General features: G+C 44.7%; 2 protein-coding genes and 1 long non-coding RNA gene across 3 annotated transcripts; 2 read left to right on the plus strand and 1 right to left on the minus strand.

Annotated features, from left to right (window-relative positions):
* Window positions 1-26,106: 26,106 nt before the first annotated feature.
* LOC149450854 (keratin, type II cytoskeletal cochleal-like) lies at window positions 26,107-85,242 on the plus strand. Its single transcript, XM_089691358.1, has 7 exons — window positions 26,107-26,243; window positions 26,849-26,903; window positions 52,531-52,626; window positions 52,716-52,874; window positions 52,973-53,098; window positions 76,522-76,732; window positions 85,071-85,242. Exons 1-7 carry the CDS (start codon window positions 26,203-26,205, stop codon window positions 85,082-85,084), a joined length of 702 nt encoding a protein of 233 aa, XP_089547484.1. The 5' UTR covers window positions 26,107-26,202; the 3' UTR covers window positions 85,085-85,242.
* A 23,845-nt stretch (window positions 85,243-109,087) lies between these two features.
* On the minus strand, window positions 109,088-135,916 carry LOC149450855 (uncharacterized). Its single transcript, XR_016315218.1, has 3 exons — window positions 135,540-135,916; window positions 112,036-112,098; window positions 109,088-111,778 (listed from the first exon to the last, which is right to left on the minus strand). It is a non-coding gene; the product is annotated as an uncharacterized LOC149450855 (long non-coding RNA).
* On the plus strand, window positions 111,198-119,987 carry LOC149450856 (keratin, type II cytoskeletal cochleal-like). The gene is made up of 9 exons (XM_089691496.1): window positions 111,198-111,844; window positions 111,931-112,139; window positions 112,571-112,631; window positions 113,830-113,925; window positions 114,927-115,091; window positions 115,234-115,359; window positions 116,521-116,741; window positions 117,266-117,297; window positions 118,694-119,987. Exons 1-9 carry the CDS (start codon window positions 111,287-111,289, stop codon window positions 119,002-119,004), a joined length of 1,779 nt encoding a protein of 592 aa, XP_089547622.1. The 5' UTR covers window positions 111,198-111,286; the 3' UTR covers window positions 119,005-119,987.
* Window positions 135,917-144,179: the final 8,263 nt, after the last annotated feature.

A 144,179-nucleotide genomic window follows, 5' to 3' on the forward strand; every position in this document is an offset into this window, starting at 1 on the left:
GAGACCTCAAAGTGGCACATGGCAGAGTGGGAGCAATGGGAGGCGGTACAGGGACCCAGGTCACACTGTGGGACCAGCAGCAGCGTGACCAGGCGGTACGGGGGCCCATGGCCGATTTGGGGCCTGGCGGCACCTATGGGAGGCCTGTAATCTGCCAGCAACCTATGACAAAATGGAAAACCGCATGACTAGAGCACCAGAGATAGGTCATCCAAATCCCCCCCCCCCCCTTACTATACTTAAATAAAAACCATGACACCAATTTTGGAGTAAATGGCCAACATGGCCTTTTATTAACAAACATTTTTAACACCAACCATTCCTTATAACAGAAACATACAGAGTTGTTGTTGTTGGTCTTCGAAGGCACCCCACAAAAATGATCTGAAATGCACCTGCGGACAACCATATTACACAAAGGCCTCCAGCCGCAACCAACCAGCTCGGAGACAACCATACCGTCCGCAGTGCAGCACCACCACCTTCCAGTTAAACCTTGGTTAACTGGAATGTCCCCGGGCATCCCATACCAACGATGGGTCCCACACCATTATCTGTACCTCCAAGATAAGAACCGCCTCCAAGACCAACAACCGCCCAAGACCGAAACAACCCCCTGTCCCCCGAGAGGAACACAATACTCCCTATAACATGGGAGGGCGGGAGGGAATCTCACTCACCAACATCCAGCTCCGAAATGATGCCTCCCCCCCCCGGGACACCCCACCCTAAGGTGCGGCAGAGCCCACCCACGCTCTCTCTCCACCAACCAGCACACCCACCTATACTTTTCCACACCCCCCTGGCACATCATTAACCCTTTCTTATTCTCCTTCCCACTCTAGGCCTAGTCATGCCTGCCCTGCGCTAATTTTCCTTTCCTTTTTTCGCTACGGGCATTACTTGACTAGAGCACCAGAGATAGGTCATCCAAATCCCCCCCCCCCCCTTACTATACTTAAATAAAAACCATGACACCAATTTTGGAGTAAATGGCCAACATGGCCTTTTATTAACAAACATTTTTAACACCAACCATTCCTTATAACAGAAACATACAGAGTTGTTGTTGTTGGTCTTCGAAGGCACCCCACAAAAATGATCTGAAATGCACCTGCGGACAACCAAATAACACAAAAAGGCCTCCAGCCGCAACCAACCAGCTCGGAGACAACCATACCGTCCGCAGTGCAGCACCACCACCTTCCAGTTAAACCTTGGTTAACTGGAATGTCCCCGGGCACACCATACCACCGATGGGTCCCACACCATTATCAGTACCTCCAAGATAAGAACCGCCTCCAAGATCAACAACCGCCACAGCACGCTGGGTAAGCCCTTACCCATGCGTGCCCCACCACAAACGAACAGCTCTCTGAAATCCGTCCTGCAAACCCAGAGCCCATAAATCCGTGCCAACGGCATTGAGATGAACCCCATCACTCCGCAGATACCGCCAAGTATCAACCTCCAACTCAAAGTGCCGGACCACCAACCCCCCATTCCGAACAAAGAAGCGCCCCACCTCCTTGTTGACCTTGATCCGAGCCTTATTGAGCCGCTCCACCGACCGCACCAAACGCCAAGAGGTGCGGGCTACCATGTCCGACCACACCAACACCATCTCGGGATAATCCCGACGCAATTGAAGAAAATCCAGCTTAACATCCCGCACCAGCTCCCGCATGGACCGAACCCCTAGATGGCTGCCACCCGCATGAAGCACCAAAACATCCGGCGGTCTATCCAGGCATGCAAAACGCCGCACCTCAGGTACCACACGACCCCACAACATCCCCGGCACACCTATCCATAGGACACAAGCCGCCTGCCTAGCCAATCCCAGCTGCCGGCCATTAGGTCACACATCCGCCCGCCGAGCCCCCCAAAAAACGTAGGAGTGCCCCAGGATCCAGACCAGGCAAACCGCTCCATCTGAAATAAAAGAACAAAAACTACCACAAGAACCAACAACATCACAGAGACAGGACAAACTCCCCCAGCCCCAGCAACCAAAAGAACCCGGAAACCACCCTTAGTCCCCCAGCAGATGCGGGCGAATGTACAGGCGAAATCTCTGCGAATCCCACCTACCAATCCGTTTTACCGCCTCATCCGACAAACCCCACCGGGCGGCCTCAGTAGCAGCCCCAATACGAAACGAGTGTGAAGCATACAAAGACGCATCCAAACCAACATCCCGTAAACATTTCCGAAAAACCGACACAAATTGAAAACGAGTTAACGGGGACCCATCAGCATGCATCAAAAAGGACTTCTGCCCCACCGGACGCCGGGACAAAAATTCTCGAACCGCATGCACCGGGCACACTAGTGATCCTGGAAGGGCAAGAAACCGAACCCGCGCACCACGACCCCAGCGGTCCGTCTTAGACCGATGGATGAACACCTCCACCCAGTCGCCCGAGCACACAACATCATCCACCAACAACCCCCCAAGCACCGATTTGGATGGACTAACAAGCTCCCCAATACGCAACGCCCCAAAGAAGGCCACCGCAAAAGCCGCCCTAAACAAGCCCACTTCAAAGTCCGAAGAACAAACAAACCGCAAATGTGTAAATAAAGATCCTAACAACTCGAAGGACACCGGGCGACGAGAATCCCTACAGCGATGAGCCCTACAGTAACCCCGAATAGCCTGACGCACCCAGAAATCTTTGGTAAAATCCCGACACCCTTGTAACTTAAAAAAGAAGGCCAAACCAGCCAACCGCCGATCCACCGCCGCAGCAGACACCCCCCGCTCCAAATTCCTCGCCAAATAGTACAGCAATGCCACACGCACCTCCGGCCCCCAGGGATCAATATCGACCTGTTGTAACAGGTCCAAACCGTCGAGTACGCAGACCATGTCGCCGCACTCACCGACCGCCGGATCCAGCCGGATACGACCCCAAGGCAATCTCCCACAGCCAGTCGGGACAAGGAACCCCACGGTGCTCCGCAGCCGGCGCCAACTCCCGGAATTTGTCCCACTGAAAACGAGACAAAGCGTCAGCCAAAGTGTTGTCCACCCCAGGGAGATGCACCGCATGGATAAAAACATTCAGCTGCAGGCAACGCAACACTAAATGGCGAAGCAGGCCAACCACCGGCCGCGAGGCAGCCGACACCCGGTTGATGACCTGAACCACCCCCAAATTGTCGCAATGAAAACGAACCTTCTGATTCCGAAAATCTGCACCCCAAACCTCAACCGCCAAGACCACCGGAAAAAGTTCCAACAGAACCAGGTTACAAAGGAAACCCGCCGCCACCCAGGAAGGAGACCACGGAGCCGCACTCCACCGTCCCTGAAAAAAGGCCCCATAACCCCCGGAAGCCGCCGCATCCGTGAACAAGTCCAAGTCAAAATTGCTGACCGGGCCAGACATCCACAAAGCCCGTCCGTTAAACGAAGTCAAAAAATTGTGTCAAATCCGCAAATCCTCCCGATGCTCCCTAGTCAAACGAATAAAATGTAAAGGGGAAGTAAAACACCCGGCCCATTGGCAGGATGCGACAAGCGAAGTTCAGTTTACCCAACAACGACTGTAAGGCCCGCAGTTGAATTTTTCGCTTGCCGAGCACCCCACCAATTTCCCCTTGCAGGGCCAAAAGCTTGTCCCCAGGCAGCCGGCACTCCATTGCATCAGAGTCCAAAACGATACCCAGGAAAGTAATGACCGAAGCCGGGCCCTCCGTCTTGTCCAAAGCCAGCGGAATCCCAAAACGTTCAGCAACGTGTTGCAAAGTGGCCAGCAAAACTGCGCACACTCTGGAAGCTGGCGGACCCACGCAAAGAAAATCATCCAAATAGTGGATGACAGAATTGACCCCGGAAACATCCCGCACCACCCACTCCACGAACGAACTAAACTGCTCAAACAAAGCGCAAGATATGGAACACCCCATGGGAAGGCACTTATCAACGTAAAACGAGCCCTCCCAATGACAACCCAAGAAACGAAAACTGTCCGGATGTACCCGCAACAATCGAAACGCGGACTCAACATCCGATTTTGCCATAAGCGAACCACGCCCATAACGACGAACCCAGAAAACCGCCGCGTCAAACGACGTGTAAGACACTGAACAGGACTGCGGATCGATAGCGTCATTCACCGACCCCCATTTTGGAAAAGACAGGTGATGAATTAACCGAAACGAATTCGGCTCCTTCTTGGGCACCACCCCCAAGGGGGAAACCACCAGATCCGAAAACGGGGCGCAAGAAAATGGGCCGCCCATAGGACCTAACCCCACTTCTTTTTGCAACTTAACCGAAACAACCTCTGCATGCCGCAAGGCCGACCGCAAGTTCCGAGCCAAGGGGGGAACGGAAGTCAAAGTGCACGGGATGTGGAAACCCTCCGAAAACCCTGCCGCCAGCAGCACAGCGGCTGCCCGATCAGGATATCTATCTAGGAAAGGCTGCATCCTTTCCACCCTCACCGGTGTCGTCCCTCTTACCCGCATGCTCGCCGGAAGGGCCTCTGCCCCGCTTGAAACAGCGCGACAACGGATGGGAGCCGCCGCAACCGGAACACTCATGCTTAAAACGGCAGGACCCTCCGAAACGACAAGCGCTCTCCTGGAACTGCCAACAGAAGCCCCTACGCTTTGAGGCCGATTGTCCGGGGGAGAATGAACCACCGGCCCCCCCCTGAAAAAACGGACCAGGAGGCCTCGCTGGAGTCATGAGGCGCATCCAAAGGCCAATGTCCTTATGGTCCCAACGCAATGAAGGGCGAACAGCCCGCCGCTGCCGAAACTGCTCATCATACCGAAGCCACGCAGTCCCACCGTAAACCCTGTGAGCCTCGCTAATGGCGTCAAGGTAACAAAAGAGCGCCGAGCAATGCTCAGGAGCCTTCTCCCCAATAACACTGGCCATGATCGCAAACGCCTGCATCCAATTTGCAAAAGTACGCGGGATAAAGCGAAAACGCCGCTTCTCCGCTTCCTCCCGCCTGCCCTCGTCAACCCGCAACCCCTCTAAAGGAAAACGCTCCAACGGCAAGAGCGTGAAGATCTCCACATACTCCCCGCTCCAAATCCGCTCCCGAACCTCCAACGGCAAGTGCGCACCTAAAGGGCCCTCGAAGCACACGTATACCTCGCACTTGGCCGAGTCCGCCAAGCCGACCGCTCCGGACACCCCCGCACCCCCATCCAAAGCCGTGGAACCCAAAGCATCAGATTCCGCCGCAACCACCCCAGGCCCAGAACCAGAGGGAGGAGAAACCCCCGATCTCCGCACGGCCCCCCCGTCCTGCACTCGGACCTGTAAACCATCCCCACCAGCCGGCGGGAGCCACGCCGCAGCAGGCCCAGGGACCCCACTACCGCCCCGCTCAAGTCGCCGCAACAAGTTACGCAAACCGGAAATCAAATCGCAGAGCCCCCCCCCCCGAGACCCGAATCGGGAACGCCGACCTCCCGCACCGCCGAGGCCCCGCCCCCCAACAGGTCCCGTAGCGCCAAAGAAAAAGAAAAAGGTAACTCACCAGGCTGCCCAGGAGATGTCCCATCAGCCGCGCGACCCACGTCCAGCGATGCCGAGCGGCCAGCTGTCGCCCCCGCATCGGGTTCCGACAGCTCGCCCTCCGATCTCACGTCCTCCCCTCGACGGCCGGATGGCCTCCCAGTCCCAGGAGCCACGGATCCTCGAGCGCTGTGCCTCTGCTGGCTCCGCCTCCCGGCACCAGCCACGCCCATCGACGTCCCTGGGGTCCGACCAGACACGCCCCCGGCAACACTCTCATCCAGCCTGTGGCTCTTCGGAGCCCCCGCTCCACGCTGCCCATGGGGCCTGCCGGCTGCAGCAGGGGACAGCCCGGCAGCCGCAGCGCTGCGTCTCCCTCGTTGGGCTCCCTCCCTGACAGACACCTGGTCAGTGGAGGAGCCGGTGACATCCTGCTTCCTCAGCCGAGCTCCGCCGTTGCGGGGATTCCTCCCGGCCTCCCCGCGAGCAGAGGCAATGGAGCGCCCTGCCAGCGGGGCCGGAGGGTCCCGAACGGGGCTCCCAGTGTGGCGCTGAACTCTGGGGGAAGGGGAGCCCAGACTAAAGCGCTCCGGAGGCCGAGACCTCCGAGCACGTGGGCGCACCCGCCCCTCTCCCGCTGGTGATGAGCCCGGGTCCTGTGAAAGACCCGGGTCCTGGGACAAGCCCGGGTCCTGCAGGAAGGCAGACATCCGGCGCTGAGCTCTGGGGGAGGGGGAGCCCGGACTACAGCGCTCCGGAGGCCGAGACCCCCGAGCACGTGGGCGCACCTGCCCCTCTCCCTCTGGTGATGAGCCCGGGCCCTGCAATAAGCCCGGGTCCAGGGACACGCCCGGGTCCTGCAGGAAGGCAGAGACCCGGCTCTGCAGCCAGTCCATCCCATGAGAGGCTGCCGCCTCACGCAGCTGGGCCACCAAACCATCCATGACAGCCCCCCAAAGACCGCAACGAGACCCCCAGGGAAAAAAGGCCCTAACAATATGCTGGCGTTGGGAGGGAATGAATCTCACTCACCAACGTCCAGCTCCGAAATGATGCCTCCCCCCCCCGGGACACCCCACCCTAAGGTGCGGCAGAGCCCACCCACGCTCTCTCTCCACCAACCAGCACACCCAGCTATACTTTTCCACACCCCCCTGGCACATCATTAACCCTTTCTTATTCTCCTTCCCACTCTAGGCCTAGTCATGCCTGCCCTGCGCTAATTTTCCTTTCCTTTTTTCGCTACGGGCATTACTGGAGTGTGAGGAGACCTCAAAGTGGCACATGGCAGAGTGGGAGCAATGGGAGGCGGTACAGGGACAAAGGTCACACTGTGGGACCAGCAGCAGCGTGACCAGGCGGTACGGGGGCCCATGGCCGATTTGGGGCCTGGCGGCACCTATGGGAGGCCTGTAATCTGCCAGCAACCTATGACAAAATGGAAAACCGCAGGAGTGTGAGGAGACCTCAAAGTGGCACATGGTAGAGTGGGAGCAATGGGAGGCCGTACAGGGACCCAGGTCACACTGTGGGACCAGCAGCAGCGTGACCAGGCGGTACGGGGGCCCATGGCCGATTTGGGGCCTGGCGGCACCTATGGGAGGCCTGTAATCTGCCAGCAACCTATGACAAAATGGAAAACCGCAGGAGTGTGAGGAGACCTCAAAGTGGCACATGGTAGAGTGGGAGCAATGGGAGGCCGTACAGGGACCCAGGTCACACTGTGGGACCAGCAGCAGCGTGACCAGGCGGTACGGGGGCCCATGGCCGATTTGGGGCCTGGCGGCACCTATGGGAGGCCTGTAATCTGCCAGCAACCTATGACAAAATGGAAAACCGCAGGAGTGTGAGGAGACCTCAAAGTGGCACATGGCAGAGTGGGAGCAATGGGAGGCGGTACAGGGACCCAGGTCACACTGTGGGCTCAGCAGCAGCGTGACCAGGCGGTACGGGGGCCCATGGCAGATTTGACCTCGTTCATCCCATAGTCCTGCCGACTCACAAATAGCGTGGCCTCCTCAAAGGGCCTGAGCAAGCGCAGGTGTCACGCATGAGCTGCCAATGGCTGACATCTAAGTTACACAGGGAGTACCTTTATCCGCTTTTAACATCAGGAAATCTGTGATGGCCTTTCGCTGTTCGTAAAGGCGGTCTAACATATGTAGGGTTGAATTCCACCGTGTTGCAACGTCACAGCATGAGGAGTCGGTACGGGGGCCCATGGCAGATTACGTGCCTGGCAGCAGCAATGGGAGGCCCGTAATCTGCCAGCACCCTATGTCAAAAAATTGAACACACCAGCAGTGTGAGGAGACCTCAAAGTGGCACATGGCAGAGTGGGAGCAATGGGAGGCGGTACAGGGACCCAGGTCACACTGTGGGACCAGCAGCAGCGTGACCAGGCGGTACGGGGGCCCATGGCCGATTTGGGGCCTGGCGGCACCTATGGGAGGCCTGTAATCTGCCAGCAACCTATGACAAAATGGAAAACCGCAGGAGTGTGAGGAGACCTCAAAGTGGCACATGGCAGAGTGGGAGCAATGGGAGGCGGTACAGGGACCCAGGTCACACTGTGGGACCAGCAGCAGCGTGACCAGGCGGTACGGGGGCCCATGGCCGATTTGGGGCCTGGCGGCACCTATGGGAGGCCTGTAATCTGCCAGCAACCTATGACAAAATGGAAAACCGCAGGAGTGTGAGGAGACCTCAAAGTGGCACATGGTAGAGTGGGAGCAATGGGAGGCCGTACAGGGACCCAGGTCACACTGTGGGCTCAGCAGCAGCGTGACCAGGCGGTACGGGGCCCATGGCAGATTTGGGGCCTGGCGGCACCTATGGGAGGCCTGTAATCTGCCAGCAACCTATGACAAAATGGAAAACCGCAGGAGTGTGAGGAGACCTCAAAGTGGCACATGGCAGAGTGGGAGCAATGGGAGGCGGTACAGGGACCCAGGTCACACTGTGGGCTCAGCAGCAGCGTGACCAGGCGATACGGGGGCCCATGGCAGATTTGGGGCCTGGCGGCACCTATGGAAGGCTTGTAATCTGCCAGCAACCTATGACAAAATGGAAAACCGCAGGAGTGTGAGGAGACCTCAAAGTGGCACATGGCAGAGTGGGAGCAATGGGAGGCGGTACAGGGACCCAGGTCACACTGTGGGACCAGCAGCAGCGTCACCAGGCGGTACGGGGGCCCATGGCAGATTTGACCTCGTTCATCCCATAGTCCTGCCGACTCACGAATAGCGTGGCCTCCTCAAAGGGCCTGAGCAAGCGCAGGTGTCACGCATGAGCTGCCAATGGCTGACATCTAAGTTACACAGGGAGTACCTTTATCCGCTTTTAACATCAGGAAATCTGTGATGGCCTTTCGCTGTTCGTAAAGGCGGTCTAACATATGTAGGGTTGAATTCCACCTTGTTGCAACGTCACAGCATGAGGAGTCGGTATGGGGGCCCATGGCAGATTACGTGCCTGGCAGCAGCAATGGGAGGCCCGTAATCTGCCAGCACCCTATGTCAAAAAATTGAACACACCAGCAGTGTGAGGAGACCTCAAAGTGGCACATGGCAGAGTGTGGCGATGGAGACAGCAGCAATGGGAGGCCGTACAGGGACCCATGACACACTCTGGACTTGGCAGCAGCATGAGAAGGTGGTATAGGGGCCCATGGCAGATTAGGGGCCTGGCAGCAGCTATGGGAGGCCCGTAATCTGCCAACACCCTATGTCAAAAAATTGAACACACCAGCAGTGTGAGGAGACCTGAAAGTGGCACATGGCATGAGAGACTGTGGACCTGGCAGCAGCATGAGGAGGCGGTATAGGGGCCCATGGCAGATTAGGGGCCTGGCAGCAGCTATGGGAGGCCCGTAATCTGCCAGCACCCTATGACAAAAAATGTAACACACCAGCAGTGTGAGGAGACCTGAAAGTGGCACATGGCAGAGTGTGGCGATGGAGACAGCAGCAATGGGAGGCCGTACAGGGACCCATGAGAGACTGTGGACCTGGCAGCAGCATGAGGAGGCGGTATAGGGGCCCATGGCAGATTAGGGGCCTGGCAGCAGCTATGGGAGGCCCCTAATCTGCCAGCACCCTATGTCAAAAAATTGAACACACCAGCAGTGTGAGGAGACCTGAAAGTGGCACATGGCATGAGAGACTCTGGACCTGGCAGCAGCATGAGGAGGCGGTATAGGGGCCCATGGCAGATTAGGGGCCTGGCAGCAGCTATGGGAGGCCCGTAATCTGCCAGCACCCTATGACAAAAAATTGAACACACCAGCAGTGTGTGAGGAGACCTGAAAGTGGCACATGGCAGAGTGAGGCAATGGGAGACAGCAGCAATGGGAGGCCGTACAGGGACCCATGAGAGACTCTGGACCTGGCAGCAGCATGAGGAGGCGGTACAGGGGCCCATGGCAGATTAGGGGCCTGGCAGCAGCTATGGGAGGCCCGTAATCTGCCAGCACCCTATGACAAAAAATGTAACACACCAGCAGTGTGTGAGGAGACCTGAAAGTGGCACATGGCAGAGTGTGGCGATGGAGACAGCAGCAATTGGAGGCCGTAGAGGGACCCATGAGAGACTGTGGACCTGGCAGCAGCATGAGGAGGCGGTATAGGGGCCCATGGCAGATTAGGGGCCTGGCAGCAGCTATGGGAGGCCCGTAATCTGCCAGCACCTTATGACAAAAAATTGAACACACCAGCAGTGTGTGAGGAGACCTGAAAGTGGCACATGGCAGAGTGTGGCGATGGAGACAGCAGCAATGGGAGGCCGTACAGGGACCCATGAGAGACTCTGGACCTGGCAGCAGCATGAGGAGGCGGTACATGGGCCCATGGCAGATTAGGGGCCTGGCAGCAGCTATGGGAGGCCCGTAATCTGCCAGCACCCTATGTCAAAAAATTGAACACACCAGCAGTGTGTGAGGAGACCTGAAAGTGGCACATGGCAGAGTGTGGCGATGGAGACAGCAGCAATGGGAGGCCGTACAGGGACCCATGAGAGACTCTGGACCTGGCAGCAGCATGAGGAGGCGGTACAGGGGCCCATGGCAGATTAGGGGCCTGGCAGCAGCTATGGGAGGCCCGTAATCTGCCAGCACCCTATGACAAAAAATGGAACACACCAGCAGTGTGTGAGGAGACCTGAAAGTGGCACATGTTTGGGGCATGATTTATGGCGGATTTAGTCAGTTGTGTCAGGAACTGGTGGTTTGAAATCCAGACTAATCCACGCCTGATTCATTTTCACAAACGTGAGTCTCTCCACACTTTGGGTGGACAGTCGTGTCCTCCGCGGAGTTACAATACCTCCTGCCGCACTAAACACGCGCTCCGATGCCACGCTACTGGCCGGGCATGACAGCCTTTCAAGGGCAAATTCAGCTAGTTGGGGCCAAAGGTCAAGTTTCGTTGCCCAGTAGTCAAGGGGATTGTCTACCTCGGTTGGCAGGGTGCTGTCCAAGTAGGCCCAAGCCTGTTGTTTGAGCTCCTGCTCCAGGTCCACCTGATGCTGCTGCTGCTGCTGCGGCTGGTTAGTAGTTTCCTCACTGCGCTGGTGAAGAAAGCTACTCATCATCAACTGCAGACTGATGCAGCCGCTGCTGGTGGAGCTGCCACTCTCCTACCACCCAACCCCTCCCCTGCTGCCATGGCAGCGGAACGCGAGCGCACAGGGCCCACAGTGTCTGAGGATGGACGTTGGCGCAGAAAGGCAGAGACCAACTGACTACATAGGTGGTTTTTATAGTACGTAATTTTGGCCTCCCTCTCAGCAGGTGTGAAAAAGGCCACCATTTTGGAACGGTAGCGAGGGTCCAACAAGGTGGACAGCCAAAAGTCATCCCTCTGTCTGATGGTTATTATTCGGCTGTCGCTACGCAAGCAACCGAGTATGCTATGGGCCATTTGTGCCAAGGAATGCGAGGGACTCCCTGCCTCCATCTCCACAGCATACTGCCACGGTGCGTCTGGGTCCTCTGTCTCCTCCTCCTCCTCCTCTACCAGATGCTCCTGCTCCTCCACTCCTGTCCGCTGAGTGGAAAAACCACCCATTTCACTCAATAATTCCTGAGCACAAATGTCCTCCTCTACCTCCTCCTCTTCTTCCTGTCCTGCCCCCACAGGGGTCATGTGGCGTTGAGATCTGTGCGCCACGTCTACCGCACCCTGACCAGCCATTGTTAACAGCATTTGTTCCAGGACGTGCAACAGAGGAATGACGTCGTTCATCCCATAGTCCTGACGACTCACGAATAGCGTGGCCTCCTCAAAGGGCCTGAGCAAGCGGCAGGTGTCACGCATGAGCTGCCAATGGCTGACATCGAAGTTACACAGGGGAGTACCTTTATCCGCTTGTAACATCAGGAAATCGGTGATGGCCTTTCGCTGCTCGTAAAGGCGGTCTAACATGTGTAGGGTTGAATTCCACCTTGTTGCAACGTCGCAGATCAGGCGATGCTGTGGAATTCCGTTCTGCCGCTGCAGCTCAAGGAGGGTGTGCTTTGCGGTGTAGGAATGGCTGAAATGCATGCAAAGTTTACGTGACATTTTAAGGATGTCTTGCAGTGGGATGGTGGATTTTAGGAACCGCTTGACAACCAGATTGAACACGTGAGCCATGCATGGCGCATGGCACAACCTTCCTTGACGCAGAGCAGACACCATGTTCTTTCCGTTGTCGGTCAACATGGTTCCGACTTTCAGTTTGCGCGGAGACAGCCATCTGTCGATTTCTCTGTTCATTACACTCAGAAGTTCCTCCCCTGTGTGACTACGTTCGCCAAGGCATACCAGGTGCAGCACAGCGTGACACCGTTGCGCCCTGCACATGTGATATGCCGGTCGGGTAATGGGACTTGGCACGGGGGTGGCGGCTGAGGACACGGCGGAAGAAGAGGTGGTAGAGGCGGACATCTTTGCTGGACCAAGGACGTGCAAACGTGGAGGCAAAAGCGGCGTGACCTGTCCAAGTTGCTGGTGCGGCTGTGCCGGCACCACGTTCACCCAGTAGGCCATAAATGACATGTACTGTCCCTGACCGTAGTTACAGCTCCACACGTCGGCGCTGCCGTGCACTTTGGCAGAGACCGACATGCTCAAAGACTGGCCCACCATCTCTTCTACATGTGAATGCAGGGCTGGCACTGCCTTTTGGGCGAAGAAATGACGGCTTGGCACTCTCCACCGCGGCGCGGCACAAGCCATCATTTCTCGGAAAGGTGCTGAGTCCACCACTTGGAAAGGGAGGGACTGCAGCACCAGCAACTTGGACAGGAGGACGTTCAGCTTTTGCACCGTCGGGTGCGTGCTCGCAAACTGTTGTCTCTTGGAAACGGATTCCAAGAAAGACTGCTGACGGAATCCGAGAAGAGGAGTAGCAGGAGAAAGAGCATCTGAACGAGCGGAAGATGCAAACGAGCGACAACTCCCCTCAGCAGAGGTGTTGGAGCCTTGACTGGCTGATAGAGGGCGATTGACGTCGGGTGACGGAGCAAGTAACGGAGCGGGTGATGGAGCGGGGGCTGGGGCAGGCAGAACCGCCGTATCTTTATCACGGTTTTCCCAGGCCACCGAATGGTGACGCTGCATATGCTGACGCAACGCTGTAGTCCCAACATGGGCCCCCTGGCCACGCTTGCATTTCTGGCCACATAGTCGACATACGGCTACGTTTACTTCCTCGGGCGGCTTGACGAAAAATTGCCACACCGCCGAGTAGGAAACTTTGCCCCCGCTACTCCTCACTGGCTGACTGCTACTTCCTCCGTGCGCACCGGCACCACTACTGGCCGTGGTGGTAGGCTGCAGTGGAGCTGGTGCTGTACTCCGTGGCCGTTTGGCTCCACTGACACTGCTGCGACCCTGCTGCCTCCTGGGCAACCCACCGACTGTTTCGCTCGCTGCCAAGCTGGCACCCTCTTCTCCTGATGATGCGGAAGAAATTACCTGATGACGACGAGGCTGCCAAGTGCGATCAACCTCCTCATCATCAAGTAGGGTCTCCGCCTCACTACTAGCCCCCTCGGCTGCGTCTGGGTCAGGAGACAGACCTGTCTCTAGACCGGCTACCGAGCCACTCTCCTCGCCAGTACTTCTTCGCCTGGCTGCTGAAAAGGCGGATGTCTCCCCCCGTTCCTGACCGCCCTCTGTTAGCTCTTCCTCACTGTACAGTGGGGCTGAGCCCACAGCATGCGATACTTCGCTTGGTGAGGAAACAGCAAAGGACAGGGGCAGGTAGAGGACACGTGATTTCAGTGGGCTTGCTCCCCAGCCATGCCAACTAACGGTTGTGTCTGACGTAACCACCGACCGTTGGCTGTAGGTGTCAGAGGTGACCTGGGAAGAGGAAGACGACCGAGCCAACCAATCGATGACGGCAGGGTTGTCGGTGGAGACACGACCGCTGGATGACACCGGGAGCACTGGCCTCTGGCTGCGAATAGTGCTGCCTCGACCCCTTCCTCTGCTGCCACGTCTGCTCGCTCCTAAAACATTGCCTCCTCTGCCACTCCTCTGCATGTTGTCTGACATACTCTTTAATTCAACGATTCTGTGTCCCTGAGTAACAATTCTGTGTCCCTGAGTAACAATTCTGTGTCTGTCCCTGAGTAACAATTCTGTGGCCCTAAGTAACGGTTCTGTGGCCCTCAGTAACAATTCTGTGTCCCTGAGAAACGTTTCTGTGGCCCTAAGTAACGGTTCTGTGGCCCTCAGTAACAATTCTGTGTCCCTGAGTAACAATTCTGTGTCTGTCCCTGAGTAACAATTCTGTGGCCCTAAGTAACGGTTCTGTGGCCCTCAGTAACAATTCTGTGTCCCTGAGTAACGTTTCTGTGGCCCTAAGTAACGGTTCTGTGGCCCTCAGTAACAATTCTGTGTCCCTGAGTAACAATTCTGTGGCCCTAAGTAACGGTTCTGTGGCCCTCAGTAACAATTCTGTGTCCCTCAGTAACAATTCTGTGTCTGTCCCTGAGTAACAATTCTGTGGCCCTAAGTAACGGTTCTGTGGCCCTCAGTAACAATTCTGTGTCCCTGAGTAACTTTTCTGTGGCCCTAAGTAACGGTTCTGTGGCCCTCAGTAACAATTCTGTGTCCCTGAGTAACAATTCTGTGTCTGTCCCTGAGTGACAATTCTGTGGCCCTAAGTAACGGTTCTGTGGCCCTCAGTAACAATTCTGTGTCCCTGAGTAACGTTTCTGTGGCCCTAAGTAACGGTTCTGTGGCCCTCAGTAACAATTCTGTGTCCCTGAGTAACGTTTCTGTGGCCCTAAGTAACGGTTCTGTGGCCCTCAGTAACAATTCTGTGTCCCTGAGTAACAATTCTGTGTCTGTCCCTGAGTAACAATTCTGTGGCCCTAAGTAACGGTTCTGTGGCCCTCAGTAACAATTCTGTGTCCCTGAGTAACAATTCTGTGGCCCTAAGTAACGGTTCTGTGGCCCTCAGTAACAATTCTGTGTCCCTCAGTAACAATTCTGTGTCTGTCCCTGAGTAACAATTCTGTGGCCCTAAGTAACGGTTCTGTGGCCCTCAGTAACAATTCTGTGTCCCTGAGTAACGTTTCTGTGGCCCTAAGTAACGGTTCTGTGGCCCTCAGTAACAATTCTGTGTCCCTCAGTAACAATTCTGTGTCTGTCCCTGAGTAACAATTCTGTGGCCCTAACTAACATTTCTGTGGCCCTCAGTAACAATTCTGTGTCACTGAGTAACAATTCTGTGGCCCTAAGTAACGGTTCTGTGGCCCTCAGTAACAATTCTGTGTCCCTGAGTAACAATTCTGTGGCCCTAAGTAACGGTTCTGTGGCCCTCAGTAACAATTCTGTGGCCCTAACTAACGTTTCTGTGGCCCTAAGTAACAGTTCTGTGGCCCTCAGTAACAATTCTGTGTCCCTGAGTAACGTTTCTGTGGCCCTAAGTAACAATTCTGTGGCCCTCAGTAACAATTCTGTGTCTGTCCCTGAGTAACAATTCTGTGGCCCTAGGTAACGGTTCTGTGGCCCTCAGTAACAATTCTGTGTCCCTGAGTAACAATTCTGTGGCCCTAAGTAACGGTTCTGTGGCCCTCAGTAACAATTCTGTGTCCCTGAGTAACAATTCTGTGTCTGTCCCTGAGTAACAATTCTGTGGCCCTAAGTAACGGTTCTGTGGCCCTCAGTAACAATTCTGTGTCCCTGAGTAACAATTCTGTGGCCCTAAGTAACGGTTCTGTGGCCTTCAGTAACAATTCTGTGTCCCTGAGTAACAATTCTGTGTCTGTCCCTGAGTAACAATTCTGTGGCCCTAAGTAACGGTTCTGTTGCCCTCAGTAACAATTCTGTGTCCCTGAGTAACAATTCTGTGGCCCTAAGTAACAGTTCTGTGGCCCTCAGTAACAATTCTGTGTCCCTCAGTAACAATTCTGTGTCTGTCCCTGAGTAACAATTCTGTGGCCCTAACTAACGTTTCTGTGGCCCTAAGTAACAGTTCTGTGGCCCTCAGTAACAATTCTGTGTCCCTGAGTAACGTTTCTGTGGCCCTAAGTAACAATTCTGTGGCCCTCAGTAACAATTCTGTGTCTGTTCCTGAGTAACAATTCTGTGGCCCTAACTAACGTTTCTGTGGCCCTAAGTAACAGTTCTGTGGCCCTCAGTAACAATTCTGTGGCCCTGAGTAACGTTTCTGTGGCCCTAAGTAACAATTCTGTGGCCCTCAGTAACAATTCTGTGTCTGTCCCTGAGTAACAATTCTGTGGCCCTAACTAACGTTTCTGTGGCCCTAAGTAACAGTTCTGTTGCCCTCAGTAACAATTCTGTGTCTGTCCCTGAGTAACAATTCTGTGGCCCTAACTAACGTTTCTGTGGCCCTAAGTAACAGTTCTGTTGCCCTCAGTAACAATTCTGTGTCTGTCCCTGAGTAACAATTCTGTGGCCTTAACTAACGTTTCTGTGGCCCTAAGTAACAATTCTGTCTGTCCCTGAGTAACAATTCTGTGGCCCTAACTAGCGTTTCTGTGGCCCTAAGTAACGATTCTGTGGCCCTCACTAACAATTCTATGTCCCTGAGTAATGTTTCTCTGTCCCTAAGTAACGTTTCTCTGTCCCTAAGTAACGTTTCTCTGTCCCCAAGTAACGTTTCTGTGGCCCTAACTCTGTCCCTAATACAGAGCGGTCTGCCTCTCTTGAATGACTGGAGGCAAATGAAGAATTCTAAAATGGCCGCCATTTATAGCTCGACCATTACACAGTGCTGGCTGGCTGGCTGCTGATTGGCTAATGCGATCACATGTCATTAAGGAATGCATTATGGGTCAGCGCGCCTTGTCTGCGCGCCTTCCCAGACATCCCCGCTCCGTCGCCGCACATGTCCGCCGCCATTTTAGGAAAAATTTCGATTCGCGCATCCGAAGTATGCTATTTTTCGGATTCGGCGCGAATCGAAAATTTTCCAATATTCGAAACGAATTCCACTTCGCCTACTTCGATTCGCTCATCTCTAATTATAAATGCGAAATTCCTTTAAATAACATGACTGGGGGATGCCCTGACCCTGCCTGTGTAGCGGTGCAATCTTTGCAATGTATACAACCCATGTTGGCCTGGTGGGTCAGTTGCAGGCAGGGAGCTTTTCAGGATCTTGAAGCCTTTAACAATGTTAATGTGAATGAAAAATCTTATTCGTTCACAAAAAATGTGAAACACCCAGTTTTTGACAAATGAAAAAAAAACAAAACAAAACATTTCCACTATGTACATCCACCATCCATCACATTATCCAGTGATGTGTTAATCATGCTGTCCAACGCCCATCGTCCCAAAAAAAAAAAAAAAAACACCTGGTGGTACTCATTGGGTTCCGTCACTTGAATTCTGCCAAATGACAAGTTCAGCAGATAAAGACCTATATAAAGAAAGGGGCGGGATTTCTTGGGTGACATTATATATGGTCAATGATGTAATCTGGAAGACTTTATGTAGCGCTACCCCTTGAAGGTAACTGAGTATTTTTGGGTTCCCTGTCTATCCTGAGCTTGCCTTGGAAGACCAACCCCTGCTGAAACCACCTTAAATCTTTGACCTGGAGGACCCCTGGCTTGAAACTATAAAAATAGACACACACAGTTTAGAGTGAAATGATATTTTGGTTATTAATCAGAATGGAAAGAGTGCAAGCACAACAAAATTACATTAGCATTAGTGCCTAGACTAAAAGTTAAACACTCTAGAAGATTCCAGACAAGTGTTGCAACACAGTACACTTTAACCATTTCTCAAATGTCCTGCTAATAAGAATTTAAACATCAGTCCCAGCTTTGAGATATTTATCCCCAAGTGAGCTGGAAAGAACTATCAAGCTGTCAGACTAACACACATTTGGGTTCCCAGTCACTGGTGACTGGGTTTAACTCTGTAAGTGGATTCTTTTGGTTAGATGTATACATGTCCCATTTTGTTTGTTTTGTTTCTTTAGCACAGAGGTGTTCAATGTTCTATGCACTCAATGGGGCCCTAGTTGGTGCACATAATGGTTCACATCTTTCCTTCTGTAAAAGCAAGATTTCCACCAGATAGTGTAAATACTGAGAAAAGGGAACTTCTCCTTTAAGTGATGTTGAATTTGGATGATATCTCTTTAACACAAAGAATGAAGTCTAAGATTTAACTTAGATGGTAGAAAGGGGCAGAAGCAGACTTCAGCAGGGTTTGATCCCCATTAAGGATGGTGAGCTAGTGTGATGAGAAAGTTCCTTTGGGAATAAAAACAGACTGGAACTGAGACAGTACTGTAATTTTGTCTGCAGGGTGCATGTATTTAAGCAAAGTCCAGCAATTTAAGATATTGACTATGCAATGACTAGTAGGTTGCAGTGCAAGATAAGCCAGAAAATCTAGGCCTCAATGTGAGTAGCTGTTAAACAAATGTGCTGAACTGAAAACTGAACTTAACAATGTTACGTCAACTTTTGATGATTGGGTATGGAACCCTCTCTCCCAGTTTGTGACCTCGGTAAAGTGGCATATAGTCTCTCAGAAGGGGGGCACCCATGTTCTCTTGGTTCCTCTGTTTGAAGAGCGGTGCAGATGACAGCACTCTGGTCAACCTGCCTACAGGATTGTCCATCCTGCTTGTTAGCAATGACAGTGGTTTGCGATTCCTCCTCACACCTTCACTCTGTGGCCTGACCCAGCCTGGATCTCCAGCGTCCTGCACAGCCTTCTCCATATACACCTGATCTCTGGTTCTCACCATCCACTTCCTGCCTTCCTGTTCCCAGACTTCCCGCTCCCGCCCCTTAGCTAGTTCCTCTTGGAAATTTAGTCTATTCACCTGTTCTCTAAACTTAAAAGTCCTGCTACCAGTCTACAGGTCCAACAAGGCCTTTCTTCAATAGAGTCTGTTTAACTGAACTGCAGAACACTGCCAACTTCTATGCACTTAACATCCTGCAACCAGTGTTACTGCAGGATGTTACATTTATATAAGCTGTTATCTGGCAGACCTGTCATTGAACAGGAGTCAAGTGATGGAACAATATGTGTACCAGTGAGTGGAGACTTTTTTCTTCTTTCAGTGGGTCAGCAGGCATAGGGCATTGTGATTGACATGGACCTACATCACTGAATGACATGTCAACAGTAGATGTACATTTTTATTTTTAATTATGGACTTGTCAAAAAGTGTGTGTGTGTGTGCCATTTTTTTTTACTATTTACATTTTGTTTTGTGAATGAGTAAGGGTACTATGTACCCCTTACTCATCCACATAGGGTGGGCTGGTATCTGGGTGCACCCTTATTGTGAAAAAGGACTTCCTGATTCTGATAAGCACCATGCAAGTAGACCCCCACAACCACTGGTCCAGAGTTATGGGGAAGAAGCTCTTCTCCTCATCATCAGGAGGACAAGGTGCTATGCCAGGGGGACTCCCGCATGCAAAGCATCTTGTTCCCTTGACAGGCAAATGTCAGAGCTGCCATATTGCGGCGAGTGCTCGGTGGATGCGGATGGGCTGGCGGGGAAACGTTTTTTTTTTTATTTTGGCAAGTCGGCGTCATCGTTACAATGCTGGATGCTGTGATTGACAATGGATTACAACGATGGAACCGTTTCTTTGGCTTTTTTTTTTTCTAACTGCTTTCCAACCGCCCGCTCGCAATGCACTGCGGCAGAGTGGAAGCTACAGGTAAAGCAACGTACCCATATGTCGCTCTGGCTGTACTAACACGGGGGGGGGGGGGGTTGCCCCTCGTGACTGCTGTGTGCAGTGGACACAGCAGAATGAAGATCCTGGTGGACGGGACCTGGTGATCATGTGATCACTATGCGATCACATGATCACAATGTGAGCAAAGCTGTTAGGAATCAATCTCATTCATAACAGCTCTGCTTCTGTTCATAGTGAGCTGTGATTGGCCCACAGCTGTCACATGATACATGGGGTCAATCACAGCACCCTGCACCATGTGACCAGCTCCAGCCAATCACAGATCACTATTCTGAGCTGTCAAAACTTAACTCATTCATGAAAGTTCATGAATTAGTTAGGTTCTGATAGTAAGCTTTGCATTGGAGGAGAAACGATCTTTAATTAATCACATAATTACCTTTAACTTTCCCTTTAAGTACACTTGCACATGTTCTTGAGACAGACAAGGTGCCCATGGGACATTCTGAGAGGTACTGTAATTCAAATAACTCAAAAAACAACATGAAAGTGTGATATGGGGAAACAGCTCTCATGGTTTGAACACTGATTGTGTGGAAGTAAATTTATGTTTTGACTGACATTCTGCAGTTTAGCCACAAGATGTCACTGTTTTTCTAACACAGCCTCAGACTCCATAGATATTTGTATATTCACGAAGAGGTGGAGTTTTTACACAGAGTTGGAGTGAACAGGAAGAGGAGACTGCAGCCATATTTTAAACAATGCTGACTGAAGGGGCCATGTGAGCTGAGAATCCGATGACATCCAGGTGTGGGAGCTTCTCTTGGTAACCAGAGCTGAAGCTAAGTGAAGCTGATCGTGTCCAAGACCCTGATCCTGTTCAGAGAAAGGAAGATTGCTGCCAGTAATGCTGATGAGAGCAGAGGAACAACGCAACATACACTGCAATATCGCAAGCTTGTTGGAGAGACATTTGTTCTGTTCAGAGTCACCAGCGGATGAAAAGCAGACCCGGGTCGGTAAGATCGTGCATGCACCTCATTTCAGTGTTGGCGCCTTGAGACTGAGTCCAGGCCTATGGTTAGTTAGTTAGGGTCCCTGTTTGTGTCAGGCCACAAGTGTTGTTACCGATTATTGGAAGGACTCCACAACTTAAAGTGACATTTCACATTGGAGAGCTGATAAAATCCTACAAACTCAAGCCAGACTGGCGTTTTGCTCAGAAGGAATACTCAGGCACGTGCTACAGGACCAGTTATGGGAGGGGGAATACTGTAGATTTGTGTAAGCTTTATTGAGACAAACAGATGACAGTCACCGTATAGTGGAGTTCGCAGGGAGAGTGAATATGCCAGTCCAGGGTGACACGGAAGGACCAACACCCTTAAAGTCCAGCACCGAGAGCCAAGGGAGAGTCTCTGTAGCAAGTAATCCAACAGGGAGTTTGGTGTGAGTCTGGATCTCTGGAGTCTAGCAGTTAGTCTTCCCCAGCTCTGGGAGAAGGGGGGTCCTAAGGCAGACTTGGGTCTCTGCACCGCAGCCCTCGGGCTCCTTCCTTCAGCTACCCAGCGGTGAATACCTCGGGAGCTCTACATCAGCTTCTTAAAACTAGTCGGACATCCCTAGTCACCTAGGCAACCGGGAAGGGGGGGAGGGCAGAGGTAGCCTGGCTCAAGCTTGCCTTAGGAATGCCTTTCATCTTTGCAGGAGGGGGGAGGGGCATGGATGAGAGATGGCAGAAAGAGATCAGGGACAGAGCAAGGGCTGAGAGGGGGGGGCAGTTGTGACAGTACCTAATAAAGTGGCTGGTAAGTGCATATCAGAAAATACATTTGTCAGCAATTCATATACAGTTGTGTTCAAAATAATAGCAGTGTGTTGAAAAAAGTGAATAAAGCTCAAAATCCTTCTAATAGCTTTTATTTCTATACACACAAATGCATTGGGAACACTACACATTCTGGTCCAAATCAAAACATGAAGAAACATATATCAAATTTGTGTTGTTCCTCTAAAAAAAATTGAAGAAAAGTGAATATTAGACTGTTCAAAAAAATAGCAGTGTTTGTATTCTTCTTTACAAACTCAAACATTCACTATGTAAACTGAAAAATGAAGATTTTGATTTCCTTTGAATCACTTAATTAATATTTAGTTGTATAAGCACTGTTTCTGAGAACTGCTGTACATCTGTGTTGCATGGATTCAACCAACGTCTGGCATCTGTGAACAGGTATTCCAGCCCAGGATTATTGGACTACATTCCACCGTTCTGTATTTCTTGGTTTTGCCCCAGAAACTGCATTTTTTATGTCACCCCACATGTTTTCTATTGGATTAAGATCCGGTGATTAGGCTGGCCACTTCATAACGTCAATCTTGTTGGTCTGGAACCAAGATGTTGCACGTTTACTGGTGTGTTTGGGGTGGTTGCCATTTCAAGGGCATTTCCTCTTCAGCATAAGGCAGCAGGACCTCTTCAAGTATTCTGATGTATTCAAACTGATCCATGATCCCTGGTATGCGATAAATAGGCCCAACACCGTAGTATGAGAAACATCCCCATATCATGATGCTTGCGCAACCATGCTTCACTGTCTTCACAGTGTACTGTGGCTTGAATTCAGTGTTTGGGGGTCATCTGACAAACTGTCTCCGGCCACTAGACCCAAAAAGAACAATCTTACTTTCATCAGTCCTCAAAATGTTGCGCCATTTCTCTTTAGGCCAGTCAATGTGCTCTTTGGCAAATTGTAACCTCTTCAGCACATCTTCTTTGATCTTCCTGGAGCTGATCGTTGGCTGAGTCCTTGCCATTTTGGCTATTCTTCTATCCATTTGAATGGTAGTTTTTCTCTTTCTTCCACGTCTTTCAGGTTTTGGTTGCCATTTTAAAGCATTTTCGATCATTTTAGCTGAGCAGCCTATCATTTTCTGCACTTCTTTATGTTTTCCCCTCTCCAATCAACTTTATAATCAAGGTACGCTGTTCTTCTGAACAATGTCTGGAACGACCCATTTTCCTCAGAATTTCAGAGAGAAATGCACTGTAAACAGCATGTACAACATTTGCTGCCTTTGTTCCTTAAATAAGGGTGTCAGGGGTCGGGTGTGCTGACGTGATACGCCAGGCGGCGCATGCGCAGAATACCGACACGCTCTAGCCAGTGGGCAGCGGGACCTGGGCGATCGCGGCAGTGGCGACGGCCACGCATGTCCACTCGCGATCGTGGACACGCACCTGGCACCAATGACAGCGCAGGGCGCACTATTTAAACAGGACAGGAGGTATGTGCAATTGCCGTTTGGTCTTATTGTCCTGTTCCTGTGATCTGATTTGTGAAGTTTCCTGTTGCCGACCTCTGCTTGATCCTGACCCTGCTGATTGTCTCCTGCTTGATCCCTTGCTTGACCTGACCACTCTCCTACCTGATCCTCTGGTACCTCGCTGCCCGTTAGTTGCTGAACCCGGCTCGTGACCCTGACCATTCTCTGCCTGCTCCTCTGGTACCTCGCTGCCCGCACGTTGCTGACCCAGCCTGCCTGACTACGCCTTACGTTACGCTGACTGTCCATCCATCCATCCCGCACTGATCAGTCCCTGCTGCCAGGCCTACCAGCCTCTTCACGTCAGGCTCTGTTCCTGCAACATCTCTGACAGTACTCTCTACCACTGCCGGAAGTACTCAGGGGTCGCGACCTTGTCTCAGTCTGCTCCAAGTCCATCCCCACCATCAGGGGCTCTGGTGAATAAGCAGATTGGGACTTAGACCCCACGCCCTGAGGAACCCCGCACCGTGCGTTGCTAGAGATACCGCCAGGCGGTGTCTGACAGTACGAAACGGCCAGATGTTGGAGCCTGGAAGAGGACCATCCCTGTTGGAGGACATATGCCAGCACTTGGCGGTGCTAACCCAGATAATAGAGACTCTGCAGGAGGGTTATACCCATTTGGAAGGACGGATTCAGACGCTAACTATGTCCGCCTCTGCACCCCAGGACTCGGGTCCTTCATCTTTGGCTGGAGGTCCCCCAGAAGCGCCTGCCGGAGCAGCGCCCTCTATGCCTTTACCGGAACCTTGTGTGCCGATACCGGAACGGTTCAATGGGAACCGCACAAAGTTCAGGGCCTTCAGCAATGCCTGCCAACTTTATTTCAGCTTACAGCTGCGGACCTTTTCCACAGAATCCGTGAAGGTGGGATTCGTTATATCGCTGCTGCAGGACGAACCCCAGGCTTGGGCCCACCGCCTACTGGAGACCCGTCAACCACAGTTCGAGCGTCGGCCAAATCGGCCCTACAAACACTCCGACAGGATCACCAGGCAGTCGAAGAATATGCTGCGGCGTTCAGACGCTGGATGGGGGACACGCAGTGGAACGATGCGTCCCTGCGCCACTAGTTCCACATAGGATTGTCCGAGTCATTAAAGGACGAACTAGCCAGAGTGGGCATACCAGCCACATTGGAGGACCTCATCACTCTGGCTATCCAGATTGACCGACAGTTGCGCGAATGCAGGATGGAAAGATCCGGCCAGGGTGAGAGACCTACGTGGGTGTTACCCCGCATCCCAGTCCAGGCCGCTCTGCTGGCTGGAAATCGATACCCGGAGACAGCAGACACGCCTGAACCCATGCAAGTGGGGTTAACTCGTCCTTCATTGACAGTCGAGGAACGCCAGAGACGTCGGCTCAACAATCTATGCCTGTATTGTGGGGAAGCGGGCCATGTGGTACGTTCCTGCCCAGCGAAACTAAGTAAGTGTGCATCTGTGTTTTCTGCCGCATCTCCCACTTACGTTAATAGTTCTAACTACTTAGCACTGCCTATCTCTTTCCAGCTTCCCAGAAGGACCGTGTCGGCGACGGCAATCGTTGATTCCGGAGCCTGTAGTGCTTTGTAGACCTAGGTTTTGCAGCACAGCAACAGATCCCCCTACAAACCAGAGAATGTGAATTGAACATCTTTTTGGCCGATGGGTCCCGAATCAAGTCAGGGGTGGTAGACCCCACCTCTCTGTGCTACAGTGGCTGGTCACCATCAAGAGTTCCTCCGTTTAGATGCCATCGCATCCCCTCTGTTTCCAATTATTCTGGGGCTTCCTTGGCTACGGGCACACAACCCCCAGATTAATTGGAGAACCGGTACCATTCAGTTCAGTTCCCCCTACTGTCAGGAGCATTGCTGTCCCCAGGCTCCTTTAGCTCCACGCTCTCTGTTATGCTTGGATACTGATGCAGAACTGACGCAAGTGTAATCCCTGAGGGGATAATCAGCCACCAGAGGATACATCTATTACTCCTAAAGGAAGGATCTCCCAATTTTACCAGCAAAAGTATATGTCCAGCAGGTTCCAGGGAAAGTGAACCGAAAGCGTGTATAGCCTAATTGCAGGCATCAAAGGAGGTGAGCGCACATCTTCACTATTTGAAGGATTCACAACAGTCACAAATTGAAGAACAACAAGCACCAAGTCACTATATATAAACAATTGTTTATTCAATGGGACTATTATTTTGATGATATTTGGATTCATACTAATCACTACTAATTATTTATGAGCATTTGGTTATTTTTATTTATGGGGGATCATTTAAATGCGTTTTAGTTGAGGGTTATTAGTTGGTTTACTATTTTTATTATATTAAATGAGGGTATTATGAATAGAAATGAAATTGAGGGTATTAGTAAGTACATCATGTCACTAAAAGATGATTTATGAGCACTTGGTAAAATATTTTTTTAGAGGAGTATTTCATGTGGAATTATTTTGATATTTATTTGGTGGAGATTGATTAGTTGAAATTATCTATTTAAATATTTTTTGGTATTTATACACTTTTATTAGTTATTTGTATCATAATTTGAATTAATTTAATGGTAATAATTTAATTATTATTTATTGATTAGTATTTAGGAGTGCAACATATATTTGTAGATATTTCCAACACAGTTGTAGTTATGTGTTTCATGTTTGAGATCCTCTAGTAATTATCACACCTGTGGCTCGCAAGTCACTCTGATTCATCTATACCTGATTTAGATAGTGTTGGCGGGAGTCCACCTGGTCATTATGGATAGTGTCTGAAGGAACAAGCCACAGCAGTGATGTACTCTGTGAAGCTTACCCTTGGGGAGGGGAAGATATTGCAACACTGTTGGGACAACTCACATCCCCTTTTGCATGGGATGCTGGGCACTGGCAAACCTCTCACCTAAGTTCACTCTATTGTGTGCCATCGCCATTGGGATGTGTGCAGGATATAATTATGAAAATATTGAAAAGCCGAGTAATAAGGATCCAGGATCTTTCAGAATGACACAACAAACCCGTCTTTAAGTCAACAATGGTGTTGGTGTTTCTCCTCTTTTACATAGGGCTGTAACCTATGTAAAAAAAAAAAAACCTTGCTCCAGTGCTGCCTTTGCCTTAGCACTTTTCTTTCCTCTGGCTGCATTCTTCCCTTGATAGTGCTTTCACCCTCACACTGAAGCCACTTTTCTGCTGATTTGACTGATTAAGATAGGAGAACTCATTTGCAGCCATTAAAAATGTTGCATGCAGCACTATTATTTGCTTTATATGTATTTGGGTGAGTTTTACCTTCCAAGTATCTATGATGATTACTAATGCTAGTTAATGTGTTCAATAACTCTGTTTTAAATTTTACAAGTAGCACTATTATTTCTTTTATATGAATTTGGGGGAGTTTTCCCCTCCAAGTATTTATGACAATTACTAATCCCGGTTTAATGTGTTCAAGAACTTTGCTTTAAATGTTACAAACAGCACTATTATTTGTTTTATATGTATTTGGGAAACTTTTCCCCTCCAAGTATCCATGGGGATTACTAATCCTGGTTACTTTGCTTAATAACTGTGTTCTTAACTATATGGGAAAACTGATATTGGGATCAATTATTAATGTGAGTGTGGAGGACATTCTCTCCTGATTTGTCAAAAACGGTGACAATTTTCCAAGCACTGGCTACTTTGGGCTATAGTTTTAGATTTGTCCACATGAGTGATGTGAATGAGCAAGTGGCTTGAAAGAATATATGTTTTTGTTCTAAGGAAGCTATTGCATTTTTCCCTAGTACTATATACACTAACACTATTGTAGTTAATGTGCTGTGATCCATAAATATTTAATATTTGGTAGCACAGATTTTGAAGTATAGTTTGTTTTGCTGTCAGATATGAAATGAACAAGAGCACTGCTGCAGGGAAAAAATTTGTCCAGCTGATGAAGGTAAAAATCTCACCTACTAGTCCTATTATCATTTCATTTATGCAGCACTAACATGTTCTTGATGTTTGTGAAAAAAGGGCACCTGAACGTTTTGTAATTTAGGGAATAATATCTACCCTATTGATAAGAGAACGGTTGTGCTTTTTTTAGTGGTCTCTTCTAGCAGATCTAATCTATTGTAAATATGTACACTTTAACCTTAACCACTTGCCTACAGGGCACTTATACCCCCTTCCTTCCCAGGCCAATTTCCAGCTTTCAGCGCTCTCACACTTTGAATGAAAATTGCGCGGTCATACAACATTGTAACCATATGAAATTTTTATCATTTTTTTGTGACCGATAGGGCTTTCTTTTGGTGGTATTTAATCACCTCTGGGTTTTTTATTTTTTCTTAAACAAACCAAAAACCACTGAAAATTTTGAAAAAAATGTTTTTTCTTAGTTTTTGTTATAAAATTTTGTAAATAAGTGATTTTTCTCCTTCACTGATGTGTGCTAATGAGGCTGCACTGATGGGCACTGATAGGTTGCACTGATGGACACTGATTGGTGGCAGTGATTGGCACTGATGAGGGGGCACTGGTAGGTGGCACTGATGGGCATTGACAGGCATCACTGACGGGCACTGTTAGGCAGCACTGATACATGGCACTGTTAGGCGGCACTGATAGGTGGCACTGTTAGGCGGCACTGACTGGCACTGTTAGGCGGCACTGACTGGCACTGTTAGGCGGCACTGACTGGCACTGTTAGGCGGCACTGACTGGCACTGTTAGGCGGCATTGATGCACACTGATAGGCAGCACTGACTGGCACTGATAGGCAGCACTGACTGGCACTGATAGGTGGCATGATTGGCAGCACTGATAGGTGGCACTGATTGGCATTGATAGGTGGCACTGACTGGCACTGATGGGTGACACTGAAAGGCAGCTCAGATGGGCACTGATATGTGGCATTGATGTGCACTGGTAGGCACTGATATGTGGCACTGATTTGGCACTCATGGGCACTGGCACGAGGCACTGATGAGCACTGACACAAGGCACTGATAGGTGGCACTGCTGGGGCTGCCCTGATGATCAGTGTACATGTCCCCTCCGCGGAAAGTCGATTACCGGATCTCCTCTCCTCTCGAGCAGTCAGTGTGACGATAACCGTCATTTCCCTGTTTACATGTGATCAGCTGTGATTGGACACAGCTGATCACATGACCGAGCCGACATCTTCGGCTCTTTCCATGATCGGTGATCCGCTGTGTCCGAGGGACACAGCGCACTGACGATCGCTGTGCTGCGTGCTCCCTGAGCCGCGCATGCGCAGTGAGAATGGGAGGACGTCGTATGACGTCCTCCCAGAACGAGAGAACCACCTTGCGCCCGTCATATTACTATATGGCGGGCGGTGGTTAAAGCAGTTATAAAAAAAAATTTTTCTTAGAAGGTATATTTACCTGCTCTGTGCAAGGACACTGCACAGAACAGCCCTTACCTCATCTTCTGGTGTTCCCCACTGGCATTCTTCGCTTCTTCTCTTCTCAGAGTGCCCCCATAGCAAGCCAGATATATATATATATATATATATATCAGTTAAGGTTTGGGTTTGTTGCACCTTGTTGTACGTATTTGTGTTAGTTTTGGGTTTGGTTTGTTGCACCTCGTTTATGTCTGTGTTGCCTTAATACATTATATTGTTTTACACGCTATACCTGAAGTCTGTGTTTCCCTGTGTCGGTCCACACACCTCTGGTCATACCCGGAGCCCTGACAACCAGTTTTTACTTTTTTAACCACTTGCCCACTGCAATATATAAATAACTATATACACACACACAGTATACAGATACAGTATATTCATATATACACACATTTTTACGCAGGCCATGTCTTGACACAGGTCAACTATGTTTAACACAAAAAAGGATAACATATGGCTCTCTGCTATCCAATTAAACTTTTCAAAGGAGATTCTTTGCAAGGTTACCTACAAGGGGTTGTAAAATACAGTTTGGTCTGGTTAAGCATTTCAAAGGGTACATTGTTTAAATATTTATGGATGATAAAGAATGTGATTTGACCATATAAGAAGTATTTATTGAGGGTAATTAGACTCGAGGGGATATTCATGGGAAACAGTGCAAGGGTGACTTGTTCAGGGGACGCCATCAGACGAGTTCTGCAGTTGCAACATTTGGCTCATATTCGCAAAATTGATATTCTGCTCTTATCCTTAGACATCAACAAGGCTTTTGACACTTAATTCTGACCTTACCTTATGTCAGTCCTTCACCATTTCGGTTTCGGTCCCTCGTTCTTGCGTTGGATTTCGTCGCTATATATGTGCCCCCAAGCAAAACCTAAATATTATAGATTTGAGTCTTCAATGTTCCCGATTAATAGGGGTACTAGACAGGGTTGCCCGCTTTCCCCTATACTTTTCATTTTGGCTTTGGAACCCCTGGCAGAAGCTATTCATATGCATCCTGATATTAAGGGACTGGATGTTGCCAGCTCTCAGCATAAGTTATCCCTATTTGCTGACGATATATTGTTGTCAGTTACGAATCCAGGGGTTACTCTGCCAAACCTACTCGCGGTTTTGGATTCCTTTGCTGCTCTTTCAGGCCTTCATGTCAATCCTGCCAAATATAGGGCCATGTCGGTAACCCTTTTGCCATCATTGTTGGCGACCCTGAAGCATTCGTTCACTTTTCAATGGCTCTCGGCCTTGCCGTATTTGGGGTTAACCTCACCCTGTCTTATGAGGGAATTTATCGGGCTAACTTCCCCTCTGTTTTTAAGGATCTGACAGAGATGTTGTCCCACTGGACTCATTTTCCGCTTTCATGGTTCGGTAGAATTAATGCGATTCATATGACTTATCTCCTTAAATTATTCTACATGTTTCGAGTTTTATCGGTCCCGGTCCCTTCACATATATTGCACATTCATCAGTGGAAATGCCTGTCTTTTAACTGGGGCTCCACTCAACCTAGAATTAACAAACAGATTTTATTTGCCCGTAAGATTGCAGGAGGGTTGTCCGTCCCGAATCTTCAGTCTTACTATTTAGCGGCTAATATTGCTCCCCTAGCTTATCTTCATGCATCCCGCAATATCCCCTTGTGGGCTACTGTAGATCTGATGGATTCTCACCCGATACCACTCTCTTCTATGTTGGGGCTTCCTCCTATTCATCGCCCTTCACCCTTTAGCTCGATGTTGATGCACACACTTCGACTTTGGGATTCTATTAAATATTCTGCTGGTCTCATTTCTCCCCATCTGCCTTTGCTATGTTTGCTCCATAACCCATTATTTCCCCAGGACCTTGACAATCCCGAACAGTTTACATGGTGGCCAGCTCATGGCTTTCACAACGTACATTCTTTGCTTTCTCCCACCCGGATACTCACCTTTGAGACTCTGCATTCTTCTTAAGATATCCCATTGCGGGAGCACTTTGTCTACCTTCAACTCCATCACTTTATCAATACATTAATACGTGCGTATTCGGGACCCTATAGGCTGACCCCTTTTGAAAGTTTTTGCAGCTATAGACCCCATGCCCCGGGGTTAATCTCTCTTGTTTACTCTGAAATTATTTCTTACAGAACACCTCCGGTTCGCTCTTATCATCAGCAATGGTAATTGGAACTTGGGGGGGAGTCTGGATCAGCAAGACTGGCAGATCATGACCCAGGCATTGTCTAAATGTTTGAGGAATGTTATTATTTTAGAAAATGCCTATAAGGTCCTTTATAGATGGTATTACATGCCTGCCTGTTTGGCCGTTTTATCCCCACATATTCCCCGATTTGCTTCCGGGGTTGTCAGCAAATAGGCACCATGGCCCATATTTGGTGGACATGCCCCAAGGTTTGCAGACTGTGGATTAGGTTTTATGCCCTTCTAAGCACTATGTTTCACACAAACATTAAGCATAACCCATATGAAGCATTACTATTTAAACCATTAGTGGGTCTACTCCTTCCTGAGCAGTAGCTGGCATCGCATTTATTTATGGCTAACAAACTAACATCATGAGGGCTTGGAAGACCCCCGTCCTCAGCTTCGAAGCAGTCAAAAATTGGATGAATTTCATAATGTATAATGAGAAACTGAGGGCTATGTTGTTGGACACTCACCCAAAGTTTCTACAGATCTGGCGTCCCTGGCTTCATATAGCTCAACTGTCTAGATTTGATCAGACAATTTTGTCGATATGAGACTTTTTCCGCCGCATCCCCTGAAACCCTTTCTTTCTTTCTTTCACTTCCTCTCCTCTGTTCTGTTTGTCCTCATAATATTTGTGCTGATTGTAACTTATTTTCTTTTTTATATAAAAGAACTTCATCAGCAATATTGTATCTATCTGTTGGACTTCCTCAGGAGTTCTGGATGTGGAGTGCATCTGGTGAGGCTCTGTGTTCCACCTTTCCTGCGTTTTGTAGGCGGATCATGTGCTGATCTTTGATCATTGTATACTAATTCCTTGGTCTCTAATTGCCCACCATTTTTGCAAATTGTGAAGCTTTATTTTATCTCTTCATATGCTGCACTTGTGTACTAAGTTTATTTCTTTGTCTATACTTCTGTGCATTTTTTTTGTACTATTCATCAGAAAACTTGTAAGTTTTATTTGTTGTTGGTCAGTGCTCTTGTTTCTGACTGTTACTCTGATGTTGTCTATTCTATAATAAAATCCATTATAAAAGAAAGGGTGACTTGTTTACCTGGTAAATACTATAGTGACCTTGTTATTTACAGTTGTTATGACAATTAAGGTCTTTTCATGCTAAGATCAAAAGTGTTTTGTCAGCCAATCTGAATCCCTTCAGCTTTGCTTACTCATAGTAAACTGTATATGAAGGGACGTTTTGAGCTGTTAAGAGAGATTCATTCATTCATTAATATTGATGCACAGGTATAGATCATAACTCGCATAATTGCAAGCATGGAAGCTACTTAGGTGCATATTATAGGTTGGATATAAATGCTGGACCGGATAGTATCTCTGTGCTTAATATGAAGGATCTTAAATGGAGGCTGTTGTTAATTGTAATACTTACAAACATTCTTCTAGATTTTTGTCAGCTGTTGCAAGTATCTTTTGGACTGTTCTGGAACCAAATAAAAATGTCTTTCTCTGGAAGAATCGAGTTGCTGCGGGAAAGTTCATTTCTTGGATAGAGGAATTTAACATTCCATATCGAACACAAAAATAGTGAAGCGCTGGAATGAATCCCTAAATACGCACACAGTGCATATAATATTAAATGAAAACCATACCTCATAAATAAAATATATCCGTGACATAAAAAAAATATATATCAATAGAAAACCAAATATATAAAGAAAATCTTTTTCTTGCCCCTAAATTATTTCTTCAAATCAAACATTAATAGAAAATCCATAATAATGCGAATAAATAGTGATTGAAAAAAATATATATATAAAAAAACTGTGTTAATTAACATATATATATATATGTGATAATTCCAATAATAAATGTGACAACCTAACAGAATAAAAAATATGAATAGTGAATCTCAATCAAATATACGTGATTGATGTGAAAAAACCATATATTAAACTATTACATATAAAAAAATCCACTGAAACTTGTGATGTTTAAATATAAAAAAGTGTCCATAAATGAACAATCACAGTCCATGCAATACGGTGAAAACGACACTCAGTGTTCTTCACTTCTAGTGCTCAAAAAAAGAAAGGGAAGAAATCCTCCAATGGCAGCAATGCCTGCTCACCTCCCCAACTCGACCCGCAAAGGGCCACAAGGCTATAACTCTCCTCCAGGTAATCCTTTGCTTCCAAGTAGCTCAGTAAGGAATCACAGGACCTCCTCTCCACCTCCTCTCAAACGTCATATAGGACACAAACAGAGCTTCCCATAGTGTAATACCATTTATTTAAGACACTCCATATAGCAAACTGTTTCCACTCACATGCGTTTTGTTAGTAAAATGCAGTCCTCCTCATTCCCTGGGTGCATTCACATGTAAATAGGGAAACCAATATGGTCGCTGTGCTTGGACATCCGTCCCCACGTGACCACGTGGTCACGTGGGGACGGATTTGTCCGAGCACATATATTTGATTGAGATTCACTATTCATATTTTTTATTCTGTTAGGTTGTCACATTTATTATTGGAATTATCACATATATATATATATATATATATGTTAATTAACACAGTTTTTTTATATATATTTTTTTTTCATCACTATTTATTCGCATTATTATGGATTTTCTATTAATGTTTGATTTGAAGAAATAATTTAGGGGCAAGAAAAAGATTTTCTTTATATATTTGGTTTTCTATTGATATATATTTTTTTTATGTCACGGATATATTTTATTTATGAGGTATGGTTTTCATTTAATATTATATGCACTGTGTGCGTATTTAGGGATTCATTCCAGCGCTTCACTATTTTTGTCATCCCTTATTTCTATTACAAGGGACGTTTACATTCATTGTAATAGGAATTAAAGTGCTAAAAAAATTAAAAAGGACAGCGTATAAATAAAAAAGAAAGTAAAATTTAAAGCGCCCGCATCCCTCCGTGCTCTTGTGCAGAACTGAACGCATACGTAGACTATGCCCACATATGTAAACGTTCAAACCATACATGTGAGGTATCACTAAATTTAGTGTTAGACTTCCTCTATAACTCTAAACAGGTAACGTAAAAAATGTTAAAGCGCAGCCTATGGAGATTTTTAAGTATTGTAGTTTGTCAACATTCCACGAGCGTGCGCAATTTTAAAGCGTTACATGTTAGGTATCTATTTACTTGGTGAAACACCATCTTTTATATTTTACCAAAAATTGGGTTATTTATTATGCTTTTTTTTATTAAAATTCATCATTTTCCCAGAAAAATTGCACTTGAAAAACCACTGTGCAAATACTATGTGACATACAATATCACATCAACCGCCATTATATTCTCTAGGGTCTCTGCAAAAAAAAAAAGTGTATGTATGTGTATATATGTATGTGTGTGTGTGTGTGTGTATATATGTGTGTATATATATATATATATATATATATATATATATATATATATATATATATATATATATAAATAATGTTTATGGGTTCTAAGTCATTTTCTGGCAACGAAAACTGATTGAAACTTGTAAACAAAAAGTGCCAAAAATGTACTAGGTGCTTGGGCCTTCCTGTTTGTTGGATTCCCCTATTCGAGGGGGGCTGCATCCCCCAAGTATTTGAATGTACTTGTCTCATAGTCCTATCCAACTATGGAGGACCTGCGAGCGCTGGAAGTGACTGTTTCTTTTTTGTGTTGATCAAAAATTATAAAGTGACTCCCACTCCGAATCAGTCCTGCACAAGACATGATCTAAGAAAAATCTATTCCTTCACAGCAGAAACAGACAGTAATCTTGAGCAAAGTTTGATAAAATCCTCACGTAGATAGCCAGGGGGAGCTATATTCTTTTTTAGACAGAAAAGTTGAGTAGCAGCCTGGGAATGAGTCAGCAGGTCAAATTTGGGTTTAGGTCTGAGGGCTCTCCAGGTCAGTTCCCTGATACCGCCCCCTGCTCTAGAAGCTTGGAAAAGATTCTAGAAGCAGTGGGAGGGGTGAGGAGCAGCTGGCCTGCACACCTAGAGGACTCTGGAGGAGGAGACTTGACAAGGAGAAAGGGCAGCCTTTAAGTGTGAAAGAGCCTGCTCAGCAGCAGGAGAGTTCAGATGGAAGATGTGAGGAAGGCTGAGATGCAGGAGCCTGGGAGGGGCCCAGTAGGCAGGGGCCTACCTACAGGCCGGGACATAGAAAGGAGGATCATTCAGTCTCATCAGTTCCTGGAGGGAGGACCACTTGTGGAGCCAGGGAAGGAGACAGCCCAGCAGAAGGCCTGAAGTCAGCCACCAACCCAAACAGCTCACAGGAAAGGACTGAGTAATTCTGCAACCCCTGGGCCAGAAAAGGGGAGAGGACATTCTGGTGGGAAACCTGACTAGCTCTACACCTGGTACTCTTGCATTTAAAGTGGCAGTTTTGGATCCCATTGCTCAGGGATTCCTCCAGACAGCTGGGTAAAGAAGAGGATTTATCTAGGGTCTGGGGTGGTACAGCAGGAGAGGCTGGAAAGCTCACCTAGATGAGAATTTCCTATCTTGGACTTGTACATAGTTGCCAGGACGTTGTCCTCAGTTTACTGTTCCTTGGGTATCCCATAAACCTCTCATCCCCATCCAAGTTCAATACCCCTAATAAAACAAAAATACAAGCTCAAGGACTGTTTACTGTCTCCAGAATGCTAGTCTGTGAAAATGTGTGTTGCCTGGCTGTGCAGGACTATAGGAGGACACAAATCTTCAGAAACTCTTAAGGGGGTAGTGCTACACACAAATTGTACATTGATCGCCCAGAGGGAATTGTTTTTGCTAAAAAAAAAGTGGAGTTACTCATGAACGCTGAACTCCAGGCACAAAAACATTAATTTGAATATATTCCTCAGAAGCCAATAAGGATATAAACCCACTTTATCCCCTCACTCCTTTTGAATCCCTATGCTCTAGAGCTGAACCGCGCAAACATTTGATCTCGGAGATTTACCCTCTCCTTGTTGAGAGTAGGGATTATGATTCTTTACCCGCCTGCCGTGCTTGGAACAGAGACCTGGGAAACAGCTTGGCGGACGCCGATTGGGACCTAATATTCATGCATACTCATAAATGCTCCCTCAATGTTTCGACTCAGGAAAACGGTTATAAACTGGCTTCAAGATGGTACCGAACCCCGTCGAGAATCTCTCGTTTCAACCCTTCCGTCCCCAACAGCTGTTGGAGATGTGGAACTTCAGATGGGTCCTTTCTCCACATTTGGTGGTCTTGTCCCAGTATCCAACCATTTTGGCAGGAGGTCCACAGGCTTGTAGTGTCTGTGACCACCTTGTCCCTAGCTTTCTCTCCAGAGCAGTTTCTTCTCCATCACTCCTCCCTGCCCAGGGGACAATATCTCAAATCTTTAGCCATGCATATGGTCAACGCAGCCAGACTCTGTCTTCCCACTCTTTGGGGCTCCACCCGCCCTCCCTCCATACGCGATTGGCTGATCCGTGTGGGTAAAATTGCGGAAATGGAAGAACTGATTGCGACTGCACTCGATTCCCCCACTAAATTCTCCCATACTTGGGCCTGCTGGACTCACTTTAAAACCACTCCTACGTACCGGTCCTTTATGGACCATCCAACCAACACGCCTGATTGAATACTAACCTCCATTGTATGTTACTCCACACTTTAGATAATTCGGTAGGCGACTTCCTCACCTTCAGGGCTTTATCCCCACCTACCTGCTCCGGTTAATAGACTTATGCTCGAATCCACCCATAGAAGACCCTTGGTGTTGACGACAATACAAACCCAGTTCGTCCCCCCCCCCTTCCCCCCCCCCTTTTTTTTTTTTTTCTCTTCTATCTCTTTCTTTTCTTGTTCTCCTTTTCTTTCGTCTTATCTTCCTGTTACACGCCCAGTCAACCACTGGGTTCCTCTTTAGAGAACATTAGGCATGCCATTGTCATACTTATCCTATTTACATTAGCGACCCTCACGACGATCTAAGCTTACTTACAGGCACCTTCACTCTAGTAAAACAACTAGCTTCGTCCTCAACGGTTGTGCTGCATCTACACTGCCTCCTTCTGCGGCGCTCCAATGAGAATTACATACTAAGGAGGTCCGACGCGATGACATTCCCATGCACACTACTATACTGCCTGAGTATTACAGACTTCCCCGTCATGGACTGGCACAACCATGTTCCATATGTGGTTCTTTGTAAGAATATTCCTACTTTTTCCCGGTATGCATTGCCAAATGTTGTATATGACTATCATTCGCATTTCTTTTGTATTATTATGCACTTTCTCAATAAACGTTTTTTTTTTGGTAAAAAAAAAATTAATAAACCCACTTTATGTGCCCCAAATGTAATTGCATACCCAGTTATTACCTTGTAAAAGTAGTGGTGACATCATTATTGTGTGGCATATAGCCTGTGCAGAATGCTGAGCTGTGGAAAGGACTCAACTGGTCCACCTTCTACAGACTGCCAGCAGAAAACTAGAGCAGGGGACAGATACAAGACCAGTCACCTAGCACAAAGAGAAAGCACAGAAGTGACCGATCTGCATTACAGGAAGCTTCACAAAGGAAAAGTTTCAAGCTGGATTACTGCACATATCTAGAAGAAATACACAAAATGCAAGTGAAAATACACATGCCTCTTGCATTTAGATACATACTGTATGCTTACCTGAGGGTTTAAAGCCTAAATTTAGTCTAAATTATAAACATAAAAATCAGCACAAGGCACATAACTTACATTTAGTATGATGTGTCCTTTGTGCTGATTCTTCTTAGTTTAGGAGAAATTTCTATCTTTATACAGTATAAGAATCCCACCCTTCCTCTGCCTTAAAGTTGGTTTTAAAGGCTAAAGTTTTTTTTTACCTTCATGCATTCTATGCATGAAGGTAAAAAACCTTGTGTATGCAGCCCCCCTGATACCTACCTGAGCCCCATTGTAATCCAGCGATGTGCACAAGAGCCTCAGCTCCCTTGGGACTCTCCCTCCTCATTGGCTGAGACAGCAGAGGAAACCATAGGCTTCCACTGCTGTCAATCACAGCCAGTGAGCATATGAGCCACGGCTCTGTGTGTGAACGGACAAGCAGAGCAGACTTTGGGAGTGAGCCTGCTTGGGTGCTCCCATAGGAAGCTGCTTGCTCTGGGGGCGCTCAACAGATGGGAGGGGCCAGGAGTGCCAGCGGGGGACCCAAGAAGAGGGAGATTGGAGCTGCTCTGTTCAAAGCCACTGCACAGAGCAGGAAAGTATAACTTTTTTTATTAAAAAAAATAAATTGCCTTTAATATCACATTAACCTTTCAGTGCAGCAGGGGTTAATACCACTGAGGGGTGGTCAGGAGCTCTCATCAAGGGAGCTTGACTATGCTCATCCTTTCTGCCCTACTGTGCCATTAATGTAAGCCTTACTACAGCTTCTATGAATGTGACAGGATCTCTGAATGGAGGATTAATAGCTCCACCCCTCCATTCATAGATCCTGAGTCACTAATAGAAGCTGTAGCATAACATGTATGAATGTCACAGCAGGGAGGAAAGAGAGGGATAGCCGAGCTCTTGACAGCTCCTCAGCTGTGCTAACCCCCATCACACCAGAAAATTATGGCGGTAAGGGCAAGTGGCGGTTAGGAAGGACAAAAAATTCTCCTAAATCAAGCAACAATCAGCAGAATGGATTCATCATACTAAATATAAGTTATATCCCTTATGCTAATTTCTTTGCTTGTAATTTAAGCTAAACATAGACTTTAAGCAAACATTTAAAAATGAAGTAAATGTAAAAACAACTCCTAGCCCAGCACCTCCCAGGCTTTATTGGAATTAGGAACAAAGTATAGTTCAAGAGGTTTTCTATCAAGACAGAAATATGGAAACTGCAGTTGCTTCCTGGTTTTTATAGATGCAAGCTTTCAGAAGGTGATTTTCCTAGCTATTCTACCTACTGAGTTATTGACATTAAAGAAGAATACAGCCAGGGACAAATGCTTGGGACCTATTCCCCCCCACCTATTAACTCACTATTTGCCAGTAATGCAGGCCATACATGGGTAGAATCAGGGGCGGACTGACAACTCATGGGGCCCCCGGGCAATAGGGGATCATGGGGCCCCTGTGTCCTTGCCCAAACTCAAAAAAGCCTATGAAAAGGTACCAGGGGCATCTCATGGGGCCCCCTACAGACCCTGGGCCCTCGGGCAGTGCCTGAGTTTTCAAATGGTCAGTCCACCCCTGGGTAGAATTATGATCTAATTCTCTTAAGAAAATCTGAAATTTTGTGCATTTTTTAATCCGATGGTGCCACCATTGATTTTGAAATTCGACCAACCAAGCCTAAAATTGGACTTCATGTTACTACAGAACAGAATTTTTTTTGGCTGGGAATCTTCTTTTCTTTCCAGGTCATAGCTCATGCTCATTTCTTTTTCAATTATGTTTCTTGCACAATTCTCCCATCACTGATTAGAAATTCGTTAGTTCTTTAAAAAATTTCCAACATGTCCTGTCACTCAAATTCGATGGCCGCACAAAAATCAGCCAATGCTGCGGCCCATTATTGGTGCGAATTCGAAAGAAAACTCTTAGTTATAGTTTTCTAAAGAACATTTGTCTGGAATTCAACACATGTATGGCCTGCATAAGACTGCTCATCATAACTAAGGGTCAAATGGGAATTTGGGAGACTTGAACTGGCAGGGAAAGAACCTGGGTGTTTATGTCTGTGGCAAGCTGCCATGAATTTGGGGCACTGAATCACTGAGGGACCTAACAATCATAAGTACAGATACCCACTGATGTCCCAGGAATATTTAAAGTGGAAGTAAACTTGAAGAAAAAACTCCCCCTGCAAGGCATGTTATAATGTGCTAGTAATCACTGCATACTAGCACATTATGAAAGACTTACCTTTAAACAAAGCCCTCCAGTGGTGAGCTGTTACAGCTAAAGAGGTGGTCTTCACCAGTCTTCCTTCCAGGTTTGCAGGCTGCAACCACTTGACTAGCCCAACCGTAATGGCATCACTCGCATGCATGCACATAGGACATCACCGGCTGACACTCACTAGAATATCTCCTAAATGGTGCACATTTAGGAGATATTCATTTTACCTACAGGTGAGCTTTGTTATAAGCTTACCTGTAGGTAGAAATTAAAAAGAGTTTACTACCACTTTAAGGTATTTAGTTTACACTTGAATTTTGCCTAATAGAAAATGTTATTACTAAAATGTTACTAATAGAGATGAGCGAATCGAACTAGGCGAAGTGGAATTCGTTTCGAATATTAGGAAAATTTCGATTTGCGCCGAATCTGAAAATTAGCAGACTTCGGATGCGCGAATCAAAATTTTTCCTAAAATGGCGGCGACATGTGCGGCGACGGAGCGGGGATCTCTGGGAAGGCGCGCAGACAAGGTGCACTGACCCATAATGCATTCATTCATGACATGTGATCGCATTAGCCAATCAGCAGCCAGCCAGCCAGCACTGTGTAATGGTCGAGCTATAAATTGCGGCCATTTTAGAATTCTCCATTAGCCTCCAGTCATTCAAGAGAGGCAGACCTGTCTGTGTAACAGAATCGTTACTTAGGGACACAGAACCGTTACTTAGGGACACAGATCCGTTACTTAGGGACACAGAACCGTTACTTAGGGACACAGATCCGTTACTTAGGGACACAGAACCGTTACTTAGGGCCACAGAATCGTTACTTAGGGACACAGAACCGTTACTTAGGGCCACAGAATCGTTACTTAGGGCCACAGAACCGTTACTTAGGGCCACAGAACCGTTACTTAGGGCCACACAATCGTTACTTAGGGACACAGAACCGTTACTTAGGGACACAGAACCGTTACTTAGGGACACAGATTTGTTACTCAGGGACAGACACAGAATTGTTACTCAGGGACAGACACAGAATTGTTACTCAGGGACAGACACAGAATTGTTACTCAGGGACAGACACAGAATTGTTACTGAGGGACACAGAATTGTTACTCAGGGACAGACACAGAATTGTTACTCAGGGACAGACACAGAATTGTTACTCAGGAACAGACACAGAATTGTTACTCAGGGACAGACACAGAATTGTTACTGAGGGACACAGAATTGTTACTGAGGGACACAGAATTGTTACTCAGGGACAGACACAGAATAGTTACTGAGGGACACAGAATAGTTACTGAGGGACACAGAATAGTTACTGAGGGACACAGAATTGTTACTGAGGGACACAGAATTGTTACTGAGGGACAGACACAGAATTGTTACTGAGGGACACAGAATTGTTACTCAGGGACAGACACAGAATTGTTACTGAGGGACAGACACAGAATTGATACTGAGGGACACAGAATTGTTACTCAGGGACACAGAATTGTTACTGAGGGACAGACACAGAATTGTTACTGAGGGACAGACACAGAATTGTTACTGAGGGACACAGAATTGTTACTGAGGGACACAGAATTGTTACTCAGGGACAGACACAGAATTGTTACTGAGGGACACAGAATTGTTACTCAGGGACACAGAATTGTTACTGAGGGACAGACACATAATTGTTACTGAGGGACACAGAATTGTTACTGAGGGACACAGAATTGTTACTGAGGGACACAGAATTGTTACTCAGGGACACAGAATTGTTACTGAGGGACACAGAATTGTTACTGAGGGACACAGAATTGTTACTCAGGGACAGACACAGAATTGTTACTGAGGGACACAGAATTGTTACTGAGGGACAGACACAGAATTGTTACTCACGAACAGACACAGAATTATTACTGAGGGACACAGAATTGTTACTGAGGGACACAGAATTGTTACTGAGAGACACAGAATTGTTACTGAGGGACACAGAATTGTTACTCAGGGACAGACACATAATTGTTACTGAGGGACACAGAATTGTTACTGAGGGACACAGAATTGTTACTGAGGGACACAGAATTGTTACTGAGGGACACAGAATTGTTACTCAGGGACAGACACAGAATTGTTACTGAGGGACACAGAATTGTTACTGAGGGACACAGAATTGTTACTCAGGGACAGACACAGAATTGTTACTCAGGGTGAGGCACAGAATTGTTACTGAGGGACACAGAATTGTTACTGAGGGACACAGAATTGTTACTGAGGGACACAGAATTGTTACTGAGGGACACAGAATTGTTACTCAGGGACAGACACATAATTGTTACTGAGGGACACAGAATTGTTACTGAGGGACACAGAATTGTTACTGAGGGACACAGAATTGTTACTCAGGGACAGACACAGAATTGTTACTGAGGGACACAGAATTGTTACTCAGGGACACAGAATTGTTACTCAGGGACAGACACAGAATTGTTACTGAGGGACAGACACAGAATTGTTACTGAGGGACACAGAATTGTTACTGAGGGACACAGAATTGTTACTGAGGGACACAGAATTGTTACTGAGGGACACAGAATTGTTACTCAGGGACAAAGAATCGTTGAATTAAAGAGTATGTCAGACAACATGCAGAGGAGGCAATGTTTTAGGAGCGAGCAGACGTGGCAGCAGAGGAAGGGGTCGAGGCAGCACTAGTCGCAGCCAGAGGCCAGTGCTCCCGGTGTCATCCAGTGGTCGTGTCTCCACCGACAACCCTGCCGTCATCGATTGGTTGGCTCGGTCGTCTTCCTCTTCCCAGGTCACCTCTGACACCTACAGCCAACGGTCGGTGTGTACGTCAGACACAAACGTTAGTTGGCATGGCCCGGGAGCAAGCCCACTGAAATCACGTGTCCTCTACCTGCCCCTGTCCTTTGCTGTTCCCTCACCAAGCGAAGTATCGCATGCTGTGGGCTCAGCCCCACTGTACAGTGAGGAAGAGCTAACAGAGGGCGGTCAGGAACGGGGGGAGACATCCGCCTCTTCAGCAGCCAGGCGAAGAAGTACTGGCGAGGAGAGTGGCTCGGTAGCCGGTCTAGAGACAGGTCTGTCTCCTGACCCACACGCAGCCGAGGGGGCTAGTAGTGAGGCGGAGACCCTAATTGATAATGAGCAGGCTGATCGCACTTGGCAGCCTCGTCGTCATCAGGCAATTTCTTCCGCATCATCAGGAGAAGAGGGTGCCAGCTTGGCAGCGAGCAAAACAGTCGGTGGGTTGCCCAGGAGGCAGCAGGGTCGCAGCAGTGTCAGTGGAGGCAAACGGCCACGGAGTAGAGCACCAGCTCCACTGCAGCCTACCACCACGGCCAGTAGTGGTGCCGGTGTGCACGGAGGAAGTAGCAGTCAGCCAGTGAGGAGTAGCGGGGGCAAAGTTTCCTACTCTGCGGTGTGGCAATTTTTCCTCAAGCCGCCCGAGGAAGTAAACGTAGCCGTATGTCGACTATGTGGCCAGAAAGTCAAGCGTGGCCAGGGGGCCCATGTTGGGACTACAGCGTTGCGTCAGCATATGCAGCGTCGCCATTTGGTGGCCAGGGAAAACCGTGATAAAGATACGGCGGATCTGCCTGCCCCAGCCCCCGCTCCATCACCCGCTCCGTTACTTGCTCCGTCACCCGACGTCAATCGCCCTCTATCAGCCAGTCAAGGCTCCAACACCTCTGCTGAGGGGAGTTGTCGCTCGTTGGCATCTTCCGCTCGTTCAGATGCTCCTTCTCCTGCTACTCCTCTTCACGGATTCCGTCAGCAGTCTTTCTTGGAATCCGTTTCCAAGAGACAACAGTTTGCGAGCACGCACCCGACGGTGCAAAAGCTGAACGTCCTCCTGTCCAAGTTGCTGGTGCTGCAGTCCCTCCCTTTCCAAGTGGTGGACTCAGCACCTTTCCGAGAAATGATGGCTTGTGCCGCGCCGCGGTGGAGAGTGCCAAGCCGGAATTTCTTCGCGAAAAAGGCAGTGCCAGCCCTGCATTCACATGTAGAAGAGATGGTGGGCCAGTCTTTGAGCATGTCGGTCTCTGCCAAAGTGCACGGCAGCGCCGACGTGTGGAGCTGTAACTACGGTCAGGGACAGTACATGTCATTTACGGCACACTGGGTGAATGTGGTGCTGGCACAGTCGCACCAGCAACTTGGACAGGTCACGACGCTTTTGCCTCCACGTTTGCACGTCCTTGGTCCAGCAAACATGTCCGCCTCTACCACCTCTTCTTCCGCCGTGTCCTCAGCCGCCACCCCCGTGCCAAGTCCCATTACCGGACCGGCATATCACATGTACAGGGTGCAACGGTGTCACGCTGTGCTGCACCTGGTATGCCTTGGCGAACGTAGTCACACAGGGGAGGAACTTCTGAGTGTAATGAACAGAGAAATCGACAGATGGCTGTCTCCGCGCAAACTGAAAATCGGAACCATGTTGACCGACAACGGAAAGAACATGGTGTCTGCTCTGCGTCAAGGAAGGTTGTGCCATGCGCCATGCATGGCTCACGTGTTCAATCTGGTTGTCAAGCGGTTCCTAAAATCCATCATCCCACTGCAAGACATCCTTAAAATGTCACGTAAACTTTGCATGCATTTCAGCCATTCCTACACCGCAAAGCACACCCTCCTTGAGCTGCAGCGGCAGAACGGAATTCCACAGCATCGCCTGATCTGCGACGTTGCAACAAGGTGGAATTCAACCCTACACATGTTAGACCGCCTTTACGAACAGTGAAAGGCCATCACCGATTTCCTGATGTTACAAGCGGATAAAGGTACTCCCCTGTGTAACTTAGATGTCAGCCATTGGCAGCTCATGCGTGACACCTGCCACTTGCTCAGGCCCTTTGAGGAGGCCACGCTATTCGTGAGTCGGCAGGACTATGGGATGAACGACGTCATTCCTCTGTTGCACGTCCTGGAACAAATGCTGTTAACAATGGCTGGTCAGGGTGCGGTAGACGTGGCGCACAGATCTCAATGCCACATGACCCCTGTGGGGGCAGGACAGGAAGAAGAGGAGGAGGTAGAGGAGGACATTGGTGCTCAGGAATTATTGAGTGAAATGGGTGGTTTTTCCACTCAGCGGACAGGAGTGGAGGAGCAGGAGCATCTGGTAGAGGAGGAGGAGGAGGAGACAGAGGACCCAGACGCACCGTGGCAGTATGCTGTGGAGATGGAGGCAGGGAGTCCCTCGCATTCCTTGGCACAAATGGCCCATAGCATGCTCGGTTGCTTGCGTAGCGACAGCAGAATAATAACCATCAGACAGAGGGATGACTTTTGGCTGTCCACCTTGTTGGACCCTCGCTACCGTTCCAAAATGGTGGCCTTTTTCACACCTGCTAAGAAGGAGGCCAAAATAACGTACTATAAAAACCACCTATGTAGTCAGTTGGTCTCTGCCTTTGTGCGCCAACGTCCATCCTCAGACACTGTGGGCCCTGTGCGCTCGCGTTCCGCTGCCATGGCAGCAAGGGTGGGGTGGTAGGAGCAGTGGCAGCTCCACCAGCATCGGCTGCCTCAGTCTGCAGTCGATGATGAGTAGCTTTCTTCACCAGCGCAGTGAGGAAACTACTGACCAGCCGCAGCAGCAGCATCAGGTGGACCTAGAGCAGGAGCTCAAACAACAGGCTTTGGCCTACTTGGACAGCACCCTGCCAACCGAGGTAGACAATCCCCTTGACTACTGGGCAACGAAACTTGACCTTTGGCCCCAACTAGCTGAATTTGCCCTTGAAAGGCTGTCATGCCCGGCCAGTAGCGTGGCATCGGAGCGCGTGTTTAGTGCGGCAGGAGGTATTGTAACTCCGCGGAGGACACGACTGTCCACCCAAAGTGTGGAGAGACTCACGTTTGTGAAAATGAATCAGGCGTGGATTAGTCTGGATTTCAAACCACCAGTTCCTGACACAACTGACTAAATCCGCCATGAATCATGCCCCTGTTATGTGCCACTTTCAGGTCTCCTCACACTGCTGGTGCTGTCCATTTTGTCATAGGGTGCTGGCAGATTACGGGCCTCCCATTGCTGCTGCCAGGCCTGTAATCTGCCATGGGCCCCCGTACCGCCTCCTCATGCTGCTGCCAGGTCCACAGTGTCTCATGGGTACCTGTACGGCCTCCCATTGCTGCTGTCTCCATCGCCACACTCTGCCATGTGCCACTTTCAGGTCTCCTCACACTGCTGCTGGGTTCCATTTTGTCATAGGTTGCTGGCAGATTACGGGCGTCTCCCATTGCTGCTGCCAGGCCTGTAATCTGCCATGGGCCCATGTACGGCCTCCTCATGCTGCTGCCAGGTCCACAGTGTCTCATGGGTCCCTGTACCGCCTCCCATTGCTGCTGTCTCCATCGCCACACTCTGCCATGTGCCACTTTCAGGTCTCCTCACACTGCTTCTGGGTTCCATTTTGTCATAGGTTGCTGGCAGATTACGGGCGTCTCCCATTGCTGCTGCCAGGCCTGTAATCTGCCATGGGCCCCTGTACCGCCTCCTCATGCTGCTGCCAGGTCCAGAGTGTCTCATGGGTACCTGTACGGCCTCCCATTGCTGCTGTCTCCATCGTCACACTCTGCCATGTGCCACTTTCAGGTCTCCTCACACTGCTGCTGGGTTCCATTTTGTCATAGGTTGCTGGCAGATTACGGGCGTCTCCCATTGCTGCTGCCAGGCCCCTAATCTGCCATGGGCCCCTGTACCGCCTCCTCATGCTGCTGCCAGGTCCAAAGTGTCTCATGGGTCCCTGTACCGCCTCCCATTGCTGCTGTCTCCATCGCCACACTCTGCCATGTGCCACTTTCAGGTCTCCTCACACTGCTGCTGGGTTCCATTTTGTCATAGGTTGCTGGCAGATTACGGGCGTCTCCCATTGCTGCTGCCAGGCCTGTAATCTGCCATGGGCCCCTGTACCGCCTCCTCATGCTGCTGCCAGGTCCACAGTGTCTCATGGGTCCCTGTACCGCCTCCCATTGCTGCTGTCTCCATCGTCACACTCTGCCATGTGCCACTTTCAGGTCTCCTCACACTGCTGGTGTGTTCCATTTTGTCATAGGGTGCTGGCAGATTACGGGCCTCCCATAGCTGCTGCCAGGCCCCTAATCTGCCATGGGCCCCTGTACCGCCTCCTCATGCTGCTGCCAGGTCCACAGTGTGTCATGGGTCCCTGTACCGCCTCCCATTGCTGCTGTCTCCATCGTCACACTCTGCCATGTGCCACTTTCAGGTCTCCTCACACTGCTGCTGGGTTCCATTTTGTCATAGAGTGCTGGCAGATTACGGGTGTCTCCCATTGCTGCTGCCAGGCCCCTAATATGCCATGGGCCCCTGTACCGCCTCCTCATGCTGCTGCCAGGTCCACAGTGTGTCATGCCATGTGCCACTTTCAGGTCTCCTCACACTGCTGGTGTGTTCCATTTTGTCATAGAGTGCTGGCAGATTACGGGCCTCCCATTGCTGCTGCCAGGCCCCTAATCTGCCATGGGCCCCTGTACCGCCTCCTCATGCTGCTGCCAGGTCCACAGTGTCTCATGGGTCCCTGTACCGCCTCCCATTGCTGCTGTCTCCATCGCCACACTCTGCCATGTGCCACTTTCAGGTCTCCTCACACTGCTGCTGGGTTCCATTTTGTCATAGAGTGCTGGCAGATTACGGGCGTCTCCCATTGCTGCTGCCAGGCCCCTAATCTGCCATGGGCCCCTGTACCGCCTCCTCATGCTGCTGCCAGGTCCACAGTGTGTCATGCCATGTGCCACTTTCAGGTCTCCTCACACTGCTGGTGTGTTCCATTTTGTCATAGAGTGCTGGCAGATTACGGGCCTCCCATTGCTGCTGCCAGGCCCCTAATCTGCCATGGGCCCCTGTACCGCCTCCTCATGCTGCTGCCAGGTCCACAGTGTGTCATGGGTCCCTGTACGGCCTCCCATTGCTGCTGTCTCCATCGCCACACTCTGCCATGTGCCACTTTCAGGCCTCCTCACACTGCTGCTGGGTTCCATTTTGTCATAGGGTGCTGGCAGATTACGGGCCTCCCATAGCTGCTGCCAGGCCCCTAATCTGTCATGGGCCCCTGTACCGCCTCCTCATGCTGCTGCCAGGTCCACAGTGTGTCATGGGTCCCTGTACGGCCTCCCATTGCTGCTGTCTCCATCGTCACACTCTGCCATGTGCCACTTTCAGGTCTCCTCACACTGCTGCTGGGTTCCATTTTGTCATAGGTTGCTGGCAGATTACGGGCGTCTCCCATTGCTGCTGCCAGGCCTGTAATCTGCCATGGGCCCCTGTACCGCCTCCTCATGCTGCTGCCAGGTCCACAGTGTCTCATGGGTCCCTGTACCGCCTCCCATTGCTGCTGTCTCCATCGTCACACTCTGCCATGTGCCACTTTCAGGTCTCCTCAAACTGCTGCTGGGTTCCATTTTGTCATAGAGTGCTGGCAGATTACGGGCGTCTCCCATTGCTGCTGCCAGGCCTGTAATCTGCCATGGGCCCCTGTACCGCCTCCTCATGCTGCTGCCAGGTCCACAGTGTCTCATGGGTCCCTGTACCGCCTCCCATTGCTGCTGTCTCCATCGTCACACTCTGCCATGTGCCACTTTCAGGTCTCCTCACACTGCTGCTGGGTTCCATTTTGTCATAGAGTGCTGGCAGATTACGGGCGTCTCCCATTGCTGCTGCCAGGCCTGTAATCTGCCATGGGCCCCTGTACCGCCTCCTCATGCTGCTGCCAGGTCCACAGTGTCTCATGGGTCCCTGTACGGCCTCCCATTGCTGCTGTCTCCATTGCCACACTCTGCCATGTGCCACTTTCAGGTCTCCTCACACTGCTGCTGGGTTCCATTTTGTCATAGGTTGCTGGCAGATTACGGGCCTCCCATTGCTGCTGCCAGGCCTGTAATCTGCCATGGGCCCCTGTACCGCCTCCGCATGCTGCTGCCAGGTCCACAGTGTCTCATGGGTCCCTGTACCGCCTCCCATTGCTGCTGTCTCCATCGCCACACTCTGCCATGTGCCACTTTCAGGTCTCCTCACACTGCTGCTGGGTTCCATTTTGTCATAGAGTGCTGGCAGATTACGGGCGTCTCCCATTGCTGCTGCCAGGCCCCTAATCTGCCATGGGCCCCTGTACCGCCTCCTCATGCTGCTGCCAGGTCCACAGTGTGTCATGCCATGTGCCACTTTCAGGTCTCCTCACACTGCTTGTGTGTTCCATTTTGTCATAGAGTGCTGGCAGATTACGGGCCTCCCATTGCTGCTGCCAGGCCCCTAATCTGCCATGGGCCCCTGTACCGCCTCCTCATGCTGCTGCCAGGTCCACAGTGTCTCATGGGTCCCTGTACGGCCTCCCATTGCTGCTGTCTCCATCGTCACACTCTGCCATGTGCCACTTTCAGGTCTCCTCACACTGCTGCTGGGTTCCATTTTGTCATAGGGTGCTGGCAGATTACGGGCCTCCCATTGCTGCTGCCAGGCCCCTAATCTGCCATGGGCCCCTGTACCACCTCCTCTTGCTGCTGCCAGGTCCACAGTGTCTCATGGGTCCCTGTACCGCCTCCCATTGCTGCTGTCTCCATCGCCACACTCTGCCATGTGCCACTTTCAGGTCTCCTCACACTGCTGCTGGGTTCCATTTTGTCATAGAGTGCTGGCAGATTACGGGCGTCTCCCATTGCTGCTGCCAGGCCCCTAATCTGCCATGGGCCCCTGTACCGCCTCCTCATGCTGCTGCCAGGTCCACAGTGTGTCATGCCATGTGCCACTTTCAGGTCTCCTCACACTGCTGGTGTGTTCCATTTTGTCATAGAGTGCTGGCAGATTACGGGCCTCCCATTGCTGCTGCCAGGCCCCTAATCTGCCATGGGCCCCTGTACCGCCTCCTCATGCTGCTGCCAGGTCCACAGTGTCTCATGGGTCCCTGTACCGCCTCCCATTGCTGCTGTCTCCATCGCCACACTCTGCCATGTGCCACTTTCAGGTCTCCTCACACTGCTGCTGGGTTCCATTTTGTCATAGCGTGCTGGCAGATTACGGGCCTCCCATAGCTGCTGCCAGGCCCCTAATCTGTCATGGGCCCCTGTACCGCCTCCTCATGCTGCTGCCAGGTCCACAGTGTGTCATGGGTCCCTGTACGGCCTCCCATTGCTGCTGTCTCCATCGTAACACTCTGCCATGTGCCACTTTCAGGTCTCCTCACACTGCTGCTGGGTTCCATTTTGTCATAGGTTGCTGGCAGATTACGGGCGTCTCCCATTGCTGCTGCCAGGCCTGTAATCTGCCATGGGCCCCTGTACCGCCTCCTCATGCTGCTGCCAGGTCCACAGTGTCTCATGGGTCCCTGTACCGCCTCCCATTGCTGCTGTCTCCATCGTCACACTCTGCCATGTGCCACTTTCAAGTCTCCTCACACTGCTGCTGGGTTCCATTTTGTCATAGAGTGCTGGCAGATTACGGGCGTCTCCCATTGCTGCTGCCAGGCCTGTAATCTGCCATGGGCCCCTGTACCGCCTCCTCATGCTGCTGCCAGGTCCACAGTGTCTCATGGGTCCCTGTACCGCCTTTCATTGCTGCTGTCTCCATCGTCACACTCTGCCATGTGCCACTTTCAGGTCTCCTCACACTGCTGCTGGGTTCCATTTTGTCATAGGGTGCTGGCAGATTACGGGCCTCCCATTGCTGCTGCCAGGCCCCTAATCTGCCATGGGCCCCCGTACCGACTCCTCATGCTGCTGCCAGGCCCCTAATCTGCCATGGGCCCCTGTACCGCCTCCTCATGCTGCTGCCAGGTCCACAGTGTCTCATGGGTCTTTGTACCGCCTCCCTTTGCTGCTGTCTCCATCGCCACACTCTGCCATGTGCCACTTTCAGGTCTCCTCACACTGCTGGTGGGTTTCCATTTTGTCATAGGGTGCTGTATGGCCTCCCATTGCTGCTGCCAGGCCCGTAATCTGCCATGGGCCCCCGTACCGACTCCTCATGCTGCTGCCAGGCCCGTAATCTGTCATGCGCCTCTGTACCGCCTCCTCATGCTGCTTCCAGGTCCAGAGTGTGTCATGGGCCCCCGTACCGACTCCTCATGCTGCTGCCAGGCCCGTAATCTGTCATGGGCCCCTGTACCGCCTCCTCATGCTGCTGCCAGGTCCAGAGTGTGTCATGGGTCCCTGTACGGCCTCCCATTGCTGCTGCCAGGCCCTTAATCTGCCATGGGCCCCCGTACCGACTCCTCATGCTGCTGCCAGGCCCGTAATCTGCCATGGGCCCCTGTACCGCCTCCTCATGCTGCTGCCAGGTCCACAGTGTGTCATGGGTCCCTGTACGGCCTCCCATTGCTGCTGCCAGGCCCGTAATCTGCCATGGGCCCCCGTACCGACTCCTCATGCTGCTGCCAGGCCCGTAATCTGTCATGGGCCCCTGTACCGCCTCCTCATGCTGCTGCCAGGTCCACAGTGTCTCATGGGTCCCTGTACCGCCTACCATTGCTGCTGTCTCCATCGCCACACTCTGCCATGTGCCACTTTCAGGTCTCCTCACACTGCCGTTGGGTTCCATTTTGTCATAGAGTGCTGGCAGATTACGGGCCTCCCATTGCTGCTGCCAGGCCCCTAATCTGCCATGGGCCCCTGTACCGCCTCCTCATGCTGCTGCCAGGTCCACAGTGTCTCATGGGTCCCTGTACCGCCTCCCATTGCTGCTGTCTCCATCGCCACACTCTGCCATGTGCCACTTTCAGGTCTCCTCACACTGCTGGTGGGTTTCCATTTTGTCATAGGGTGCTGTATGGCCTCCCATTGCTGCTGCCAGGCCCGTAATCTGCCATGGGCCCCCGTACCGACTCCTCATGCTGCTGCCAGGCCCGTAATCTGTCATGGGCCCCTGTTGTCGCTTGTTGGCATATTCCGCTCGTTCAGATGCTCCTTCTCCTGCTACTCCTCTTCACGGATTCCGTCAGCAGTCTTTCTTGGAATCCGTTTCCAAGAGACAACAGTTTGCGAGCACGCACCCGACGGTGCAGAAGCTGAACGTCCTCCTGTCCAAGTTGCTGCTGCCAGGCCCGTAATATGTCATGCGCCCCTGTACTGCCTCCTCATGCTGCTGCCAGGTCCAGAGTGTGTCATGGGCCCCCGTACCGACTCCTCATGCTGCTGCCAGGCTCGTAATCTGTCATGGGCCCCTGTACCACCTCCTCATGCTGCTGCCAGGTCCAGAGTGTGTCATGGGTCCCTGTACGGCCTCCCATTGCTGCTGCCAGGCCCGTAATCTGCCATGGGCCCCGTACCGACTCCTCATGCTGCTGCCAGGCCCGTAATCTGTCATGGGCCCCTGTACCGCCTCCTCATGCTGCTGCCAGGTCCACAGTGTGTCATGGGTCCCTGTACGGCCTCCCATTGCTGCTGTCTCCATCGCCACACTCTGCCATGTGCCACTTTCAGGTCTCCTCACACTGCTGCTGGGTTCCATTTTGTCATAGGGTGACACACTGCTGGTGGGTTCCATTTTGTCATAGGGTGCTGTATGGCCTCCCATTGCTGCTGCCTCCACCGCCACACTGTGGCTCCACACTCTGGTTTTGGCCCCGTGACTGCCCAAATGAGTGAAGTGTGCGGTGATTCTAAGATCGACGGCACTCATCTGCATGTCATACTGACTGACAGTATTATTTCTCTTCCCCAGCAGACTCCAAGGGCATTTAAATTAAAGGTACAGTGTTCTGCACTAATATAAAGGCTCTCTGAAGCCTAGAAACACCCTTTTATAAGTTAAATTCGCAGCGAATATATATTCGACTCGAATCAAATTTTTTTCACGAATTTGCCGAATCAGTCGAATCGAATTTTTGAATAATTCGCTCATCTCTAGTTACTAACATAGTTCCATCTTGGATTGTAAACCACTGTCGCTACCTGCAATACAAACTATTATTTTTCATTAATACATCTTTTGACTAGAGATGGCAAATAGCATTTTTCTATGTTATTACATTACATTGTAATTATTTCAGCTTTGTGCATGTTCTCTTTTGAATATATCAGTTTTTTGTCAAAACCCATCTAACTGATGTTAATTGTAGGATGTTGATGCTGCATCTATGAACAAAGTTGATGATGAAGCAAAGATTTATTCCCTGCTCGATGAAATTAGATTCCTGAAGAGTCTGTATGAAGCGGTAAAACTCTATTAGCTTATTGATAAAGGATTCTTAACTGTTAATGATTTTTCCCTAGTATCAATATTTGGATACTATCTGTTTTGCAGGAGATGAAGGAGCTCCAGGCTCAGATCTCAGAAAGTTCGGTCACTGCGTCCATGGACAACAGAATAGACCTGGACAGCGTAAATGCTGTGGTCACAGCTCAACATGAAGGCTTTGCCAACAAAAGCAAAGCTGAGAAAGAGGTCATGTACCAGTCAAGGGTATGTCTAATATAGTGACTGCTATATGCACAATAAGCTCCTTATGTAGCACAAATGCCAGTGGAAAGAACATAACATGGTGAATTTTTTTTCTGTAGTTTGAGGAGTTGCACATGGCATCTGCCAGAACCAGAAATGATCTTCAGAACATTAAAAATGAGATCATTGAGCTCAATCGAACAATTAAAAAACTTAAGGAAGAGATTGAATGTGCCAAATATAAGGTAAAAATTTATTTTTTTTGATGGAAGAATAGTAAAATGGAATTTCACCTATACAATTCATAGGTCTTTTAAATACACATTTGATATCCAGTACACACAGCATATATGAACTTTTTACACTAATTTGCTTTAATCCTCCTTTTGTTTCACTTACCCATTCCACACTGCATCACCAGAATGGTGGCATCATTATTTACTAATACACCTGTAGCACTACCCCATAGGAGCCTATCAGGGAACGAGAAGATTGCCGCAGAGCATGAATCTGCGCATGCGCAGGATTCTGACAAGGCATACAGGCAGGCGGGCACTAGGAGCCAGACGCACCTGTCACCGATGATGGCGCAGGCACGCCTGTCGAGGCTGGGCGGGCTATTTAAAGAGCACCTCGGTGCTGATTCAGTGCTGACTGGTCTTTCAGCTCCCCCCCATGTCCTGCTAGTTCCTGATGTTCCCTTTGTTGCTGACCCGGCTTGTTCCTGACCCGACTCCAATTGCTCTCCTGCTCCTGGTTCCTGACTTCGGCTCTGCTCCTGATCTTGGCTTTCTCTTCTGATTCGGTACTGCGCTGCCTGACTGTTTATCACCCTGGCTTGTCTGACCCTGCTCCAGTCCTGTTCCTGGCTACCTACATTGGTCTGCTGCACATCTGGCAATCCACAGAACCTGCCTGCTCTATTGCTACTGTGCCCTAAATCAGTGGATACTCAGTCTACCAAGGCCATCATCTGCAAGAGCCATAAGCAACAACTCCTGGCGCTCTTGTCCCCCTGGTCCCTAGACTCCCCCTGTTCCAACCTCAGTGGGGTCAGGGCTAGGGACACAAGTGTGGCTGACCTCATCAACTCAGTCTCCCATCAGGTACGTGACAGAGCCGATTCGTAATTTGGGTTCTCTGCCTCAACTCTGAGAACAACCTCAGCCTCTCTGGCAGTTACTGCAAGCACTTATAAGAACACAAGTACAGATACCTTTAACTGAGCTGTGAATTAGCACCAGGAAATAGACACTCAATGTATTGGTAGGGGTTAGAGAAAATGGTGGTTTGAGCATAAATTAACACAAGGAAGGTAGATTCAGACACATTCCACTAGACAGTATAATCACTATGCCAAGGTAACCTAGAATAGAGTTTTGTATAACTAGACTAGGATGAACTCAAGTCAGCAATAAACAGTGCATATAAGCATTAACTGCAATGTGAATAATAACAGTAAAAGCCCTTGATTATAAATTACAGTCTCTCTCTTCTACAGTTCCCACAGTGCAGACTCAATGTCTATTAAACTCTTCTTGCTCAGCAGCTCCCTCCTTTTGTTGATATAGCTATTAAACAGTTCAGGGCAGCAGCTAGAAAGCAGCTACAGCCAGTGTTTCTCTCACATTCTCAGCCAAGCACCTGCCTACACAGTTTTGCATATTTCTGTGTCTTAATTATAAGCTTCTGCATGCTAACCCCCTGCTTCCCACAACTAAATATGTTAGACTGCCAGCATTGTGCACTGAATGTAGGCTGACTGACTCAAAGTGCATAACCTCCAAGTCTGATTTATGCTGTGGATTTGCAAACAGATAATATTATGATATAGATCAATTATTATTATTATTATAGAGTATTTATACAGCACCAACAGTTTGCTCAGCGCTGTACATTATAGAGGGAGACAGTACACGAGACAGTACAGTAACAATACGATTCAATACATGAGGGGTTCGAGGGCCCTGCTCCTTAGAGCTTACAATCTAGGAGGGAGGGGATAGTGGTACAGGAGGAAATAGCTGTGGGGGATGGAGTGGTAGGAAGAATGGAGGAGTTTAGTAATTAGCTGAGGGCGGGGTAGGCTTCCCTGAAGAGATAGGTTTTCAGAGTGCGCCTAAAGGTGAGGAGAGTAGGTGACAGTCTGATGGATTGGGGTAGGGAGTTCCAGAGAAAGGGGGAAGCCCTGAAGCAGTCCTGGAGACAGGCATGGGAGGAGGAGACCAGGGAACTAGAGAGTAGGAGGTCTTGTGAGGAGCGGAGAGTACGTTTTGGGCGGCATTTGGATACCAGATCGGTGATGTAGTTTGGGGCAGTATTAAGAACAGCTTTGTAAGTTAATGTTAGCATTTTGAATTTTATCCGTTGGGCAATCGGAAGCCAGTGGAGGGATTGGCAGAGAGGGGTGGCGGATACGGAGCGGTTAGTAAGGTGGATGAGTCTGGCTGCTGCATTCAAGATAGACTGAAGCGGGGATAGCCTGCGGTGGGGTAAGCTGGTGAGGAGGGAGTTACAGTATCAATGTGACAACTTGGGGGTTCCTTAGCTCTATAGTAGTGCTTCACACGGAGTTTACACCATACCCGAAGTATCTTTTCAGGGCTTTTTCTGCCCACTTTTATTTAAAACAACAAAGAAAAGTTAAACAAAAGATATTGGTTGCTCATGCATTGGTTTCCATCATCAAAATGAATAAAACAGTATTCAGCCTCCTGGCTCTCTTTGGCAGTTCTGCTGCCCAAGCTTAGTACCTTGGTCCTCCTGACCGCCTAACACAATGTCCAATACTCATTGGACTCATTGGCAGAGGTACACAAATGCTGTACCTCTGCCAGCTTGTCTCTTCCCCTGCAGCTTCCTGCTGCTATGTCCTTCAGGCTCAGGCCTGTCTCTGTCTTGGTGCAGGCAGGCACCTCTCTGCTCCCTTGAAGAAATTTTATATTGATACTTAACTGTTGTTTTTGTATATTTGGCTGGGGTTCTGCTTTCCGTCATCCTATCATTGTAGTAAACTGTTCAACCACTTCCATACAGGGCACATTAGCCCCCTTCCTCCCCAGGCCAATTTTCAGCTTTCAGTGCTAATTTTTTTCACACAAATAGAGATTTCCTTTGGTGGTAATTAATCACCACTATTTTTTGCGCTGTAAACGAAAGAAAACTGAATTTAAAAAAAAAAAAAAGGTTTTCTTTGTTTCTATTTTAAAATGTTGCAAATAAGTAATTTTTCTTCATACATTTAGGCAAATATTTATACTGCTACATTTCTTTGGTTAAAATAACCCAAATCAGTGTATATTGTTTAGTCTGTGTGAAAGTTATAAAGTCTACAAGCTATGGCACCAATCATTGAAAATTGATCATACCTGATCACACCTGAAGCACTGAGGGCCTATTTCATTTCTTGAGGCCCCAACATGCTAGGAAATATCCCCCAAAAGACCCCTTTTTGGAAAATATACAGTCCAACATGGTGAGTTTTTTGAAGTTGTAATTTATTTCCCACAATTCCTTAGAAAATGAAGAAATTGTTATTATTTTTTTTTCACACATAATTGTCAAAATAAGTTATTTCTCACACCTGGCATAGACATACTTGCAATTGCACCCCAAAGCACATTCTGCTACTCCTGAGTATTGTGATACCACATGTACGAGATATTTCCACAACCTGGCCACATACAGAGACCCAACGTTCAAGTAGCATCTTCACACGTTCTAGGAGCATAAAAGGGGCAAAAATTACAAATCTAATTTCCTGACTACCTATCACAGTTTTGAAGGCCCTGGAGCACCCACAAAATGACCCCATTTTGGAAAGCAAACATCCCAAGGTATATTTTATCAGGCATAATGAGTCTTCTGAACATGTTATTTTTTCCAAAAGTTTTTAGAAAATGTGGAAAGAAAAATGAAAACTTTTTTTCTCCACACAAAGTTGTCAATTTATAAGACATTTCTAACACACAGCATGGACATACCAAGAATTATGCCCCAAAATGCATTCTGCTACTCCTTCTGAGTATGGCGATACAACATGTGTGAGACTTTTCCACAGCCTGTCCACATACAGAGACCCAACATCCAAGCAGAACCTTCACGCGTTCTAGGAGCATAGAAGGGGCATAAATTACACATCTAATTTCCTGACTACCTATCACAGTTTTGAAGGCCCCAGGCACCAGGACAATGTAAACACAAACAAAATGACCACATTTTGGAAAGAAAACACTCCAAGGTATATCATATATCATATGAGGTATAATGAGTCTTTTGAACATGTCATTTTTTTACACATGTTTTTGGAAATTGTGGAAAGAAAATGAAAACGTGGTTTTTTTTTTACACAAAGTTGTCAATTTATAGGATATTTCTTCTATACTCAAAAATACATTTTTCTACTCCTCCTGAACATGACAATACCACATGAGACTTTTTCACATCCTAGCTGAAGAAAGGATAAACAAAAGATTACCTGTTGTTTTAGTAGAGCAGTTGTCCGCAGAGAACATTGAACCAGGAAGTAGGCAACAGCCACAGAAATCACCCAGGCAGCAGGCAAGAATATGGTGGATAAACAAGCCAGGGTCAGAACAGGCAGCAGGCTGACATCCAGGCAGCAGGCAGAAATATGGTCCATAAAAAGTCCTGGGTCAGTACAGGCAGCAGGCAGAGATATGGTCAGCACAGCCAAAATATTGGTCCAGGCAGCAGGCGGGAACATGGTCCGAAAAAGTCTTGGGTCAGTACAGGTAGCAAGAGGAGATATGGTCAGCACAGCCAAAGTATTGGTCCAGGCAACAGGCAGGAACATGGTCCATAAAAAGTTCTGGGTCAATACAGGCAGCAGACAGAGATATGATCAGAACAGCCAAAGTATTGATCCAGACAGCAGCAGGAACATCAGGCTTAGGGCCTTGGTCCAGTAGGACCGGGGCACAGGGGTAGAGGCTTCATGCCACCCAATCTCTTCGAACCTTCAAAGACAAACAGACCCTGTTTCAGGAATTACAAAACCCAGAGAAAACCAAAAAATGTTTTTCTCTACTCTGAAGCCCCTCACATATGTGAGACCCCTGTGTTTTCTTGAATCCCACTACTGCAGTAGCAGGGCAAAAGATCAATCCAAGCAGCAGGCAAAAAACATTGTCGTTTTAACAGTCCAAGGTCAGTCCAGGAAGAAGGCATAAACGTGGTTGATAATCTAGACGGCAGGCAGAAGCATAGTCGATAAACAGGCCAGGGTCCATTTCCGGTGGAAGGCAGAAATGTGCTTTAGAAACAATTCAGACGACAAGCAGAGGCATTGTCGGTAAACAGGCCAGGGTCAGTTAAGGTGGAAGGCAGAGGCATGGTCAATCAAGGCAGCAGGCAAAAGATCAGCACAGATAATAAAAATGGGGAAATTACAGGCTGTTAAAAATATGGGGAACTAATATTTTACTATTAAGTGATAACATCGGAAGCAGTCTTTGATGCATAGGCCTGGTTGAGAGGGACATTGGGGACAATGAAAACTGATGTCTCTCCTAACTCCCCCTCTGTTGCATACTCTACATTGTTTGGCATCTTCTTCCTGTTTCTGATGGTGGAATGTTCTCAGGGAAATGGCGTTCATGAAGTCTGCTGACACAATCAGAGCGAATGATTTGTGGTGGAGATCCTTGCTGATAGATTAGGGCAGTGACAACATCTTCTATAAATTTGAGGAAGGTGGTAGGTCTTTCCATTGACTTTTGTGTGCATTAAAAATGGCCATGTGGAAAAAGTATATTGCAGCTTTTTTATACCATAAGAGGGACTTCCTTGTTGATAAATAAGGCTGCAGCATCTGATCGTTTAGATCCCCCCCTCCCCATGAATCGATTATAATTGTGGATACACTCTGGCTTTCGGATGGGACCTCATCTTCCGTGAATTTCCACCATGGTGTCATTATGGAAGGTGGACAGGGCGTAAACATCTCTCCTATCCCTCCACTTCACGGCCAACACTTCCTCGTTCCTCAGACTTGCAGGTTCCCCCTTTGTAGCCTCGTGTTCATTTTGTTGGAAGCCCTTCCTGTTTGCTGGGGTGGTACCACAGGCCATCGTTTTCTCAAGGTACAGGTGGCGGAAAAGGGGAAAGCTTGTGTAATAATTGTCTAGGTAGATGTGATACCCCTTTTGGAAAAGTGGAAAGGCCAGGTTCCAGGCAATTTTTCCACTTGTGCCAATGTAGGTTGGGCACCCAGGGGGCTGGAGCTGGGAATCTTTGCCTTCATACACGCGGAAGGCATGAACATATCCTGTGGCACTTTCACAGAGCTTGTTGAGCTTCATTCCATACCTGGCCCTTTCACTGGGAATGTATTGCTTGATTCCCAGCCGGCCAGCAAAGTGGACAAGAGATTCGGCCACACAGACATAAGGGAACATAAAGTTCAGAAAATAATTTAGAAATATTTTAGAAATTAATTAGTGTGCACATTTTATAGAGTTTGCCATAGCCAGGCTGATCTCAGGGAGGGCACTGGGAATTATCACTGAAATGCAGGAAGCAAATTATCATGTCATAGCATCAACTGGATATTACAGCTGAAAAGATGGGAATGTGATGGATGGAGTGGGTGGACCAGTATGAATGTAATTAGTTTTTTTTTTGTAAGACCCATGTTGATCATAAGGCCCAAAAACAATTTAAACTCATCTACTGTTAGCCGTCTCCACTCAAAAGGATGGGAATAGCATGAATTGGGGTTGTCTGCGATATATTTTTGGGCAAAAAGGTTAGTTTGATCCACAATAAATTGAAGGAAATTATCAGGGAAAAATAAATGTAGAAAATCAATTGGGAAAAATGTTTCTGTGTTGGGCTGCATGCCTGGTTGTGCAGTAAAAGGGGTGATTGTAGCTGATCCTGAGCTGGAAGTCAGCCACAAAAGGTTTACCAGAGTGTCTGGGAGGTATGTTTGGGCCCTGACTTTTGGGGTCTGGCGTAATGTTCCAGTGCTGGTACTGGGCCTTTCATCCTGGGGTCTAGCTCCGTTGGCATTTGCCGATTGACCATTTGGGTGTAATGGCACATTGGCGCTGATCGTTGTTGCCTGCTCTTCAGAGCATCTTACTCTTTTAGGAGGGACTGCTTATTCTTCTGATTCGGTCACTGATCCATTGCTTTCTACTGACTCATTTTCCGAATCGAAATTGGATGGTGAGCTCTCCGCTGCTTTCGTCCATCATGCTGAGGATTTCGAAAGCCTCCTCACTAGTGAAATTTTTTTTGACATCTTGGCTGTATGACAGGCAACTGTGATGGGTGCTGATGGGCGGCAGTGATGGCGGCTCTGTTATGGGTACTCTGATTATGCTGCACTAATGACAGGTACACTGATAGGCTGCACTGGTGTATGCGCTGACAGGTACACCGACAGACTTCCTTGATGGATGTGTTGATAGGTACACTGATGGGCTACTGGACAGGTACACTGATGGGCTGCACTGACAGGTACGCTGATGGGCTGCATGGAAGGTACACTGATGGGCTGTGCTGACAGGTACGCTGATGGGCTGTGCTGACAGGCTGCACAACAGGTACACTGATGGGCTGTGCTGGCAGGTATGTGATGTGCTGTGCTGATATATACGTTGACAGGCTGTACTGACAGGTACACTGACAGGCTGTACTGACAGGCTGTACAACAGGTACACTGATGGGCTGTGCTGACAGGTACGTGATGGGCTGTGCTGACAGGTATGTGATGAGCTGTATAACAGGTACACTGATGGGCTGTATGACAGGTACACTGATGGGCTGTGATGACAAGTACATGATGGGCTGTGCTGACAGGTATGCTGAAAGGCTAGCGACAGGTACGCTGACAGACTGGTGACAAGTACGCTGATGGGCTAGCAACAGGTACGCTGATGGACTGGCAACAGGTACCAGGTATGCTGATGGACTGGCGACAGGTACGCTGATGGGCTGGTGACAGGTACGCTGATGGGCAGGTGACAGGTATGCTGGTGGGCTGACAACAGGTACACTGATGGGCTTGATGGGCTGGCAACAGGTACGCTGATGGGCTGGTGACAGGTACATTGATGGGCTTGATGGACTGGCAACAGGTACACTGATGGGCTAGCGATAGGTACACTGGTGGGCAGCTGCGACAGGCAATCAGGGCAGTGTGACAGGAAATCAGGGCAGTGTGATGAACAGTACTGAATGTGGTAACTCACTGTTCTCCTCACACAAGATCCATGTGTGAGGAGGAGAAGTGGTAACAGCAAGTTACCGCTGTTTGTTTAAGCTTGTGATGGGCTGTGATAGGACACAGCCGATTGCATGGCAAACAGCCAATGAAATTGGCTGTTTACCTGCATCAGTGAAGCTCTGTGTCCATGGGACACAGCAGATGAAAGATCGGCGTGCTGCGCGCCGCCGGGGGGCGCGCTTGAGGGATGTGATTGGGAGGACATCATATGATGCCCTCCCAGAGGGACAGAAGGTCTGCCCGGCCATCATTTTATCATAGGCTGGGCGGGAACAGGTTAAACCCAGCCATATCTGTATAAGGAGCTTGAGAATACTTATTTGTCTTACTGCCCATGATGCAGTAATGATCTCCTGGGTCCCCTGCAGCTATCACTAGTCCCTTTCTTTAACTTTCAGGCACTATACACAAGTAACATGGATGACAGCAAGAAGGACCTAGGAGACTGACACTCTTGGAATTGCTGGATTCAAGTAGAGCTATAGGCAAAACTTTATTTTTTAATTTTTAACAGAGCAAAGGAGGGTTACATTGTAACTCTTGTCAAGTTTTTTTTGCCATCTGTGTCCCATAGGGGATTTTTATCTTCACTTCCTGTCCCATAGGAAGAGGAGAAGAAATTTCTGCAAATGAAGGGAATCCCTTGGGGCCCCTAGGTCACCAGAACTAGTGTCCACATTCAAATATTTCCCATCTATTACTTTTCTGGGAACAGCCCAAAATTTGGGGTTTCTTTTACTTTCACATTCAATGATAACACTATAACACCCTGCTGTAATACTGCCTGCAGGATGTTAAATGGACACAAGATGGCAATGTCCTGCAGCCCAGGTGTACAGAGTTTGTTGAAAAGCTTTGTGGGATTCGTAGGCTGCTTGAAGGACTTTACTGTTTGACAGCTAGCTAGCGGACTACTTTTCCCAGAGGAGCTGGTTTGTGGGTGGAGGAAAATAAATACAGAAGCCTAGGAACTCAGGATAAGAAGTGAGTGGTGAGAGCTGGAGAGTAGGGTGGAGGAGAAGGTTGTTCAGGACTCCGGAGGACCGGGTCAGGCCAGGCTGCAGAGAGAGTGAAGGAAGAAGGAGAAATTGTGACCGCTAGCACCACTGATGAGTCTGGTGAACTGTCCTGCGGGCCGACGATGCAGAGTGCTGCTGTCTGGAGTGATCTCTGAAATAGGAATCACCAGAACACTGGGGGCCCCCATCTACAAAGTGACCATCAGTTACCTGACCGGTGCCTCGGATTGGGTGAGAGAGTTCCATTCTCAAGCCATTCAATTTGCCAATGACATTATTCAAGTCTGCTGCTTTGTGCCTAGTTTAACTGACACTATTCACAAGTTACATATGTTAAGAGCTAGTTCACCCAACCTACTGGATACTACACTTTCATCATGATCCAATCACAGGAGCCCACTGCTGTGTCTTGCCCTCCGCAAGTTAAAATGAATAATTGCTTCCATTGCAGTCGGCCCACATTCACCAAAGAGCTCCTGCATTGCTGCAGTTTGCAGCTGGGATCACAAGAGGAATTAATCCCTACTGAAAGAGCTGCTGCTCATTCTTCAATCCCTGTCTAAATTTACACCTTACCCTGTGTGTGTTAAAGGGGTATCATCCAAGCCACCAATGATTTAAAGGTTAAGTTCACTTTTTGGACAAAAATAATACATTCACATTTTTTTGCAAGTAACAAAATGTGGATTTCTTATTTTTGTCCAAAGGAGCCTGGAAAGCATTGCCCCAGCGATCAGTAGATTGCTGATGCCATGCAGGTCTCCTGCAGACCTGTCAGAATATCTACTTGCTGTACAGGGATGTACAGTCAAGCATATATTCTAACAGGAAGCTTCAGTGAACTACCACGGCTCTCCACAGTGCCGTAGTAGTTCATTGAAAACTACAAGCCCACAGCTGCTAAGGCTGTTGGGACTTGCAATTCATTGATTCACAGAAGTCTGTGAATGAATAATGCGGATGTGTGGGCGGAGCCCCGCAGAGCCTAAAAATGGGTGGAACATGTAACATGTTCTCAAAGATGAGCTTATCGTTTAAGACGTACCTTGTCACCAGTCTCTGAGAGCCCAGACTGAGCTAGCCATTCTGTTTGGTAGCTTTTTTTCTGTTCACTGGGGAGATATCTCTGGACTGGGGCTAATGGTTAACTTCTGAATTGCAGGATGTCCAGAACTGATTGAGATTTTACTGTGTTTGACTTTTACTTGAAATTACTGTAAGTGATAGCTATTATTTTATGCACAAATGTTTCTGTTGTTTTACTGTGCTTATATTTGATCTCAATACAACCAAGATATTAGTTCACTCTAAACTGGCTTTCAATGCGGGGTCAGGCAAGACAGGGAACCCGAAAATTACTCAGCAACCCCTGAGAAGGTAGTGCTACATGTGGGGGCGTGTCCGGGAATTCCCTGTCCACAGAGTCTGATCAGAGAGTGAGCATCCTAGAAACAAGAGGCAATCCAGATGTGTTGGTGTCCACTGAGTGAAAAAAGGTGGTCCCTTCCCCACTTGAACAACAAAGTATACATCTAACTGACACAGTGATGGCACAGCTGTTGCAGTCCAGTGCTGTTGATACCAGCATGGAAAGTCAGAAAAAAAGTGTGCCTGAGCCCTCTAATTTGGCTGATGCCATTGGGAGCATACCTGCCACCACGCTGGCTGACTTGAGGAAGTTTATAGAGATTCTGCTGAAAAATTCCACTTCCATCACCATTCAAATGTAGAGGAGACTGAGGTTCTTCTCTGGCAAGACATCCACCCCCTTAGGGGAGGATGGCTTTGACACTTGGGCTGATTAGGCCCTCCAGACCATAGAAGAATGGGAAGTAGCAGATGCCATGAAGAGACAGAGTAGTGGAATGCTAACTGGCTCCTGCCAAAGTCATTCTGCGGAACCTAAAATGAGATAAGCTGGGTTGCACTGCTTGTGAGTGTCTCGAGGCCCAACGAGACGTATTCGGGTGAGTTGAGAACTTTACTGAACTGTCATCAACACATGTATCAGCAAGAAAGGGAGAAGCTGTCCAACTATGTGCAAAGGCTGGACAACATCTTGTATCAGGTGTTTGTTCAAGGAGGAGTGAAAGCAGAGACTGCCAGCAAGGCCCTCTGGGTCCAATTGCAGAAGGGTGCTCAACCCTTAGACTCAACTGCACAAAAGCTTAGGGTCGGTTACCTTTACAGCTCAGTGGCATACTCTAAACTGTTGAAAACCATACAAGAAGAGGCCTTGATGGCAGCCAAAACCAGGAAGGAATCAGGTCAAGAGCCTCCTCCTTTGTCACTCAAGCTATCCCGGCCATGGAGAGAGTGTCTGTTACGCAGATTATGGGTCAGTGTGGAGAACTAGGACACCTCCTGGCCCATTTGCCCACAGAATGAGTCGATGGCAGACCTTACTGTCAAAGTAGTGCAAGCATTAAAGAAACTGTTCTTCCCAAAGTTTCTGGGAAACTTCTAGGGGCCTCAATAAAGGAGCCATCTAAGGACTCAAAGAAAATTGAGCTCCACTTCTCAAGGAATGCAGACATTACAGACTAAAACCACCCAGACATCTGCTGTTAGTTGTCCCCTAGAACCAATTCAGCTCCCAACTCCGTTGACTGGGACTCTGGCACAGGGAATTGATACACGCCACTCCAGAAAGTGGGAAAAACTACTTCTAAGACGTGAGCAACTCAATCCAGGAAAGCCCAGATCAGAAGTACAAAGCCTCAGCCATAAAGACTTCAAGATGAGCTGGTAGGCCAATCCCCTGTGGTCTCCATTCAAGTGGAGGAAGTTTACACCAAAGCTTTGCTGAATATTGGAGCCCAAGTGACCCTACTACATAAGGACTTCTATGACAGGCTCTTGAAACACATACCCCTACAGAAACTAGAAGAGCTAGAGATCTGGGGAATCGGGATTCAGAAGTGTCCATATGATGGCTACATATCCATTCGCTTTTGGCACTCTAGTGATAGTATGCCCTAGACCCCAGGAGATAAAGTAGTACTCCCTGCTAACTAGGACTAATACCAACCAGGTCCACAAACTCCTTTCTCCGCTGGCTGAGCAGAACACTGTACCCATAGAGAGCATTCATCCACAGCTACATCAAGTCTATCAGAGAGTTGTCCGAGAGCCAAGGTCTCCCGAAGAAGAAGTAGAAAGGTTTGGAAGAATGAACCTGAGATGCAAATTACTCCAGCTAAGCGTGGTCAGCTGTCTGATGGCCTGAGTCAAACTGAGCTGGGATCAGCTGGGGCCCATTGGGATAATGGAAACGGATGACACCAGACGGACAGATGGAGTAGAAATAGTTCCAGAAGTGATCACTACAAAGGCTCTGCAGTGCAACAGGGGAAATGTCCTTGTCCAAGTCTGCAACAATTCAGCAAGCCCCATCACCCTTAAGCCCAGGGTCTTAGTAGAGCAAGTAAATGTAGCCATCCCAGTCAGTATGTCTGAGACACCTGACAACCCAACCAGGGGAGGATTTGGCCTTCAAGATTCCCCTCTGTCGGAAGAATGGAAATGAAGAGCAGTAGAAAAACTGCCAAGTTGGCAAAAGGTGTTCTCTAAGAATAATGACTTTGGGTGTGCCATAAGTGTCCAGCATCTAATTCTGTTACCTATCTGGGGCATATAGTCTTGGCAGAAGGGGTGGCTACTGGGCCCTGACCTAACAATGTTACTGAACTAAGATAATTGTTAGGATTTTGTTCCTATTACCGTCAGTTTGTGGAGGTATTTTCCAAACCGCTGCACCCTCCTGGAAAATATGGAAGGAGAGATCAGTGGGCCGAGTAGGGCCCCTCTACCAAAAGGATCACAGAGGCCTTGTGAACCCATCAGTGGTCTGTGGACTCCCCATTATGAGCAGGCCTTTATCAAGTTAATGCAATGCTTGAGGCAGATTCCAGTGCTGGCTTACACAGATCCTTCCAAGCCCTATGAATGCCATGTGAATGCCAGTTGAGAGGACCTTGGGGCCATGCTGTATCAGGAGTATTCTGGATTCCTACGGTCCATGGCATTTGTAAGTTGGAGGCTTTCCCCTGCTGAGAAGAGCTATTCTACCACCAAGTTGGAGTTCCTTGCCTTAAAGTGGGCAGTGGTGGACAAGCTGAAGGATTACCTGTACAGGGCAAAAGTTCCTGGTGAAGACTGACAATAACCCACTGACTTGTGTACTCACAACGGCCAAGCTAGATTCTACTTGGCACTAGTGGCTGGCCACTTTGCCTGGATTCTGCTTCAGCCTAAGGCCCAGAGTAGGGAAAAAAGGATGCAGATGCCTTATCAAGAAGAACGCATAGTAGTTGTGCTACTGAACCAAGTTGGTTTCATGAATCCCCCAAAGACGTGTAGGCAATGAGTCAGGGAGCTGAATATGTAGCAAAGGGGGTTTCTCATGTTGAAGTTATGAGAGCCCGAGGTGCATGCATCCCACCATACTACAGCAATGTGTCTCAGTGGAAGGATTAGGAATTACCCCAGCTCACTGAAAAAGACATGCAGGAATCCCAGGATCAAGATCCGCCCTGCCGATTGACAAGAAGAGCCCTTTCAGCAGTGCAACCTGACCTACTTTGGGTGGATGATCCCCCAGACGCCAAGGTCATCCATATTGGAGCCAAGAGAAATGGTGGTATACCGAAGGGGTCCCTCGGACTGAAGGGATGATCTGTGCCAACTTTTCTTACCAACCCAGTTCAGAATAATGTTAAGGTTGCTGTATGATGAGCATGGACATCTAGTGCAGGAGAGGCCACAAATGAGGTTGGAAGTAGAGGAATACTGTTGCACCTGCCTAAGTTGCATACAATGAAAAACTCTACCCAGGCAAAACTGCTTCTCTGGGCCACCTGCAGAGCCAGGGACCAATGGAGCTGGTGTGTACCGATTTTCTGTGCCTAGAACCAGATTCTTGCGGACAGGGGAATGTCTTAATGTGACAGATCATTTCACCAGGTTAGCTCATGCCTCTTCACGGCACCCCGATATTCTGAGGTTCCAAGCTGGTTGGTAAGTTGAGCTGGAAATTTTTCTCTTTTATTGTTTGACATGCATTGGGGTGCTGTGAAGAAGCTCTGCAGCTTACGCATGTATTTGCAAATGTGTGCTAACAAAACTCCTGTTTTTAACGCATACTGTTAGACAGGCTAATTCGGTTTGTTTGCAAGCTAGTTGGTAAGTTGAGCTGGGAATTTTTCTCTTTTATTGTTTGACATGCATCACCATTCCATGTGCTCCTTGCTGTGAAGGCCAGTTATAGACTGGGGCAGAGGCCATTTTTTGTACTGTTTTCTATTTACTAACCCATTTGGGGATGGGTCTAACACCTCTGCAAGTGGTTTGTTTCTGCATATAATATTTCTCTTTGGGCGACAAGTGTTATGAATATAACATGTTTTATGAGATTAGGCATGGTGTATATTCTTACAATATTAGCTGTGTGAATCTGTAATTATGGTATACATCTAGCTATATTTACATTTTAAGTAGATATCTATTTTAATTCTGTAATCCTACATTTGTGTGTTTAAAATTGAGTACTGATTTTAAGTGTATTGCGCTGTCTATGCTATAGTTTAAGTATTTGCTATTGTGTTAGTGTAAAAATATGTCTGTGTGAAGATGCACCCCATTCTCTGGTTTTTAATCCCCAATTTTTGTATTTGGAATGCTAGGCCTTGTTGTCCTTTAGCAGTATTTGTAGCTCCACTTATTAAAGTATTGGTAACACTGGGCTTTGTTGTCCTCCAGCAGCACTAATTGAAAGATTTTTGCTGCTTGTTTCTAGGCGACGAGTAGCGATATGGTATATAAACAGTGGGGTGACGGCATGGCCCAACCCCTACTAAAGAAGTCCTCTCCTTGGACTTAACGTGTATAGGGGCGGAGCTTGGGGCATGACATTATCCCAAGGCCATCTTGGCATTGAGCTGTATGTTGAAGATTTGTGTCTGACACATGTATATAAGTTAGCACTGGTGGCAGTGCTTGGCTGTGTAAGTGCAATCTTTCATTTTTTACCATTAAACAGAGCATTAGATTCTGTGTGCTTCCCTCTCCTTCCAACATACACTATATTGCCAAAAGTATTGGGACGCCTGCCTTTACATGCACATGAACTTTATTGGCATCCCAGTCTTAGTCCATAGGGTCCATAGGGTTGGCTCACCCTTTGCAGCTATAACAGCTTCAGCTCTTCTGGGAAGGCTGTCCACAAAGTTTAGGAGTGTGTCTATGAGAATGACTGATCATTCTTCCAGAAGCGTATTTGTGAGGTCAGGCACTGATGTTAGACGAGAAGGTAAGGCTCTCAGTCTCCGCTCTAATTCATCCCAAAGGTGTTCCATCAGGTTGAGGTCAGGACTCTATGCAGGCCAGTCAAGTTCCTCTACCCCAAACTCACTCTTTGTCTTTGTGGACCTTGCTTTGTGCACTGGCGTGCAGTCATGTCGGAACAGGAAGGGACCACCCCCAAACTGTTCCCACAAAGTTGGGAGCATGGATATGTTTAAAATGTCTGTTAAGAGTTCCCTTGACTGGAACTAAGGGGCCAAGTCCAACCTTTGAAAAATAACCCCACACCATAATCCCCCTTCCACCAAACGTTACACTTGGCACAATGCAAGTACTGTTCTCCTGGAAACCGCCAAACCCAGGTAAGTCCACTGAATTGCCAGACAGAGAAGTGTGATTCATTACTTCAGAGAACATGTCTCCACTGCTTTAGAGTCCAATGGCAGCGTGCTTTACACTACTGCATCCAAAACTTTGCATTGCACTTGGTGATGTAAGGCTTGAATGCAGCTGCTCAGCCATGGAAACCCATTCCATGAAGCTCTCTACTCACTGTTGTTGGACTAATCTGAAGGCCACACAAAGTTTGGAGGTCTTTAGCTATTGACTCTTCAGACAGTTGGCGACTTCAGCGCACCTTGCACATCAGCGTGCGCTAACCCTACTCTGTAATTTTATGTGGCCTGCCACTTGCACAGGTGACAACCTATCACAGTACCATCCTTGAATGCACTGAGCTCCTGAGAGTGACCCATTATTTCACAAATGTTTGTAGAAGCACTCAGCATACCTAGGTGCTTAATTTTATACACCTGTGGCCATGGAGGTGATTGGAACACCTGAATCCAATGATTAGGAGGGGTGTCCCAATAGTTTTGGCAATATAGTGTATATTGGGCATTCTTGTGTTTGAGGAGATTGGTGTACCCATCTTGAGGAGAAAAGAGTGAGGACCTGACACACACCAGTCAGAAATATTATCCCTGAGTGAAACACTCCTGGCCTCTCTGGTAACACAGGTGTCAAGCTTTTAGGTGAGAGACTCATTTATATGGGTGGTGGAGAGGTTTATTAATATTTGGATCATAGTATCACAACAGTGATTGTAACATGATTTTTGGACTTTACTTATAATATTTTTTTGTTATTTAGACTACGTACTTTGGTGTACACTATATTTACACAGTGGAGAAGGACACTATTAGTATTAACCATTTAGGATCTAACCCCCCCCCCCCCTTAATGACTAGGCCTCTTTTTGCTACTCGGTGCTGCACTAATTCAACTGATAATTGCGCGATTATGCAATGCTGTACCCAAACAAAATTTACGTCCTTATTTTCGCACAAATAGAGCTTTCTTTTGGTGGTATTTGATCACCTGTACACTTTATATTTTTCACGCTATAAACAAAAAAAGACCAAAACTTTTGAAGAAAAACAATATTTTTTACTTTCGGCTATAAAAAATATATATTGTAAACTCAAAGTTAGTTATAAATTTAGGCCAGAATGTATTCTTCTACATGTTTTTGGTAAAAACAATCCAAATAAGTGTATATTGATTGCTTTCTGTGAAAATTATAGCGTCTACAAACTATGGTATAGATAATGGAATTTACGCAATTTGTTTGCTATACAGCGCTGCACTAGTTTAACTGAGAATTGCGCGGTCATGCAATATGGTACATAAATAAAATTAATGTCCTTTGTTCACACAAATATAGCTTTCTTTTTGTGGTATTTGATCACCTGTGCGCTTTTTATTTTTGGCGCAATAAACAAAAAAATTTTGAAAATATTATTTTATTTTTGAAAAAAATATCTTCTCATTTCTGTCATAAAAAATATCCAAAAAACTAAAATTTCGTCATAAATTTAGGCCAAAATGTATTCTGCTACATGTTTTTGGTTAAAAAAATCTCAATAAGTGTATATTGATTGCTTTCTGTGAAAGTTATAGCATCTACAAACTATGGTATAGATAATGGAATTTACGCAGCTTTTACTTTCTGACTGCCCATCACATTTCTTGAGCTCCTAAAATACCAGGACAGTACAAACACCGCCAAATGAACCCTTTTTGGAAAGTAGACACCCTAAGCTACTGAGAGGCATATTGAGTCCATGGAAGATTTATTTTTGATCCATAAGTTTCTGGAAATTGACAAAAACATTTTACTTATTTTTTACACAAAGTTGTCATTTAAATGATATATTTCTCGCACAATCCATGGGTATATGTGGAATTACACCCCAAAATACATTCTGCTACTTCTACCGAGTATGGGGATACCACATGTGTGAGACTTTTTGGGAGCCTAGCCACATACAGGAGCCTGAAATCCAATGACCACTTTGAAAGCCTGAAGGTGCGTAACTTCCTCACCAAACTGAAATCCAATGACCACTTTGAAAGCCTGAAAGTGCGTAACGTCTTCATTTCACTATAGCACCAACCCCTCCCCCCCCAAAATGATCCAAAAACTTGTGGTAAAAATTCTTCTATTGATTCAACATGCCTCTCAGCAAATAGTTTGGGGTGTCTACTTTCCAAAAAGGGGTCATTTTGAGGGGTGGTTCACATGAAAAAAATCAGTACTTTTTGCTAGAAAATTAATTGAAACCCCCAAACATTATATATATATTTTTAAAGTAAACACCCTAATAAAATGGGGGGTGCTGCAATTTTTTATGTCACATAGTATTCGCACAGCGATTTTTCAAACACAATTTAAAAAAAAATACACTTTTTTTACTTTTAATGCACAAAAACACAATATATTGGCCAATTATTTGGTAAAATATAAACGATGATGGTATGCCGAGTAAATAGATACCAAACATGACATGCTTTAAAACTGCACATGCCCCGTGCAATGGCGACCAACTGCAACATTTTGAAAGCCTTTAAAAGCTACCATTGTAGATTTACAGAGGAGGTCTAGTGTTAGAATTACTGCCCTTGATCTGATGTTCATGGCGATACCTCACATGCATGGTGTAACCGCTGTTTACATACCAGCACAGGGTTAACGCACGCATACACAGGTGTGCGCGCGCGGGGGGGGGGGGTGAGGGTGCTTTTTTTTTAAGTTATTTTGATTTTTTCAATTATTTTTACACTGTTCCCTTTTTTTTGATCACTTTAAATGCTATCACAGGGAATGCAAATATCCCCAATAACGTCAATGAGCATTGTCATATATTATTTTTGGAGAAATCTGGGGTCTATCAGACTCTAGATCTGGAACTTCCCTTACATTATCTAATCAAACCAAGATCGGTGTGATCAGATGCTTTCCCAATTTACAAATGGTGCTGTTTATATCCGGAAAAACTGAAGTGATGAAATGCTTGTAGCTTCCGAATTCTTTGACTATAGAGATGATTGGCACCATTCTGTTCTCCAATCAGCTCTATGTTCAGCTGGCAGAAACACCGGCTGCATGCTCAGGTTCCGATGGCACAGAACTGCCCGAGAAGGCTGTGGAAGATTGAAGGGGAGGGGGGGGCATCATCTCCCGCTGCTTGAAAAGCAATCCTGCAGCTAATTATCCACTAGGATTGCTTTTACATGAAAGCCGATCGCCGGCTGAAAAAAACTATACCAGGATGATGCCTGCAACTGTACGCATTATCCTGGCATAATCACTCAAAGTCCAGTGATTTACCAGTACATCGCTGGTCCTTGTTGGGTATATATGCTGTGTTCTTTTTTTTTTTTTTGTATACAGCCTGTGGGCTGAATGAAAAAAAGAGAAGAAATCTCTGCCATAAAAAGTGTGGTATTCCCACCATTAGAATATATCGCCCTACATCCACCCACTTCTAATGGTGGGCACACATTAGGTTACACGGTGCCACATGCGCCAGTTCCAAGATTGTACAGATGTCTAAATAGTGGCACGCTTGAATAAAAATTGTCCACATATAAGTAGTACCCCATATGGAAAAAGGATGACACCAAGTCCCAAACTATCTTGCCACTGCTCCCCATGTAGTCTTGGCATCCGGGGGGCCTGTTGCCCTCTAACAGGTCTTATACATGTTGACCCCATATATGGCATGTTTGCTGGGGAAAAATTGTTTGAATGCAAGGTGGCCAGAAAGATTAATGAGGGACTCAGCAACACAGATTTTTGACTGGGGAGTGTAGACATCTGCAAATTTTTGGTTAAGGTCATTTACGAGGGGCTGAATGTTGTGGAGCTGGTCAATTTCAGGGTCACCCCAAGGATGACAGAGTGTATTGTTGTTGAAATGCATAAAATACATCATACTCTCATATCTATGCCTGGCCATGGCAACAGAGAACACGGGCATATGATGAATCTCTGGATCTCTGGACCTCTGGACCAATACAACCGTAATTTATTTTTTTTAGTAATGCCCATGTTGAGGGTTAGGCCCCAAAAAAATGTAAATTAGGAAACCGTAATGGGTTTCCATGCAAATGGTCTGGCAAGGTTTGAATTTAAATTGTTGTGCTTATAAATTGCTTTGATCCATAATCAATGCATACAGATATTCCATGAAAAACAGCTCCAAAAAATCAAGGGGAGTAGTTAAATTTGCTGTTTCCACCTGAATTCCGGGTTGAGCAGTGAATGAGGGAAGTACAGGTGCTGCAGAATTTGTGGGCTGCCAATCAGGATTTGCAAGCACATCCGGAAGGATACTAGGGGCTCTACGGGCCTGTGTGCAAATTCTTGGTGGTTGCGGGATAATACTTGTGCTCGCCACCACACCAGCTTGTACTGCACTTATGGGACTCGCCACATCAGCAAGTGATACTGCAGTGCTGGTATGTGAAAGAACAGGATGTACTAGTCATCAAAATTTACTGGTAAATGCTAACAGAGATCAGGCCTGATTCTGCGAACACTGCGGTTTTGTGTGCAATGTATCAAATGACACTGACCTACTGACACTGCACTTATTGGGGAAGAAGGGGGGGTAAGCATTGGGGCTAAACGCAGGTGCTGGCAGGTGCCGGGGCTGATCCCGCTAACGCTGCATTTTTGGGGACACTATACTAATGTGAACGCTGGTATAGTGCTGATCTGATCAGAGATATTGATCCATTCAGACACTATACTAGCAATGGAGGTTTATTGTGTATGAGCGTGTTCCTGGCAATCAAGGGGTTAAATGTGATTTCTGGTGTACTGATGGGCAATCTGATGCTATCTTGGAGGGGCGTGAAAACCACAGGAGCGCGAATCACGTATATATACGCGCAGCCGTGCCACCCTGTAGCAGTATTTCTGCTATAGGGCGGTCAGGAAGCAGTTACAGAAGCAGTTTGTGCTACGACGCCGCATTACTTTAACTGACAATTGCATTACAGCTGGTGTCATGCAACACTGCACCAAAATGAAATTTACGAATTGAGCTTTCTTTTGGTGGTATTTGATCGCCTGTGCGTTTTTTATTTTTTGCGCTATAAAAAAAAAGACTGTCAATTTTGAGAAAAAATATTTTGGACTTTTTGCTATAAAACATGTCCAGTAAAAAAATGTAAAAATCAAATTTCATCATAAATTTAAGCCAAAATGTATTCTAAAGCATGTCTTTGCTAAACAAAATCCCAATACGTGTAAATTAATTGGTTTACGTGAAAGGTATAGCAACTACAAATGGTGGTATATATACTGGAAAAAATTTTTTATATATACTAATAATGGTGGCGATCAGCGACTTATGGCGGCTATCAGCAACTGCAGAAGACATTCTGACACTGGGGGGGAACTGACTTGGGGTCACTGACATCCCCAGTGACACCAATACAGTGATCAGTGCAAACAAAAACCACTGACACTGTACTAATGGCACTAGGGAGGAAGGGGTTAACATTAGAAGGCAATCAATGGGTTAACTGTGTCAGGGGATTTGTTTACTAGGGGGCAGGGAGGGGGTGTGCTTCACTGTAAGCACACTGATCCTGAAGGCTGAGATCATCCATCTGGATCAGTGTGCCCAAACTGACAGGGTGGACAGCTGCATTAAAAACAATGCAGCCGTCCTCCCTGTCAGCGTTTACCGGTAATTGCTGACACCCGCGCCCCCTACCCAAAAATTTGCGCAGTGGTGCCCCCCTGCCGCAGTATACTGTGGCTGGTCGGCAAGTAGTTAATATCCCTATTTATTATTAGTTTTCTCAGACTTGTTTATATTTGGTATTCATTTAACACTTTGTGGATTGTGTTGCAGTGCCCTAATTTGGTAGTAACTGATTTAAATTGAGTGTGGCGATTTCAATTAATTGGTGCTAGCTGGTAACATCAGTTTTGAAATATTGTCACGTAGGTATTTATTTTGGTTGTGCTAATTGATTTAGAATATATTGCTTTAGAAAGTAATATCTACATTTTCTATGGTTGGTCTTACAAGATCAGACAGCTCTGCCTGAGAATGGTCAGATTGTTCTTATACACAGGGCCCATCTTTCTGGGGTATTATTTTATTTATTACAGATACCTATATAGCACCATCAATTTATGCAGCGCTTTACATATATATTGGACATTCACATCAGTCCCTGCCCTCAAGAAGCTTACAGTCTAAGGTCCCTAACTCACATTCATACATATAGTACATTAGGGCCAGTTTAGACAGGAGAAAATTAACCTACCAGCATGTATTTGGAGTGTGGAGGAACAAGAGTACCTGGCGGAAACCCACTCAGGCACAAGGAGAACATGCAAGCTCCAGGCAAGCAGAATTCAAACCGATTATCCTAGTGCTGCTTGTTGGAAGTGCTAACATTTACCAAAGCCAATCAGCACCTCCCTTGACTATCAAAGAGCTTAGTAATGAAACTTAGAGTTTTGTGGAAAAAAGAGCTAACAAATTTTGTTGCAATATCCTGCTTACATATACTGTATGCATAAATGTTATAATTGTATTTTCCCAGACAAAACATGTCTAATGCCCTTCAGGTTAGCTAGTTTTTTTTTTAGATAGAGACTGAGTAGCAGCTTGGGGATGAGTCAGCCTGGGGAATGAGGTAGAGAGAGTTAACCTCTGGACAGGCTAGATAGAGCTAACTTGAGAGCTTTCTGCAGGAGGGATGGAGGAAGGGAGAAGGCTCAGATCAGCATACATGAGGGACCTTTACCAATCCCCTGGCAGGAGGCTATGCATGGTAAACAAGGCAACCCTATATGTATCGTAGAGCCTGTGAGGAAGTATTCAGTGTGAGAGAGTGGAGAGTCAGAGTGAGAGGCTGGAGTGTGGAGCCTGGGAGGGGGCCCAGGGAAGAGGCCTACCTACAGGCAGGTGCTGGAGAAGAGGATCTACAATGTGCCACCATCTCCAAGGGAGGACAACTTGAGCAGCAGGGAAGGAGCCAGCCCAGCAAAAGGCCTGAAGGCAGCCCCTAACCCATTAAGCTATCAGGAATTACAGTATGAGTACTCTTACACCCCCTGGGTGGATAGGGCAGTCAAGTGGAGAACCCAACTTCCTCCTCATCTGGGACTGCCATTCTGTATTAGCAGCTTCTTGGCCCCCTTGCTCAGGGAATACACTCAGTGCAGCTGGGTGAAGAGGAGGATTCATCTGGGGTCTGAGAAGGTACATCAAAGAGCTTTGGAGGCTCTTGAAGGAGAGACTATTTTTGTCTGCATTTTTGTATATAGTTGTCCTCAAGTTTGCAGTTTCCTTGTGCATCATATACAACCCTCAACTGTGTCCAAGTTAACAACCCTTTAAAAAAATCACAAAACCAAGCTCAAGGACTTTTTACTGACTCTGAAAGTATGGAAGAAAAGGTGTGTTGCCTGGCTGTGCAGAGCTTTAGGGGGCTTCTAAGGTGGTAGTGCTACACATGGAAAGCTAAATAAGCAATAGGGAAAATTGGTGTTCTTTCTGAAAATATTATCATCTATATAATTAAAGTACATGTAAGCCCTCACCTTGTAAAACAACCTAGTTTAAAATAGACATGAAAGGCAAAACATTTGTGTAAACATATTAAAAAAACATTACAAATACCTTTTTCCCCCTTTTTCTACAGCAAGCACATATTAGGAGAATGAAAAGTTGGGTTTACATATTTTAATTCCTAATACATATTTTCCTAGTGTGCTGAGCCAGAGGCCACCAATAATGAGGCTGAGGAACATGGTAAGACTGCTGCCAAAAATGGCAAGCCTAAGCTGGCTGAGCTAGAGGTTGCCCTGCAAATGAAAGACCAGGAAATGACTCCCCTGATAGGAAGATTCCGAGAGTTGCTGAATGTCAAACTGAGTCTGGATATCGAGATCAGCACACTGAAACTGCTGCACTACACTGGTGAGTGTGATATTATCCTGTCATTGCAAGTAATAGACTATACAATATATATGTATTCATAATTAAAGAATATCCATTACATTTCAATCACACTGTTGTAAAAATTGGTTTTACTGAGTAACCAACAGTAGTATATCACCTCTCTCTTAAAGTGATTGTAAAGGTTCTTTTTCTTTTTTTTACTAACAAACATGTTATACAGGTGAGATGAATTTGCACATCGCAGGCCCAATGCTCCTGGGAAGGCCATTTGCTATGGGTGCACTCATATGGGCTCAAATCCTGAGCTGCACTGTGTGCGTCTATAGACAAAGACAATTCATTCTGGCCCTGCCCCCAGCTCCTTCACCGCTGTATTTGATTACAGCCAATTGCTTCCACTGTTCTCACTGAGTCCAGTGAGGAGGGAGAGAGAGTGAGCAGTGCCACTGTTCTCGGGCACAGCGCTGGATCAAGATCAGGCTCAGGTAAGTATTTGGGGGGGGGAGGGGCGAGGGGATGAGCTGCATGTAAAAGCCTTTACAACCACTTTAAATATCCAGCTGACGTTTAGTTAAAAATGTCTGCTGGCTGCCATTTACTATAGAAATCTTTCCTCCACTGACACCAGATACTCTTTTCTCCACTGACAGTAGTGATCATCCAGCACTGCAAGGGTTTAGACCAGAGCCTGCGACTGTGGAGCATTGGTGTCACTTACCCTCACCTTCCTCCTCTCTCCCCTATTTACAGAACTTACAGTATTTGTTCTCAGACATGTACACAGATCATCAGAGCACTGATGATCAGTGTGCCCTGATGATCTGTGTAGCCCCAGCAGTGCCACCTGTCAGTGTCCATCAGTGCCAGCTCTCAGTGCTCATCCATGCCACCTGCCAGTGCCCATCAGTGCCACATATCGGTGTCTACCAGTGCACATCAATGTCACATATCAGTGCCCATCTGAGCTGCCTTTCAGTGTCACCCATCAGTGCCAGTCAGTGCCACCTATCAATGCCAATCAGTGCCACCAATCAGTGCTGCCAATCAGTGTCACCTATCAGTGCCAGTCAGTGCTGCCTATCAGTGCGCATCAGTGCCCGTCATTGCTGCCTATCAGTGCCACCCAACAGTGCCAGTCAGTGCCACCTATCAGTGCCAGTCAGTGCCACCTATCAGTGCCACCTATCAGTGCCATATAGCAGTGCTGCATTTCAGTGCCCATCAGTGATGTCTGTCAATGCCCATCAGTGCCACCTACCAGTGCCTCCTCATCAGTGCCTATCAGTGCCACCTATCAGTGTCCATCAGTGCAGCCTATCAGTGCCCATCACTGCAGCCTCATTGGCGCACATCAGTGAAGGAGAAAAATCACTTATTTACAAAATTTTATAACAAAAACTAAGAAAAAACGTTTTTTTTTCAAAATTTTCAGTGGTTTTTGGTTTGTTTAAGAAAAAAATAAAAAACCCAGAGGTGATTAAATACCACCAAAATAAAGCTCTGTCACAAAAAAATGATAAATATTTCAAATGGGTACAGTATTGTATGACCGCGCAATTGTCATTCAAAGTGTGACAGCACTGAAAGCTGGAAATTGGCCTGGGCAGGAAGGGGGTATAAGTGCCCTGTAGGCAAGTGGTTAATTAATTTATTTATTTAGACTCAAAATTCGTTTATTTAGCAGATCAGGCAACAATTGCAATTGGTTGCCAGAAGTTATAGCATATCATTACAGATCACTGACTGGTTGGTAGAGATTACAGCACACATTACAGCTCACTGATTAGTTGCTAGAAGTTACAGCACATGATTTCTGCTTGCTGATTGGTTGCTAGAGGTTACCGCACATCATTACTGCTCATTGATTGGTTGCTAGAGGCTACTGCACATCATTACTGCTCACCCATTGGTTGTTAGAGGTTACTGCAGATTATTACAACTCACTGATTGGTTACTAGAAGTTACTGTACATCATTACCGCTCACTGATTGGCTGCTAGAAGTTACTGTACATTATTACCGCTCACTGATTGGCTGCTAAAGGTTATTGCACATCATTACTGCTCACTGATTGGTTGCTAGTGGTTACTGCACATCTTTATTGCTCACTGATTGTATAAAGAAAGTGCAGCGCTAAAATTTAGTAAGACAAATATGCATATAAATATGTTTGTAAACCATAAAATGTCAATTTATGAGAATAAAAATAAATAATAAAATTAATAAAAGTTCATAGATTCTTCAGCAAACATATTTATACGCATATTTGTCTTACTAAATTTTAGCGCTGCACTTTCTTTATATAATAATCTATATCATCAGCTGCTCTTATAACTTTGCACTCGCTTTTACTATTTACGCATTTATTGCTCACTGATTGGTTGCTAGAGGTTACTGCATATCATTGCCACTCACTGTGGTTGCTAGAGGCTACAGTGCACATTATGGCTCACTGATTAGTTGCTTGAGGTTACAGTACATAATTTCTGCTTGCTGTGCATCATTATTGTTCACTGACTGGTTGATAGAAATTTCAGCAGATCACTACTGTTCACTGATTGGTTTCTAGAGGTTACTGCACATCATTAACGCTCACTGATTGGTTGCTAGAGGTCATTGCACATTTTTACTGCTCATAGATTGGTTGCTATTGGTTACTGTGCATAATTACCACTTAATTATTGATTGCTAGAGGTTACAGCAGATAATTACAGCTCACTGATTGCTTGCTGATGGTTACATATCCTCACTGCCTGCACACCATGGACTGGGAAGGTGAGGGGACCCACTAATAGACAGAAAAATCCTAGAGATTCTATGGCTCCTGGATTTAGTGGCAGTGCTGGGGGGGGGGTGGGATCAGTGGCAGTGCTGGGGGGTTGATGGCATTAGTGGTAATGGTAGGGGGATGGGATCAGTGGCAGTGGTGGGGGGGTTGATGGGATAACTTGCAGTGCTGGGGGATGGGTTGAGTGACAGTGGTGGTGGCGGGATGGCACCAGTGGCAGTACTTGGGGGGATGGGATCACTGGCAGTGTTTTGGGTGGCTGGGATCAGTGGCAATGCTGGATGGGGATGGGAGGTGACATTTCTACATCAACCACCAATGTAAGAGGGAATTTACAATGACCACCAGTGTAAGGGCAATTCTGCACTTACCACCAATGTAAAGGGGAATTTACACTAACCACAAATGTAATGGGGAATCTGCACTGACAACCAATGTAATCAAAAATGGGGTATTTTACATCAACGACCAATACATTTCTACACTGGTCACCAATGTAAGGGGGAATTTACAATGACCACCAATTTTAGGAGAGGCTTCTACGTGGACCACCAATGTAAAGGAAGATTTGACACTAACCACAAATGCAAGTTAGGATTTTTTACTGAATACCAATATAAAGAGAAGTTTCTACAGTGACCACCAATGTAATGGGGATTTACACTTACCACTAATGTAATAGGACCATTCACAGTGACAACCAATGTAAGGTGGGATTTCCACTGACCACCAATGTAAGGGGCGACATTCACACTGACCTCTAGTGTGAAAGAAAGGATTCTACACCAAGCCCCAAAGTAAGGAAAGGACATACACTGACTACCAATGTAATTGAGCCATTTAGTCTATGTTCACATTTGTGCATATCAGGAATGCATGCAAAATCACTTTCCAGATACACAGCAGTGCCATTAATTGTTAATGACACCCTCACGCATCTGCTGACGTGCGCATTTCCACATGCACCAAAACTCACGATGCTGTAGCTCGGTGAGATTTTGAAAAAGGGTTGGGGACTTTATTTCTGCATTTCTAGTGCATAGAGTAGCCCATTGAAATGAATGAGCTGCCCTACACATAACGTACATTTTTATCCACCCCATCAGTACACCTTTGCATCCTAAATTTTCCACCTAACCTCTACACCCCAAACCTCCCCTACCCTCTTCACTTTAACCACCCCCACCTTAACTCCACATGCCTCCTCTGCTCATCTTTGCACCCACCTTCCTTACCTCTGTAAATCCCCTCCTTGCTACCTGTGCACCCCATACTGTAATTCTTTTTCTACCTACCTCTGCACACACACACACACCACACTTTGCATATCTTTGTAGAACAGACTGATGTGACCACAGTTGCAGGCAGGACTTTCAAGCATGCCCCTGTTTACCACCCCAGTGGACAGCATTCAGCAGAGATGGTGGCTGGAACCTCAAGGGGCATAATACACATATAAATGCCACCGGTATTCACATATGATTGCCCACACTATTTACATACCAATGCCGCCATCCTGCGTTTCTTTACATATGAATATCATGGCAATAGGGCAGACCTGGGCAACATAAGTAACAGCATTTCACACTGATATATTGGGGCACAGCGCTGGACAAAGACTTCAAAGAACAAGAGAATGTAAACTGGGACAGTCAGCAAGGATAGGCCAGCTGCTTTGGGCCCCACAATTATGACTGAACCCAGAACAGCTGCCCCTTTTGCCCCTCCTTAAAGATGGCCCTGACAGTGATCACATGGTACTGGCAGTGGGCCCATACACTAATCTGTCATCCGCTAGATCCCTTTTTCCATGCTGCCTCTATCTCATGCAGGCCGTCCCTATACCTCTCCCCCACCCCTTTTTCCGAGAACTCAGACAGTGGTTCTCTACCTTCTTCTAGAAGGGGATGATGCAGAGATTGAGCCTGGCACAGCTGTGTCTACCAAAAAGTGCAGGAGGTATTGGCTTCCTGGACAATAATTTGTATCACAGAGCTTTTCTGCTTACCAAGACGTTGGACTGGCACATACATGCTAAGACCAAAGCGTGGGTGAACCTGGAAGAAATAGCTGATGTTTTTTTGACACTGGTACAGTGGTTTCCTGTCACTGATACCCCTAAGCAAGTTAACACACACCCTGCTTTCATTACTTACATAAAAGACAGCAAATTTCCTGGACAGATGACCCCTCTTATGGTTAATCTGGATTTCCCCTGGGCCTGCAACCTTTTTTTCACAAGAGTTGTTTAGAATCTTCCTGTGTTAGGGAAAGCGATTTCCACATCAGAGGTTCTATCCACCCACAAGCAGACTTGGCTGCTTCCGACTCTTCGAGCCCATTTTCCTGGTGGTCATATCTACAAATCCGACGCTTAACGAGTCGAGCTGTTCAGCTTATGGCAGAAAACAAACATGCTTTGAAACTCTCTGCTCCTCCAAAGTTTCTCAAAGACATTTGAGTTTGTGTCTCTCTCTCGGTTTGATTTTGGATCTTTAGATATCTTTGATCGCATTATGCGTAAGTTGGAAACAGAGTTGGGAACTTCACTGTCTGACGACCAATGGGAACAAGTGCATATTACCATCCATAAAGGCTCTGTAAACAATTCCATCCAAGAACATAACTTTAAAAGCTATGCTCGTTGGTACCGTACCCCACATCTCTTGAGCAAAATGTACTCAGATGTCACTGATCTGTGCTGGAGATGCAATCAAGCACCAGGTACTATGCTCCACATACGCTGGGAGTGTGATATTATACAATCTTACTGGAAATAAGTTCATGATATTATTACACGAGTAACCTCCTACCCTCTGGACTACACACCTGCTCAATATTTGCTTCATCATTCAGCTTCTCTGGGTCGTAAATAGCACAAATCACTGGTAATGCATATGATCACTACAGCTCACATGTGCATCCCCCGATATTGGAAGTGCACACAGATGCCCCCTCTTAAAGAATGGTTCTCTCAGCTTGACAAGCTAGCTAAAATGAAGGAGCTTATATACACTGCACATGATAGATACTCATCTTATGACATCATCTGGGCCTGCTGGATCCACTTGAAGAAAACAGAGACTTACTCTGGAATCTGAACTCCAGGCTCAGCCACTTGACTCAGCATATTTTATGTCTGATGCGTTTGGTTATGTCCTTTCTTGATGATTTGAAACAGCCTTGGGTTGGACCTGTCCAATACCCTGGAAGAATGTATTACAAAGCTCTTGGTGCACAGGATTTTCTTACTTTGTGTATCAGCTTTTACCCTCCCCTATATTCTTGCTTCTTGCCTTACATTACTTTTTTTCCATTTATTCTCTACTACCCCCCCCCCCTCCTTTTTTTCCCTCTCTTGCCTTTTTAGTTTCTTGCTTTGCCCTCTTGCTCAGTCAGTCATGACTGCGGTTGATGGTGCTTACCCCCCCAACCCTGATGTCCTACCTTTAGAGTTTATATTTTGAGACGCAGATAGGCTGCATGATTTACCTTGGAGATCTCACTTGCATTCCCCAAGAACGTGTACAGGGTGCATACCTGGGGCCACTCTGAGCTATAGTTGGATTATAATTTTTACTTCTATCGGAGTATAATAGCCCGTGACCTCTGCCTTTGTCCTTTCTCTTTTTTTGTGATCTTCAGTAGCATTTCTTGGTGGCGTTCTTTTTTTTCTTCTTTTTTCTCTTGTTGGAGCATGGATAGATACGTAATGATTTTGCCTTGAACATGTTTTTTGTTTTACATCTTTCTCTGAGGTGGGCTTAGGCTTATGATATCATCTGCTTGTTTTCCACTGTGTTTTGCTGAAGTCTTGGTGAATGTTCTGTCAGTAGCCACCTTACCATAGCTCAATGTATATTTCATTGCTCTTTTTTTTACTTTGCCACAGACATGAGATGTTTATCCAAAATAATCCTTAGCACTGTGATATCCCAGAACATTTGATGAGGGATTTATTGCTGTCATCCTTGTGGGTTTTTTTTTAACTTTTGTAATTGCATACTTTCAATAAAAATCTGATGAAACTTAAAAAGTAATAATATTTAGTCTGTGTGAAAGTTGTGAAGTCTGCAAACTATGATATATACTGTATATTTGAAAATTGATCAACCCTGATGTACTGATACCCTATCTCTTTTCTTGAGGCCCTAAAATGCCAGGACAGCACAAATACCCCCCAAATCACCCCTTTTTGGAAAGTAGACAGTCCACAGTATTTAGTAAGTGGCATGGCATGTTTTTTAAAGTTCTTTTTTGTCACATTTTTTTGAAAATGAAAAAATTAAATAAAATTAGTTTTTTTCCTTTAAACTTTTTTTTTTCCTACATACCACCACCACTGCCATTGTCACCAGTGCAGTACAGCATCATTATATGACTGCACTACCACTTATCCAACCCCCCACCACTGCCACTGATCCCATAGTAATATTGTGCTGTAACTTCTAGCAACCAATCAGTGAGCAGTAATGATGTGCAGTAACTTCTAGAAACCAATCAGTGAACAGTAGTGATCTGCTGTAATCGCTAGCAACCAATCAGTGAGCAATAATGTTGTGCTGTAACCTCTAGTAACCAATCAGTTAAAAGTGATAATGTGCAGTAACCTCTGGCAACCAGTGAGCAGTAATGATGTGCAGTAACTTCTAGCAACCAATCAGTGAGCGGTAATGATGTGAAGTAACCACTAGCAACCAATGGGTGAGTGGTGATGATGTGCAGTAACCTCTAGCAAACAATTGGTAAGTAGTAATGATGTGCAGTAGCCTCTAGCAACAAATCAACTGTGTGGTAAGGATCTGCAGTAACCTCTAGCAACCAATGAGTAAGTGGTAATGATGTGCAGTAACCTCTAGCAACCAATGAGGAAGCAGAACCCATGTGCTGTAACCTCTAGCAACTAATAAGTTAGCCTTAATGTGGGCTGTAACCTCTAGCAACCAATTGCAATTGCTGCCTGATCTACTGCAGTAAACACATTTAGCTTAGCTGCTATTTCAAGAAGAAGTTTGCCCAGGGTCCAATCAATATTAAATACAACCCTGACTATGCATGCATATCTTGGTGCCTCCTATTTGTTTTGTTCTTGTACTTTGAATTTTCCAAACATATGGGACCATTTCTTAGATGGTATGCTAAAAATAGGGATGTGATTTTTTTTTGTGTGGTTGGGTGTCATTTTGAAAACCTGGTAACTGTTGTGTCACGTACAGCTCAGCACTTCAGTCCAGGAAGTAGATGCTTAACCTGTATGATGTCTGAACATAAATTGCACTGTGCCAACATTTCGGGGGATAGAGAGATATTAAGGTGGATTACTATAATTGTTTTAGACTTAGTAATTACCAGCAAGGGCTACAATCACACATTACTTATGTGGCTCTGCCGAAAAATACAAATTTAAAAAAAATAGTAAACATACATATTTCAACATACATTTTGATGTTTTATTTCAGTTTGACTTCAGATGGCAGTTAAATATCTGTAAACATACAAATCTCTGTTTTTGATAGCAGTAATTCCAAGGTACAACACTTTTACTTTCTGTTTTTCTTTAACAATGCAGAACTCCAGGAGTAATGTCTCACGGGAGACATCATCATCATCATCATCTTAAAGGTGGATTCATTTCTAGCAGTGGAAAAATTAATAAAGTATTCTGAATCTGAAAATCATGGTCATATTTACACAAGCAAGCACCATTCCAGCCATGAGCACCACTGATAGTATGGCAATATAGATATATCATAATCCTTGTCAGCAACGCTTTTATTGCTACTAGCCTGTTAATCCATTATTATTATTATTACAGTCAGGTCCATAAATATTGGGACATCGACACAATTCTAACATTTTTGGCTCTATACACCACCACAATGGATTTGAAATGAAACAAACAAGATGTGCTTTAACTGCAGACTCAGCTTTAATTTGAGGGTATTTACATCCAAATCAGGTGAACGGTGTAGGAATTACAACAGTTTGCATATGTGCCTCCCACTAGTTAAGGGACCAAAAGTAATGGGACAGAATAATAGTCATAAATCAAACTTTCACTTTTTAATACTTGGTTGCAAATCCTTTGCAGTCAATTACAGCCTGAAGTGTGGAACGCATAGACATCACTAGATGCTGGGTTTCATCCCTGGTGATGCTCTGCCAGGCCTCTACTGCAACTGTCTTCAGTTCCTGCTTGTTCTTGGGGCATTTTCCCTTCAGTTTTGTCTTCAGCAAGTGAAATGCATGCTCAGTCGGATTCAGGTCAGGTGATTGACTTGGCCATTGCATAACATTCCACTTCTTTCCCTTAACCACTTGAGCTCCAGAGGATTTACCCCCCTTAATGACCAGGCCTCTTTTTGCTACTCGGCGCTGCACTAATTCAACTGATAATTGCGCGGTCATGCAATGCTGCACCCAAACAAAATTTACGTCCTTTTTTTCACACAAATAGAGCTTTCTTTCGGTGGTATTTGATCATCTGTGCGCTTTTTATTTTTCACGCTATAATCATAAAAAGGCCAAAAATTTTGAAGAAAAACAATATTTTTTACTTTCAGCTATAAAAAATATATATAAAAAATATATAGTAAACTCAAAGTTGGTTATAAATTTAGGCCAAAATGTATTTTGCTACATGTTTTTGGTAAAAAAAATCCCAATGAGTGTATATTGATTGCTTTGTGTGGAAGTTATAGCGTTTACAAACTATGGTATAAATACTGCAACTTACGCCATTTTTCTACTATACAGCGCTGCGCTAGTTTAACGGACAGTTGCGTGGTCATGCAATATGGTACATAAATGAATCCTTTTTTTCCCCACAAATTGAGCTTTCTTTCGGTGGTATTTGATTGCCTGTGCGGTTTTTATTTTTTGCGCTATAAAAAAAAAGGCTGACAATTTTGAGGAAAAAAAAACAATATTTTGGACTTTTTGCTATAAAACATGTCCAGTAAAAAAAAATGCAAAAATCAAATTTAGTCATAAATTTCTGCCAAAATGCATTCTGCGACATGTCTTTGCTACAAAAAAAAACCCAATACATGTAAATTAATTGGTTTACGTGAAAGTTATAGCGTTTACAAATGGCGGGAAAGATATTGGGATTTTTAGGGGTTTTTTTCATACTAATAATGGCGGCGATCAGCAAATTATGGCGGCGATCAGGGACTTATGGCAGCGACTTATGGCGGGACTGCGGCGGACATTCTGACATTGGGGGGATACTGACTTGGGGTCACTGACATCCCCAAAAACACTAATACAGTGATCAGTGCAAAAAAAAAAACTGACACTGTACTAATGGCAATGGGGAGGAAGGGGTTCACTTTATTTTGCAGGGAAGGATTATAGGAGTGAGGGGAGTGTTTTACTAGGGGGCGGGGGTGTGTGCTGCACAGGACACCACTGATCGAGAAAGAGAAACTCTTCTTTCTCGATCAGCTCATCCTCGAGCTGACAGGGAAGTGACAGACAGCACAGCTACTGCAGCTGTGCTGTGTCACTGTTTGCCGCCAATCGCCGGAACATAGCCGCTAACGAGTGGCTGTGACCCGGCGACTGACATCTGCGGCGGTGATCCGCGGGACAAATAGGGCGGCGGCGCGCCTCGCGCGTGCCCCCTATTTACAAAACACACATCTTAAAACGTGGTTTTGCCTGTGAGTGCCGCCGTATATGTACAGTGGCTGGACGGCATGCGGTTAAAAAACTCTTTGGTTGGTTTTGCAGTATGCTTTGGGTCATTGTCCATCTGCACTGTGAAGCGGCGTCCAATGAGTTCTGAAGCATTTGGCTGAATATGAGCAGATAATATTGCCCGAATCACTTCAGAATTCATCCTGCTGATTTTGTCAGCAGTCACATCATCAAGAAATACAAGAGAACCAGTTCCATTGGCAGCCATACATGCCCACGCCATGACACTACCACCACCATGCTTCACTGATGAGGTGGTATGCTTAGGATCATGAGCAGTTCCTTTCCTTCTCCATACTCTTCTCTTCCCATCACTCTGGTACAAGTTGATCTTGGTCTCATCTGTCCAAAGGATGTTGTTCCAGAACTGTGAAGGCTTTTTTAGATGTCGTTTGGCAAACTCTAATCTGGCCTTCCTGTTTTTGATGCTCACCAATGGTTTACATCTTGTGGTGAACCCTCTGTATTCACTCTGGTGAAGTCTTCTCTTGATTGTTGACTTTGACACACATACACCTACCTCCTGGAGAGTGTTCTTGATCTGGCCAACTGTTGTGAAGGGTGATTTCTTCACCAGGGAAAGAATTCTTCGGTCATCCACCACAGTTGTTTTCTGTGGTCTTCCATGTCTTTTGGTGTTGCTGAGCTCACCAGTGCGTTCCTTCTTTTTAAGAATGTTCCAAACAGTTGTTTTGGCCACGCCTAATGTTTTTGCTATCTCTCTGATGGGTTTGTTTTGGTTTTTTTCGCCTAATGATGGCTTGCTTTACTGATAGTGACAGCTCTTTGGATCTCATCTTGAAAGTTGACAGCAACAGATTCCAAATGCAAATAGCACACTTGAAATGAACTCTGGACCTTTTATCTGCTCATTGTAATTGGGATTATGAGGGAATAACACACACCTGGCCATGGAACAGCTGAGAAGCCAATTGTCCCATTACTTTTGGTCCCTTAACAAGTGGGAGGCACCTATGCAAACTGTTGTAATTCCTACACCATTCACCTGATGTGGATGTAAATACCCTCAAATTAAAGCTGACAGTCTGCAGTTAAAGCACATCTTGTTCGTTTCATTTCAAATCCATTGTGGTGGTATATAGAGTCAAAAATGTTAGAATTGTGTCGATGTCCCAATATTTATGGACCTGACTGTATACAGGATTTATATAGTGCCAACAGTTTGCGAAGCTTTACAATATAAGGGAGACAGTACAATTACAATACATTTCAGTAAAGAAGGAATAGGAGGGCCCTGCTCGTGGAGCTTACAATCTAAAGTAAGGGGAAGGTGATAGCTGTAAGTGATGTTCTAATGGAGGTGGCTCAAGTACAGTTCTTAGGTGGAGGTGGGGTAGGATTCCCTGAATAAGTGAGTTTCCGAAGATCGTCTAAAGGCCGACAGGGTGGCAGGCTGAACAGACATACTGCGGTAGGGAGTGCCAGAGGATGGGAGAGGCTCTGGAGAAGTCTTGGAGGCGAGCGTGGGAGGAGGTAACAAGGGAGCAAGATGTCTTGAGAGCAGCGGAGCGGGTGATTTGGACAATATCTGCGGATGAGGTTGGTGATGTAGCTAGGGGCAGTGTTGTGGGTGGCTTTGTATGCTGTGGTTAGTATTTTGAATTGTATACTTTGGGTTAGTGGAAGCCAGTGGAGGGATTAGCAGAGAGGGGCAGCAGTCACTGATCGGTTGGTAAGGTGTATGAGTCAAGCAGCAGCATTCATAATAGACTAAAAGGGGGATAATCTGTGTCATGGTAGACCAGTGAGGAGGAAGTTGCAGTAATCAAAGTGGGACAAAACCACAGCGTGGATAAGTTGTTTGTGTTTTCATTGGTCAGAAAGGGGCATATTTTGGAAATGTTCCGGAGACTGAGGCAGCAGGATTTAGCCAGTGATTGAATGTGGGGCCCAAAGGAGAGGTCAGAGTCTAAGATTACATCATCTAGCACCCTGGAATGAGGAGAAGGACCAATGGTTGTGCTGTTGATCTTAATGGTAAAGTCATGAGTGGGGGATCGGGGGGGGGGAAATATTACAAGGTCGGTTTTGGAAAGATTGAGTTTAAGGTAGTGATGTGACATCCATGCTGATATGTCACTTAGTAGATTAAGGTGTGTTGCTTTTCTGTGCAGGGCTATAGGGGGACCCAAATCTTCAGCAACTCCTAAGGGGGTAGTGCTACAAATATATTTACATTTTTGGGGTGGGATAGTTTTTATTCTCATCCCCTACATGTCTCTCGTGGTCTATTTTTGCTGCCCTAATCATGTTCTTGCATTTCATATTGCATTCTCTGTAGTGTTGGAATGCTGTTGGTTAATATACCTTTTTACACTAACTTTAGCTCTTTGATATTTGTTGCCCATTGAAATACACTGGCTGATACCATTAATTAATATGTTCTTATAGCACTCCCGCTTTTCCTCTGTGGTTGTTTCTTTGTAGAATATCTTCCCATTTAATGTTATGAAGTATGGAGCGCAGCTTAGTAAAGTTAACTACCCTTATGTCTCCTCCTATGATATATAATAACCATAATTATCCTGTGATCACTGTTTCACAGGTTCCCCCTTACTTCTACATCTGCAATCAGCTCTGTGCTTGTATTAGTAGGTCAAGCAGAACCTTATTTCTAGTTGGGGCATCCACCAATTGACCCATGAAATTGTCCTGCAAGACATTCAAGAAATGACGAGCCTTAGATGACTGAGCAATTTCATCTGCCCATTTAATATCTGGATAATTGAAGTCCCCATGACAATAACATTGCCATGCCTCACTGCCATTTCCATCTCAGAGAGGAGATCGTTCGCCTCTTCATCCTTCAGGTTAAGGGGCCAGTAGCCCACTATTAATTTTTGGTTACTTTTTCCCCTTGAAGCTCCAGCCACAAGGATTCAACCTCCTCCCTGCCCCGTTAGTAATGTCATCCCTCGTGTTTACTAGCAAACTATTCCTTTACCCTATTCTATTCCCTAATAAACTGCTATTTAAAGATTTGTTCTTTGATTTTTTTCTTATTAAACATTTTTTGTTGGTATCTAAAGAGTTTGCAACAAACAAAATATTAATAATATATCTAAAAACGACCAAACATTACAATCAATATGTTCTAATGTAGTATACAATACTATTTGTTCCATATTTTAACCAAACCGAAGGACACAAAACAGGGAATAGGGGACTAGTGGTAAGTTAAAGGAGAAAGGAAGAGGAAAGAGAGGGGGGGACACGAAAGGAATGGATGGGGAAGGAAAATAAAGAAGTGAAAGAGAACTTGAGGGTATGGGCATGCAGTGGTTGGGTCACAATGGCTAGCAATTAGATCTAACCCACTGAGCTACTGTATATCCATTGGAGATAAAGGCGAATCACAGAGGGTTTTTTTTTTATCAAATATCATAACCAATAAACCTATAAGGCTTTTATATATTGCTGTTGCATTATGTAGAATCTTTATTTTTTTTCAAGCAGCCAGTCCTTGATTCCATCAGTGTCCACATAACACGTTGATGATTTTACATGAAGGATTGTGACTCCAGTTCTTTAGGCTACAATTCTTTCTCTAACTTTCTAAAAGGAAGCGCTGTGATAGATATCTTTGGAGATGCGATGAAGCACCAAGAAAGCAATATGAAGTATAATTTCTGATGTAAAGCAAAGCAGCGCAAACTCCACATTGTGTACAGGACTGTGAGGTGACCATTTTATTTAGTGATGGCTGCTTTGATTGGCACACTTGAATGGCACATTTTGAAGCAATTATAAATGAGGCCTGAAGTCGGCTATACAGTTGCAAGAAAAAGTATGTGAACCCCTTGGGATTGCGTGGAGTTTTGCATGAAATGGGCATAAAATGTGCTCTGAACGTCATCTAAGTCATAACAATAGAAGAACACAGTCTGCTACTACTGTCTGATACTACTGTCTGATACACAGTCTGATACTACACAAATATTAGATGTTGCCATGGTTTAATTGCACATAACATGTAAACATTCACAGTGCAGGGAGAAAAAATATGTAAACCTTTGGACTTAATAACTGGTTGACCCTCCTTTGGCAGCAATAACCTCAACCAAACGTTTCCTGTTGCAGATCAGACCTGCACAACGATCTGGAGTAATTTTGGACCACTCCTCTTCACAAAACTGTTTCAGTGTAGCAATATTCTTGGGATGTCTGGTGTGAATCGCTCTCTTAAGGTCATGCCACAGCATTTCAATCGGGTTGAGGTCAGGACTCGACTGGGCCAGTCCAGAAGGCGTATTCTCTGCTGTTGCAGCCATTGTTTTGTTGAATTACTTGTTTTTGCATTGGATTCCCCTTAAAATCCATTCAAGACCTGAAGTGTCCAGCATGGATTTTAGGGGGAAATGCCATTTTTTTTAACCTGGGGTCCCTTGACATACGTGTAATACCCTAATAAAGAATAATGTATGTATGTCTTATATGTATCTTATGGGGAGCCCCACAGAGATCTTTTGTGTGTGGGTTCTCACATAAACATCTATACCATCTCTTATCTTGTACAAGGGTCTGGTATAGATAAAGGGAATCCCCAGCCACTTTGTTTACATAGTAGAAGAAAAATCTGGGAGCTATCATTTACCTGCAAATTTAGCAATTTTTTCCCTTGTAAATGTCAGTTTTGGTGCACTAAATTAAATATATCATACAGATGAACCACTTTACATGCAGGTTAAGGCCATACCCCTGCCTCCTCTCCCATCATTTGTGAGACAAATAGCTTAGAAAATGTCCATTACTGATATCTAAGATTCAACACTATTGACTTCAATGGGGTTTGGATTTGGCACCTAATCCAGGTACACTCGACTCATCCCTAGTGAATTTACAGTATACGTGCTGTTACACAGTACTTATGTACAACAACCTGAGTTCAATAAACAGTTTAAAAATATTTCTACCATTAAACATGTTTTATTACATCAGTTCAATTAGTGCAGTTATCCCTTAATGAATCAGGCTCTTTATATGGTTTGCCCTGATATCTCAGCAGATATTCTTTAAAGATACTGAATATACTGTCTAATATACAGTAGAGAGATCATTTACATACTTGCATATGAAATATCATTAAAAAAATATGGAGTGTTTTGTATGTAACCTGTCACATTAAAGTGGTTGTAAAGGCTCAAGGTTTTGTAAAGGCATAGAATGCGTAAAGGTAAAAACTTTGTGTGTGCAGCAGCTCCCCTAAAACCTACCAGAGCCTCATCTTCATCTAGTGATGTGCACAAGAGCCTCGGCTCTCCTGGGTCCCTCACTCCTCATGGGCTGGGACAGCAGCAATGAGACTGTGGCTTCCACTATTGCCAATTGCAGCCAGTGAGCCAATGAAGAGAGAGCTTGGGGGGTGGTTAGGGCCAAGCATCTCTTCATGTTTGAAAGGACACACAGAGCAGCAGCTCGAGTGCCCCATAGCAAGCTGCTTGCTATGAGGGGCACTAGGCAGGAGGGAGGGGCTTGGAGCGCCTGTAGGGGACCCGAGAAGAGGAGGATTGGGACTGCTCTGTGCAAAACATTTGTGTTATTAAAAAAAACAAAAAACAAAACCCTTTAATGTCATGTAAAAATGTTACAGAAATAAGTAAAAACGTATGTTCACATTAATTGCACACGTAACAGAATCCAGAAATACTGTTAATATCCCTGTCCAGTCTGTGCTAGGCAGACATTTGCTCACAACAATAATAGTGATTATTGTAAGTGAACCAGAAATGTATCCTCACGGATTAATATTAAATTGCCTAATAATGTGCACTACATAATCTTGTGACAACAGATCCTTTGTGAGGGAGTTCAACAAAGCTATTCATGTGTTTACCCAAGTAATGCTACTGGCTTGTAGGTTAAGTTTGTAGGAATGTCTCAACTTGGAACCTTTTGTTAAAAAAAGACCTCCAGCTTTATTAGTTAATGCTGAAGTTCAGTTACATTTTTCTGCTACGCAGCACCAAGAACATAACTTACCTGAAATGACTTGTGTCCCATGTCCAGCTGCCTGCTGCAGAATGTAGGGCTCTGACCTTCCGGCACTGTTGGGCCCTTGCAAGTGTGAGAGTTGCTCTGCTTGTCCCCCTCTTTTGCCTACCTCCTCCATTTGTATTAATTGTAGTATTCTTTCCAAAAATGCAAAGAGTCCTGTGATCGAAGGAGGCCAATCCTTTCATTTATATGCCTGTCCTTCATTATTAGAATGCTTTAAGTTCAGGAAAGAATTTATGAGATCTATAAATGGAGGAGGTGGGCAGAAGGGGTGAGTAGTGCAACTCGATGCAACTCATGTCAGCCCTGATGTTAACTCCAGCAGCATCAGAAGACCAGCACTGTGGGGAGATTTCTACAGTAACAGCAAGCAGCTAAGCTTGGGACACACTTCATTACAGGTAAGTTATGTTCATAATTCTGTGTAATAAAAAAAATAACTAAATTTCAACTTTAAGTCATTTAAAATAGATGATAGGTAAAAGGCTCTGTTTTAATCAGTAAACTTAACCAAGCAACTAAAACAGAGCGCTGAAAGAAATAAGGTATAAGGTATACTTAAGCATCTAGGGAAAAGTAATACTCAAAATGCGTCGGACAGCCTTTACATGAAGACTATTACACTTGAATCTATAAGGCAGCCTTTCTCAACCTTTTCAACACAGAGGAGGCCTTGAAATAACTTTCTCTTCTCAAGGAACCCCTGTTATAAATGATTATATCTACAACTCATGATACATTAATGTGATGGTCAGTTAGAACAATGCTCTTTACACTTGTGGTCATTGGGAAGTGTTACCCCTTACAGATTGCTAAAAAGATCAGTGGTGCCAGTGGGAACGTATCTGAGAGGTAGAAATTGCTCATTGCTCAAGGAACCCCTAGCAACCTTTGCAGGAACCCCGGGGTTCCATGGAACCCTGCTTGAGAACCCCTGCTATAAGGTCTCATGCACACAGGACGTGTATACAGCCACTGTTAGGGGTGTAAGGCCTTTTCTTTACTGCTTCCAAATACCCCTCCATGTTATCCTAGGTGTCCATGCACACATAGACATTTAGTAGCTTTTAGTGGCAGGGGCGTTTACAAGAAGGAAAACAAATCTAGGGCCAGTGTGTCCAGGAGCAGCAGTGTTTTTGGAGAAAAAACGCATGTAAATGCTAGGTGCATTCAGTGCTTGAGCATTAATTAATTTCAATGGCCAGAATAAATTATTATTCTGGCCAATGAAATGAATTAATGCCCAAGCGCTTGAGGCCTGTAAACGTGGCTAAACACTTGTAAAAGTGTTAGACCCTTTTACAAGCATCAAGCATTTTTTTCTGCCAAAACGCTGCTGCCAAGAGGATGAGCGTTTTTAAAAAGTCCTGTGTGCATGAAGCCTTACAGTTGCACTGTACCCCTAAGATCTAAGTCTACATTATATGCTTTGAGATTTGGTTTTATATTCTGGAATAAGGACGCAATATACTGTTTTTATATACTAATTTTGAGTGTGAATTATATGCAGTGCTGTGAAAGTCCCACACACCCATGACTCAATATATTGGAGCGCTCAACAAATACGGTACATACTAAACACTATGTACTGGTTTTCCACCCAAATTGCACCCATCCAAAATTCAGTGTATAGTTCAGTTGGACATGGATTTCTGAAACAAACATCTTGCATACCGAATGATATTAATTCATGTTGGCATAGGTGTTTAAAACCTGGGACCTTCCCTGCAACTCTGGGCTTTACAATGCATCATTTTTGTAGATCGTAGTTTTGTACCTGGGACCTTCCCTGCAACTCTGGGCTTTACAATGCATCATTTTTGTAGATTGTAGTTTTGTACATGTATTTTTAGATGTCTAGTTTGCATTTCACTTTAGTAGATTCTTTAAGGGAAGAAAAAAAGGTATCTTAAAGTTTGCCTTTTAATGAATTCATATGTGAAAGGTGTCTTTTCTGCAAAACATTTCTGCCAATGGCTTCTTGTTTTATGTTCTAGAAACAGCTATTATGCAGTTTATCAATGTACCTGTGGGTGACTGCTGCCATCTACAGGATTCTTCCTGTATAGCTGCAAAGAAAATATGGGCATTTCTGTCCTTTTTGAACCTTTTATGATATTATCTAGGGGGTTATTTACTAAAACCACAGCGCAGCTCTGCTTAGAAACCAATCAGCTTCCAGGTTTTATTGTCAAAGCTTACTTGAATAAGCTGAAGTTAGAAGCTGATTGGCCACCTTGCACAGCTGCACCAGATTTGGAGTGCACCAGGTTTAGTAAATCTCCCCCATAATGTAGATCAGCCTTTTTCAACCAGGGTGCCTTCCGGGCTCTTCAGCGGTGTCTTGGAAAATGCCTGAAAATTGCTCCAAATTGCCTAAAAATTGTATACATGCCACGGGTTTTCATTGTGCGACATTACAACTTGGGCACTGGGTATGCCAACCGCCAGCATCCTAACAACCGCTGATGCCAACAGCGATTAGCAAATCTATTCAGCAATCTGATATATTCGAACCTGCCTTCTGTTTTATAGGTGGGATTTTCTGCAATACCAAAGATTACTGGTATTAATATAATTGGTAAAGGCCATTTTGATTCTGTATTCTAAACTCCACTTAGTAAAGTTCCCATAGTAAGGTCCAAAAATTATTTCTTTCTATGATGATGTACTTCACCCCCCACTGCCGTGTGCCATAGTACTAATATTATATACTAAGTTGTGATGGCCTATTGGCTAATTCATTTGGTGACCTCTGAGTGCCAATCATGGATGGGATATCAACACTTCAGGAGGGATTGTAGGTTGTAGAGGAACAGCTGGACATTCTTCAATAGTAGCCAGCTGGTAAGGGGTTTACTGGACCACCTCCACAACAAATGTAAATCACTTTGCCCTTGGACTAATCAATGACAAAGTTTCTGAATATCTCTCTGTTTTTACACAGTTCTGGGTTTGGTGGAACCATTTGCTCTTCACTACAAGTGAAAAATTACTCTACACAGTTGTGAAAATATGGGGGATGCACTGCAGTCCAGCATACCGTACTGCTGAGAGGCTAATGTAATTTAGATTCCTAGATTGTAAGCTCCAAGGAGCAGGGTCCTCCTGTCCCGCTTGTATTGAACTGTATTGTTGCTGTATTGTCTCCCGTTATATTGTAAAGCGCTGAGCAAACTGTTGGCGCTATATAAATCCTGTATAATAATAATTTATGTTGGAAAATTAAATTTGTCTAAAGGATAATACTGAGTTATACAGTAAATGTAATTTTGTAAAACACATCAAATGTAAATAAAAGCATGTGTAAGCAGAAGTGAGAGTCTTTCTATAAAGGGAAAAGAAGACTTACTAATCCACTGAGAAAACTAAGTGTAAGAGAGCAGAACATCACAGTGTATCAAGTACAGTACAACTGTCTCTCTTCCTCATTCCCCTGCTGGTCTTCGCCTACAGTGCGCTTGAAAGAAAGCATTACCAGGCATGCTATTGTCATCACCTCTACAAGTCTGACTACAGTGATCTATGCTTCCATGGGCAGTGATCTACGGAGAGTTCTGTGCTCTGGCACAGTTTGCACTCACACTGAAATGCACCGTACTGTATTGTAACTACCCGGGATCATCTCTTCCAAGCAGTCCTGGGCATGGTACTCCTAACCATTCCTGGGCACAGTTCAGGGTGCTCACATTACACAAACAAACCAGATAAAGGATGTCAACCGGGTAGACACATTGCATAGAACAGTGCTGTCCTCCTACCATGGTTAAGGCATCAGGATTTGGGGTGGGTTGCTTAGACAATTTACAAAATGTCCTCACCAGTGCCATAAACATGGGATTGCAGACTTCACAGCACCTAACCAGCAACCTGCAAAGAATAATAATTAAAAATAAACAACTAGACATAATTAGGAACAAATTAGGCAGCAGACCTTTTTTGGAGGTTAAAATCAAATAAATCACACAAATATAAGTATGATAATGAAAAATAAACAACTAGACATAATTAGGAAAAAATTAGGCAGCAGGCCTTTTTTCGAGGTTAAAATCAAATAAATCCAACAAATATAACATTACCATAACATTACCTTTTTATAACCATAAACCAAAAGCTTAGTGACTAAAACTCGAGCTTAACTTAGTGTTACTAAACCTACCCAGTAAAATCAGTATATGCAGTAATGCATGCTTGTTATACTCACTGTAGAACCTAAGGGGTTAATCCTCCGCATTGTGTAAAAAGGCTGTTTGATCCTGTCTTCTCTGATTCTATCCTTCTTCTACTGTCCCCAATCCATCTGCTGATAGTACAGAGCTCTAGCAGTCAGTTTAGAGTGCATGGATAGTGTTTTTTTTTTCTTTGGGAGGGTGCATGTGATCAGCACAGGGCCAATCAGCACTGTTCAGACAGAGGGTCAGGGGTTCTGCAGCCACATAGGATAGTCAGAGAATGAAAACTTCTACAAGCTTTAACCAGTGCTCTGCTGGACACTGCTAGAAGTCACAAGACTGCTCTAACTGTTGATGAGAAAAGGTATTTAGCAGTTTATAATTACTAAAATAATTGCATCTCCATGTTCTGTGTACTGTGGGAGACTAGATAGAGTGAATGCAGGGTCCTGGGTTTAGTAACACTTTAACTAGTCAGGTAAATTTAGTTAACCACAATCTTCACCTACAAATGTGGGCGACAATACCCCAAATAAGGATAGCCATAAAGAAGGAGAAAGGGCATGATAGCTCAACTTGATTGAAGATCCAGCTTCAGGCAGGAGCCTCAGAAGTGGAAATATTTAAAGGAAGATTTGATCCAGCAATACAGTGGCTAAACGGTTAGCACTTCCACCTGACAGCACTAGGGTCACTGGTTTGAATCCTAGCCACAGCATCACCTGCCTGGAGTTTGTATGCTCTCCCTGTGCCTGCATGGGTTTCCTCCAGGTACTCTGGCTTCCTACCACACTCCAAAGACATACTGGTAGGTTTATTGTATTCTGCCTAATTTGGCCCTAGTATGTGTATGTATGAATGTGAGTTAGGGACCTTAAATTGTACACCCCTTGAGGGTTAGGGACAGATGTGAATGTACAATATATATGTAAAGTGCTGCATAAATTGATGGTGCTATATAAGTAGCTAAAATAAATAAACAAAATAATAAATAAATAATCCATGTATGGTTACTTGTTGAAAACTACCGGATAAATTCTCACTGACAAGTAGTTGCCACCAGGGCTGTAGTTTTTTTTGCTGGGGGGTGGGTAGTTAAGCTCTCAAATTGCAAGCGTGATACAAGTTGGTGCCCTTTGTTTCTGCTCACTAAGGTTGGCTATGAGGGAGTTTTTTGAAAGAAGTAGGCCTGTGTACAAGATCATAAGTTGGGCTCTCCTGTCTGTGGAAAAGAAAGTGTGGTGTGTGCAAAGACTGGGTGTGGTTTTCATTGTACTAAACATTGGCTGTGGCTTAAAGGGACACAGAATGCTGGGGTTCAGTAGTGAGTGACACAAAGATTCCCTAGTAAGTGAAGCAGAATTCTGGGGTCAGTAATAAGTGAGGCAGAATTAAGAGTTCAGTAGTAAGTGTTGTAGATGTCAGGGATCATAGTAAGTTATGCAGAGTTCAGAGGTCTGTAGTAAGTGATGCAGAGTTCAGGGATCAGGAATGAGGCAGAGTTCCAAGGTCAGCAGTAGATTACACATTGTTTAAAAGTCAATAGTATTTGACCAAGAGCTCAGAGGTCAGCACTAGATGATACAGAGCTCAGAGGTCATCAGGGTACCATAAGGCTGCACTGGAAGGCTGGGCGCTATCGCTGCCTGATTATCTGATTTGGGCCAGGGCAGGTCAGCCCTGGGCAGCCATGTAGACGTGTGGGACAGTATTAATGAGTCAGTGAGTAGACACCAGTAAGCAAAAGTCACATCCCAATATACCAATGGCTGGGTAGTGAGTGGTCTGTGACAGAAAAGCCAAGGGAGCTGGAGGAACCAGGCATAAATGCTGATCTGATCCAGTGGCCGAAAGTACAGCTTAATGGGCGGGATGTAAACAGCACTGCATGTGCCGTGCTGGGCATATCACATAACAGTCAAATGGACTGGCTGCACAGATCGCTTGGCCTAGGGTTGCTAGTAATCATGGGGCCCTGTACACCCAGAAATATTCATATTTTCATTATACATACACTAAAGTCACTATTAGCAGACACAAACACATCATAACTTAGGAGAAGGAGTTTGAGGTCTTGGGGCTCACATGGGCACTGTGATCTGTACAGTGTAAATCAGCATTATTTTTGTTTTTTTTTAATGTGGCTGAAGCTGTGTGCAGACAGCCTATGTTGTTATGCTATAGAGATGCAGTGGCTGTAAGAACACAGGTCCTAATTTGACAGGCTTGTGGGTGCAGGTGTACAGCCCTGAACACAGACAGTGTGCATTCAGGACCACCCACTCACACCTGCACACATGTCAAATTTGGACTTGCGGCTGTGTTCATACAGCTGCTGTGTCCCCATGGAGTAACAGGCTGCTCTAGCTGGACAAACTGCCTATTCAAGTTGTATAGGCAAAAATTAAAAAAAAAAATTCCAACGCTGTAGGGGGGCTTTAGCGAAGTATAAGAGGTCTAAACAGACCCCTGATGTCTTTCTTTTGAGAGTGTAAGGCCCTGAACACAGTGTACATTCAGGGCCACTCACCTATACCGGTATACATGTCAAATTATGTTCATTCAGCCACTTAGTCCCTATAGAGTAACACAAAAAAGGAAGGGGCTGGCAAATATGACATATTTACTGGATCCCTGCTCTCCATCCTTAAACAATCCCCACGTGCCCTGAAGCAGGTGACAGCTGGCGGGAAGGAGAGGGGAGGAAGCCAGAAGCCCTGCTAGGGAAAGAGGAACACAGGGGGGCCCGAGCATCAGAGAGAAAGGGATTGCGGACAGGAAAAGTGATCAGTGCACTGGGGGGCACTTGAACTGATCACTCTGTGGATCCCCCTGCAGCAGCTGAAAACTGGATTGAGGAAGAAGAGAAGCTGGCTTTGAGCTGCTGCAGGGGGAACCACAGGGGGATTGGTTCCAGTAATTCCATTCCCGCAGGGCACCCATGTGGAGGTACAGATTACTTGGGGGGGGGCTGAACCCCCCTCCCTTATGTACACCCTTGGTTCACACTTTTACCCATTATCCTTACTAGTGACAGGCTAGTGGGGAAACCTGAAACAGACAAAAGGGATAGCCAGAAACTGCCAACCAGTAAGGACCACCTAGCAATAGCCAAATGACTTTAACTTAGACATAAGTAAATGGGTGCTAGAGGATTCGCAATCCCATGAGGCCACTTCCTAATTTTTGTGGTCCTAGCAGGACAGTAGAGTTGCATGCAATGACCAATGTGTAACTAAAAACTGATACTATTTAGTGTGACCTGCAGGAGGTACAGTCTGTAGTTAAACTTACCCTGCTTCTGCTTACTGGTTTTCAAAGCATTAGTAAGCCAATAAAAATATTTAACAAATTTGGAATTATTGGATTTAGCAGTTATTGTAACAAAACAATCTTCAAAGTTGTAAACGTACTTTGTGAAGATCCTCCTACCTATCGCAGCGCTTCTTCAGCATTACCTATAACTCTGTCTCCTCCTCTCCACTTCCTCTTTCTGTGGGGGTCCCTCAAGGTTCTGTCCTTGGACCCCTTCTCTTCTCCATCTACACCTCCTCCCTTGGTCACTTGATAAACTCCCATGGATTTAAGTACCATCTCAATGCTGATGACACACAAATCTATCTTTCTACTCCTCACCTCACCCCTTCAGTCTCCTTTCGCATTACTAACCTACTAAGTGACATATCGGCATGGATGTCACTCCACTTCCTCAAACTCAATCTTTCTAAAACAGAGCTCATACTATTCCCTCCAGCCTGTGCCCTCTCCCCTGACTTCTCCATTAAGATCAACAATACAACCATCAGTCCCTCCCCTCATGCCAGGGTGCTAGGTGTAATCCTAGACTCCCATCTGTCCTTTCAGCCCCAAATCCAATCGCTGTCCAAGTCTTGTTGACTTCACCTCCGCAACATCTCCAAGATACGCCCATTCCTAACCTCTGAAACTACTAAGCAACTTATTCACTTCCAGGTTATCTTTTGCCTTGACTATTGTAACTTCCTCCTCATCGGCCTACCTCATCGCAGGCTATCCCCTCTTAAGTCTATCATGAATGCTGCTGCCAGACTCATCCACCTTACTAACCGTTCCGTATCTGCCACCCCTCTCTGCCAATCCCTCCACTGGCTTTCCATTGCCAAATGGATATATTTCAAAACATTAACAATAACATATAAAGCCATATATAACTCTGCCCCAAATTACATCACCAATCTTGTCTGCAAATATCACCTAAAACGTACTCTCTGCTCCTCGCACGACCTCCTGCTCTCTTGCTCACTTGTCTCCTCCTCAGGACTTTTCCAGATCTTCCCCTATCCTCTGGATCTCTCTACCCCAATTTATCCGACTATCACCTACTCTGTTCACTTTTAGGCGATCTCTGAAAACCTCTCTCTTCAGGGAAGCCTTTCCTGCCTTCAGCTAATAATGGAATCTTCTATTTCTCCTACCAGTCCATCCCCCACAGTTATTACCTTTTGTACCACTAGCCCCTCCCTCTTAGATTGCAAGCTCCAAGGAGCTTCCTAACCCTCTTGTATTGAACTGTATTGTTGCTCTATTGTCTCCCGTTATATTGTAAAGCGCTGAGCAAACTGTTGGCGCTATATAACTCCTGTATTATAATAATACCAAAAATAATAATAATACACAATTACTTCCTTGAATTCTGTGACATGTATACACTATGCCCTGTGGTTTGACACTGCTGTGTCACAGATACTACAAAGACTGCCTTTTGAATTACAGAGGTTCTGGGAGGAGAGGTTTCAGGAGATCAAGTCAGTGCAGGAATCAATGCTTCCAGGTAGCAAGGTACGAGGCTATTAACGGTGCATTGTGTGTGGTGGAGACAATGTGACCACAGCCTGAAGAGTCTTACAGAAAAGGCTGCAGGGGACTGGGTGCAAAGATCAAGGGAGCCTGGTTGAGCCAGGAATTAGTTCATTGTTTCTCCCTATCTGTTTAACCCTAGATGAGAGCATTTAACCCTTGCAGCATGGGGGCCCACTGCAAGGATTGTTTTTGTCACATTCTTGGGTTTCTGCTTTATTCTACGTAGATGTCCAGTAAAGTCATCCAAAGAAGATGGTCTTGGTAAATGTTTTCCTATTGGTCTGTGCTCACGAAGGCTCAGTTCCACTCAACGGACAAAAATATCCAGAAATCACATAATAAATGTTCAACAAAATAAAAACAGGCTTTATAACCTAGGATAAAACAAAAATAAATGCATGATAAACAAAAACTGTTCACTAAAGACTGCTATCTAATAGGAGAGGTAGACACAAGGTGCAAATAGGCTGTACACTAAAGGCAAATAGGCCCTGAGATTAGTCAGTGTGGTGAAGCTTCACTTTGAAAAAAAAAGAAAACAATCCCGTGAAAGGAAAAAAAAAACAAATAACATTTTTGATTGCACAAGAATGAATGATTGAAGTTAGCAGAGCTTCACTTCATTCACTAAACTCCCTTGCAAAGTGATCAGCCTATTTGCTTTTAGAAAATCAACACCAAGAAGTCAGGGAAAGTTGGCAGCAGAAGTTATGCCGTAGAGATTGTGCAACTCCCCATTGACAAGCCTGAAAATGCAGGACGCACTTACTGGAATTCAGATAATCTAGCTGTCCTTGTCTCCAAACTGAAACTCATGTGACCAGGTCCTACATTCCACACAAACTTCAAGATGGATGAATAATGGTATAACACAACCTGTACAACCCACTACTGGCAGTGTCATTTTTAGAATTACAGGGCAGCAGATAAAACAGGCTCACACTCCAGTAATAGAAGACTCTCATAGTTTACTCAGGTTTCACCAGTTACAGCTTCATCTGTCTGTAGCAGAGCTGCAGCTAATAAAACTCAAGGAGCTCTTTTTACAGTAATATTAGACTGTTTTAGGATTTCCTTATCTGTATTTATTTATCAGAGGATCTATATGCTGTTCAATGTGGACTAACTGTATTTTTGGAATGCGTAAAAATATCTGAGTTGAAGAATTTTTTTTCAGAACATAGTTTTTAACCTTCTTTTGTAGAATGACCATAAAAAGTCTTCTCAAAAAATCAAAATGCAAATTTTAACAGCAATGCAAATGGCCATAATGATGTGTAATGTGTGGTAAGCTATTGAAGCATGGGTACATTCAAACCAGGTGTGGTAGGACTGTGTTGGGCAGCTATTCCAGCGCAGGCCCACTGCACTCCCACCGCAGGTCAAGGCAAAATGCCTTGTCTCTGGTGTGGCTGGTTTGTGAACTGTTTAGAGGTGGTGTGTGCTGAAAAACAGTACTGCGTGTAGTACTTTTTTCTATCACAGCGCAGTTGCCGCACGCTGGCCAAGAGAACTTTATAAAAAGTAATGTGGCAAGTAAACACAACCACAGATGCTGTAAACATACAATAAATTTACATACACTCAGCCCAAAGGCTGAGACCCTTGTGCTGCACAGCACGGCGCCTTCTGATGGATGAAGGTAGAAAGTGTAGTAATTTACCTACTGGCGGGCACAAATAAGCTGCCACACCTTACCTGTTATTACCCTAAGAGAGCAGGAATCAGTGTATGGGTGTATGGTATGGGCTAGCCTGCGGTGCAGCACAACAGCTTACAATATTACACAAATCTACAGTATTCTCCCTCCCAGAACTGGTCCTGTAGCACATGCCTGAGTATTCCTTTTGAGCAAAACGCCAGTCTGGCTTGAGTTTGTAGGATTTTATCAGCTCTCCAATGTGAAATGTCACTTTAAGTTGTGGAGTCCTTCCAATAATCGGTAACAACACTTGTGGCCTGACACAAACAGAGACCCTAACCAACTAACTATAGGCCTGGACTCAGTCTATAGGCGCCAACACTGAAATGAGGTGCGTGCACGATCTTACCGGGTCTGCTTTGCATCCGCTGGTGACTCTGAACAGAACAAATGTCTCTCCAACAAGCTTGCGATATTGCACTGTATGCTGCGTTGTTCCTCTGCTCTCATCAGCATTACTGGCAGCAATCTTCCTTTCTCTGAACAGGATCAGGGTCTTGGACACGATCAGCTTCACTTAGCCGCAGCTCTGGTTACCGAGGGAAGCTCCCACACCTGGATGTCATCGGATTCTCAGCTCACACGGCCCCTTCTTTCAGCACCGTTCAAAACATAGCTGAAGTCTCCTCTTCTTGTTCACTCCAACTCTGTTTGAAAACTCCACCTCTTCATGAATATACAAATATCTATGCAGTCTGAGGCTGTGTTAGAAAAACAGTGACATCTTGTGGCTAAACCGCAGAATGGCAGTCAAAACATTAATTTACTTTCACACAATCAGTGTTCAAACAATGAGAGCTGTTTCCCCATCTCACACCTGCACTGAAGGGCACACCATCCTCTGCACTGTAACACAAAGGCTGGTGTGAATGGAGACTAAGGCTCCAGTCACACCTGAGCAGACTGATTTTCAGGCATTTTTATTTGAGAGTTTTTCAGCGATTTTAGAAGTGTATTACAAGTGCTTTAAAAGAGTATTTTTGAACAGAAAACATGCAACAAAACACTCAGGAAACGCTCATGTCACTCATTTTCAGGTGTTTCCTTTGAAGTCTATGAGGCCAAAAACACTTGTAATCTGCCAAAAAGAAGCTCATGTACTTTAAGTCAAGGCTTAAAATTTCAAGTCCTGAGCTACTAGCCAGGCCTTAAGAGTTACTCGCCACCAACAAACACACACAAACAGAGACACCTGTACACACACACAGACATGTACATACACACAGAAACATGTACACACGTGCACAGAGACACCTGTACACACACACACACACATACAGACACATGTATACACACACAGGCACGTACAGACACGCATACACACAGATAAATGTACATACACAGAAATACACACGCACAGACACATGTACAAACACACAGACACGTACATACATACACATGTGCATGCACACACACATACATGTACATACACACAGACACATGTACAGATACACATATGTACATACACACAGACACATGTACACAGGCACACACAAACACACACACATGTACACACACACAAGCTGTTAAGTGCTCTCTCCTCTCCCCTGAAGCCGCCACTAGCTGACATAGAGGATCATGTGACCAGAGTGAGCTGAAATTAGGTAGACACACACACAGCCCTATAAAAATTTGCAATACAGCATTGTTCACTCACAGAGTCAGGTACAGCACTCTAGAGGGAGGCAGAGAGCACAGCACACACTCCTTCCTTTGCTTTCACTGCGCTCAGCTATTGAGCAGTCTGACGGCTCCAAGTGCCAATGACAGATCCGGCCTGAGCTCCGAGCCTACTCAGCAAGACAGCCCTGGGGGACACACTTGCCCCCACCATAATTTCCACTCGCCATTGGCGAGCAGGCGAGTGAAAATTTCAAGGCCTGCTTTAAGTGACAGGCGTTTTGCGTCAGGCAACAGACTGCTCAGATGAAAAAGGGCCCTTGACATGAATAGCATTTGGCTTGTTGAGTGTTTTGGAGTGAAAAGCTTTGAGCATAAAATCGCTCAGGTGTGAACTTAGCCTAAATCATATGCCAGTTTTCTTAAATCTAGCCAGTTAAAAGGCAGTGTCTGACTGTATGCTCTAAGTCACTGCATTTTATTATTACTCTCTGTACTGTCTTACAGATTAAGGCTACCCATACACAGCTAGATACACAGCCCCCCATCCAGACTAAAAATGGAAAAATCTCCCTTGCCGGTCTTTGCATTCAAACAACTGCAGCACCTGCAGCTGTCTGCATACCCAAACAGTGACTGCATTTGATTGGCTGCAGCCACTTCTTGGTCAACAATTTTCCACCGACTACTTCAATTTTTCAATTGATGTTTGTCAAGGCAGGTGATACCAACAGGGTCACCCACAGGGCTAGTTGAGCAGGTATTGGCCTTCACTGCCCTTGAGTAAGCACCTAGGCAAGGAAAAGAATGACTACTGCTTGATGGGCTTCACGAGGGCTACACAGTACCAGAGGGTTGTATGTGGTTCTTAAATCTGAGGTTGAGAACTTGAAAACTCTGATGTGTTTCAGTGTGCATAGATTCGCATGTCAAGGGAGATAACATGGCTTTCACATCTATGCGTTCTAGATGCAATGTGATTTCCAAAAAGGTCCTGTGCGATGTGTTTTTGAACCCCATAGACGTGAATGGAAACAGCAGTAAAAACCGCATAGATTTTCAAATGCAATGCGATTTCAGTGTGAGATACACCTATTTCTAATGTCACAAACTAAGCCAGAACATAAATTGCAGTGGTGTAAAATCGCATCAGAATTGCAGCAGAGTCTTGGCAGAATTGCACAGCAACTGCTCCTGCAATTGCATTTGAAAACACATAGAAATCGCACTGCATCAGTGTGAACCAGGGTTAGAAAAAAAAGTTTTGCCTTTAGTTATACTACTTTAAGTGAACACACTTTTGGTGATTTAGTAACTATTTAAGCGTACTTTCGTGTTCTTTTCTGTTTCTAAATCCATAGCAGATATTTATTTTATCTCCAGCATTTTTGTGTCTTACCAGTCTATGCATGTTCTGGTATAATATTTACTGAAAGTATTCAGAAGGAATTACCGTATGTATTCAAACGTATGTTTTGAGCAGTTCTTCATCTCCTTTGGAAACTTTGTATTGTGTTAGAAACCAGCAAAAAGTAGACACATAGATCCGTAGTATGGGGGTAACTCATAAATGTCTGTTATCTTTTCAGATTTGAGTCATATATTTAGGAAAAATGACTCACTGCTTGTCCTAATTAAAGGGAAAATCCACAATAATCTCTTACAACATAAATGGAAATTACTTGAGAAGTAGAGAACAATGCAGACTGCAGTCATACATGTCCAAATTCAAGTGAGTTCAAAAATCAAAGTCCCCTGCCTTGATCTGCCCAAGTGTTAGAGGATTTCCTGAAGCCTACTGTGGAAGTCGCATAAAAAACATAAATGCAAACTGCAAGAGCTGTAGTTATTCAAGCCAGGATACCAAAGAAGTACAACAGAGGGTCAGGATGATGACCAGCTATGTCATTTACATACTACACGTCTGTTTTATTGTTTCAGTTAAGAACTTAATGGACAGCACCTAGGTAATGCTGTAGTGCTTTTAAAGCTAAACTCCAAGCAGATATAAAAAATAACGTGGTTATCTGGTAAAGGGTATAACTAAAACCTTTTTTTCTGCACGGAATTTGAACATTAAATGTAAATTAGAACCCCATTCGCACTGTGTGTGTCCTTGTTTGTTTGCTATGTGCATTGCCCTTCCATGTGCACATTACTGCTAAGACTGGTTATAGGTTAGGACAAAAAATGGCAACCGATCCAGCCTATAACCAGCCTTAGCAGTAATGTGCACATGGAAGGGCAATGCACATCGCAAACAAAGGATTTCCCGGCAACACTTACCAGCCAGCCTGCGACACAACCAATTTGGCCCTGTCTAACAATTTGCGTAAAAACAGAGGGTTTTATGTGCACACATTTGCAAATACATGCATAAGCCACAGTCCCATGTCAAGGGTCCTCTGTATACTGATGGGGAGATTGGCCCTCTCTACTTGTCCTGTTACCTTACATCACTAAAACAGAAAGTGATAAAGAATCCAAAATGCTATAGTTTTCACCAGAACAGGGGGTGTTGGGAAATATTACAATGGAGATACCTGTAGCCCAAAACAATGAAAATGGTACCGCTCAAATGCCCCCTAAACCTGTGTCAGCCAGATCAGCATGTGAATAGACTGGTGCAAGACAGACAGGATCAGCTTGTCAGGCTCTAGTATACTTCCGCACCGTCTGCATACAGACACCAACTCCCTGTTGCATAAATATGAATACAACTACCATAGATCTATATGAATTGGGGCAAACATAGATCTATACGCAGACAAAAACTTAACAAAAACCACAAAAAAAACCAAAAAACATATATACATTAAAAAAAGGGCAGACTCGATGGACCACTTCTTTCCTGTGCCGTAACTTTTCTATGTTTCTATGAGATGGGGTAAAAGATGGGTTCAGATCCTGTTCTCCACCTGTAGAGAACTCCGCAGACATGTTTCGCCCTATTTGGGGTTTAATTGTATAAGCCTCTACAATTAATCCCTCAAAAAGGGCAAAAAGCACCTGAGCAGCTCTCTAGAGGTGGAGAACATCATGTATCATCTCCATGACTGGAAGTGAAGGGAAATCTCCCCACTGGAACAATGGGGGTTTTGACCCTACCCTATCTAGAATGTTAAAAAAGTTTGGGGTATACATACTGTATACTTTAAACATAATTAAATGAATTTTTTAAATGCAACTCTGTGAATTTTCTAGTATTGGTCTTATGTATGTATGATTGTTCATTACACATTTGCACTGTGCTTCTTGCCTAGTAGTGCAGAGCAACATCTGCAATTTATGGTGTCTCCAACATTAGATGCTGGTTAACCAGAGATGTGACCTACATTTGAATAGCCACTCTGCATTACTATATTTTGAACAATGGTATTATTCTTTGCACTGAATAATCTAGTATGTACATTTTGTTGTAATTTCTCTTTCTTACAAAATTCAACAATAATATTGACTGTGCTGCCTGTCCCACATCAAACCACCATAGGAAAAACTACTGTATATAAATTATAATCATGAAGGCACAGTGTGTGAAAGACAAAATGGTACATTTATTTCTTTAACATTGAAGTAGGTTTCATTTTAACAGAAAGATTATTCCCAAAAAATAAAGCAGACTGCTTTCAGTAAACTCTGTGTAACAGAGTAATGCCCAATGCACATGGGTGCTTTTGGGGATACAACATAATTTGTATATTTTGATTTCCAGGATACACAGCTGCTAAGTATAGTCACCCATGCCTATGGGTGCACTGGCAGACATCAAAGTCCAAGGGTGTATGACTTTACACATATGCGGATTTGTGAAGGTAGCGAAGAAAATTCTCATACTACTATACATTACTTGCAGGCAGTTTGGTCTAACAGGCTGAAAATTTGCAAAAACATCACACCTGAATCCAAACACTATGAAAGTCAATGGTGTCAAAATTTGAGTAAGCTGTATCTGCTGCACTCCCACTGGTCCCAGCTCTGAAAAGATCCCAACAATGTTGGGATCCACCTAGATGCTTGACAGCTAGCTCAGCTTGTCAGCATGCTGATGAAAGCCTGAACCAGTTACTCCCGCCCCCACCACAGCCCAGTGTTCCAATGAGCGCTGGAAGGGCAGAGCAGAGATCAGTGACTGACAGTCACTGCTCTCTGCTCACTCAAAACTGAGAGAACTAAGTGATCAGCATGTGATTGCTCAGTTCTCGGTGTTAGAGCCAGTAGGGGACAGTTCCTACAGCAGATCAATGCTTCCGCCACATTGGTGAGTATGGAGCTTTGTTGTTTTGTTTTTCAATCTTTTAACTCGTGTAATCCTGTACTCTTTTCCCTGGGCAGGGGAAGATTCCACAATAAATCCCTCATTTTACTATTACCCCCTTTTTGGGACAACCTGATGGTGGGGAAGAAACCACTGTGCCTCAACATTGGGACAAAAGTACTTTGAAATAGGGAAAGGCTTTGCCATCCCCCTTGCAAGGTATACTCCCAATGTTGAAAGGTAAATTACCTGGTATAGCAGAGGAAGGTGAGGATGCTTGCTGATTGGCTAAGGAAAATGTGTACTGGTCAAAAACAGGTGAAAAGCATACAGAACCAATTTTCAGTCTCAAACAGATTTTCTATCATCCCTGCCAAAAGAGTAGAAAAGTGAACTGTTGGTGGTAGGTTGTCATGATCCATTAGATTTTTCTTTTGTGAAAGCTGGTTCAAAGTGGTTGGAATTACAATAATAATACCTAGTGCCTGCCCATCATAAAGCCTTATATGTCTTACCCTAGGGTGACAATTCTCACTTACTGTTTTGTATCTACAATTGAGTAGCGTTATCACGCTTAAGATTTTGGTGCAGCAGTGCATGGTAAGTGAGGAGCTCCTTGGATTTCTGACAGAGTTAACAGGTATTTTTCTGTGTTTGCAGTGTATTTAAAGACACAAAACATGAGGAAATGTGCATATATTGAAGATGTGTACTGAATAAATATCAGATTATTGTTAGAGATATACAGGCAGAATTAATACAAGTCTGTTCATTCTTTTTCAATGTGAACCCCAAGTATTAGTGTGACATGGTAAGACATAAATGTCAGTTTAGCCATTACAGATCTAACATAATATGGGCAGCATATGGCATACCTTTGTGAAACAATTTAACAAAATTCAAAATACCCTACCACTTAGATAGATAATCACAGAGTTGCTGCACAAGTAACTCTCTACCATTTCAACAAAGGCTTCATCACGTAGACCTAGCAAGGCAAGACATATTTTGTACAACTACATATTACTGATATTTTATGACACCCTGATTTCTCACAAATACAGACTCCAGTGCAGAGCAGTGCTGGAATTTAGCCAGTTCGAAAATTTTTATGTGTGGCCCATCCTTAGGAACAAATTAAACCAACTGATTCATTTGTCTGTTTCTGCACTTTCCTTAGTATAACATTAATACTGTTTTATGGGATAGACGCTGCCAGAAATAAATTATAACATTTTTTGTTTTAGGTGTGTGAGACATTTTACAGCTAAAATTATGAACAAAGTGGGACAGTGCCAAATCTTAGAAGCTAATAAAAGGGTCTTCCTAGTTTACTGTTGACCAAGCCCATATCAGCACCTGTATAAAAAGGTCTAGTCACCACTAGATGCCAACAGAGCCAGATCTGACATTGGCCGCTGTTCATTCTACTTCCAAGAGAATTCACTGTTGTTCAACAGCAAATTTGTCAAGACAACATGGCACACAAACAATATAAATCTGCAGTTAGGAACTTCAGCTCGTCATCTTTATGTGCACCTGGAAATGCCAGTGGATTCAGTGTGTCTTCATACCGCAGAGGTCCTAGCTTTAGTAGCAGAAGCCTTCACAATGTAGGCTCTGTTGGCCACAGAATGTCATCTGCAAACTACAATAATATGAGAGGCTCATATGGGTATGGTGGTGGACATGGATCTGGACTAGGAGTTGGATCAGCCTTCAGCTCTAGAGTTGGTGGAGCATATGGTGGTGCTGGATATGGGGCTGGTGGTGGATTTGGTGCTGGTGGTGGATATGGGCTTGGTGCTGGTTTTGGTGCTGGTGGTGGATATGGTGTTGGTAGTGGTTTTGGAGCTGGTGGTGGGTTTGGATATGGAGCTGGATTTGGCTCAGGTGGTATCACAGCAGTTACTGTTAATCAAAGTCTTCTTACGCCACTCAATTTGGAAATTGATCCAAACATCCAAAGACTGAGGAAAGAAGAAAAGGATCAAATTAAAACATTGAACAACAGATTTGCCTCCTTCATAGACAAGGTACAATATGAAAACATATTTATTGTACACCAAAGAGTTGAATTTTGAGCATCCTCACTAATATGCCTCTGACAACTTATTTTCAGGTCCGATTTTTGGAGCAACAAAATAAAATGCTGGAAACTAAATGGACTTTGTTACAAGAACAAAAAACTGTAAGAAGCCATATAGAACCTTACTTTGAGGCTTACCTAAACAATCTGAGGAGGCAACTTGAAAATCTTGGTGGGGACAAAGTTCGGCTGGAGGCTGAGCTAAAAAGCATGCAAGATATTGTGGAGGATAACAAAAAGAAGTAAGTAAAATAGCATTGGATAACAACAAGGGACAGTTGTACAGAATACATTGATGTTGATAATGAGGAAAAGGAACAATTTCAAGTTGGAATAAACAGTTACAATTAATTTAATATGACTGCAATGTTGGACATTTGTTATGCTACTGCTGAGATGGGGACAGCTTCAACAGACGCACAAGCAAAACTGCCACTGTATAAAATGGCTGTAGTATTATGTAAGGCAGCCAAAAAATATTATCTCTGCAAGTATAAATGGATGGTTGCTGAAAACTTTGTGTGCAGTATATACAATATCCACTTACAATCCTGAAATTACTGTACATTTTCATTGTTCATTGATTTTATGTTGAAGTAGACATTGACTATTTGTTTGTATATATACAATTAGGTCCATGCATTGCTGATTTTGTTTTTTTCTTCTTTTTAAGGTATGAAGATGAAATTAACAAGCGCACAAATGCAGAAAATGAATTTGTTGTACTTAAAAAGGTGAGCACATACATATAAGTACAATGACTAAAGGGTTAGTTATAATATAATGTAGGCTCCTTCATGGGGCATGGAGTGATGTGTTGGATCAATGTTCTGAGGAACATGTTATCATTTTATAAATGAGTTAAAGTAGGAAATTTAAAACATGTAACTGACTGGTAAAGGGTATGCATATCAACTGTTTTAATGGTCAGAGCTGTACATTCTTGTTTTTCTCTACCTCTCTGTTGTCAGTCTGTATAAAGTGGTACATTAGCTTGTTTCTAAGCTGAATATTCACTGATGCTTTCTGATGCTCATCAGATGCTGCCATAATCCATTAATACAGTGTGTGCCCAGAGTTCTAATGTGCTGTATGCACATGCTTATGTATTTTTTTAAATATTTAATACATTGGTCTGTATGAGATTTATTTGCACCTGCATTTACATCTTCACTTGTAACTGGATTGTACATATGAGCTTTACTTGATAAGAAATTATTGACAGAGCATGCTGAAATGTGTTGTTCACAGCGTTTGGAGGGCAGCAGATTAGCCAAACCTAGTCTATGTAAAGTTTAATTAGATTTACATTTTCTCTAGTGTACTTAATCACAAATTGTATCACTATTTTGATATATAATTTGCTTTGATATTATGCCAGCAAACAGTACAAAGTGTATTTTGGCTATCATATGCCTTCCTGGTAAATATCCATTTTAGGCAATTTTAGTTTTAACCTATCAAAACCCTTTTCAGCCATTATATATTTCATTCAAATGACCAATATCTGCTCACAAATCTAATGGACAAATTGCATAACTGAGTGCTTCTTTGATTACATCTATATATTTATGTGGACATCTACTAACTGCTTCTGAAATTGAATTAGGTACACCAGTTGTAAGTTCAATAGTTGCCTATACTTGATGAATTTATTAAATACCATGGGCATTGACATGAAAATTAAGCAGAAGTGCAGGACATATAGCCCTTATTAACTTGAGTTCACTGTACTTCACCTTTCTTCACTGTACATCAAAGTTTAGTAACTCAAACCCATAGTGTGATGGATAGTGGCGGAAAGATAGATGACCAACATTCTATCAGTCTCTGAGATATCAACCATCAGTTGTCGCCATAACTTCATGTTGAATTTTGTTGTCTATTTTAAATTAATTCTCAACTCAAAACTTAAATATATGAATCTTTTAGGATGTGGATGGAGCCTTTATGAACAAATCAGAGCTGGAGGCCAAAGTGGGGATGCTGCACGATGAAATCAGCTTCCTTCGAGAAATATTCCAACTGGTAATTATAATACATGTAATCCACTACACCTCTTAGGTTTGTTCACAGTGAGCACTTTTAACTAGATTATATGAGGCTATAAACTGGCATTTTGGCTTCCTCCCCGATATAAACATGAACCAAGCATAAAAATATAAATGGCAGACAACACAAGACACTCCCTTTTCTGGCAGAGCAGAATATTCACATTTTCTTGTACTTGAAGATCCACAGAAACTTATATTGAATCTAAACCTTTCTTACATGGTTATTTCAACTTATAAACAAGGGCACATTTGGTCCTCCATGTATTATAAATGTGAGCAAGTCACTACTGTTTCAGAAATTTAAAGTGGTATATCATTAAAAGAAAAAAAAACTGTGGCTAATGTGTTTGATTTGAAAATTACTGGAAATCTCTGTGAGCAAGTAAAAAAAAAATGTACACTGTTATAGAGTATATAATATGGCCATGCTATAGACTGCAAAATTAGGTGTCAGAATTTTTATTCAGATTATTTGGTCAAAGACAATCAATACTTTCTACATACCGTATGTCCTATGGACTGTTGAAGTATCCATTTATTTTTTACAATGAATGCAGCAGGTTCACAGTATCTTTATGACAGGGGATTGGGGACTTAAGTTGACCTTCCACCAGGATGGTTCATTCCTGAAAACTTTGGTTTGATTGCTGTGTCAATATTTTGAATTCTATATTCCATTTCGTGATTTTTTTCCAAACGAAAAACACATTTACAATTAGATATTTATTGGTTTAATAAACCATTTCAATACTTCTCCTTTGAAAATCATCACTGATTTTACCACATTATGTATTATAAAATCAAACAAATGTTCCAAAAAATATTTTTTTTTTTTCAAATTAAATTCGACTGGTGTATGGCTAGCTTTAGATCCAAGACATAATGCAGGGTTTTCTTGTGCTGAAGTCAACATACAAAACATGATGTGCCAATTACTTGATTTTTTTTTCAACAATGTTTATTGTTGTATTTCAGGAAATAGATCAGCTCCATGCCCAAATCTCAGACACATCAGTCATTGTGTCCATGGACAACAGCCGAGATCTTGACATGGAAAGCATCATTGCAGAGGTCAAAGCTCAGTACGAGGACATGGCTAAAAAGAGTCGTTCTGAAGCAGAGACTTGGTATCAATCCAAGGTGAGTTCTGTTATTTGGTACGTGTGCTTATTTTAGTCAGTTGTATAGACACCACATTGATAAAAGGTTTGGTTGAGTTGTTGCATACAGTATGTGTTTTCTTCCTGCATGTTTCCTAATTTCCTTATGTGCTTGTTTTCAGTACGAGCAGCTGCGACTCAGTGTGGGAAAACATAGTGATGATTTACGGAACACTAAGAATGAAATTGCAGAATACAACAGAATGATAAGCAGAATCAGGGGTGAAATAGAAAATGTAAAGGCTCAGGTATGGTAATAAAAACATCACACCAACATCTAGTGTCTGAGAATGTAAACTTTAGGTCAGTGCCTGGGGCAATGTTTCCATCATCTCAACAGCTAGAAACACTGCAATACAGTGATTACACATACAGACAAGGTAATCTTTCACTGTTACCCACACTCCAGGGGATAATTAAAGTATAGTGGCAACACCAGATTGTTGTTTATAGTAAAAGAGCATCTATAGTACTTAGGTCTTGACCTCCTAAAAAAAACCCCAACTAGCAATGAGATCTTCCTCCAGCTGCTGTTTGAGGTGCTTGGTGCTATTGCAGATTTTTTTGGTTGAGGAAACACAAAATCTGTAGAAGGAGAGCTCCTTCCATGCTATCAAACAACAATGTCCTATAGGCAAAGATTTCCAGTTTTCCTGAAAATCCCTTTAAAAATAAATTACACATAGAAAAGCTATTATGATTTAACAGCATTATGCTGCTAAATGTAGTCATTATTGTGATTGTGTTCTCCCTGAAAAAGTTGTAGTAAATCTGTGCAATGATTGGCTATATGGTCAGTTATTACAGATAGAGCCAAACAGGATATCCAACACTAATGGGTGCGTGGGTGGATATTATTCAAAACCTTGCAGATGTGAGTTCTCAATTCACCCAGGGATTGAATTTTTGGGTGAACGTACTATTGAGTAACAAGATGATATCATTAAATGCCACCTTCACCCTAAACTTACTACTATATATCTGTATAAATTAAAACTCTGTGATGAAAAAAAAAATGTAGCCCAATAACCTTTACATTTTAGTTATAACTTGGGCATCTTGGTGGATAAATGACCAAAACTCATGCTTGACAAGGTTGAAATCCCACATATGATTCCCACCAATGACACTGTCTGCCGTTATTTGTACTGTATGTTTTGCCTGGGTTTCATGGTGTTTTCACTGATATACCTGAAGGTTAATTGGTTTCCAAAATATACCCGAAGGTTAATTGGTTTCCATCCAAACTGGCACTAAATTGTAAGCTCCTTTTGGACAGAGATTGTTGTAAATGGTTTGACCTTCTCTTCACAGTGTTGCAGAAACATATTAGTGCTATCTGAATAAGATAAATAATAGCAAGGTATATAGTATACATTATATATCAACATGGTTTTTATTATCCAAAGCGTGCTAAGCTAGAAGCTGCCATAGCAGAAGCAGAGGAACGTGGGGAAGCTGCAATCCGAGATGCCAAGAATAAACTGTTAGAGCTGGAAGATGCACTGCAAAAGGCCAAGCAGGAGATGGCTCGCCTATTGAGAGACTATCAGGAACTGATGAATTCAAAATTGGCTCTAGATATTGAGATTGCCACTTACAGGAAGCTCTTGGAAGGAGAGGAATCCAGGTAAACATACAAAGCATTACTATTTACTTCTAATAGTAACACAGGGGTTGATTTGCTAAAACTGGTGCACACAGAATCTGATGCAGCTGTGCATAGTATATAAAAGAAAATGTATTTTCTGGTGTTCAGGGAAAGAGTAGCAGAAGTTCACTAATTGTTTCACTATCGTTTCAGAATATATATTTATTCACACATTTATTCACATATTGTATTGTCTGGGGTGTAGCACAGGTTTTTTTTCCCTTTTGTAGCTGTGTATATTAACCAGTCAGCTTCTAGGTTTTATTGTCAAAGCTTAATTGAACAAGCTGAAGTTAGAAGATGATTGGTTCCTGTGCTCGGCTGCAACAGATTCTGTGTGCACCGGTTTTAGTAACTATTACCCATTGGGAAAGGCAGAAAACATCAAGATGCATTTTTGCATTCTGCTAATAATGCAGTGTTATGGATTGATACTTCATCTGTTTATTACTAAAATATTATTATTATTACTATCCTTCTAATAAATACATTTTTCTTGTCAGAATGTCTGGAGATGGAGGCTGTGTCAGCATCTGTAAGTACTGTGTACAACTTAGACTTTTTGTTTAATAACAGGGAGTGATACTTGTTATCAGATTTAACTTCTATGAAACTTATGAGACCCAATGGAGATTAGCTAGCCAAAATGAGGCACCTGCAGATTTCATATTGGAAATAGGTTAGAACATTTTGTCTATTCATTGATTCTTTACTTGACAAGCCAGTTCTTTGGAATGCCTCTCCCTATTTTGCTCCATTGTCTAAATATCAACCATTTATATGATCTGGAGGTCAGACTGGGCCTGCATGTCCAATTGCCTGCTAGTGTATATGCCCAGCTTTACATTAAAAAGTTTTTCTAGATATTGTAAAAAAAGGTCTTGCCTTTTTCAAGTTCAACTTTGACATGCCATATGATGGAATTCCCTCCTACAAATAATCTACTGCTTCCTCAAGGAATGGAAATCTGTCAGTAATTTATAAAACAAGAAAAGGCTTTTTTTACACAACTACAAGCAGCTTTCACTCAGCATATAGCTATGATTCCCAGTACTGAAGATAAGCCTCTCTTTGCTCAATACTACAGTTGCAAATTCAAAGGTTCCCAGTAGCAGAAGCAGTGGCCCGTACTGCTTACTAGACATAATGGAAATATTTTACCACTTGCATCCCACCATACTGTCTTACAAGCCCCTAACAGAAAGCATAAGCAATGTCTAAAAATAAATACGTTATCCAAAATACTCCCCATTACCAGAAGCACTAATTCAATATTTATAAGATCTATAAATTTGACTACTGCCTTGTGAAGGCGAAGCCCAAATGACTGGAGTTGTTGTTGCCCCCAAATGCACAATATTAATCACAGTCTGTGACCAGATTAATGTTTATCAAAACTAATTAATCGTTGATAAGCAACAATATCCAGTAATGTTCCTCTTATACCAAAGAAAACCAGAACAACTACTAGTAATTAGCACTGCTTAAACTGCTGGCGCTGTGTAAATCCTATATAATTATAATTACTGCTACAGTCTTCCCACCATTGTGCCTGTAGCCTCTCACCCCACTTGCTGCTAGTAAGGTTGCATTTTATTTATGTGGACTCAGTAAGGAATATTTTTCTTTTTATCCAGCAGGAAAAAATGTAAAAGGCAAATTTTGTTGGATATCCCTACTACAAACCAATTTAAAGTTTAAGTGAGTAACTGATGTGCAGAGCAGATTAGAAAAAAAATCCACTCATATGCTGGCAGCCAGTATCGATTTAGCCTTTACTATTTAGAATGAGAACACTAATAGAAAGCTTACTTCTAGTTGGTTATCATGCTGCTTTACTTTGTGCATATTTATTTGCCTTGTTATAAAAAAAGAGTTTCGGTTTTATTTTTTTTGCATGGTTGTCAAAAGCTATTCTTTTTTTCTTACAGCGGTGGTGAGCTCCACTACTGGTGGAATAATTGGAGGTGGAGGGTATGAAGGAGGCAGCGGATTCCACCATGGAGGGTCAGGATTAAGCTCAGGATTCAGCTCTGGAAGTACAAGCGGAAGGGGCTTAGCCGGCGGCAGATTTAGCTCTGGAAGTAGCATGAGCTCTAGCGGTGGATATACCACCACAGGAGGAATCAACAGCAGCTCCGTTGGAGGATCAACAATCTCTGGCGGGTACACTTCAGGTGGTAGTGGCACCTCTTCTATTAGTGTCACAAAAACTTCAACCACAACCACAAGAAAAATCTGAATTCCTAAAAGCTATGACATGCAATCTTCTGACCTGCAAATATCTTGTGCTCTAATGGGTTTCTAATTCTTCAGTTTCTTTGACAAACAATCCAAATTCACAAAATATCACAAAATTATTTTAAAGAAATGTGATGCTCAGTCATTTTGCTGCCCAGTGTGTTATCTGGCAATGTATGACCAATATTGTACCATGCATCCCATGTTTCTTTGCATAATGCACTAAAAAGAATAGATGTAACAAAGGCTGCTATGCAGGTATCTGAGACACCTGTGACTGCAGTTAGTAAAACCTAGTGCCATAAACTGTGTCAGTCTATGTGCATTGTAAATTTATTTCCAATTTATTATCTACTGTTCCCTTTGGCTATGCATTGACATTTGGTTGCATAATACAGCTTTCCTTACATTGTAAAATACATTTTATTTTGCAAGCTCAGTCCTTTTAAGCATATTACCAGTCCAAGCTCAAGGTAGCAACTTAGTCACCACTGCCCAGCACAGTTGATCTGCATAATGTGTTGATTCACTGCTTCATATATGTGGTCTTGCTAAAAAGGCTTGTTGATGCATCCCACCTAATGAACCTAAGTCATGGTTTCAATTGGCTATGTCTAATTCATATGTTCCTCTGCGGAAACAGAGGAAAACCAAAAAACATCTATTATAATTTGTTGTGAAATAAAATCCTAAAAATAGGTATATGTGGGAAGTCTACAGCTAGTCAGATGGTTGCTTTCATTTTCTGATGTTATCAATATTACAATAAGAATCTGTTTAATTGCTATTGGTTATACACCTCAATGTATAAATACCCATCTACCAATTTTCCCTATTGGTTTCTAAAACAGAATAGAGCTAAACAAATGGAAATATGCTGTGGTGTGTCTTTCTATCTTTTTTTTTTCCTGACTCTGATATGTAAGTTTGGCTTTTGTGTTTGTTTTAACTAAACATGCTAATAAAGTGACAACTTTTGCAGTATCGTTGCCTGTTTTCTTAAGTGAATATAGACAAACTTTTTAAAAATGTGATAGTGAACTCCATGCAGGTACAACAACACAATGTAATGATGAATCCCTTTTAAATTAATTAAATGTATTTTTGAAAACAGCTAGTATAAGTACCTAAATCCATTTAGATCTACATCAGCCATCTATCATCCCATTTAATGCAGCATTCAAACTAGAGAGGGAGAGGCAGCTCTGGAAGCCAATCAGGTTCTGCTACATGCATATGTGCTCACATGGAATATGCAGACAAATGGCTTCTACCTGTGTTGCTGCTTCTTCACTGTCCAATCAACAGGCTGTGAGCAGGATGGTGACACAACTATTTCTTAAAGCTACAAGAGTAAGTAGTGTCAACCTCCTGGCTGTTCTGTTTTGCAGAGGTGTTTAAATGGCAAAGGTAGGTTCAAATAACTGGAAATGCCTTGGGAGGTAAGACTATGCACATGCATATGCATTTAAACAATGCATGAATTTGTTTGCCTGCAGTTCATCTTTCATATATTGCTTTTACCAGAACAAAGGTTCTTTATAAGTTTAAAGAATCCCTAACCTAAATTCCTAATAGGACCACCTATCTAAAACAAATGCAGTTGTTTTAGGCTGACTGTCAAATACCCAGATCTGTGTGGACTGTCATTCACATAGAAAGCAGCATAGCTCTTCAACTCTGCTAATTAAAGTGTTACTAAACCCACAACAATAAACTCAGTCTGTATATGCAGTAAAGCATGCTTTTTATACTCACTATGGAACCTAAGGGGTTAATCCTCTGCATTGTGTAAAAAGGCCATTTGATCCTGGCTTCTCGGCTCCTCCTCTTATTCAATTGTCCACATCTTATATCCTGATAAGACAGACGGAACTGTATTCATTCTGCACATGCTCAGTTTGGAGTGTATTGCTAGAGAGGTTTTTTTTTTCTTGGGAGAGTGCATGTGATCAGCACAGGACAAATCAGCACTGTTCAGACAGAGGTCAGGAGTTTTGCATCCTCCTAGAGCAGAAAGAAAACTCCTCCTACAAGCTTTAACCTGTGCTCTGCTGAACACTGATAGAAGTCACAAGATTGCTTTAACTACTGATGAGAAAAGGTACTTAGCAGTTTATATTTACTAAAATAATTGCACTTCCATGTTCTCTGTACTGTGGGAGACCAGATATGAATGCAGAGTCCTGGGTTTAGTAACACTTTAAGGACTCAGAGCAGAGGAGGTGTCTGAGCTCGGATCCCTGTCAAACAGTTGAAAGGGGAAAAAGGAGTTGTTCCACCTCATACTCTGTAAATCAGTTAAAATTAGTTTTAAAAAGCTGTTCCAAAATTGTCGCATATTTCTAGAACTGGTTGGCTGTTTAGATGCAGAATGCAGAAGCACTGAAATCAGTAACAAATTAACTGGGTTGAAGCAGCTGTGACTGGGCCCTTGCTCGGGGGGAAACTAGGCCTAAACTCTTTTACTGGCCCATAGTGTACTTTCACTAATACATAGCACTAAGCATATGAGCCATATTTCCCATTGCACAGCAGTGCAGGGAAGCTACAGGCCCACACAAGGATGCAGTGACATTGCTCCACATGTCCCCTGTGCTTGGCCATGTGATCTAACCTTAAATGATCAAGCACAAAAGGACACTGCGAATGAGTCTTTGCACCAGCTCTGTAGCTTCTCCAGGTTATTCTGCAGTTTTGGCTTCAGAACATCCTTCGTGCTCTGCAGTATTGCAAGTGCTCAGAGGTTCAGTAAGTATAAATACAATACTTTACAAAAAATTGGGTTTTTGTAAAATTAAGGGGTGCACAGCAATAGAAGGATTTCAAATAAAGTGGCATGGTCTGGAGTCAGGCCAGTAGCTATAACAGTGGAGCAGCACCCACCAACAAGCGGGACAGGTATACAAACAGGTCACCCTGGCAGATGACATGGGTTCACCTGAGGTGTGGGGTCTAAGTACTAACCAGTATTCACCAGAGCTCCTGATGATGGAGATGGGTTTTGCTGCATGTTAGTACCAGATCTCAGTCCTCAGGATTGCCCCACTTGGAGGCGAGCAAGCCAGGGTTCAGTAGCAGATAAGCAGGTAAGGATCAAGTATAAGCGTAGTCAGTAAACAAGCCAAAGGTCAGTAATGAATAGTTGCAGGATGGGATTAAGCAGAAGCATGGTCAAGGAACAAGCCAAAGGTCAGTAAAGAATGGGAGCAAAGATATGGACGGGAGCAGGAGAGACAAGAGAGATATCGGCTGGAGAGAGTACAAAAATATGGCAAACAGGAAGTGCAGAGACATGGCTGAAATCAGGAAGTTCATGAGAGGAGTAAATAGTTCAAGGTTCAAGACAAACAAGGTTTAAGGCAGGATCATTCCAGGTGGCTCACCTAGAAGAGACATCGCCAGACACAGCAGAGATCCCAGATCCAGGCTCTGACACAAAGAGGGAATGTAAGGTTTACACACTCAGCCTCACCCTGCACAGAGATTTTCCATCTCACTGGACAACAAGGACTAATGGCTTGAGGGCAACTGTCTCTGAGCAGTTACCAATTCACACACCCAGTAGCTGGTGCCACATATGGATTAAGTCCAGTTTGATGTTGCAAGAGTCACTTGCCCTCATAAAATGGCTCTCAGTCATCTTTAGTAGCTGGTGATCATGCAGTATAATTTTTCTGTATTGTAAGAGGTCCAGTGTGTCTTACTAGCCTTCTGAACCTTGTCATATAGTTGTATTTGGTGTCTAATGTAACCACTTTTTAGGATGATAACTCCATTGCAGAAGAATATGTATGAATAAATATGTATGAAAGTGGACTCTGGAGAGTTGAACTATAGCTCAATTCCTCAACCTCATTGTTGTGTATTCCTAAACTGCACACAAGACCATTTATGGTTGGGTTTCTTTAGATTTTCTTTGAAGGATTTTCTTTTGATTTTCTTGCATTTTATCTAAGATGACTTTTAATTTAATCATCTTGTTACCAACTTTTGAATTTTGTGTGGCTTTGAGTTCAGCACCACTCCCCCTTCTCTCAACACAGTTTGGGATTTGTCAGAACTCACTATCATCACAGGGGGGAATCGGTCAAAATCGGAAGCAACATCTTTGCCTTTATATTTATGCCAGTGAGTACAATCTTCTTTAAAGCAAATGTGGCTTTCTTTAGCTGTGCTGCATTGCAGGTACTATTGGGCGCCTACATGGATAGCTAGTTATTCCAAAGTGCCCCCAAAGCTTGCTCTTCTACTTTGATAATTAGACTATACCTTAAATTTTTTTGCCAAAAGCAAGGCACAGATGGATGACATGGGCAGGTGTAGCAGCAAACATTTCCACGGTGGTTGCAATTGTCAATATATCCCATGATACCTGTATGGGCAGGAGGTCTTAGGTGTGCTGTAAACAAAATAATGGGAGATTTTTGGTTTACAGTGTCTTAAACTTAGTTACACAACTCACCCAGTCACTATGCTAGTAGAAGGTACATTAGCTGCCAGGAAAGCAAAGAGAGAGGAAGAGATATATGATCTGGAAATAATTTGGTACAGCTCTTCCCAAGGCATTGAAGACAAAACCGAAGTGTATGGTCGCTTTAGTTGTAGGGGACTTGTACTATTCAGTTATACACAGCCATAGCCTACCAGTCTGTCCCAGGGTATACTGTATATATCCAACACTTTTTGCTTTTAGTTTTAGCATGGTACAATTAGAACCCCTCTTAGGCTTATATTGCTTGTATGTGTCTCAAATAGGTATATCCCCCTTCTCTATTTGTCCTGGTGACTCTTGCCATCAGTACAGAAAATTTGAGTAATAAAAATAATGATATTTCTCACCAAAAGAGGAGGCAAGAGGTAATCTTTGAAAGGTGATTGCCTTTCACTCCCAGTTGTGTTTCTGGAACAGAGATTAAAGGAAAATCTCCAATAATGTGACATGGACAGCAAAAAAAATATCTTACATCGGTTTTATCCCTAAAGCTAAATTAAACCAAAAGCTAAAATTTGGTTATGCATGCACTTTAAAATGACTTTGTTGCCAGAATGCTAGGCACTGGGAAATACTGCTGGGTCATGTGAATACAGTTGTGACCAAAATTATTCAACCCCCACTGAAATTGAGTGTTTTGGCCAGTTTGACATTGCTTTTGATCATTCAGTCATCTTGCTTACATTTACATTAAAGAGGCACTTGTAGGTCAGACAAATATAACATAACAGTTATAATGAAATAACCACAAATGTCTTTTCTGTGCTCACAGCATTATCAGTTTTATTCAACCCCCAAGTGACATTCAATCTTAGTACTTAGTACAGCATCCTTTTACAGTTATAACAGCTTTTAAACGTGAAGCATAGCTTGACACAAGTGTCTTGCAGCGATCTACGGGTATCTTCGCCCATTCTTCATGGGCAAAGGCCTCCAGTTCAGTCACATTCTTAGGCTTGCGCACTGCAACTGCTTTCTTTAAGTCCCACCAGAGGTTCTCAATCGGATTTAAGTCTGGTGACTGCGATGGCCACTCCAAAATGTTCCAGCCTTTCCTCTGCAACCATGCTCTAGTGGACTTGGAGGTATGCTTGGGATCATTGTCCTGTTGAAAGGTCCAACGTCTCCCAAGCCTCAGGTGTGTGACGGACTGCATCACGTTTCCATCCAATATCTCCTGGTACTGAAGAGAATTCATGGTACCTTGCACACGCTGAAGCTTCCCTGTACCTGCAGAAGCAAAACAGCCCCAAAGCATGATTGACCCTCCACCATGCTTCACAGTAGGCAAGGTGTTCTTTTCATCATAGGCCTTGTTCTTCCTCCTCCAAACATAGCGTTGATCCATGGGCCCAAACAGTTCTAATTTTGTTTCATCAGTCCACAGAACACTATCCCACAACTTTTGTGGTTTGTCCACATGGCTTTTGGCATACTGCAGTCGACTCTTCTTATTCTTTGGAGACAGCAAGGGGGTACGCCTGGGAGTTCTGGCACGGAGGCCTTCATTACGCAGTGTGCGTCTTATTGTCTGGGCTGAAACTTCTGTACCCACATCTGACAAATCTTTTCTCAGTTCCTCAGCAGTCACACGGGGACTTCTCTCCACTCTACGCTTCAGGTAGCGCACAGCAGTCGAAGTCAGCATCTTCTTTCTGCCACGACCAGGTAGCGTTTCAACAGTGCCCTTTGCCTTGAATTTGCGAATGATGCTTCCTAAGGTGTCTCTTGGTATGTTTAACATCTTTGCAATCTTCTTATAGCCATTGCCCTTCCTGTGAAGAGAAATCACCTCTTCTCTTGTCTTCCTGGACCATTCTCTTGCCTTCACCATGTTTGTAACCACACCAGTAAATGTCTAGAAGGAGCTGAGTATCACAGTCATTTTAAAGCTGCCTAATTGGTGCTTATTATGCTTGATTGCTGCTCGGTGACATCCACAGGTGTTTTCAATACCTGATGGAAAGCACCTGTATGAACCTCTGTTCTTCAGAGTGGTAGTCTTTAAGGGGTTGAATAATTGTGGCAATGAAGAAACCACATAAGAACCATTTACTACTGTATTACATAAACAATTGATGTCATTTTAGTTGCATTTGGGTAGTTACAACGTCCTTGTAGGATTTGATTCTGAATACAATTCCAAATGTACACTATAGTCCCTAAACCCCTTTACAGCATTGGGGGTTGAATAATTTTGGTCACAACTGTAAGAGGTTGGGAGATGTTTAGTCCTATTCAGGGGTGGACTGACCATTCGAGCACTCGGGCACTGCCCGAGGGCCTGGAGTCAGTAGGGGGCCCCATAAAGTGCCCCTGGTACCTTTTATAGGCTTTTTTTGGTGAGATTTGAGTGTGGGCTAGGACACAGGGGCCCCATGATCCCCAATTGCCCGGGGGCCCCATGAGTTGTCAGTCCGCCCCCTGTTCCTATTCATTTTTGGCTCCTTGCAGTCTCTCTGCAGGTTAGCTTTATGGAACCTGGCTACGTTAGATTACCTAAATCTTACTGCGGAATGCCCTCTGAAAATGCTTCTTGTCTGGCTGATGCTGCTCTCAATAGTTACTGAGGCACTTGTACACAGCTCAAGAAAATTGAAGTGAGAGACACTGATCTACTTGTTCAAGATCAAGGACTGAAGCTCTGGGATCTGCATGAGAACCAGGGAACTAATGTTTTCAGATGGCGAGGTTATAATGGAATCCTCCATATTTTCATTGTACAGGTTTTTTTGTTTAAGGTAAAACTGGGTCAAACTTTAGCACAGTTGCAGAGCCTCCTGAACAGGAGCAACTCATTGACTGATTTTACCTGCTGGCTGAAGACTAATTAGTTAGTGATAGCATCTCAACATCCAAAGTTTACAAAGAAAAATGTTTTTGTAGGCAGTGCTTCCATCTCTGTATTGTTAATTTCATTTATAGGGACAGTACATACTGTATATAAAATATAACAAATGCTATGGTGCTACATGCTACAGTTGTCTTTTTATTAATTTTGCATATTAAAAATAAAATATATCGCTCTCAAACTGTGTGTATATGTGTTTTTTACTTATAGGGGAGGGCTGAAAAAAATTCCAAAGGTATAACAATGCAAAATCCAAAATGCAATAACATATTTTTATTGGTCAGTCATTCTATATTTGCCCAGGAAAAAAACACTCCCCACTCATAATTCCGCACCGAAAAACTCACTGTAGAGCAGAATATGGGGGATATGCAGAGGACCCTGTAAGAGGATCAAGGTCCCTGCATTATTATTCAAGGAATGGTAAGCACGATGTGCTCCAATATCTTTCTAAACACAATCACCAACTAGGTGATGGCAATATCAGTACGGCATCAAATTGTCGATGGAGGCCATTTTTAGATTTTCAGCGCTGTTGCTCTTTGAATGACAGTTACTAAGTCATGCAACACCGAGCCTAAATGACTTTTAGATAGAGCGTTCTTTTGGTGGTATTTAATCACCACTGGGTTTTACTATTTACTATATAAAAGAAAAAATGCTAGGAATTTTGAATATAAAAACATTTTCCTTAGTTTCTGTAAAAAAAAAAAAAAATCATCTTTATTTATAAATTTTGGGCCAAAATGTACTCTTTCACATTTCTTTGCTGGAAAAAAACTAATCAGTTTATATTATTTACTCTGTGCGAATGTTATAGAGTCTACAAGCTATGGTATACAGTGGGGCAAAAAAGTATTTAGTCAGCCACCAATTGTGCAAGTTCTCCCACTTAAAAAGATGAGAGAGGCCTGTAATTGGCATCATAGGTAGACCTCAACTATGAGAGACAAAATGAGAAAATAAATCCAGACAATCATATTGGCTGATTTGGAAAGAATTTATTTGGTTATGTGTTAGAGAAGACACTAGTAGCTTGTGATGAGGCAGAACTTGGTTTACTTGTGTGGCTTAAGTTGCAAACATACAAATCATTTCAGCAAACTGTAATGGCAGACATCTTGGTTATAGAGAGAGAGAGAAGAGGGAGAAAAGATAAGGAACCAACAAGTTTTACAGATATGCATGACTGGTAACCTTAGTGTACAGTGCCATCTACTGGTCAAGTGATATTAACACACAATACTGTATATAGTACATGCTGTTGCATCCCCAACACCCCTTCTCAATGGCATGTGCATAATTATATGACATTTAGTCTCTTTTGTAGAAAACAATGACGTTCCCTTAGCAAAGGTTTGGTGAGTGCGTCTGCAGTCATCTCCTCTGATGGGCAGTACTGGATGTCAATAACCCCTTGTTCTTGCATGTCTCTGAGCAGATGATATCTTACATCAATGTGCTTGGTTCTTGGGTTAATCTTCTCAGAGTGTGTAAGCTTTATGCATCCCTGATTGTCTTCAAAGATGGGTGTGGGTTGTGACATATTCAGTCCCATGTCTAGTAGAAGTTGACGAATCCAAATGGCTTCTTGACATGCGTGTGCTGCTGCTATGTATTCCGCTTCAGTTGAAGAGAGTGCAACAGTCACTTGTTTCCGACTAGACCAGCTTATGGTTCCTTGTCCATACTGGAAGATGTAACCACTTGTAGATTTGCGGTCAGTGGTGTCTCCAGCCCAAATCGGCGTCCACATATCCAATCAGTTTTGGGTTTGACGATGCTGGAAGTCGCAGCTTCATCCGATTTGTTCCCTTTAGGTACTACCCTCTTTACTGCATTCCAGTCGTGTTGACACGGTGTTGCGACTTTCCTGCAAAGTATTCCCACTGCTACGGCGATGTCTGGTCTTGTCACAGTGGTGATGTATGGCAATTTTCCGATTGCCCTGCGGTAATAATCATTGTTAGGTAACAAGTTTTCTGTTCCATTGTTTTTTGGATAATCTGGTTCCATTGGTGTTTTCGCTTCCTTTGCATCTTGCATGTGAAACTGTTCTAACATTTCTGTAATTTTCTGACTTTGGTTAAGAAGATAGCTTCCATCCTCTTCCTGCTCTATTTGAATTCCTAGGTAGTGAGTACCCCAACTCTTTAATTTCAAAATTTTGTTTTAGTTTGTGAACTATTTGGTCACAGTCCCCTTCTTGTTCAAAACACGTCAAGATGTCATCGACGTATATTAGAATATATGTCCATTTGTTCTCTTGATTCTTTGAATACAGACATGGATCTGCTTTACTTTTTCAGAACTCTTCTTTTCTGAGTATTTCGTTCACTTTTTCATTCCATACTCTCGCCGCTTGCTTGAGCCCATAGATGCTCCTTTGCAGTTTGCATACAAGGTTCTTTTCTTTCTCAAATCCTGGTGGCTGTTCCATGCACAGATCCTCCTTGATGTCTCCATACAAAAAGGCAGTTTTGACGTCTAGGTGCTTTACTTGCATTCCCTTTCCTGCAGCAATACTAAGAAGTGTCCTTATGGTGGAATGTTTCACAACTGGAGCAAATGTCTCATCGTAATCTTCTCCAAATTTCTGGGAGTATCCCTTGGCAACTAATCTTGCTTTGTATCTATAGATGTTTCCTTCTGTATCATATTTCACTTTAAAAGTCCATCTGCTTCCGATGGTTTTGCGACCAGGAGGGAGTTCTGTTAGTGACCAAGTTTTATTTTCTTGAAGTGATTTTATTTCTTCTTCAGCTGCTTTTCTCCTCTGATCGGCTTCCCTTCTCGGCAAAGTTTCTATGTCTTCCCAGGATGTTGGCTCCTGTGTTTGATGTGTTTTAGCAGCGTATGATAACCTGCGGGGTGGTATCCCTTTTGTAATTCGAGAGGGTTTTCTGATTTCTTGTTGTTCAGTGGGTTCTATTGGCTCGTTGATTGTAAGTTCCACTTCTTGTTCTGGCTCTTGTCCTGCTTTGCATGGGTCAGTGTCTCTTGCCGATTCAGCGCGTAAATCCTCTCCACATTTTTCAAGAATTGTATTATCTGATGCTTCACTTTCATCAAAATAAACACTGTGGCTTACTGTGACCTTGTTGGTCTTTGGACAAAGGATTCTATATCCCTTACTCTGCTCACTGTAGCCCACCAGAATGCCTTCTATGGCTTTGTTCTCCAACTTGGAGTGTTTCTGACTTGGAATGTGGGCATATGCTTTACAGCCAAACACTCTGATGTGTCCTACGTTAGGTTTTGATCCATTCCACATTTCATATGGTGTACTCTCAATAGCTTTTGATGGGAGCTTGTTTTGTAGGTATGTTGCAGTCATTATTGCTGATAGACTTCTCTTTGAAAAGTATAGCTTCTGGGTTTCGATACCCCAATCTTCTATGCCACAGGTGGATGCACTTGTCATGTGGGTTATGAGTTGCCACATTAGCCTTCTCACTTTCAGTGATGATTTTGTACAGATGTTCGTTTAACCTTCCTCTTGCTAGAATTTGCTTTCCATTTTGAATTGTGCATTCATTACCTCTGAACTGGACAGTGAGTCCATTGCTTGCAAGGGTTTTAACTGATAGGAGGCTTCCTTCTAGGCTTGGAACATATAGAACATTCTTTACAAGGATGCTCTGCTTGCCCCCTGATGGCATTTTGCAGTTCAGAAATCCCTGATCATTACCTTCCGCTGTAATACTTTTCCTATTTGCTAGGAAAACTTTATCTTTTACACTAAAATCAATTTCTGTGAAGAATGTCTCATCACTTGTCATGTGACTTGTTGCCCCTGAATCAATGTACCATCCGTGTGAGGTACTATTCTGAGTCACTTTAAAAGTACCACTCCATGATGCAATTTCATTTTCTTTCATGACCGCTTTAGCTCTTTTTCTTGTGGGTAGCTCCCGCTTTCGCTGCTCAGCTTTCCAGATTGAACAGTTCTTTTTCAGGTGACTGGCCTTTTTGCAGCGAAAACATACCTTGGTTTCTTTGCTTTGTCTTATGCCTTCATGCACCTTCAGAGCTGCCTCTGGTCTCTCGTTCTCTTCACTATGCAAATGTTCCTTCTGCTGTATTCATCAATTCATTTTCCCTTAACATATTCTAGCGTCAGTTCAGTTTCCGGTCTAGTTTCTAGAGCATTTATAAGGGCACTGTATGATTCTGGAAGGCTGCATAGCAGTAGTGCTACTACATGATTGTCTTTCATTTCTTCACCTATTGCACCCAGCTGGTCCACAATTTCTAGCATAGCATTTACATGTTCACCCATTTCCTGCCCTTTTTCCAGCCTCATCTTATACAGTTTGCGCAGCAGATATAGTTTACTGTTTAGGTTTGCACATTCATGCAGTTTTTGTAATGCAGTCCACATACCTTTAGCTGTGTTTTCTTTCCTTATATGAATGAGTTGATCGTCCTCCACTAACAGGCTTATGACTGCTTTTGCTTGCCTGTTTATTCTGTCCCATTCTTCCGGGTTGTCATTGGGTCTGTGTGTATCTAGTACCTGCCACAAGTCATCTTTGGATAACAGCATTTCAAGCTTAAACTTCCATATCTGGTAGTTGGTATTGTTGAGCTTTGCTATTGTAAACTTCATATCTGAAGCACTTGCCATCTTTCAGTGAATTGGATACAGCTCTTGTTTCCTCACACAGGATTTGGTAGGATTGTAAATGCAGCACTTACTTGCTTGTAGTTTTCCTTTTTCCAGTGTCTGGAGCTGGGCCCATAACCTGTTGGTTGTGTATTAGAGAAGACACTAGTAGCTTGTGATGAGGCAGAACTTGGTTTACTTGTGTGGCTTAAGTTGCAAACATACAAAACATTTCAGCAAACTGTAACGGCAGACACCTTGGTTATAAAGAGAGAGAGAAGAGGGAGAAAAGAAAAGGAACCAACAAGTTTTACAGATATGCACGACTGGTAACCTTAGTGTACAGTGCCATCTACTGGTCAAGTGATATTAACACACAATACTGTATACAATACTACAGTTGCAAGAAAAAGTATGTGAACCCCTTGGGATTACGTGGAGTTTTGCATGAATTGGGCATAAAATGTGCTCTGAACGTCATCTAAGTCACAACAATAGAAGAACACAGTCTGCTGAACATAATTCTACACAAACATTAGATGTTGCCATGGTTTAATTGCACATAACATGTAAACATTCACAGTGCAGGGAGGAAAAAGTATGTGAGGCCCTAGCTTAATGACTTCTCCCAGAACTAATTGGAGCCAGGAGTGAGCCAACCTTGACTCCAATCAGTGTGATGATATTGGATGTGTTGCTGACAGCTGTCCTGCCCTTAAAAAACACACACCTGTTTTGGGTTTACTGGTTTCAAGAAGCACTGTCTGATGTGAACCATGCCTCGCAGAAAAGAGTTCTCAGAAGACCTACGATCAAGAATTGCTGATTTGCATGAAGCTGGAAAGGGTTACAAAAGTATCTCCAAAAGCCTTGATGTTCATGTGTCCACGGTAAGACAGACTGTCTACAAATGGAGAAAGTTTAGCACTGTTGCTACTCTCCCTAGGCGTGGTCGTCCTGTAAAAATGACTGCAAGAGCACAGCGCAGAATGCTGCATGAGGTAAAGAAGAATCCCAGAGTGTCAGCTAAAGACCTACAGAAATCTCTGGCACATGCTAACATTTTTGTTGACACATCTACAATAAGGAAAACATTAAACAAGAATGGAGTACATGGGAGGACACCACGGAGGAAGCCATTGCTGTCCAAAAACATAATTGCAGCATGTTTGAAGTTTGCAAAAGAGCACCTGGATGTTCCACAGCACTACTGGCAAAATATACTGTGGACAGATGAAACCAAGATTGAGTTGTTTGGGAAGAACACACAACACTATGTGTAGAGAAAAAAAGGCACAGCACACCAACATCAAAACCTCATCCCCACTGTAAAACATGGCGGAGGGAGCATCATGGTTTGGGGCTGCTTTGCTGCCTCAGGGCCTGGACGGATTGTTGTCATTGATGGGAAAATGAATTCCAGAGTTTATCAAGACATTTTGCAGGAAAACGTATGACCATCTGTCCGCCAACTGAAGCTCCGCAGAGGATGGATGATGCAACAGGACAATGACCCAAAGCATACAAGTAATTCAACAAAACAATGGCTGCAACAGCACAGAATACGCCTTCTGGAGTGGCCCAGTCAGAGTCCTGACCTCAAACCGATTGAAATGCTGTGGAATGACCTTAAGAGAGCGATTCACACCAGACATCCCAAGAATATTGCTACACTGAAGCAGTTTTGTGAAGAGGAGTGGTCCAAAATTACTCCAGATCATTGTGCAGGTCTGATCTGCAACTACAGGAAACGTTTGGTTGAGGTTATTGCTGCCAAAGGAGGGTCAACCAGTTATTAAGTCCAAAGGTTCACATACTTTTTCCTCCCTGCACTGTGAATGTTTACATGTTATGTGCAATTAAACCATGGCAACATCTAATGTTTGTGTAGTATTATGTTCAGCAGACTGTGTTCTTCTATTGTTGTGACTAAGATGACGTTCAGAGCACATTTTATGTCCAATTCATGCAAAACTCCACGTAATCCCAAGGGGTTCACATACTTTTTCTTGCAACTGTAGTACATCCTGTTGCATCCCCAACATCACCACCCCCCAACCGCTACCCCCTTTAGCTGCAGAGGCAGTGGCTGGGAGTGTATACATGCTGGGTCTGCAATGCTTTGCTTTGCAGTTGTGGAAGTTATTATGCCCCCCTGTTGCTGTTGCATAGTGCTACCTAATGCAACCCATTCAAGTCAATGGGGGCACCTGTGCGGGGTCCAACAAATAAAGCAGGTGGTAAGGAAGCAATACAACACCTCCTCACCACCTGTCAGATGCTCTCAGAAGAGTGATCCAAACATGAGAATGAGGCTCTTTGGTGAGATTGGGACTAGGGTGGTGGTGATCAGAGACACTGTAACTGGCTGCATTGGTCTGATGACATTGTACTGCTGTGGTGGTGATCAGAACCAATGGCTGGTTGCACTGAAATACAGTGATATTGGGGCAGCCAGCCACTGTATATGATCACTGTCACAGCAGAACAATGTAACTGTTTTTTTACATACTGTCACCAGAGCAGTGCAATGTCACTATGGTGACATTGTACTTCTGTGGTCAATAATCAGAGACACTAGCTGCTGCATAAGTGCAGTCAGCCAGTGCTTCTGATAATCAGACAGAACAGTAGAATGTCACCATAGAGGACTGGGATCTCTTTTTTTTAGCACTCTGAGTGCTTACTACAGTCTCCATCACTGTAGTAAGCACTCATTTTCCTCTCACAGCCAATAAATGTTATAGGAAATGTTCAAAGACCCCATAATGTAGCTTTTATTTATGTGCATGATATATACTGTAAGTGTGATTGCTGTAATTGTTCACAAGAATCACATAGTACAGGGCTATGTATGAGGCAGTTGTGGGAGCAGGAGGACATAAGGGTGTGTATACTCACATCCAGGAAGTTTCTGTCCACCCATTTTTTTTTTGCATAACGCAAGGGAGGGTTTTAACCCCTGTCAGATTTATTTTCACCATCCTTCCTGTTGCGGAGATTTCCCTTCACTTCCTGTTCCATAACCAAACAGGAAGTGAGATGTAATCCCTGAAAATTAAGGGAATTTATTGGGGACCTTCAGGTCACCAGAACTAGGGTCCCCATTAGAAGATTTCCCCTCTATTACTTTTCTGAGGACAACCTAAAATTTGGGATTTTCTTTTGCTTTCACTTTCAATGATAATGATAAACAGGACAAATAGAGAGGGTGAACCTCCCTAACAGGGGGCACAGACAGCAATAAACACTGACTAGCATTCTAATCCCTTTGTATTGTATCCAAAACAAAAAAAAGTTTTGCCTTTACTTATACTTTAAGTGTAGTGGCTGGGCAGGAAGTGGTTAAGGGCACAAGCTTTGCCGCTTTAAGATTTATGAGTGGCGGATTGCTTTTCAGAGAGCATCTGACAGATGTTGAGGAGGCATTATGTCACCTACTCACTACCTGCTTTAACCCTTAAAACCCCTCTCGGCTGTGTGGTTGTGGTGTGGCCCTATCCAGTTGAATGGGTTGCATTTTTCCATGCTCAATTTTTAAGGTTACAGCCAAAAGTTGCTGGATTAACCTCCCTGGCGGTATTCCCGAGTGTAGCTCGGGGTAAAGTTTCAGCACCACAAGCGGTAACCCCGAGCTACACTCGGGAATACCATGAAGCGCTGCTCCGGGATCTGTTCTTCACTTACCTTGTCCTGCAATCCTGCAATGTCCTCCTGCAGTGTCCCCCGCAATGTAATCCGACGGATGCCGGCATCTGTCATCTGGGTTCTGTCCTCTGCGAGCGTCGGGATGTAGGGGGGATGGAACGACAGGTAATTTGAAAATTTGAAAATCACTAAAATCACAAAGTAAAACATTACTGTATCAAACCATTTCACATACATTTTGTCCCTAGTGCTTTGTCCTGTGCCCTGCCTGCATATTTACTGTTCTTTCTACCTGGAAACTGAGAAATGTCCATGGCATCCAAAAAGCGTCCCTTTAGGTCAAAAGCGGTTTAGACCAGCTAGAAAACAGCGATAGTAAATTAGAACCACTTGCAGAATTGAGTGCTAATAATTTGTGGGGAAATTCGTCATCAGATTTTGCGACTTTGCTCAGTGATGTGCGAACTTGGCGCTATATTTTAAATTTCAGTGTTTTTGGTTTGATTATATTTTTGAATTAAATTTATATTTTATTATGTTATTATTTTTTATGATTATTTATTAAATTATAATTTATGATTTCGTGTTTCAAGTTTTATCCTACCCGGGATGTTTACTAGACTCTTGTTCGGACAGATTTCAGTGAGTTATTCCTAAGAATTACAGGCCTTCAATATAAAACGCCAAATTTCCATGCAAAATAATGGTACCGCTTTCAGCACCAAAAATCTGAAATAATCATACCGCCAGGGAGGTTAATACAGGTAGGACATCACTGAAGGCCTAGGTGTGTAATGCACGACCCACCACTGATATACATTCAGTACATATATTATGTGATCGCAGCGTCCTGAACGTTTGCCTGCAAAAACAATAAGTACCTTCAGCAAAGGAGATGACATTTGACCAGCATATAGCCAGGTATGCACTCACCTGGGCAGAGCAGCTTATCAGGAGAACTGGAGCAGAATGGTGTGTTCTGCTGTAGAGGAAGACAACGGAGACCAAGATAGAATAAGCAAGGAGCCTGCACATGCAGCAGCTGCTCCTAAGCTGACCAGCATCCTGACAGCTGCATGGCAACTAAAGAAAGCTGGCCCATCACAGCCCAGCCTCCACTACTCACGTGACGTCACTTCACCTCCTAGAGACCACTGCCCTCCTCACTGCCCAAAGACACGAGTGGCGCCATGACAGTGGGACTACAGGGCTCAGCCAGCCCTCAACGGCAAGAAAGAGTACAGAGATTACTCCAAGCAGCCTGGGGGACAATAGTCTTATGCTGTCAACCAGCCAGAACACAGTGTGTATTGCCAGCCGCAAAGAGCAGTAATTTATACTGCATAAACCTGTCCCTGCACAGAAGGAACCCACTACATGGGAGATTTACAGCCCATACGAGGGGCTGAACCTGGGCAGGGTAATAAGGTAAAAAATAAAAAATCTTCCATATCCTTCCTATTTTTTTCTTTTCTTTTTTTTAAGAAAAAAATTATAGACAAGGTGTCCGAAGGGAGGATGAAAAAAGAACATTGAGGGAGACAGCTGCCCTTTATGGGCTAGTGAAGAGGTTGTCCAGGAGGAGTCAGAGGGGCAGAGCTGACCCCATGGTAGGCTGACATGAGGAGGTCCAGGAAATATATATATATATATATATATATATATATATATATATATATATATACATATACATACATATATATATATATATATATATATATATACATACATATATATACATATATATATATATATATATACATATACATATATATATACATATATATACATATATACATATATATCTATATATATATATATATATATATATATATATATATATTGTGACAGTATGAACGGCGAGGTGATCGACGGATGCTATGTGTCACCTCGCATGCGCTCATACCTGGCAGTTTAGGTGGAGTCCACTCCGGGTTTTCGGGGCCACAGTTGAGGAGGTGGGTCCGGACCAGAGTTTGGGCTCCACTGATGACCACCAACAGGTGATATAAAAAGGGCAGGGCTGGAGCAAGGAGTTGCTCATGGCCTGGGACTCAGAGAGGTATTCTGAGAGAACTGTTGGTGTGTCCGAGGAAGGCGTAGATCTTTTTGCTTTCTCTGTAATGGCTGGGGAGCAGGAGGATTTGGATCCAACCCCAGACACTGAGGATATGGAACAAGAGATGATCGCTGGCTCTAGTGAGAGTGGACAGAATGTGGTGCCTGACCTAGAGGTCAGAAAAGAGGATTTTTGTACGGAACAGCTGAAAGATTCCACACTTAATAGAGCCCGTGAAAACATTAAAATAATTGATGGGGAACCAGTTGAAAATGAGGTAGGGGTGTATTTTCCCTACATGGCTCTTAACAATAACTTGCTGTATCAAGTGGTAAAGCAAGGGGAGGAGGTGGTAGAACAGTTAGTGGTCCCCAAACCCTTTCGCCGGATGGTACTAGACTTAGCCCATGGGCATATAATGGGGGGACACTTGGGTGTAGAGAAAACAAAGGAAAGGATAACCCAGAGATTCTTTTGGCCAGACTTACATGGAGATGTCAAAGCGTATTGTGAGTCATGCCCGGAATGTCAATATTCTGCGCCCTCACCCCATTTTCGCAGTCCGCTAGTACCTCTACCCATAATTGAAGTACCGTTTGAAAGAGTGGGCATGGATCTAGTGAGTCCAGTAGTAAAGTCTGCCCGGGGCCATCAGCACATACTGGTGATACTTGACTATGCCACCCGGTATCCAGAAGCCATTCCCTTGCGTAATACCTCCGCTAAAACTATCGCCAAAGAGCTTGTCCGGGTGTTTAGTCGTGTAGGTATTCCAAAGGAGGTATTAACAGATCAGGGCACGCCATTTATGTCTAGAGTTATGAAAGAACTATGCAAATTGTTCAAAATCTCCCATCTCCGTACCTCGGTCTACCACCCCCAAACCGATGGGCTTGTGGAGAGGTTAAACAAGACCCTTAAGAACATGTTAAAAAAGGTGGTAGACAAAGATGGGAGAAATTGGGATTTTTTGCTACCATATCTCATGTTTGCTATACGAGAAGTACCTCAGGCATCTACAGGATATTCACCTTTTGAATTATTGTATGGTCGACATCCCAGGGGATTGCTAGATGTTGCAAAAGAAACCTGGGAGACAGAGTCCACGCCCTATAGAAGTGTCATCGAGCATATCTCCCAGATGCAGGATAGAATCACAGCTGTCATGCCACTTGTTCGAAACACATGGAGTAAGCCCAGGAGGTCCAGAGAAGGGTTTATAACTGGGGTGCCAGGATCCGTACCTTCAACCCTGGGGATAGAGTGCTGGTGCTAGTCCCCACCGTGGAAAGTAAATTCCTCGCAAAGTGGCAAGGTCCCTTTGAAATTAGGGAGAAAGTGGGGGAAGTAAATTGTAAAGTCTACCAGCCAGGGAAAAGGAAACCCGAACAAATCTATCATGTTAATCTCTTAAAACCTTGGAAAGACAGGGAAAGTTTGTTGGCAGTACCAAGCCCCCAAAAGGACGTGGCCCCTCAGGTACCTATAACGGAAACCTTGTCAGTAGCCCAACAAAATGATGTCAAGGAGTTTGTGAGGAAAAATGTCGATTTCTTCTCTCACCTACCTGGACTGACGACGGTCATACAGAATGATATAGTTACCCAGCCAGGGGTCCGCGTAAATGTCAAGCCCTATAGAATCCCCGAGGCCAGGCGGGAAGCGGTGGCAAAGGAAATACAGGACATGTTAGAGTTGGGAGTGATTGAGGAATCTCACAGTGAGTGGTCAAGTCCCATAGTGTTGATCCCAAAACCAGATGGAACAATTCGTTTCTGTAATGATTTCAGGAAACTGAACAGTGTGTCTAAATTTGATGCGTACCCGATGCCTCGGGTGGATGAGCTCATTGACAGGTTGGGAACGGCTCGGTACATAACCACCTTAGATTTAACCAAAGGATATTGGCAGATTCCTTTAACGGAAGCTGCAAAAGAAAAGACTGCATTCTCTACCCCCGAGGGGTCCTTTCAGTATAAGCGGATGCCCTTTGGTTTACATGGTGCTCCGGCATCATTCCAACGAATGATGGACAAAACGCTAAGACCACATCGCCAATATGCAGCTGCCTATTTGGACGATGTCGTCATCCACAATCAAGACTGGGAGTCTCATTTGTCCCTCTTACAAGCGGTAGTAGATTTGCTGAGGGAAGCAGGTCTTACCGCAAACCCCAAAAAGTGTGCCATAGGCTTGGAGGAGGCCAAATATCTTGGCTACATTATTGGTCGAGGTCTCATTAGGCCTCAGATAAATAAAATCGAGGCAATTCAAAAGTGGCCCCAACCAGTAAATAAAAAGCAAGTCCGGGTATTTCTTGGGATCACAGGATACTACAGGCGGTTTATCCCCAATTTTGCCACCATTGCAGCCCCACTGACAGATCTGACAAAATGTAAGGGGTCGGTCATGATTAAGTGGAATCCTGAGGCGGAGACCGCATTTCAAAGGCTGAAACAAGCTCTCTGTGCCCAACCTGTGCTTGTGACCCCAGATTTCACAACAGAGTTTGTGGTACAGACTGATGCCTCCGATGTGGGACTAGGTGCTGTCCTGTCCCAAATCAGAGAAGGGGAGGAGCACCCTGTGGTCTTCCTAAGTAGAAAGCTCAACAAACATGAGAGAAACTATGCCATTGTGGAGAAGGAATGTTTGGCCATAAAATGGTCCTTGGAGGCCCTGAAATATTACCTGTTAGGAAGACAGTTCAAGTTGGTTACTGATCATGTCCCGCTCAAATGGATGTGTGATAATAAGGAGAAAAACAGTCGAGTGACAAGGTGGTTTCTCGCGCTACAAGTGTTCAAATTCACAGTGGAACACAGAGTGGGGAAACTGCAAAGTAATGTAGATGCCCTTTCCCGGGTCCATTGCCTGGTTGGGACAGTTGCTCAGCCGCAGGGGCTTGAGCAGAGGGGGGGATATGTGACAGTATGAACGGCGAGGTGATCGAGGGATGCTATGTGTCACCTCGCATACGCTCATACCTGGCAGTTTAGGTGGAGTCCACTCTGGGTTTACGGGGCCACAGTTGAGGAGATGGGTCCGGACCAGAGTTTGGGCTCCACTGATGACCACCAACAGGTGATATAAAAAGGGCAGGGCTGGAGCAAGGAGTTGCTCATGGCCTGGGACTCAGAGAGGTATTCTGAGAGAGCTGTGTGTGTACTATACCTACAAGAAAAGGTTTGCTTTTGTTTTGTTTGGGTGACAGGGAGAAGCCCTTCACCTCTGAGAGAGGAAACGTCTCCTGTTTAGTTAGTGCCTGGATGGCCAGGGTTTATTTTGATGTTTTGTTTATTTTGATATTTTTGCAAACCTTTTAAATAAAACTGACAACCAGTCAGATTTTAAAGAAAGCCTGCTGTGCAGTCTACCTTTTTCCCAGGGAAGGAGATCCCCCACCTGAGCTAACCCCACAATATATATATTATATATATATTGTGGCAGTGCGGTGTCCCTCCACAGTCTAAATCGAGCTTATAACCCAGGATTCTGAACCATACAGGTTGAGGGGCTCCAGGTGGGTTGCTTAATGCAGAGGTAACTGGTTTGTCAGTTTCCTCGTTTGTTCTTAAAGCCTGTTTTGGGACCTGGGGCCTGGAGATTTCTAAGTGATTTGGGAGGGGTGAAATTTCCAATCCTGGGTCCATGTTTCCAGAACCCCCAGCACACTGATTACACAGGTGTGTGCAGGCCTTTTTGTAGAGGCCTAACCATGGTTCTGGGCTCCACCCCGGCTGACAGGAGTCAGGTGGACTCCATCTAGGAGAGGTGGGAGCCAGAGAACAGGGTTGTATGTATACCTGAGAGAGCTAGGAGGCTGAATATTTGTTTAATTTGTTTTGATGGTGGATAGCCCTGCATGGGAGACATGTTATGGAACTTTCCTTTAAATAAAATTGGGCTAAAAGGCCCTTAAAAAAAGAAGGAAGTGAGTGGCTGTGTGCTGTAAAGCTCTACATTTGATGCTAATTCTCACTATATATATATATATATATATATATATATATATATATATATATATACACACACACACATATACTATATATATATATATATATATATATATATATATATATACACATACCCAGAAGCTATGGACAACAATGGTAAACTATTAACTATTAAACAGAGTAAATACCTAATAATTCATGTATTGTGGTCTGGGTTCAGCAGCACAGGTCCCAAGGAAAGGACATGTGTCTCAGATTTTCTCTCTCCATTTTCTCCTTCTGGGATCTTCAACCCAACAACCTAGAGACAGGAAGTGTACACATAATATATCAACAGCCCAGACACTTACAAATACAGACAGTAGAGGGCAGCAGATTGTAAAGGAATAAGTCACAAGAAAGTATGTAGGCTGCCCTTACTGACCTCTTTTGAAAATGCTAGTTACCTGGCTCTTGTGCTGACTGAAAGCACCAGCATTCTCTGAGTCTCTAGTCCAGAAAAAGAACTGAGTTCAGATTTTCTGACTTTTCTCTAGCTACACTTGCTGCACATGAAAATAGTTGGTATAAACCTCCTGCGCTAGGAAGTGAAAAACAAATCAAAATGATGGCTGCTGACACCCACAACTTATTACCTATAAGTGGATAGTGCTAAAACATATACAAATTGGTGTAGCTCATACATAAAATATGAATAAATAATCAAATAATCATAAAAAATACACAGTGATAAATAAATATAAATATATAGCGACCTGATCCCCACTGGGATCTTAAAGTTACAAAAAACAGTGAGTGGAAAACTAAGAAATCATGGTCCCAAAATAGACCCAATGTGGTATATCTACACACAAAGTGCTCACATACCCTGATCTTTAATTAGGACCAGTGGCTGAACATAGCCTAGCAATCAACTAAAGTAAGTGACACATACAAGTGATCCCAGCACTGGGGGATGTATCTTCCAAATACAGTGAATAGTGCTCAGTGAAAAAAACACTCCAAAAATTCCCACATAACGTAACATCACAATCTCCTCCCCATATAATATACCTCAAAATTAAATGCCAAATTATTTTCTAAAAATCGTACAAAGAAATATTCAAACAAGTACATCAAATGTAAAATGAAAAAAGTCCAACACAAAATGTGCATGTAAACCCAGTGTTCCACAGATATTTAAAACATGCAGGTGGTGCTGTGGATGTGCCGGAGATGAATAAAAAAAAATATTTGATTATTTATTCATATTTTATGTATGAGCGCTACACCAGTTTGTATATGTTTTACACTTGCTGAACAGCTGTCTCAGGTTAGAGACACAGATATAATAAATATAGCACAATAATACTAAAGTCAGAACCAGACAGGTAATTAGCATTTTCGGAAGAAAGTCAGTAATGCCAGCTTTTGGACAGCATCACTGTGAAGGTTATAATGTGGTTCTCACCATGCATTTTGTCTTTTCTGCTGCAACCTGCAGCTACAGATATTGAGGTTGGATTAAACCTGCATATCTGATTCTATAACCTTACATAAGGGAAAGAGGATTGATTTATTATTCACAGACATAGAGGGCACCACTATCATTTCAATAGCCTGCTTTTATAAAGTATGTGTTTCTCTCTCCACACTGTAACTGTTACAGAGGTAAGGCAAACTCAGCCAGCTGCCACTCCTTGGTTTCTTCTTAAGCAGAAAAGAGTAATACTTTAGATATTATAAGATCCAATATTAGTTACTGCCAGGAATTCACTATGCACTCTAGAAAATTACAGCACATGTGCTAACAAACTGCCGCAATCAGCTGCGCCTCATTTGGCAATACACACATCTAAAAAGTATGCTGAGAATTTCACATCCACGTATCATCAATGAAGAGAGCACACAGCACTCGTTCTAATATTTACTGTAACCTAGCAACAGCAACTTTTTACGTGTTACTCAATCCCATATTGGTGTTTTAACCAGCATAATGTGTTTATACTTTTTCCCAAAAAGTTTTTTTTTAATTCCTCCTATAGTGTTTTAAAGGATATTATAGTCCAATAACTACAACCTTATATAAGCTTAAACAGGTTAGAGTACTTTCAAATGTTGTTTTCAATACTCTAAATCTGTAGTTTTAATGAAAATACCTGGTGATCTTGCCATGATGGTCCTTGCACAGGCACTTCTTGTTATAGTGTGACATTGCTATGTTCCTGTCTCCCAGGGATGAGCTTGAGTTCGATCCGAACCCAAACGTAAGCAGACCTGTCAATGAGAGATTCCACGCCCTGCAACTGATATATACAAAGGAACGAGGATACATGTGACATCATTAACCTAATAAAGGCACATGGAAAAAGAGCAAACAGGTGGCACAAACACCTACTGCATTATCCAAGGTTTTGTTAAAAGTAAAAAGGACAAAAACATACTCACAGACATAGCATGTTTGTAAAGCTTAGGAAGGCATACTCACCAAACAAGAATGGCAATTTCTATACAGACCATTCCCCCTTACCCTGCATTTCTATCATATCCCCAAAATTCACAAAGACCCCACTCATCCACCTGGAAGACCAATTAATTATACAGTTGCAAGAAAAAGTATGTGAACCCCTTGGGATTACGTGGAGTTTTGCATGAATTGGGCATAAAATGTGCTCTGAACGTCATCTAAGTCACAACAATAGAAGAACACAGTCTGCTGAACATAATACTACACAAACATTAGATGTTGCCATGGTTTAATTGCACATAACATGTAAACATTCACAGTGCAGGGAGGAAAAAGTATGTGAACCTTTGGGCTTAATAACTGATTGCCCCTCCTTTGGCAGCAATAACCTCAACCAAACGTTTCCTGTAGTTGCAGATCAGACCTGCACAACAATCTGGAGTAATTTTGGACCCCTCTTCTTCACAAAACTGTTTCAGTGTAGCAATATTCTTGGGATGTCTGGTGTGAATCACTCTCTTAAGGTCATGCCACAGCATTTCAATCGGGTTGAGGTCAGGACTCTGACTGGGCCACTCCAGAAGGCGTATTCTGTGCTGTTGCGGCCATTGTTTTGTTGAATTACTTGTATGCTTTGGGTCATTGTCCTGTTGCATCACCCATCCTCTGCGGAGCTTCAGTTGGCGGACAGATGGTTGTACGTTTTCCTGCAAAATGTCTTGATAAACTCTGGAATTCATTTTCCCATCAATGACAACAATCCGTCCAGGCCCTGAGGCAGCAAAGCAGCCCCAAACCATGATGCTCCCTCCGCCATGTTTTACAGTGGGGATGAGGTTTTGATGTTGGTGTGCTGTGCCTTTTTTTCTCCACACATAGTGTTGTGTGTTCTTCCCAAACAACTCAATCTTGGTTTCATCTGTCCACAGTATATTTTGCCAGTAGTGCTGTGGAACATCCAGGTGCTCTTTTGCAAACTTCATACGTGCTGCAATATTCTTTTTGGACAGCAATGGCTTCTTCCGTGGTGTCCTCCCATGTATTCCATTCTTGTTTAATGTTTTTCTTATTGTAGATGTGTCAACAAAAATGTTAGCATGTGCCAGAGATTT

This window comes from Staurois parvus, unplaced genomic scaffold, assembly GCF_062004578.1.
Source record: "Staurois parvus isolate SC_StPar_1 unplaced genomic scaffold, SC_StPar_1.0 ptg000562l, whole genome shotgun sequence".
NCBI classification, from domain to species: Eukaryota; Metazoa; Chordata; class Amphibia; order Anura; family Ranidae; genus Staurois; species Staurois parvus.

Coding starts and splice junctions, on each gene's coding strand:
- LOC149450854 (XM_089691358.1), top strand. CDS start 26,203: ATGTTGCATGCAGCACTATTATTTGCTTTATATGTATTTGG. Junction 26,244..26,848: donor TTTGCTTTATATGTATTTGG/GTGAGTTTTACC, acceptor TTTTGCTGTCAG/ATATGAAATGAACAAGAGCA. Junction 53,099..76,521: donor TTGAATGTGCCAAATATAAG/GTAAAAATTTAT, acceptor ATATTTTCCTAG/TGTGCTGAGCCAGAGGCCAC.
- LOC149450856 (XM_089691496.1), top strand. CDS start 111,287: ATGGCACACAAACAATATAAATCTGCAGTTAGGAACTTCAGCTCGTCA. Junction 115,092..115,233: donor AGACTTGGTATCAATCCAAG/GTGAGTTCTGTT, acceptor GCTTGTTTTCAG/TACGAGCAGCTGCGACTCAG. Junction 117,298..118,693: donor TGGAGGCTGTGTCAGCATCT/GTAAGTACTGTG, acceptor TTTTTCTTACAG/CGGTGGTGAGCTCCACTACT.